The sequence below is a fragment of the Scyliorhinus canicula genome, chromosome 7 (genome assembly GCF_902713615.1).
Source record: "Scyliorhinus canicula chromosome 7, sScyCan1.1, whole genome shotgun sequence".
NCBI lineage: Eukaryota > Metazoa > Chordata > Chondrichthyes > Carcharhiniformes > Scyliorhinidae > Scyliorhinus > Scyliorhinus canicula.
In genome coordinates, this window is record NC_052152.1 from 38,889,024 (window position 1) to 39,010,919 (window position 121,896).

At 50.7% G+C, this 121,896-nt stretch overlaps 1 pseudogene; it reads left to right on the forward strand.

The window, feature by feature from the left end:
* Window positions 1-41,260: 41,260 nt before the first annotated feature.
* Window positions 41,261-121,645, forward strand: LOC119969073 (annotated as a pseudogene).
* The last annotated feature ends 251 nt before the right edge of the window (window positions 121,646-121,896 follow it).

Here is a 121,896-nt window from a genome sequence, read left to right on the forward strand (position 1 = left end):
AGGGCTCGTTCCGCCCGATGCGGTTTTGCACCTCGGACACCTTTTCGGGGGGCAGCGGCGTGTCATTCATTTTCAGGTCGTGGTTAGATGGCGGTGAGCGAGATCCCCCGCCCCTTCATCCCAGCTGATGATGCTGGAGTGCATTGCTACTATTCCAGAGCTGTTTCTGGGGCTTTTCCCGGATCTCTCCTGTGGCCCGGAGTCGGGGGCGGAGGCGGGGCTGGAACCGCTGCCACCCACGGACCCTGAAACCTGAAAGGTGTCGGCGGGGAAACCGTCTGCTAAGATCAACTTGGGCCAAGGGCTAGTCAGTGGGCCCATGCCGCTCGCCACACTCCATGTGGTGGGCGACTCAGGCCCAGGCAGTGACCGCATGGAGGAGAACGCTGCTCGGTGGCGGGGGAGATGGAGGATTTTGATGCTCTCTGCAGCAAGGCAGAGAGTGCCCTTCCACCCGGCACCGAGTCTCCCTTCATCCCAAATGGGAACTCCGGACCTTTTTGAAATGTCATCACGGTCACCGATGCTGCTTACGGCAGGCCCTGGACATTTGGTACATTCTGGTGCTCCTGCTAGAGTCCACCCGTGCCTATGCCAAGGAGGCGCAGGGGTGTGGTAGTCGGTATTAAGGGTATTACGGTACCCAGGTTGATGCTGTAAGACCATTGGTGTGGGAGGTACCTGAGACAAGAAGATCATTGGTGAAGCCTGCCTGCTGGTTCCGCCCAGTAAGGCGGAGTATCAGAGTCTGTGTCTCCCCAGCAGCCGCATTCTGTACCTGCGCTGCTGGGGGAAACATCTAGTCCGATAAAGCCTTCAATTGTCATCTAATCTCGTTTCTGGAGTCATTGATCGTGCATCAGGGAGTTTGACCAGGACTAGGTGGAGCAGGGCCAAGCTGTCCTCTTCCTCGCAGGTCTCCTGAGGGACTGGAGGGACAGGCGTCCCTCTCCTCCCTCCGAGCACTGAGTTTAGGGCGATTGGTGACGGACACATTACAACTGAAATGGAGGTAACCATAGCCAGCCGCAACATCCACTGCAGCAGGGATGCATATCACCGATTCCAGTGCTTCTCTGTTCTCCGGGACAGAACATACGGGGTGTGCTTCCTGCAAGAAATCCACACTGCTCCAGGAGATGAAGCTCAGTGGATCCTGGAGTGGTGAGTGGGAGTCTTCATGAGTCATATAGCCCCACTAAAGAGTGGCTATCTTGTTGGTTCTGCATTTTTAGCTAGAGATCTTAGGGGTCAAGGAGCCAGTGTCAGGCCGTCTGGTGCAATGGCACTGCTATGGTTGATCGTACCAGGCAGCACGGTGGCGCAGTGGTAAGCATTGCTGATTACGGGGATGGGTTACTGTTTTTCTCTGTTGTGATAAAATTTGTTGTTGAAAACTTGAATAAAAATTATTTCAAAAAATTTTTAAAAAAAAGATAGAGCGAGGCACCGTGGGGTGGGGTGGGGGGGGGGGGGGGGTGAGGGGTGTAGGGGGTGTGTGCTTCATTGGGATGGTGTGGGAAGACTGGGTCGCGTGGAGTAATGCCTATTTAATTGTTATTCTATATTCTCTTTTTACACTATGTTAATATTCACTCTAGTTAGTTTTGTTATTATTGTTATTACTGTTCTTTTATGAAAAATTCTGCAAAACCTGAATAAAAATACTTTGAAAAAAAGCATTGCTGCCTCACGGCGCTGAGGACCCGGGTTCGAATCCCGGCCCTGGGTCACTGTCCGTGTGAAGTTTGCACATTCTCCCCTTGCCTGCGTGGGTTTCGCCCCCACAACACAAAGATGTGCAGGATAGGTAGATTGGGCATTAATTGCCCCTTAATTGGAAAAAATAATTGGGTACTCTAAATTTTTTTTTAAATGATTGATCGTACCAGCGAATCTGCTTGGGTCTGAGGCAGTGTGGGGCTAAGGGGTCCTTTCTGGGGGTGGCCTCTAACTTGTTGGTGGCGCAAGAGTGACCAGGGGCCTGCTTGGTGAGAAAGGAAGGAGATCTCCTTGGGAAGAAAGCCACTGAAAGTCAATGGGATTCTCCGTCCCACTGCATCCATTTTCTGTTCCTGCACATCTCCACCGGCAGCAGGATTCTCCATCCCGGCAGCCGGCCAATGGGGTTTCCTATTGTGGGCACCCCCATGCCGTCAGAAAATGGGGAGGGGGTGGCGTGGTGGTATTGTCACTGGACTAGTAAACCAGAGACACAGAATAATGCTTTGGGAATCCAGGTTCAAATCCCACCACTGCAGATGGTAACATTTGAATTCAATAAAAATCTGGAATTAGCAGTCTAATGATAACCATCAAACCATTGTCTTAAAAACCCATCTGGTTCACTAATGTACTTTAGGGAAGGAAATCTTCCATCCTTACCAAGTCTCGACTACATGTGACTCTAGACCCACAGCAATGTGGCTGACTCTTAACTGCCCCCTCAAGGGCAATTATGCATGGGCAATAAAAAGTGCTTGCACAGTGGGCGATGCCCTCATCCAATGAACGAAAAGAAGAAAAGCCAAAACCCAGATCAGGTTTTCCAAACAACACTTTTAAAGAAAGCTTCTGCTCCAATTTTAAGATCAAGTTCAGTACAGGATTTATTTAACGTGACTCCACTCCTGCGCAAACTGCTCGCAATTGCTTTAACTCTTGATTCCAAGACTCAATTGAGATGATTTCAGACATTTGATTTAGCTTTGAAGGCTGCTGTCCCACTTTATATCTAGTTACTGCAATTGTCTCTTTAACTCAGAACACTTTGTTTACTCTTCCTTGAATTCTTCTGAACTATACCATGGTCTCTGTTCACTTAACTCTAGACTTCTTGGACAATCCTCTTCATTACTCTAGTTTCCTCAACAAGAATCTTTATTAATAATAATAATAATAATAATAATAATCTGTATTAGTGGTACAAGTAGGCTCACATTAACACTGCAATGAAGTTACTGCGTAAATCCCCTAGTCGCGACACTACGGCGCCTGTTTGTGTACACAGAGGGAGAATTCAGAATGTCCAATTGACCAAACAAGCATGTCTAATCTCTGGGCTTTAGATTTGTGGCATCTGTTTTCTTTACCATTCCTCCATAGTATAGTTTTTCTTCTAGCAAGGCTGAGAGAGATGTTCTTCTTTCGCCCTTTAAAACCATTTGCCTCTAGTAGAGCTGTAAGAGCTGCTTGCTCGCTCACTTTCTTTATCCAACTGCAATAAAATTAGCTAAACTAAAACTTAAAAGTTTCTCTGCCTGATAAGGTCCCAGTTGCTAAGCAACCACTGCTGGTTTATTTATTCTTCATGTTGTAATCCTCTCTAAGCAGAATAAAAACGCAGTTGAAACTTAACCAACCCCTCACATACATACACCTTTGTCCAGCATGAATAAATAGGTTTTACCCTTCAAGGCCCAGAAATATTGAATTCAACAGACTTAGAACTATACCTTATTCCAAATGTTTACCAATGCAAGTCTAATTCCTTTAAAACTACCTTTGCTTTCCTGACTGTCTGAACATGACAGTCACTGCATCTCAAGAGTAACACCTCGGAACGTAGACTTTGTGAAAGCAGGTAGTAGTGAAGGAGGCACAGCTGCATCATATATAGCATTCCATCAATGAAGTCCATCATGTGTTAACCAAAATTGACATTAGGTTATCTATGGAAAAGACAAAATGCAAACCAGAGTACAGAACAGAACAGGCCCTTCGGCCCTTGATGTTGTGCTGAGCAATGATCACCCCACTCAAACCCACGCAGCCACCCTATACCCGTAACCCAACAACCCCCCCCCTTAACCTTACTTTTTTTTTTAGGACACTATGGGCAATTTAGCATGGCCAATCCACCTAACCCGCACATCTTTGGACTGTGGGAGGAAACCGGAGCACCCGGAGGAAACCCACGCACACACGGGGAGGACGTGCAGACTCCGCACAGACAGTGACCCAGCTGGGAATCGAACCTGGGACCCTGGAGCTGTGAAGCATTTATGCTAACCACCATGCTACCGTGCTGCGGTAGAGTAAAAATTATTAATCAGGGGAAAGCCAATTTCAGTGGGGTGAAAACAGATCTGGCCCAGATAAATGACACAATCTCCCTGTGTCTGCGTGGGGTTTCCTCAGGGTGCTCCGGTTTCCTCCAACAGACCAAATATGTGCAGGTTAGGTGAATTGGACATGCCAAGTGGCCTCTAGTGTCCAAAAAAAGAGCAGGTTAGGTGGGGTTACGGGGATAGGGCGGGGCCGTGGGCCTAGGTAGGGTGCTCTTTCGGAGGGTCAGAGTAGACTCAATGGGTCGAATGGTTTCCTTCTGCACTGTAGGGATTCTATGGATTCTATATTGAAATCAAGATTGATAGGGGACATGTTAATAGGACAATAGGCTACCTTAAAAGAAGAGAAGGTTCAAGTAAAGTGAGATGCAATTCGATGAGCGAGAATGGTAAGACAAAGAAAGCCAGAGAGTTTTAGATGACCGAAGTGATAAGGAGTAAAATGAACTAGAAAAGGTTGTGTATGAAGATTTCAGGCTGGTAATACTGGAAATGTGAGAACCAGATTGAATGGAGAAAGTTCAAAGGGGAAGGGAAAAAGTGAATAAAAGGCAAAACGTCAATATGAAAATAGACCGACGGCGAGCGTGAAAGGGAATCCATTAGCCTCTTAAAGATATATTAAAGAGTAAAAGGACAGTGAGAACATGACTGGGCTCAATCGGGGACAGAGAAAGGGGATTTATGCATGGAGGCTTACTGACAAAAGAAGGCTATTCAGGCTGCCGGGTCTGTGTTGGCTCTCTGAAAGAAAAATTCAACTAGTCCCACTCCCTGACCTTTCCCTTATTTTCAGCTAGCCCTGTTATTTCTTCCCATACTTGAACCTGCCTTGACCACATTCTTTTTAAAATTCATTCACGGAAGCAGGTGTCACTGACTAAATCAGCATTTCATTGCCCTTCAGAATGTGGTTACCTACCTTCTTGAACTGGTGCAGTACATGAGGTGTAGGTACACACACAGTGCTGTTAGGGAGGGAGTTCCAGGATTTTGACCCAGTGACAATGAAGGAACGGTGATATATTTCCAAGTAGGGATGGTGAGTGACTTTGAGGGAACCCAGATATCTATTGCCCTTGTCCTTCTAGATGGTAGTAGTTGTGGGTTTGGAAGGTGCTGCCTAAGGAAACTTGGCGAGTTTCTACAGTGCATCTTGGAGATAGTACGCCCGGCTGCCACTGTTCATTGGTACTGGATGGATTGAATATTTGTGGAAGGAGTGCCGATCAAGAGGGCTGCTTTGTCCTGGATGGTGTCGAGCCTCTTTCTTCGGGTGAAAATATCTTTATTGACAGTTTAACAATTTTTATACAAAGTTTACAAAACCAAACAATAACACATAATAATAGTAATAACCTGCCCCGCCTCCATCCAGAGCTCCGACACATCCGAAACCACAAATAATCCCACCAGTGGGCAAGGCCTCAACCCATTATTCAGGATTGCCGACATGGTATCAAACAAAGGACCTCCAGAAGCCCAACAGCTTTGAGCACGACCAGAACGTATGTGTGTGGTGCGCCGCCCCCATCGAGAAAGTATCGTATCTGTCCTCCACCCCATCGACAAACCAGCTTATTCTCACCTTCGTGAGGTGTGCTCAAAACATGACTTGTAGCTGAATGAGACTCAGCCTTGCACAGGACGAGGTCACATTCACCGTCCTCAGTGCCTCGCTCCAAACCTCCTCCTCCAAAATTAGCCCCAACTCTTCCACCCACTTTCCCGTCACTCCCTCAACCGAGTCAGTCTCCCCTCCCACTATCCGCTGGTATATGCCTGACGTACTGGTCACCTCCGACCCCGAGCAGGTTAAAGTCTGCTCGAGCCAGGTAGAAGGCTGCTTCACCAGGAAGGCTGGAAAGTACTTTTTACCCAGCTATACACCTGGAGATACCTGAACCCATCAGCGTCCGTCAGCCCATATTTCTCCCCCAGGCTGGCGAACTGACCGTCTGGAAATAAATCTCCCACCTTCTCTAACCCCTTCTTCTTCCACTCTCGAAACCTCGCATCCAGCTTAGCAGGCTTGAATAACTGGTTAGCACAGGTGGGAGGCAGCCTCGAGGCAGCCTTCAAATTGAAATGTTGACGGAATTGACTCCAAATGTTTAATGTGGCTACTACCACGGGTTAGTCGAGTGTTTCTTCAGCACCCCCAGGAACGGAGACATTACCAACGCCCTCAGGCTTCCCCCCCACCCTAACGGACTCTGCTTCCACCAGGACCCACAGCTCCTCCGAGTCCCCGCACCACTCCAGCATCTTTTCAGCAATAGTCGCCCAATAGTAACATTGAAAGTTTGGCAAGGCCAAGCCTCCTAATCATCTTTCCCTCTGCAGCACCACCCTCCTAATCCTCAGGCCCCTACCTGCCCAAATAAACCCAGTGACCAGCCAGTTAATCACTCTGAAAAATGCAGTGGGCTGGAACATCACAAGACAGTAAAACAGAAATAAAATTCTCGGCAAGATATTCATCTTAAACGATTGTATTCATCCCGCCAGGGATAGTGGAAGACCGTTTCAACTTTGCAGGTCCACCTTGACCTTCCCATCAGATTTGTTTGGTTCAACCTCTGGAGTTTACCCCAGTCCCTTGCTGTCTGGAGCTCCAGACACCGAAAATTACTTCCTACTAACCGGAACGGTAACCCCCTAAGCCCCTCTCTCCTCCTCGGGACCCCAATTGCAAATGAGTTGCTCTTTCCTATATTTAGATGATAGCCGGAAAAGACCCCAAAATGCTGCAAGTTCCCTGTAATGTTTCCCACTGACGTCTCTGACTCCCTGACACAGAATAGCAAATCATCGCCATTTAGCGAGACCCTGTGCTCCACCCCTCCTCTAACTACTTCTTCCTGATGTGAGGGGAATGCTGGGTCTGCGAGGACTGCGTTTACTATAGCAGTGAGAGAGACAGGCTTCCAACACTTGAAATGAAAATGAAAATCACTTATTGTCACGAGTAGACTTCAACGAAGTTACTGTGAAAAGCCCCTAGTCGCCACATTCCAGCGCCTGTCCGGGGAGGCTGGTACGGGAATTGAACCGTGCTGCTGGCCCGCTTGGTCTGCTTTAAAAACCAGCGATTTAGCCGAGTGAGCTAAACCAGCCCCTTGAATAAATGCAACTCTATTTTATTTAACTCTTAACTATTAAACATACTTTAACTGTGGGTTGACACTATGCTGAGTTGACTGGAGACCTGAGGCTAACCTGACCAGACTATCTTACTACCACATGGTGTTTGTTCTAGTTGCTGCTCACGAGCTCTGACTGTCTCAGAGGCTGGATCCCGAGAGAGCAGGAAAATTAGTGCCCTCTGGCTTTATAGTGGCCGTGTCCTGTCTGGTGATTGGCTGCTGTGTTCTGTGTGTTCATTGGTCATCCTGTGTGTTAATCAATGTCTGTCTGTGCACCATCATATACTTGTGTGTATATTATGACACTTCCCAAGCTCTTGAAGCCCTCAGCACCATAGCAAAGGTATCATCAAATAACAAAGGTATCATCAAACATCCCTACATAGAGCCCCAACTCTCCAGACCCTCGCCAGGGGTAAGGACCATGTTCAACAACCGTCTCACATTTACTGTCAACCTCCGCCTCTTTACAAATCCCGTTTGGTCTTTCCCCACCACCTCGGGGGGTGGGGGGAGGGGGGGGGGGGCAAGAGTCCATTCTTAACATCAACACCTCAGCTAGAAGCTTTGTGCCAGGGTTAACAGGGAGATCGGGTGATATGAACCATGGTCTGTGGTATTTTTGTCCTTCAGGAGCAGAGAAATCAACGCCTGTCCTCTCAACCGTGGCAAGGCACCTCTCTCAAAGGAAGCCCTGAGCATCCCCAACAACTGATGTTGTGGCCCAGCTGATCTATGAATATTTAAATAAAATTCTGGCAGGAACCCATCGGGCCCTGGTGCCTTCCCTGATTGCATCAATCTCAGCGCCTCCTTGATCACTTTCAACTCCAATGGAGGCCGGGATTCTCCGAGGCCGTGCTTTTTGGATTCTCCAAGCGCAACGGGACAAATTCCTGCCGAATCCCGACGGCGTGGTTCAGACCTGGTACCACCCGGCAGGAGCCCGTACCTGCGGCTGACGTGGATGTCCTGGTTTGGGGGGGGGGTGGGCTCCACGGGGACAAGGTCCAGGATCGGGGGCTTCCAATCAGCGGGCCTACCTTCCTCCACACATGCCCACTGTTCGGTCGCCGACATGTAGCTCTGCGCTGGCGCGTAGACGGCAACCACACGCATGCACCAGTGCAGAGATGGCAGTCACGCACATGCGTGGACCCCCACCGGCCGTGTAGGGTCGGCTTTCGACGCCAGAGCAGCGCACAGCAGACCGTCCCTGTTCTAGCCCCTGAAGAACAGGAGAATTACTGAGCCTGGAGGCCGGTTAACGCCGGCGTCACTCGCGCCGGTTTTGATGCCGGCGTCAACACTTGGCAGCCATATTGGTGAATCCCGGCCGGAGTGTCTAGATCCTCCCACAACTCTTCTCCCACCTTGGGAAACTCCAACTTCCCCAGAAATTCCACCATACCCTTCTCACCCTGAGGCGGTTAGGATCTGTATTACTCCTCGTGGAAGGATACCCATTCACCTTCTCCTGAGCTGAAACCAGCCTCCCATCCCACGCCCTGACCTGGACAATCTCCCTCTCAGCCTCCCATAACCTCAGTTGATATGCCAGTAGCCAACTTGCCTTCTCTCCATACACCTAAATTGCCCGTTTAGCTCTCCTCAACTGCTGTATCGCCCCACCTGTGGAGATCAAACAAAAGCACATTTGCATTTTTTTCCTATCCATTAGAAATTCTTGGGATTGACTGCTCGTATTTCTGCGATCTATCTCTATGTACCAGTTTTCCCAATTCCTTCCTCGCCTCTACCTCAAAATGTGACTTGAAACCCCTGATTACTACCTTCAGCGCCTCCCATATTATCATGGGTGAGACCTCCCCATTCTTATTGTTCAAGATATAATCCTGGCCAGCCTACATCCAACTCCAGGTCCACCAATGTGGGGCTGGCCTGAAATGACCACCGCCGAGTACTCAGATTTCTTCACCCTGCCAACCGCACCCTGCACACGACAAGTAGTCAATCCTGGAGAACACATTATGGACTGAGAAGAGGAACAAAAACTTTTTCTCCCTTGGATGCCTGAATATCAAAGGGTCTGCGCCTCCCCCCCCACTGAGCCCCACGTTTCCTCCATAATTGCAATTAACGCATTCGCCATAACCCCCGGAACCAATGACGTAGCTTATTAGAGCAGACCGTCCTTGAGTCTAGCACGCAGATCATCCCCCCCCCCCCCCCCCACCCCACTGGTGTGTGTCTTGATCTGGTTTCATGGACAGTGTATTGTCCCAGTTCGGGGCGTATACAGTCACCAACACCACCTATTTCCCGAGCATGTGGGTCTCCTGATATCAAGTATGTCCCCAGACTCTTTAAATATGCAAAAACCTGTCCTCTTTTGACTGGGCTCCACAAGCCGCACACATTCCAGGTGACCACCCTTGTTGGGGTGTATCTCACCCATCCACCCCCGAACCTCGGGTCAGCCATTGCCATCCGGGATAGGCCATAGCTTTACGGATGATTCCCAGGCCACAGGCCCACATAAGATGGCGATCTGCCCCACCCAAATGATGGAACAAAGAAAAACTCCCGGTCACCATTAGTTTATACCCCCCCCCCCCCCCCCCACCCCCAGTCTGCTGCCTCCGCTAACCTCCCACTGCTCCCCCCCCACCAACCTTCTTAACCCACTGAGCCTCACCTAACTGGCCCAACTAGTCACAACCTTGCCCCCCCACTTGACTTCCATTAACTAGCCTACTTCCTAGTGCAAGCAAGATATCCACAACCACCTTCTCCCCACCCACCCACCCCCCTATTTGGTTCATTTGGCGTCGGCTTCAGTCTCAAGACATAGTCCAACTCTGGAGTAGCAAATATCTCGGCCAAGATTCTCCGTTTCCAATGGCGATTTTGTAATCGGCAATCAGGTGGAGAATCCATTTTTACGACGGAATCGGGACGGTTCCTGTTTTATGGGGGTTGCACATGCTCCAGCCCCTCCAAAACGGCATCATCGAGGCGCACGCCGTACACCATAGGGACGGCCTCAGGATGTCACCTGTAGGTCCTCCCGTGATGCTCTGCCTGATGGGTCGAGTTCACGACGGTGCGGGGGATGTGTGGTCCCAGCAATGTGGAAACCCGGCCTGGTGGCTGCGGACTGTGTCCATCGCGGCCACAATCAGGCGGAAACCATGCTGCTGGCCGGGCAGCTTCGGTGAGGGTCGCGGGGAACTGGTGGGGGGTGGCCAGGGCGGCACTTTCTGGCAGGTCGGGTGTACGCACAGCCGGAGCCATGTTGTACGGCGCGACCACTGCAGGTCACCGCCATGCGCGTGCGCGGCCACGGACCCGGCAATTCTCCGGCTGTTTCTTTCGTGGAGGCCGCACGTTTTATGTGGCACGGCTGCTAACCCCTCACCGATCGGACGATTGGTGAGAGGGGCGTGGCTGATTTTCCCCACCTAAAATGCCACGGATCCGCCGGACATCAGTGAATCAAAATCAGTGAATCTGGCCCCTCATCTTTGCCCACCAGTTTGGAAAACTTGGCAGAAAAGTGTTCAGTTGGCCTTGAGCCCTTGACTCCCTCCAGCAGCAGGAAACTGAGGAGCAAATATGTAAGGAGATTACAGATAGCTGCAATAAATACTGGGTGGTAATAGTTGGGGACTTTAACTTTCCCAACATTGACTGGGACAGCCAGAGCATTAGGGGTTTGGATGGAGAGAAATTTGTCGCGTGTATTCAGGTGGAATTTCTCATTCAGTGTGTGGATGGCCCGGCCAGAGAGGGGGTAAAACCTGACCTCCTCTTGGGAAATAAGGAAGGGCAGGCGACAGAAGTGTTAATGAGGGGTCACTTTGGAACCAGTGACCATAATTCCACTAGTTTTAAGATAGCTATGGAGAATAATAGATCTGGCCCAAAAATTAAAATTCTTAATTGGGGCAAGGCCAATTTTGATGGTATGAGACAGGAACTTTCAGAAGTTGATTGGGGGAGTCTGTTGGCAGGCAAAGGGGCGGCTGGCAAGTGGGAGGCTTTCCAAAGTGTGTTAACCAGGGTTTAGGGTAAGCACATTCCTTTTGGAATGGAGGGCAAGTCTGGTAGAAGTAGGAAACTCTGGATGACTCGGGATATTGAGGCCCTGGTCAAAAAGTAGAAGGAGGCATATGATATGCATCGGCAGCTGGGATTAGGTGGATCCCTTGAAGAATATAGAGGTTATCAGAGTAGAGTTGAGAGAGAAATCAGGAGGGCAAAAAGGGGACATGAGATTGCTATGCGAGATAAGGCAAAGGAGAATCCAAAGAGCTTCTACAAATACATAAAGGGCAAAAGAGTAACTAGTGAGAGATTAGAGGCCTCTTATGGGTCTACAAGGTCATCTATGTGCGGATCTGCAAGAGGTGGGTGAGATCCTAATGAATATTTCTCATTGGTATTTGCTATTTAGGAAGACATGGATGTTATTGAACTTGGGGAAATAAATAGTGATGTCTTGAGGAGTGTACATATTACAGAGGAGGAGGGGCTGGAAGTTATAAAACGCATCAAGGTAGGAAATCCACGGGACCCGATGAAATATATTCCAGGATGTTGTGGGAGGCTAGGGAGGAAATTGCAGGTAACCTAGCACAGATATTTGAATCATCGACAGCCACAGATGAGGTGCCTGAAGACTGGAGGGGAGCAAATGCCGTGCCTTTGTTTAAGAAGGGCCACAGGGAAAGCCTGAAACTACAGACCGGTGAACCTAACATCTGTGGTGGGTAAGTAGTCAGAAGGTATTCATTTTTAAAATAAATTTAGAGTACCCGATCAATTTTTCCAATTAAGGGGCAATTTAGCGTGGCCAATCCACCTACCCTGCACATCTTTGGGTTGTGGGGGCGAAACACACGCAGACACGGGGAGAATGTGCAAACTCCCCACGGACAGTGACTGAGAGCCGGGATCAACCTGGGACCTCGGCACGGTGCTACCATTGTGCCACCATGCTGCCCTATCAGAAGGTATTCTTAGAGACAAGGGGTGGGATTCTCCAGTACCCGGCGGGACGGGGGGTCCCGGCGGGACGGAGTGGCGTGAACCACTCCGGCATCGGGCTGCCCCAATGGTGCGGAATCCTCTGCACCTTGAGGGGCTAGGCCCGCCCGGGAGTGGTTGGCGCCCCGCAGGCTGGCGTGAAAGGCCTTTGGCATCACACCAGCCGGGGCTGAAGTGACTCAGCCGGCTGGCGCGGGTCCACGCATGCGCGGGAGCATCAGCAGCTGCTGACGTCATCCCCATGCATGCCCGCGCCGCCAGGTCCCGCCGGTAAGGGACCTAGTCCAATTTACGCCGGCGGGATCGGCATAGAACCAGCGGGACTTCGGACCATCCGGGCCGGAGAATCACCGGGGGGGGAGGGGGCACCGAGTGGCGCGGTGCGATTCCTGCCCCCGTCGAATCTCCAGTGCCGGAGAATTCGGCAGACGGTGAGGACGGGATTCATGCCGCCCCCTGGCGATTCTCCGACCCGGCGGGGGGTCGGGGAATCCCGCCCAAGATCTACAGGCAGTCGATATTCTCTCCACGAACTTCAGCAAGGCCTTTGACAATGGATCGCCTGATGGATTGTTGCATAAGGTTAGATCTCATGGGATTCAGGGTGAGGTAGTCAATTGGATGCAAAATTGGCTTGACGACAGAAGCCAAAGTGTGGTTGTGGAGGGTTGTTTTTCAAACTGAAGGCCTGTGACCAGCGATGTGCTCACGGATCAGTGCTGGGTCCACTGTTATTTGTTATTCATATCAATGATTTAAATGAGAATTTAAGTGACATGGTTAGTAAGTTTGAAGATGACACCAAGACTGGTTGCATAGTGAACAGTGAAGAACGATATCGAGAATTGCAACGGGACCTTGATCAATTCGGCCAGTGGACCGATGAATGGCGAATGGAGTTTAATTTAGATAAATGTGAGGGGATGCATTTTGATAGATCGAATCGGGGCAAGATCTACTCAGTTAATGGTAGGGAGTTGGGGAGAGTTACAGAGCAAAGAGATCTAGGGGTACAGGTTCATAGCTCCTTGAAAATGGAATCATAGGTGGACAGGGTGGTGAAGAAGGCATTTGGCATGCTTGGGTTCATTATTCATATTGAATACAGGAGTTGGGACGTCTTGTTGAAGTTGTACAAGACATTAGTGAGACCACACTTGGAATACTGTGTGCAGTTCTGATCATCCTATTACAGAAAGGATATTATTAAGCTAGAAAAAGCGCAGTAAAGATTTACTAGGATGCTACTGGGACTTGATGGTTTGAGTGACTGGATAGACTAGGACTGTTTCCCTGGAGTGTAGGAGGCTTAGGGGTGACCTTATAGAGGTCTATAAAATAATTAGCGGCATAGATAAGGCAGATAATCAACATCTTTTCCCAAAAGTAGGGGAGTGTAAAACTACAGGGAAAAGATTTAAGAAGAGAGGGGAGAGATTCAAAAGGGTCCAGAGGGGCAATTCTTTCACGCACAGGGTGGTGAGTGCCTGGAACGAGCTGCAAGAGGAATCAGTAGAAGGGGGTACAATTTTGTCTTTAAAAAGGATTTTGACAGTTATATGGGTATAGAGGGATATGGGCCAAATGCGGGCCATTGGGACTAGCTTAGTGGTAACAACTGGGTGGCATGGACAAGTTGGGCCAATGGGTCTGTTTCCATGATGTAAACATCTATGACACTGTGATCCACCAGTCTCAGATTCATGCTCCTGGACCTGTTCTCCATGTCATTTCATTTTGCCTTGAGGCCCTTATTTTTATCACTGACAAGCACCATTTCGGCTTCCAACCTTGCAAGTTGGTCCTTGTGCTGAGACAAGGCCTCCCCCATGCCTTTTAACTTCTTAGCCTGCTCGCCTACTGCCTTATCGGGCACAAAGCCTTCTCCAACATGGCTTTAAATGACACCCGCATTTCTTGGCCATGCCTCTTGAATTACGCGTTCATCTCCCCATCAAACTTTTCCAGGTGCTTCACCATCATACGTGCCATCATATCCAGAGTGATGGCCACTACCGTTTCCCCCACCATCTTTGCCAAATCCTTAATTGGCCTTGGAGTTTACGAATTCCCTTTCTATCCCTCTTCAATGTCACCCTCGACATCCCATGACCAAACTCTCTGTTATTCTCTGCAGGATTCCTATCCTCTGATCTTGTTGCCACAGTATTTATATGGCTAGTCTTGTTCAGTAGCTGGTCAATGGTAACTCCCAGGATGTTTATCGTGGGGGATTCAGCAATGGTAATGTCATTGAATGTCAAGGGGCGATGGTTAGATCCGGTCTTGTTGGAGGCGGTCATTGTCCCGCATTCATGTAGCGCAAATGTTACTTGCCACCTCTCGTCCCAACCTGGAAATTGCTCAAGTCTTATTGTTTTGGACATGGACTGCTTCAGTATCTGAGGAGTCACGAATGGCGATGAATGTTGTGCAGTCATTACCAAATATCCCCACTTCTGACCCTATGTTGGAAGGAAGGTCATTGATGAAGCAGCTGAAGTTGGTTGGGCCTCGGACACTACCCTGAGGAACTCCTGCAGTGACGTCCTGGAGCTGAGAAGATTGACCTCCAACCACCACAACCACCTTCCTTTGTCCCAGGCATGACTGCAACCAGTGGAGGGTTTGCCCCTTGATTCCCATTGACTCCAGTTTAGCTAGGGCTCCTTGATGCCGCACTTGACCAAATGCTGCCTTGATGTCCAGGGCAGTCACTCCCACCTAACCTCTGGGGTTCAGCTTTCTGTTCATGTTTGAACCAAGACTGCATTGAGGTCAGGAGCTTAGTGACCCTGGCGGAACCCAAACTGAACGGCAGTGCATTCTAAATCCTAATCTCTAATTCTTTAAAATGTTTATCCTCATGTCTCCTTTGTATCTTTTTTTTAACCAGTGTCAGTTTGTTCATGATATTTCTGCCAATGGGAACAGTTTCTCGATATTTCTGACCAGACCCCGCATGATTTTGAATACCATACCTTCCTTACTTTTGAACTCTATGTTCGCAGTTATCAATTCCAGGATCCTGGACACCTTATTAACTGCTTCCCTGCCAACTTCAATATATGCATGCCCAGGTTCCTCTGCTCCTGTACTCCCTTTAGAATGTATTCTTTGTTCTTTATGGTTGAAACAAAATGGATCACCTCACATTTCTCTGCATTAAGTTTCATTTGCCATGTATTCATCCATTCCACCGCCTTTCTGTGTCCTCACAATTCACAATAAATTTAGCATGCAGGTACAGCAAACATTTGGGAAGGCAAATGAATGTTGCCCTCCCTCTCTCAATCTGGGATCCAGTAATTAGGCAGCATGCAATTAAATTTAGTCACGTTTTTAATATTAAACTGCCCTGAAACACCATACTGCATTGGAATTATAGTCCTGATCCTTCATTAGCTTGTGAAAATCCCTGGAATTCCTTTCGGAACATCACTGAGGGCACCACATGGATTGCAGTGTTTCAAGAAGGTGGCCCACCATTGCCTTTTCAAGGTCAATTAGTAATAGGCAATTAATCCTGACCTTGTCAGTGTTGCCTGGATCACAGGAAAGAATAAATACATAGAAAAAATGTTGACAGAACCTGTTTCGCAACCAGACACTATTGGTGAATACAGACAAAACTAAATCTTGTTGCGATTAGAGCTATCAGAGGAGAGAGGAGCTTTGAGATAATATTCTAATGAGCACAAGTGACACACTAATCGCAGTCAGCACAAAGTTATGTGGGCTGTGAGGCAAGGCAAAGTTCAGTTGCTTCTGTTTTTTAGGAGGGGAGAACCCATCCTGGATTAGCCCCCAAAAACGGAAATAGCAACCTGCTCCAGACTGACTGCTGCCCTAGTCACTCCAGGGAGAAAACACCAGCTCCTGCCTCGGTAATATCTCAATGTATGTGAAGTGGTGAGTCTGAAAGTACTGTCCTCTCTTCTATTTCAAGGCATGTCCGACCCTCTGTCAGGGAGTTAGGAACAGTCAAAGTCAATCACCCCTTGAAAGTGAATAGGTGCTGGGGAAAGATCTGGTGGGAGTGCTCCGAGTTGGAATTTGGAAAAGAGTTGGCGAAAGAATGGATATAGTATGAAAGGACCTGTTTGCATTTGTGTATTCAATGTGATTAGTTACCCGTTGTTGTCTGTTCCTCTCCATGTTGAAATCATAGCTTTCGTAAGTTTTGTTGAGGTATCTGGATTGGATTGGATTGGATTTGTTTATTGTCACGTGCACCGAGGGACAGTGAAAAGTATTTTTCTGTGAGTAACTCAAACAGATCATGTAGTACATGAAAAAAAAATACAATATCTTTTCTTTCAGAATGAATTTTAGTGAAGAATTATGTACCCCCCCCCCCCCACCCCGGGATGGTGGGAAAGGACAGCATTTAAGAATAGAGTTTAAAATGAAGTTCGGTTCCCATTATTGTTCTGTTTCAGAGATAATTTTTAAAGTAGAAGTTCAGGTAAGGTGTTGTAACAGAATGCCTGCAGGACTGTTTCGCTTCACCCCTTGAAGTTTTACAGAGATGTTGTCAATTTCAGCTGAAAGTTGACTTTTTCTTAAAATACACAACTGAAATATCGATTTTTCTTAATGGGTAACAATGGATTGCAGTTTGACATGAAAAACAAGAAACTCAAAATACATATAGGCAGGTTGAAAGTGAAGAATGATTGGAATTTGAGTCTTTACAGGTAAGGCGAGGCTGGATGGCCTCTAGTTTAATGACAGGAGTATTACCTGTAAAATTGATGAGTTATGGGCATAGATTGACATGGAGAACTGTGATAGGAGAGAGCAGAGGTATAGTGGCATTGTCACTGGACTAGTAATCCAGAGACCCAGGGTAATGCTCTGGGATCCCAGTTTTGAATCCCACCAGGGCAGTTGGTGGAATTTGAATTCAATAAAAAATCTGGAATTAAAAGTCTAAAGATGACCATGTGGCCATTGTCAATTGTCATAAAACCCATCTGGTTCACTAATGTCCTTTAAGGAAGGAAATCTGGCATCCTTACCTGGTCTGGCCTACATGTGACTCCAGACCCACAACAATGTGGTTGACCCTTAAATGCCTTCAGGGATAGGTATTAAATGCTGGTCCAGCCAATGATGCTCACATTACTGAACGGATGGAAAAAAACCACAGAGACGTGTTTGAGGGAGGGGAAGGACTGGCAACTCAACATTCCCGAATATAGGGGGCTGGATTCTCCAAAAATGGGGCGATGTCCCCACACCGGCGTAGAAACGTTGGCGTTCTACTCCAGACATTCCTTTAAAAAATAGACAGCTGTTCTCCTATCTGCAGCCTGGGGCTGGCAGGGCCCTGGAGTGCTTCACGCAGCATTGGCTGCGGATACGGCCCCCGCATTCCAGTTCCGAGTCCGCGCGTGGCGGCGGCGGCAGAGCCGAAAACGATGCCGGACTCAGCTGGCGGGCCTGGACCAACAAACAAGGTCCCAATGATCTGCCCCACGCTGCTCCATCTAAGCTGCCCGATCGGTGCCCCGGCCACCAATAAGGCCCCCCCCCCCCCCCCCCCCCGCCGGTGCCTGATCCTCCCCGCCCCCTACCAGGGCTGCACGAGAGTCCCGACCGGCCATACGTGGTTAGAAGCACGCCATTGGGAATTCGGCTGGTCGGAACCGGAGCATCGCTGGGATGGTCTTTGGCAATGGCCCACCAGCCATGCCGCGTAAATTGCACGTGAGTGGTTCTCCGGGGAGAACCGTGGGAGCGACGCCGGACCCGATTCTCCCGTAAAAGTGGATTCTCCGCCCCCACGCCAAACACGATTTTGGCGTGGGGCTGCAGAGAGTCCAGCCAGGATCTTCAGATGAGACAGAAGGAGGTGGTGCTGCATTATTAATTAAGGAGTCAGTTACTGCGTTAATGAGGGATGGTATCTTGGAAGGGTCTTCAAATGAGACTTTGAGGGTAGAGCTTAGGAATGAAAAAGTGGTGCTCACATACCTGGGAGTGTATTATAGATCCCTAAACTGTCAGCAGGCAATGGAGGAGCAAAGTTGTAGACAATTCACTGAGCTGTGTAAATAATAATAAAAGGGTAATTATATGCGGGCGTTTCACCATTGATTGGGATAGTCACAGTGTAAAGGCTTTAAAGGGTGTGGATTTCTTGAAATGAATTCAGGAGAGCTTTTTCTGTCAATATGTAGAACAACGCAGTGCTGGATCTAATTCTGGATAACAAAGCTGGACAGGTGTTCGAGGTGTCAATGGGGGTGCACTTTAGTGATAGGGACCACAACACAGTATGATTTAAGTTTGCTTATGGAAAAGGAAAAATATGATTTGCAAAAAAGAATTTTGGACTGGGGGAAGGCTGATTTTATTAGAATAAGGCAGGATCTGGCCAAAGTCGAATGGGAACAGCTTCTTATGGGAAAACCTTACCACTTTGGTTGTTGGTAAGATTTTGGGGTCCATTATAAAGGATGAGATTGCGGAGTACTTGGAAGTGTATGGTAAAATGGTAAAATAGGGCGGAGTCAGCACAGCTTTGTCAAGGGGACGCCATGCCTGACAAATCTGTTGATTTCTTTGAGGAGGTTATGGGGAAGTTAGACAAAGTAGAGCCAGTGTACGCAATAGAATCATAAAAATGTTACAGCACAGAAGAAGGCCATTCAACCCATCTGGTCTATGCCAGCCCGAGGACACCCAGATGCCCTTTCTAATTCCACCTTCCTGCACCCAGTCCATAACCCTGTGTTCTATTTGGATTTCGAGAAGGCCTTTGACAAGGTGCCGTACAGGAGGCTGGTAAATAAGATGAGAACCCATGGTGTGAGGGGCAAGGGACAGCCATGGATTGAGGATTGGTTGAGTGGCAGAAGGCAGAGAGTGGGGATAAAGGGGTCTTTTTTAGTATGGCAGCCGGTGACTAGTGGTGTTCCACAGGGGTCAGCATAAGGACCACAACTATTTATGATATACATTCATGATCTGGAAAAAGGAACTGAGGGAATTGTTGCTAGGTTTACAGATGTTACAAAGACATGTCCAGGGACAGGTTGTGTTGAGGAAGCGGGGAGGCTGCAGAAGGTCTTGGGCAGGTTATGAGAGTGGGCAAAGAACTGGCAGATGGAATACAATGTGGAAAAATGTGAGGTTATGCAAGTTGGTCAGAAGGATAGGCAGTCACTAATTTCTACATGGGAAAAGGGTTCAGGAATCTGAAGCACAAAGGGACTTAGGATTCTTAGTTCAGGATTTTCTTCCGGTTAACATGCAGGTTCAGTCGGCAGTTAGGAAGGCAAATGCAATGTTAGCAATTATTTCAAGAGGGCTGGAATACAAGAGCAGGGATATACTGCTGAGGCTGTATAAGGCTCTGGTCAGACCCCATTTGGAATATTGTGAGCAGTTTTGGGTCCCGTATCTAAGGAAGGAAGTGAACGTCTTGGAGGGGTCCAGAGAAGGTTCACAAGAATGATTCCTGGAAAGAAGGTCTTATCATATGAGGAGTGATGTGGAGATGCCGGCGTTGGACTGGGGTGAGCACAGTAAGAAGTCTTACAACACCAGGTTAAAGTCCAACAGGTTTGTTTCAAACACGAGCTTTCGGAGCACGGCTCCTTCTTCAGGTGAATGGAAAGGCTTGTTCCAGAAATGTTTATATAGACACAGTCAGAGATGCCCCGGAATGCGAGCACCTGCAGGCAATCAAATCATCAAAGATGCAGAGAGAGAGGTAACTCCAGGTTAAAGAGGTGTGAATTGTCCCAAGCCAGTTCAGTCGGTAGGCCTCTGCAAGTCCAGGCTTGTTGGTGGGGGCCGAATGTAATGCGACATGAATCCCAGATCCCGGTTGAGTCCGCATTCATGCGTGCGGAACTTAGCTATAAGTTTTTGCTCAGCAATTTTGCGTTGTCGCGTCTCCTGAAGGCCTCCTTGTAGAATGCTGACCCGGAGATCAGAGGCTGAATGTCCTTGACTGCTGAAGTGTTCCCCAACTGGAAGGGAACAGTCCTGCCTGTTGATAGTCGCACGATGCCCGTTTATTCGTTGTCGCAGTGTCTGCATGGTCTCGCCAATGTACCACGCTTCGGGACATCCTTTCCTGCAGCGTATGAGGTAGACTACATTGGTCGAGTCGCACGAGTATGCGCCGCGTACCTGGTGGGTGGTGGTTCCACGTGTAATGGTGGTGTCCATGTCGATGATCTGGCATGTCTTGCAGAGATTACCCTGGCAGGGTTTTGTGGTGTTGTGGTTGCTGTTCTGAAGGCTGGGTAATTTGCTGCAAACAATGGTTTGTTTGAGGTTGCGCGGTTGTTTGAAGGCCAGTAGTGGGGGTGTGGGGATGACCTTGGCAAGATGTCCATCCTCGCTGATGATGTGTTGGAGGCTGCGAAGAAGATGTCGTAGTTTCTCCGCCCCAGGAAAGTACTGGACGACGAAGGGTACTCTGTCAGTGGTGTCCCGTGTTTGTCTTCTGAGGAGGTCGGTGCGGTTTTTTGCTGTGGCGCGGTGGAACTGTCGATCAATGAGTCGAGCGCCATATCCCGTTCGTACGAGGGCATCTTTCAGCATCTGTAGGTGTCTGTTGCGCTCCTCCTTGTCTGAGCAGATCCTGTGTATACGGAGGGCTTGTCCATAGGGGATGGCTTCTTTAATGTGTTTCGGGTGAAAGCTGGAGAAGTGGAGCATCGTGAGATTATCTGTGGGCTTGCGGTAAAGCGAGGTGCTGAGGTGACCGTCCTTGATGGAGACGAGTGTGTCCAAGAATGGAACTGAATTTGGAGAATAGTCCATGGTGAGTTTGATGGTGGGATGGAACTTATTGATGTCATCGTGTAGTCGTTTCAGTGGTGTCTCGCCGTGGGTCCAAAGGAAAAAAATGTCATCGATGTATCTGGTGTATAGCATCGGTTGAAAGTCCTGTGTGGTGAGGAAGTCCTGTTCAAACTTGTGCATGAAGATGTTGGCATATTGAGGTGCAAATTTGGTCCCCATGGCTGTTCCGTGCGTCTGGATGAAGAATTTGTTGTCGAAGGTGAAGACGTTGTGGTCTAGAATGAAACGGATGAGTTGCAGAATTGCGTCTGGAGATTGGCAGTTGTCGGTGTTGAGGACTGAGGCTGTTGCAGCAATGCCGTCGTCATGGGGGATGCTGGTGTAGAGTGCCGAGACATCCATTGTGACGAGGAATGTTCCTGGTTCAACTGGTCCATGGGTGCTGAGTTTCTGTAGGAAGTCCGTCGTGTCGCGACAGAAGCTGGGTGTACCTTGTACGATGGGTTTCAAGATGCCCTCGATGTGGCCAGAGAGGTTCTCACACAGGGTCCCATTGCCTGAAACGATAGGACGGCCTGGTGTGTTGGCCTTGTGTATTTTCGGGAGGCAGTAGAGATCTCCAATGCGGGGATTACGTGGGATGAGAGCACGTAGGGTGTTCTGAAGGTCTGGATCTAAGGTCTTGATCAGTCTGCTGAGTTGGCGGATGTGTTCCTTGGTTGGATCTGCGGGTAACTGCCTGTAGTGTTCCTGGTTGTCGAGTTGTCGGTATACTTCTTTGCAGTAGTCTGTTCTGTTCAGTATGACGGTGGCCCCTCCTTTGTCTGCTGGTTTGATGACGATGTTGCGGTTGGTCTTGAGAGTGCGGATGGCGTTGCGTTACATATGAGGAGTGGCTGAGAACTCTGGATCTGTACTCGATTGAGTTGAGAAGGATGAGTAGGGATCTCAATGAGAGCCTGAGATAGTGTGGACGTGGAGAAGATGTTTCCACAAGCAGTAGAGACTAGAGCCCAAGGCTCAGACTGAAGCAACTTTCCTTTAAAACTGAGCTAAAGAGGAATTTCTTCAGCCAGAGGGTGGTGAATCTGGTAGGTGCCTGGAATGCTTTGCCAGCGGAGGTGGTAGAGGCGGCACAATAGCATCATTTAAGATGCATCTAGACAGATATATGAATGGGCGGGGAACAGAGGGAAGTAGATCCTTGGAAAATAGGAGACAGGTTTAGATCAAGGATCTGGATCGGCGCAGGCTGGGAGGGCCGAAGGGCCTGTTCCTGTGCTGTAATTTTCTTTGTTCTTTGTTCTTGATTTATTGTTGTAGAATTATACAATTTTCTTTGGAACTCAGAAAAAATGTTAAAAAAGCGGGATGTAGTGATCTGTATATGTGCTGGTATGTAAAGGGTTAACAACTGTATCATAGTGCTAGACAACCACAAAATGGCAGCACCAGATCCATGTATATAAACTGAACTCAGAGGTTCTTCCTGCCTCCTTGTATCAGGAGTGACTAGATAGCAGATGTGGTGATCACAAGTTAACCAGATGCAACACAACTGAGCGACCACTAGAGGGAGCACGGGAGAGCCATATAAATAGATCAGGACAGGAAGTGACGACAGACTCTTCACAGCAGGCGGGCTGGTAAGCAGGACACACAGCAAGCAAAGCTGGTAGTTAGCACTGGAAGGTAGTTCTAGGTCGAGCTCTGGAAACTGAACGAACTCACAATAAAGCATCTTCTCCACACTTGAGACTACGAGCTTTATTAAGACACGAGGAACAACACATGGTACCAGCAGTGATTTCAGGACGCTTACGACAGGACAACTCAGCTGCAGATACAGAAAGCACAAAATGGCATGGAAATCTCCTACTGGACATTTGACTGGGGAAGACATCGCTAATTCGAGGATGTGGCATGGATACCCACCTCAGCTGGACACGACTGGTAATGTAAGAAATGTCTGGAAAAGGTTCAAACAAATGTTCGATTTTATCTCATAGCTAATGATGTAGCAGACGCCTCAGACAAAATTAAAATAGCAATTCTCATCGAAGGGCCTGTCAATAGGAAAGTGTATAATGGATTTAAACACTCAAAAGGTGAAGACAGGAACAGCTTACAAACGTTACTAAACAAATTTGAAGAGTACTGTGAGAAATTTGAACAGCAAGGCATGCTCACAGTCCAACCTGCACAGAGACTGAGTGATGCAAGACTTAAAAAATCACAAAAAGATCTGGAAATCGCGAATGCACAGTACAGATCAAAAAGAAGAAATAACATGAATTTTTCACAAAGCCAAAACGCTGAAATCCAGTCCAGATCGGAAAGAAAAGGTAACTTACAACTTTTAGAAAGAAAAAACGCTGAAATCCGCGATAAAATGGCGTCGGAGCACATTTTGCAGTCTCTGGTAAGCAAAGAACTACAAATCGCGTCTGCGCATGCGCCGGAACCGGAAGTCGCGCATGCGCCGGAACCGGAAGTCGCGCATGCGCCGGAACCGGAAGTCGCGCATGCGCCGGAACCGGAAGTCGCGCATGCGCAGTTTACAAAAGATCGCGGCGCCGATCGTTATGCGCATGCGCAAGCCGCGCATGCGCAGTCAAAAAAAGTCTTCGTCGCGGACCGTCATGCGCATGCGCAAGCCGCGCATGCGCAATGGACACCGAACCGCACAAGGAAAGAAAGCCGATTTGCGCATGTGCAAGTCGTTCCTACGCGTGACGTCATGACGTCTGAGAATCCTGACCACGCCCACTTAAAAGGGAAATGCCCGAAAATTGAAAACAAGACACTTAAAGTGGTAAAACCAAATTTTCTTGCCTCAGAACACAGAAAAACGCCTGAACTTAAACCAACAGTGAAAAAACAACTTGCACAAAACCTTGGAAAAAGCTGCCTTCACCACACACAGTGAAGCGAACAAAAAGAATTCCGACACAACAAAAGATGATTTGTTTTTCGACGATTACCTCTCAGACCTGACTGGGTCAGTCGGACATGCTTATCACAGCATCAGCGACACGGTCGCAAAGTTCAACACGAATCAACTCGTGGTAGAAGAATCCAACCAGGATGATTTGGTTTTCGGAGAATACTACTCAGACACAGCTGAGTCAGTCGGATATGCTTATCACAGCATCAGCGACACGGTCGCAAAGTTCAACACGAATCAACTCGTGGTAGAAGAAGCCAACGAAGATGAAATGGGTTTCAAAGAATACTACTCAGACATGGAGGAGTTATTTGGACATGCTGATCACAGCATCAGCGACACCGTTGCAAAGCTCAACACGACTCTACTCATGGTGGATGAATCCAACACCATGGTGCCATGGCAGCTCGTCGATACATTGGATGACAGCAATACCCAAGACGAAGACGACGCAACACAGAGAGCACAGGAAGACTCCACGGAGCGAGCGATGACAGGCTCCACAGTGCGAGTGATGAAAGACGCCAACAGGGATGCAAGCAAACACTCCCGGGCGGACACCAAGCATGAACAAGACCATGAAGGTAAACCCGCTGTACCTGAGCAACCGCAAGCAGACTATGAAAGTCTACCAAGCTCACAGGAACAAGAAGAAAGAGCGGACTATGAAAGTCCAACACGCTCACAGGAACAAGAAGAAAGAGCAGACTATGAAAGTCCAACACGCTCACAGGAACAAGAAGAAAGAGCGGACTATGAAAGTCCAACACGCTCACAGGAACAAGAAGAAGACAATGCACCTCTGCCCACTGCATGCGAAGACAGTGACAAGGTGATCACACTCAACGTACAGGATCACAGTGAGACTGACAGTTCTCAGCTTGTCTGTACCGAAGCACAGAGCGAAAACAGTGACAAGGTGCTCGCACTCGACGTACAGGATCACAGTGAGACTGACAGTTCTCAGCTTGTCTGTACCGAAGCACAGAGCGAAAACAGTGACAAGGTGCTCACACTCGACGTACAGGATCACAGTGAGACTGACAGTTCTCAGCTTGTCTGTACAGAAGCACAGAGTCGGGCCACCCAACAGTCCAGAGAGACGATGCCGAAAGAAAACATGCAGATTTTGACTCCAGAAGAGGAGCACCTGGAGCCCAGAGAGACAACGCCAAAAGAAAACATGCAGATTTTGACTCCAGAAGAGGAGCACCTGGAGTCCACAGAGACAATGCCGAAAGAAACCATGCAGATTCTGACTCCAGAAGAGGAGCACCTGGAGTCCAGAGACATCAAACAAAAAGAAACCATGCAGATTTTGACTCCAGAAGAGGAGCACCTGGAGTCCAGTGAGATAACATCAACAGAAATCATGAAGATTTTAACTCCAGAAGCGGAGCACCAAGAGTCTAGAGAAACCACGTCAACTGAAATCATGCAGATTTGGACTCCAGAAGAGGAGCGCCGAGAGTCCACAGACACCGCGTCAAATGTAATCAAGAAGACTTTGACTCCGGAAGACGAGCACCAAGAAAGCAAAGATGCGGAATCCAATTCTCCACAACTGATTGATGTCACCTGCACCGATGCAACATCAGATCATTCGCACCACTCGCGAGAAGACGAGCACCAAGAAAGCAAAGATGCGGAATCCAATTCTCCACAACTGATTGATGTCACCTGCACCGATGCAACATCAGATCATTCGCACCACTCGCGAGACGGAATGCTCAATGACTCAAATTATCCACTCGGGACACTCATAGAGTATAACAAGAAAAACAAAAGTCAAAAGAAACACAGCAAGAACAAAAACAACATGAAGCGCGACAAGACCAACAACAATAGCAAGAAGCACAGCAGAAACGAGAACGACAACAGCAAGAAGAAAAGCAACATGAAGCGCGACAAGACAAACAACAATAGCAAGAAGCACAGCAGAAACGAGAACGACAACAGCAAGAATAAAAGCAACATGAAGCGCAACAAGACAAACAACAACGTCAGGCACAAAGATAGCGACAACGACAGAGGCAGAAACAACAAGAATGGCAACAAACACAACAAAGTCAGGAGCAAAGATAGCGACAACAACAAAGACGGAAACGACAAAAACAGCGACAAGTACGGCAACGGAAACAACAAAAACAGGAACGACAGAAACAACAGCAATGAAACAACGACTTGTACACAATGGCACTACTTGGCACATGATGGACGATGCCACAGCACACTGCAAAACGATAACAAGACTACAAACATGTCATGGGATGACAACGAATCGCACAAACTCACGTCTGCTCCAGAACGAGCAAGCACACCAGCATCCAAGGCGGATGAGACAATAAATCAACACCACAAGCACAAAAAAAAAAGTCCATGCCAGTCAACATCAGTGATGTGACCATGCAAACACCTCGGGATGACGCATTGGGTACTTAAGATAACAAGGAACACCAACAACATTCACAGCGGACTTGCAATATCAATATCACCACGTCATCAACAACAAAAAGAAAAAAAAAAAAAGCTCTGAACAAATTCATCAAGTTTGGACTCATAAATGTGTTTATTAAGTTTGGACATATAAATACATTGGCTTTGTTAACTAAGGCAATAGCATCATCACTTGTATAGATACGCATATCATAAGTTACTGTTTTGTATAATTTTCCTTAATGATGTACAGAAACTATGTAATGAGAAAGAGGGGGATGTGGTGATCGTAGATTGACCAGATACAAAAACAACAGAGCAAACACGAGCGGGAGAGCTATAAATACACTGGGACAGGATGTACAATTTTCTTTAACGATGTTCAGAAAATATGTTAAGAGAAAAAGGGGGATGTGGTGATCACAAGTTAACCAGATGCAACACAACTAAGCGACCACTAGAGGGAGCACGGGAGAGCCATATAAATAGATCAGGACAGGAAGTGACGACAGACTCTTCACAGCAGGCGGGCTGGTAAGCAGGACACACAGCAAGCAAAGCTGGTAGTTAGCACTGGAAGGTAGTTCTAGGTCGAGCTCTGGAAACTGAACGAACTCACAATAAAGCATCTTCTCCACACTTGAGACTACGAGCTTTATTAAGACACGAGGAACAACACAGCAGAGTGTTAGAGAGATAACTTAGTTGGCACATGTAGTTAAACATTATTTATACTTCTTTTTTACTTACTCATCAGTTATAGTTGTAGAGGAGTAAACAAACTCATTGATATTTACATTCATTATTCATTAAATGTTATTTGCTTAATTTAAAGACTGAGGGCGCGATTCTCCACTCCCCAGGCCGGATGGGAGAATAGTGGGAGGGCCACTCTGGCACCCCCCGCGATTCTCCCACCCCCCCCAAAATGGCATGTCGCGTTTTGCGACACGCCGCTCGGAGAATTCTCCGTCCGGATTGGCCGAGCGGCCTGTCATTCCCGACCTGTTCACGCCGGTGGCAACCACACCTGGTCCCTGCCGGCGTGAACATAGCACGAAAGGTAAGTTTGGGGCCTGTGGGGTGCGGAGAGGGGATCGAGAACCACGGCTGTGCTCGGGAGAGGATTGGCCCACGATCGGTGCCCAGCGTCTGTAAGAGACGCACTCTTTCCCCTCCACCGCCCCGCAAGATCAAGCCATCACGTATTGCAGGGCAGCAGAGGGGAAGACGCCAACCTGCGCATGCGCGGCTGACGTCACTAAAGCGCCGCCGGCCGCGCATTATCGGTGCGCTGCCTTGACGCCAGCATCAAGGCCCGGCGGCCGAGTGTCACGAAACGCCGCTCCTAGCCCCCCGGGGGGGGGGGAGAATAGGGGGCGAGGAGCGGCCTCCAACGCCGTCGTGAAACACTCCAGGTTTCACGACGGCGTCAGCCGTTGCAGAGAATTCCGCCCTGATAGTTTCATTGAACCACAACCATCAGACCATTTTGGAAGGAAGCAAAAGAGTAACAACATATTACAATCACGTTATATAACACCTGGCACAAGGGAAGATAGTTGTGGTTGTTGGAGGTCAGTCATCTCAGGGTGGCGCGGTTGCACAATGGTTAGCTCTGTTGCTTCACAGCTCCAGGGTCCCAGGTTCAATTTTCGGCTTGGTTCACTGTCTGTGCAGATTCTGCGTGTTCTCCCCGTGCCTGCGTGGGTTTCCTCTAGTTGCTCCGGTTTCCTCCCACAAGTCCCGAAAGACGTGCTGTTACGTAATTTGGACATTCTGAATTCTCCCTCTGTGATGCCGGAATGTGGCGACTAGGGGCTTTTCACAGTAACTTCATTGCAGTGTTAATGTAAGCCTACTTGTGACAATAAAGATTATTGTTACAATCACAAACACAACTCCCCATCGTGTCTTACCTCCCATTCTATCTTTCCTATCGCATCTGTACCGTGAATCATTGACTGCTAGTCCTGCCCCTGCCTTAGCTATGTTTCAGTAATAGCTGTCATATCCCAGTCCCATGTACCCATCCATGCCCTAAGTTCATCAGCCTTGCCCATCAGGCCTCTTGCATTGAAATGAATGCAGTTTAATCTCGACTTCACTTGCTCTCTGCCCTGCTTCAACAGACCATCTGTCCGGTAATGTTTTGTATACTCTCCCTGTGTTTTATTTCACTCAACCCGTTCACTGAGTTCTCCACAGTCTCTGTACTCTGTACTGTGGCCTTTTTAATTTTTGACTTTGGTTTCCCTGCCTTTCACTTTTTCCCTCACTACCATTTGTTTCTGTCCGCACTTTAATTTCCTCAGAATTCGAGCTTTGGTTCCCATCCCCCTGCCCCATTAGTTTAAACCCTCCCCAACAGCCTTAGCAAACACTCCCCCTCAGACAGTGGTTCCAGTCCAGCCCAGGTGCAGACCGTCCAGTTTGTACTGATCCCACCTCAGCCCAGGAGCAGACCGTGCAGTTTGAACCGGTTCCAATGCCCCAGGAATTTGAATCCCGTCCTCTTGCACCAACTCTCAAGCGATGTATTCATCTTATCTACCCTCACTTTCCTAGTTTTAACACCTAACTCCCGAAATTCAGCTTCTTGGACCTCATCACGTTTTCTACCCATATCGTTGGTGCCTATATGCACCACGACAGCTGGTTGTTCACCTTCCCCCTCCAGAATGTCCTGCAGCTGCTCCGAGACATCCTTCACCCTTGCACCAGGGAGGCAACATACCATCCTGGAGTCTCGTTTGCATCCGCAGAAACACTTGTCTCTGCCCCTTACCATTGTGTCCCCTATCACTATAGCTTTTCCACTCTTTTTTCTGCTCTCCTGTGCAGCAGAGCTAGCCACGGTGCCATGAACCCGGTTGCTGCCACCTTTCCCTGGTGAGCCATCTCCCCCAACAGTATCCAAAATTCTATATCTGTTTTGGAGGGAGATGACCACAGGGGACCCTTACACTGTCTTCCTACTCTTCATTCTCACTCTCAATGGGCTGAATAGCCTAATTCTACTACTATATTTTATAATCTTATGGTTTTATCTTAAACCAGAATAGTGAATGGAAAGGCCCAGGGAAAGTTGTAAGGCCTGAGGTGTAACAGCACGGTGTTACAGTCAACAGCTAGTGCGCAGTCAATTCCAGTCTGACATGCCCGGAGACCCAACACAAGTGAATTAACCACTAATAATTTTTATACAACTTCCTGAAATCCTTGGCCCTTGGCTATCCGATAATTACAGTCACCAGGTGTGTAAATTGAAACACGATTACTTTTTTAATAACACAAATAAATATGCAACATGCAATAATTTCAGAATGATAGCAAGCTAACATACTACCCCCCCCCCCCTTAACTGTCACATTCTCTGCCATACACACACACAGGACACACACAGAGGGGTGTAAAGGGGTAAAAAGAAATAAGGGTTTAGAGCAAAAGAAAGAGTCCTTGCTTCAGATGATGAGTTATTTGCCGTAGGCCTTCCCCCCAACGTGCTGATTGATCAAAGCCTCTGGGTTTATAGTTGGTGATTGTCTTTTTGCAGAGTCATTCGTTCACTACTCACAAGCATTGGCCTTTCTTCTGGAGACACACTTTAGCTGTTATTAAACTGGGCCTCCAACTCGAAACTTCACCTTCAGGCCTGTTGTTCTCTTGAGACCCTTCGTCTCACATCAATCCCGGCTTCCAGTCCGCGGGTTGACTCCAATCCTTTGCCGTCTCGGGAGAATGACATCCAGCCTTACTGGGGAGAGGGAAAAGCTCTGAGTGGATTTTTAGAGTGAATACAACTGATAAGAGAGACAGAGAGACTTAGAGCTGCTCCTTCCAAGCTCCACCACCAAAAGTGAAACTAGAAACCCAGCCTTGTCTCTGAACAAACATCTCAGTGAGATCAGAACTAATCACCACTGGTTACTGGGCAACGTACAGCATTTTGAGCCAGTTCATTGGCCGCCAGCCAAGTCAGTCAAAGCGAGTCATCACTGATCTCTCCGACTGCCACAGTCCTCTGCTTGAATTAAAGCTACAGGCCACGTACAAGCTGTTTTGCCTTAAAGTCACAGGTCCATTGATCATCGATGAATCAAAATGGTAACTGCAATAATAAGAGGGAAAAATAAGGGAATAGCCAGGAACAAACAGGAGAGTCCTTACAGAGGGGAAAACAATGATTATCCAGAAGGAGAATTAAACAGTAAAAAACCATTCCTCACAGATCATTAGAATAAATGATAAATTTTATGCTATTATAACTTATGGTCTTGTGGAGCAGTAAGCGGGAGGGGTTGGCAGTCAAAAAGATAATAGGGAGGGTATAAGACCAACATGTTCCCTTTAGGTGAAATGTGGGATCAACAAGGTCAGAGAACCCTGGATGACTCAGAATATTCAGGACTGGATAAGAAAGAAAGGAGGCTTTTAGCAGGTACAAAGGGAGCAAATCGGCGGAGGCCATAGTGGAGTATAGAAAGTGCAGGGGAAATTTAGAAATCAACTATGAGAGCAAATAGTGGACATGAAAAAGTATTGGCGGGTAGAATCAGGGAGAATCCCAAGATATTCTATAAGTATATTACATCTGTCTTCACTCAGGAGAAGGAGGATGTCGGGACAGAATTCAGGCTGAGGGACTGTGAGGTTCTTGAACGGTTTGACATGCGGAGTGAGGAGGGTTTGGAGGCTTTAGCAGGCTCGAAAGTGGGCAAATCCCCAGGTGAGGATGAATTGTATCCCAGGCTGCTGTAGGAGGCAAGAGAGGAAATTACAGGAGCTCTGACCACAGGGGAAGTGCCAGAGGATTGGAGGTAAGTTAGTGTTGTTCCACTTTTCAAGAAGGGTGATAGAGATAAACCAGGGAATTACAGAACAATGAATCTCACATCAGTGGAACGGAAACTATTGGCGAAAATTAATCTCCACTTGGAGAGACAAGGTTTGATCAGGAATTGTCAGCATGGTCTTGCCAGCGGGAGGTCATGCCAACGAATTTGACTGAAGTTTTCGAGGAGGGGATCAGGCGTGGAGGTGAAGGTAATGCAGTTGATGTAGTTACATAGATTTCAGCAAAGCCTTTGACAAGGTCCCACATGGGAGACTTATAAAAAAGGTAAAAGCACCAGGGGAACTCGGCAATTTGGACCCAAAATTATTTAGTGGGAGGAGACAGAAGTTGGTGGTAGAAGGGTATTTGTGTGACTGAAGGCCGAAGTCATGTGGTATACCCCAGGGATCAGTGTTAGGTCCCATACTGTTCATGATATAAATAAATAATATAGATGAGAATGCAGGGGTAAGTTTGCGGATGACACAAAGATAGGCAGGGTGATTAATGAGAAAGAAGATCTTAGGTTGCAGGAAGGTACAGACAGGCTGGTCAGTTGGGCAGATCAGTGGCAGATGGAATTTTACTCTTAAAAATGGGGGATGATGCACTTTGGAAGGTGTAATAAGACAAGGGGGCGCTCAATGACTGGCAGGACATGAGGAAGCTTGGAGGAACAGGAGGATCTTGGGCTACTTGTCCAAAGATCACTGAAGGCAGGTTCAGGGAAGCAGGGAAGTTAGGAAGGCAAACGGGACACTTGCCTTTATGAGCCATGGCATAGATTATAAGAGAAGGGAGGTTGTGTTGGAACTCTGTCGAACGTTGGTTAGGCCACAGTTGTGCAGTTCTGGTCGCTTCACTTTCGGAAGGATGTGATTGCACTGGAGACCATGAAGAGGAGATTCACCAGGAAGTTGGCTGGGATAGAAGTGATGGTGTAGTAGCATTGTCACTGGGCTTGTAATCCAGAGACCCAGAGTAATGATCTGGGGACCTGAGTTCAAATCCCACCACAGCACAAGATGGAATTTAAACTCAATAAAATATCTGGAATTTAAAGTCTAATGATGACTATGAATTGATTGAGTGAAACCTATCAGGTTCAGTAATGTCCGTTAGGGAAGGAAATCTGCCATCTTTACTTGACCCAGCCCAGAAAGCAGGCAGCATAATCAAAGACCCCTCCCATCCGGCTTACTCACGCTTTCAACTTATTCCATTGGGCAGGAGATAAAAAATCCTGAGAACACGCATAAACAACCCAAAAACAGCTTCTTCCCCGCTGTTACTAGACTCCTAAACGACCCTCTTATAGACTGACCTGATTAACACTACACCCCTGTATGCTTCATCCAATGCCGGTGCTTATGTAGTTATATTATGTACATTGTGTTGCCCTATTATGTATTTTCTTTTCTTTCATTTTATTTTCATGTACTTAATGATCTGTTGAGCTGCTCGCAGAAAAATACTTTTCACCGTACCTCGGTACACGTGCCAATAAACCAATCCAATCCAATCCAATCCACAAGTGACTCTAGACCCACAGCAATGTGGTTGACTCTTAAATGTCAGCTGAAATAGCTGGGCAAGCCATTGCAATGCAGCGAAACCTGGACACTATCCAGGCTTGGGATGGCAAGTGGTGAGTTACACTCACACTGCACAAGTGCCAGGCATGTCGGCCTGTCACCCCATGCAGACAATGGATACTGGAACAGAACCAGCAATGGTGGCCTTCCTACAGCAGAGGATCCAACCATCACCCTTTGATATTCAATGGCATTCCCATCACTGAATCCCCCACAATCAACATCCTGAGGGTTACCATTTATCAGTAAGTGAACTGGACTACTGTCGGATCTCTTATTTTTCAAATCAGAGACGAGGGTCCAGTGGTAATGGGAGATGGAGTTTTATTGCAAAAATGTAGTTAGTACACTTAAAAACTACGAAAATACAAAACAAAAGAAACAGAAGCCTAGCCGAGCATAAGGAAGAAAACAACTAGAAAGAGAACAAAGAAAGAGCGAGAGAGCAACAAGTGCACCAGTCACCTTGTCCTGTACGATTTGATACCGCCCCCCCCCCCCCCCTTTGCCCCCTATTGGTTTACAGGTTTTGAATTGTGGCATCTGAATAGTGGTCTTTGCCATCACTCACATCGGTACTCTTTGTTACATTGTCACATCTGTCATATGGGTTCTGAAAAGGTAACGGGCGAGATTCTCCGTTGGCCGACACCAAAATCGGGAACGGCAATTGGGCAGAGAATCAGTTCCGATGCCAAAAACATAGCGGCCACCGATTTGACGCTAAATCGCAATTCTCCGTCACCCCTGAAAGCGGCGTCAATGCATACCGGAATACACGTACAGTAGACACAGTTTGCACTTCATCAGCGGGCCTGGCCCGATATTCTCCAGGGGCACCGCGATTCACTTCCTTCGATGGGCCGAGTTCCAAACGGCGTGGTTCACCTGTGCTTTTAAAATTCGTGAAACTGGCATGGTGGCTGACAAGGGACAGAGAGAGAATGCAGGACCCGGAGAGGAGCAACAGCGGGCTGCTGGGTCAGACACTGGCCATGCCGGCTGGGGTGGGTGATGCCCTGCCAGAGTCGGGTGCGGGGGAGGATGGGGGGAACAGGTCCAGTGCCGGGACTGGGGCGGTGTCCACGCACGGATCACAATTACGGCGGCCACCTTGCTGTGCACCCACTGACCACCCACCTTGGCCCCTGGTTCTGCAGAGTGACAATGGTCACCACTCACGCATCCCACCCCCCCGCCACACCACCACCCCCGCCCCACTCCCACCCGGCAGGCACCCACCAGTGGCCCACCCAGGGCAACACCCATGGCAGCCCCTGGTGAGAGCAGTGCCAGCCAATGGTATCCCTGACATCAGGGATGGCAGCCAGGCCAGAGGCCCCCACGGTGCTGGGCACCGATCCGGCCAGGGGTGCGGGGATGGGAGGGTAGAAGGGACATGTGGGAGCAGAGCCCGAGTGCCAACCGGGGCCACCATCTCGCCTGGTGGACCTTGTTGGTCACAGGGGTACACACCATGTTAACATGTCGGCCTTTCCCCCCCTGCAGACAATGGATACTGGAACCTCCAAGGGATGGAGTTTAAGACTAGGGAGGTTATGTTGCAATTGTATAAGGTGTTAGTGCGGCCACACCTGGAGTATTGTGTTCAGTTTTGGTCTCCTTACTTGAGAAAGGACGTACTGGCGCTGGAGGGTGTGCAGAGGAGATTCACTAGGTTAATCCCAGAGCTGAAGGGGTTGGATTATGAGGAGAGGTTGTGTAGACTGGGACTGTACTCGTTGGAATTTAGAAGGATGCGGGGGGATCATATAGAAACATTTAAAATTATGAAGGGAATAGATAGGATAGATGCGGGCAGGTTGTTTCCACTGGCGGGTGACAGCAGAACTAGGGGACATAGCCTCAAAATAAGGGGAAGTAGATTTAGGACTGAGTTTAGGAGGAACTTCTTCACTCAAAGGGTTGTGAATCTATGGAATTCCTTGCCCAGTGAAGCAGTTGAGGCTCCTTCATTACATGTTTTTAAGGTAAAGATAGATAGTTTTTTGAAGAATAAAGGGATTAAGGGTTATGGTGTTCGGGCCGGAAAGTGGAGCTGAGTCCACAAAAGATCAGCCATGATCTAATTGAATGGCGGAGCAGGCTCGAGGGGCCAGATGGCCTACCCCTGCTCCTAGTTCTTATGTTCTTATGTTCTTATGTAGAACCAGCAATGGTGGCATTCCTGCTGCTCCCTGCAGCCCTAGGGAATTCCCTGCTGTTGTACGAGCGGGCGCTGCTTGAGGAGGAGGAAGTTGCAGCAGCGGAGCGTGTGGCAGCGGAGCGGGCAGCAGTGGAGCGTGCCGCAGAGAGACAGGTGGCAGTTGCCCAGAATGGAGAGCGAGCTTCCCAACAGGCCGAGGAGGAGGAGGAGATGCCAAGGAGGCGCCGCATGAGGCCTCGTGTGTACTGGCAGCGCTGTTATTCGAGGAACTGCCGGACCAGGCATGACGTTGAAGACTCCAGCTAAGCAGAGGGACAGTGCGACATCTGCCAGACCATGGCGCACCTGGTACCGTAGGGGTATGGGGAGGTCACCTGCTCCCGGTGACTGTCAAGGTGACGGTAGTCCTGAACTTTTACACGATGGGGTCCTGCCAGGCACCAAATGGGGAACTGTCCGCCATCTCACAGACTTCGATGCACTGGTGCACCTGCACCGTCAGGGTCGCCTATATGACCAGGCAGCTCAATACATCCATTTCAACGTGGACCGAGTCCACCAGGATGCCCGGGCAGCGGGGTTCGCTGCCATCAATGGGATGCCAGGGGTAATCAACGGGATGCCAGGGGTAATCAACGGGATGCCAGGGGTAATCAACGGGATGTATATCTCCCTACGAGCACCTGCAGATGACAGGCCGCTCTACACAAAGTGAAAGGGATTCCCCTCGAAGAACGTGCAGTTGATATGTGACCATCAGCTGCTCATCATCCATGTCTTTGCCTGATATCTGGGCAGTGTGCACGACACCTTCCTCCTGGCATACTCGACGATTGCTGACATGTTTGAGACGCCGCTCTGCTTGGGGGGTTGGCTCTGGCTGGCGGGTTGGTTCTGGGTAACAGGGTTTATCCACTGCGGTCGTGGCTGACGATACGTGTCCAGAGGCCACAGACCGACACAGAGACCCGCAACAATGACACCCACACAGCCACCGTGATTGAACCGTGCTTTGTCCTCCTGAAGGTGGGTTTCAGGTGCCTGGGCCACTCTGGAGGGGCCCTCCAGTATGATGCTGAGAGGGCCACCCGCATCGTGGTGGCCTGCTGCATCCGCCAGAACGTTTTACAGTAGGGGGGCGCATGCTGGGTGAGCAGGAGGAACTCCAGTCCTCACACGACGCGAAGGATGTGGGGGTGGGCAAGAGTGGGCAGAACATGGGGCCCAGGTTGACATGGGAGGCTGCACGACTTGGAAGCCATGGCCAACGCACGTGGGATACTCCAACCGCCTCCAGGTTCACAAACATTGGGGGGGTGTGTGGATTAGCCTGGCGCATGAACACCGTAAACCCCCCCCCCCCCCCCCCCCCGGCCACTCCCCCTCCCTGCAACTCCCTTCGTGGTACATACATATGCCCCACTATGGTGTTACTTCCCTGGGCTGGCAGTAACAGTGGATCTGGTCCATGGGATGGAGGTTGATGACAACCCGCTCTGCAATGAGTCCTGGTGCTCCTCTTCATTTGTCAATGTCTGGCTCCTGCCCACGGTAGTCCACCTATCCACCTTCCAGCTGGCTGATCCATGTCCGCGAGCTGGCCATTCCATCACATGGTCCCATCGGATCCCTAGGGTGACGGTGTCGGGGACGGTTGGGGGCGGGGGTGAGGGTGGGGACTCCAGGCCACCCGAAACGTCCATCCATTCCCCCCCCCCCCCCATAAGCCCTCTCTGTGCCCAGCCCAGGCTACTCACCCCTCACGCCCATCTGACAGAGCACCGAGACAGGTTTTAACAGTGGCCACAGGTGTTTAATGTGACAATGTATATATAGATTTATGCCCTATCTCCTACAACTAAACTGTGTCCTGCACCCATGAGTGTGTAACTTTCGGCCTAATCGGCCTTAACACTACATGTAGGTGGTGTGGTGAATGTGATTCACACTATATATAGTTGCCAATATCACTCCATGTATATATGTTCGTTATCTACCCGTTGTAAGATCAATGCTGTATATAGTTGCCAATATAACTCCGTGTATATATGTTCACTATCCACCATTGTAAGTGCAGTTGCACTATCCGACCACCAGGGGGAGTCGCTCTGGGAGTACGCGAGAGTTTGCACTGGGTTCCTCCCTTGGCTCCACCCAGGACTCCTCCCCCTGGGACCGATGTATAAAGATCAGTGCCTTAGAGCCAGCTGGCCATTTCATCTGGAGTTCAACGACGAACAGGCTGGCTCTGTTGTAAATGTATTAAAGCCTCTGTTCAGATCCAACTACATGTGTTCGCTGAATCGATGGTTCCATCAGGTGGGTCCCCCGATGGTACAGGAGGACTGGAGGCGGCCTGCTGTGAATCTCGGCCTAGCGACCTGGGTCCTGTTGGCGGGCGTCTTCTGGGGCGACCGGGCTTGGATGAGCCCGGCTTCTGCTTGAGTGTCCCAGATGGCATGGTGCTAGCCTGTTCTGCCTGCTGCCCACCAGATGCACCAGGGAAAGGATGAGGGTATTCCGAGGTGCTGCGGTGTTCTAGCACCTCCCCTGCGGGAGTCACTGGCATGGGCCCCATCACCACCTCTTTCCTCAGGTTGCCTGATGGCCTCTGGGCTTCTCCATGGGACGGGGTGGGAGCAAAGCTATTGCCTGAGGCTCTCCCGCCACTTGGTACAGTCATTCCTGGAGGCCCGAACTGGTCTCGACCAGCGTCTGCATGCTGGTAGCCACAGAGCACAGGGAGTGGATCTTCTCCATCTGGGACTGCGCCACATCACCCACTGACTGTGCACCACCGTCTGGGTCTGTGTCACATCAGCCAGTGAATGCATCATCTTGCTTTGGGACTGGGCCACCTCCCTCTGTGTCAGTGGCAGGATAATGCAGCTGATGTTCCCAGCCGCGGCCCGCTGTGACTTGGCCACGTTCATTGCAATGAACAAAATTGCAATTTCTAGGTGGCTCTGGCACATGGCTGCCTGTGAGGCAGGGCCCTGGCCTGGGCTTTGGCCAGCACCTACACAGAATGCCCCAGGTCTTGGACCTTGGACATGCTGGTCCATTGCCAATACGCTGCCCCCAATGCCTCCACCACGGACGCCACCTGGGCGCTGTTGGTCCGGGTGCCACGCCTGGTCGATGCTGCAGCACGTGGTTGGACTCCTCCAACTGCACCTGCAGGTGTTGGACGCTCGCTGACAACCCCTCATGCAGTCCCTGGTTCTGAGACTGCATCGCCACAATCAATGGGACTGTCTGTTCCAGAAGCGCAAAACCCATCTGGACGGCTGATAGTCCCTGGGGTCGGCCCACCCTCTGACCATCCATCCCCTTGGGAGTTCTTACCTCCACCTACTTCACCGGATCAGCTGTGTGGTGCACACCAGATACTGCCCCAGGAGCCACTCCGTTAAAATGCCCAATCCGTGTCATTCTCCGACTCGAGCTCTGGGATACCTGAGTCTTGGGAGGGGGTTGCCAACTGACCTAGTCTGCTCATCGCTGCTCAACTCACAGGGGAGGCTCCTGCAAGAAACAAGACAAGACACATGATTAGAACGTGGGGGTGAGCATGTGGGTGCGGGTGATGGGTCGTGAGGGTTGGGGTGGTGTAGGGTGCGGGTTAGGGTGGTGTCGGTGTGAGGGTGGTGTGGGTGTGAGGGTGAGGGTGGTGTGGGAGTGAGGGTGGTGTTGGAGTGAGGGTGAGGGTAGTGTGAGGTTGGTGTGGGTGTGGGAGTGAGGGTGAGGGTAGTGTGGGGGTGAGGGTGTTGTTGGAGTGAGGGTGAGGGTGGTGTGGGAGTGAGGGTGGTGTTGGAGTGAGGGTAGTGTGAGGGTGGTGTGGGTGTGGGAGTGAGGGTGAGGGTAGTGTGGGGGTGAGGGTGTTGTTGGAGTGAGGGTGAGGGTGGTGTAGGGTGCGGGTTGGGGTGGCGTAGGTGTGAGGGCGGTGTGGGAGTGAGGGTGAGGGTGGTGTGGGAGTGAGGGTGGTGTTGGAGTGAGGGTGAGGGTAGTGTGAGGGTGGTGTGGGTGTGAGGATGAGGGTGGTGTGGGTGTGAGGGTGGTGTTGGAGTGAGGGTGAGGGTAGTGTGAGGGTGCGAGTTAGGGTGGGGTAGGTGTGAGGGCAGTGTGTGAGTGAGGGTGAGGTTGGTGTGGGTGTGAGGGTGTTGTTGGAGTGAGGGCGAGAGTGGTGTGGGGGTGGTGTGGGTGTGAGGATGAGGGTGGTGTGGGTGTGAGGGTGGTGTTGGAGTGAGGGTGAGGGTAGTGTGGGGGTGAGGGTGCGAGTTAGGGTGGGGTAGGTGTGAGGGCAGTGTTTGAGTGAGGGTGAGGTTGGTGTGGGTGTGAGGGTGTTGTTGGAGTGAGGGTGAGGGTGGTGTGGGGGTGATGGTGAGAGTGGATGGGGTAAAGGTGATGTGGGGGTGTGTTGGGTGGGGGAGTTGACACATGTGTCACTGGGAACCGCAACTCAGCACGTACTCACTTCCTCACTCGAGGCCGAACTCCACCCAGGTGACCTCCCTTTCCTCCAGGCCGCCGACCACGTCCAGGGCTCTCTGCACTGCCATGGTTAGGGGCCACAGATCCGGGGGTGTAGATCCAGAAGTGCAGATCGTCATTAATGATCGCACAATGTTCAGCACTATTTGTGACTCTTGGACACTGAAGCAGTTTGTGTCCATAAGCAGCGAGGCCTGGACAACATTCAGGTTTTGGCTTTTAATTAACAATAACATTCACGCCAAACAAGTGTCAGGCAATGACCATCTCCAACAAGAGAAAATTCAGCCATCTCCTTTTGACATTCAATGACATTACCATCGCTGAATCGCCCACTATCAACATCTTGGAGGCTACCAATGACCAGAAACTGAACTGGATCAGCCAGATAAATACTGTGGCTACAAGAGGAGGTCAGAGGCTGGGAATTGTGTGTGAGTCACTCACATTGTGATGCCCCAATGATTGTCCACCATTTACGAGGCACAAGTCAGGAGTGAAATAGAATACTCTCCATTTGCCTGGATCATTGCAGCTCCAACATCACTCAAGGAGCTCAATAATGTCCAGGACAAAGCAGCTCGCTTGATTGGATCCTATTCACCACTTTCTTTTTTTAAATCTTGAGAGTACCCAATTCATTTTTTCCAATTAATGGATAATTTAACATGGTCAATCCACCGAGCCTGCACACCTTTGGGTTGTGGGGGCGAAACCCACGCAAACACGGGGAGAATGTGCAAACTCCACACGGACAGTGACCTAGAGGCAGGATCGAACCTGGGACCGTGAGGCAGCAGTGCTACCCACTGCACCACCGTGCTGCCCACCATTCACCACTTTCAGCTTCCACTCCCTCCAACACTGACACATGGGCAGCAATTTGTCTCATATACAAGATGCACTGCAGCAACTTGTCAAGTCATCATCGACAGTGCCATCCAATCCATGGCCTCTCCCACCGAGAAGGATAAGGGCAGCAGATGCATGGGAACATCACCACCTGCAAATTCCTTCCAAGCCACTCACCATCCTGACATAATCCTCCCTTCCTAACAGCACTACGGGTGTACCTACACCACATGGACTGTAATGGTTCAATAATGCAGCTCACTACCATCTTCTCAAGGGCAATTAGGGATGGGCAATCAATACTGGCTGAGCCAGTGATGCTCACATCCCATAAAAGAATAAGAAAAAGTTTGGGATTCAGGCCAATAAATGCTGGTCCTGCCAATGACATTCCCACAAGATTAGATCGTATAATCTCTCCTCACAAATGTGACATTTCGAGCCCTATTAACATATTGGGTGAGATTCTCTGGCCTCTCCTCGGCGTGTTTCTCAGCAGTTGGAGGCAGCCTGCCATTGGCTGGTGGAGGGATCTTCTGGTCTTGCTGCTGTCAATGGGATTTCCCATTGAACCCTCCTCACATTTCCAGGAAACCTGCAGCAGGGATAACGCTGTCGGCTGGACGGGAAGCTCCCACCGGCATGAACAGCTGGAAGATCTCATGGAATCCCTACAGTGCAGAGGGAGGCCATTCAGCCCAGCGAGTCTGCACCGACCCTGTAACCCCGTAAACCAACCTGCACTTCCCTGGACATTAGGGGAAGTTTAGCATGGCCAATCCACCAAACCTGCACATTTTTGGATTCAGCCATTATCTACTCGTTCAAGGGCAGCATATCTTTTATTCACGTATTGTGCCCATATTCAATTCTCCAGTTGTGGTCTAACTTTTCTGAATTTTATTTGTTTTCTCATTACAGTTAAGAAGCAGGAAGTGATCAGCTGGATCTATAACACTGGTGAACTGTCAGCTCCAAGTATGGGTCAACGAGGAAGAAAAGAATCATTGCATTCCTGGTCTGATGTCCAAGCCATTTTCTGCCTTTTGATACTGTTGGCTTTACTGCTGATAGGGAATCTGAGTCTTCATCACATAAAGGTGTGTAGAATGATAAAACAATTTAAATAAACCGAGATGTTCTTAAAATCTGAGATGGGGGAGCAGAGACTAAACATATGGGGCTGGATTCTCCATTTGAGAGACTAAGGGCGGGATGGTTCATTGGCCAACGCCGAAATCGCAAAACGCGGCTGGGCGGAGAATAGGTTCCGAAGCCAAATCGCAGCGCGCGCCGATTTGACACCAACTCACAATTCTCCGTCACCTCGACAGTGGTGTCAATGCGATCCAGAACAGTAAACACCATTTGCATATCATTAGCGGGCCCAACCATTGTCCGCCTCCGGTGGGCCGAGTCCCTGACGGAGCGGTTCACTTGTGCTTTTAAAAATAGTGAAACCGGCATGGTGGCTGCTGAGGGAGAGAGAGAGTAGGTCGGACCCAGAGAGGATTGACTGTGGGCTGCTTGTGGCACACTGGCCGGGCTAGCTGGGGTGGGGGGGGGGGGGGGGGGGGGGGGGGGGGGGTGCCTTGCCACGGCCGGGGGTGGTGCGGGGGTGGGTGACGGGGGAATGGGCCATTGGTCCGGGGTGACCCTCCATGGGACTGGGGCAGTGTCCAGTCACGTACTGCCATTACCGCAGCCTGCAAGGCAGCCATCTTGCTGCACACCCACTGACCATCCATCTTGGTTCTGCAGAGTAACACTGGCGATATAGGTGCCCCCAGCTCCACAACAACCCCCAACCCTTCATCACACCCCCCAACCGGTTACCACCCACCGGCTCCCCACCCAGGGCCTACAGGGGCGCGGGGCAAGGGTTGCGGAACGTATCAATGGCACGGGCAATGTCAGCTAATGGTACCCCTAACATCAGGGACAGACATCAGGCCTGAGGCCCCCATGGTGCTGGGCATCGACAGGGCCAGGGTGCAGGGATGGGGGGTGGGGGGGGGGACATGCAGGGGCAGAGTCCGCAGTACCAACCGGTGCCACCATGTAGCCCGCTGAACCTGGTTTGGCACGAGGCTACACACCTTGCCAGCATGTCGACCTTTCACCCCCCCTGCAGACAATGGGTATTGGAATACAACCAGCAATGGTGGCCTTCCTGTGAGTCACCGCAGTCCGGGGGGATGCCCTTCGGCTGTATGAGCTGGAGCTGCTCAAGAAGGAGGAGGAAGCAGCAGCAGTGGAGCGTGCAGCAGCGGAACAGGAGGCAGCCGCCCAGGATGGAGAGCAAGCTGCCCAACAAGCCGAGGAGGAGGAGGTGCCAAGGAGGCGCCGCATGAGACCTCGTGTGTACCGGCATCACCTGTCATTCGAGGACCTGCCAAACTGGACACGTCATCGGAGACTCCAGCTGAGCAGGGCGACCCTGCGACATATCTGTCAGACGACGGCACACCTGGCATCACGGGGGTATGGAGGAGGACACCCGCTCCTGGGGACCGTCAAGGGGATGGTTGCCCTGAACTTCGACACAATGGGGTACTTCCAAGCAGTGAGTGGGGATCTGTCCGGGATCTCACAGATCTTGGTGCACAGTTGCATCCGCAGTGTCACATAGGACTTATATGCCCAGGCGGCTCAATGTGGACCGAGTCCACCAAGATGCCCAAGCGTTCACCGGCATCGACGGGATGCCCTGGGTACAGGAGGTGATTAACGGGATGCCTGTCCCCCTACCAGCACCTGCAGATGACAGGTCGCTCTACGCAAACCAAAAGGGGTTCCACCCGATGAACGTGCAGCTGATACATGACCATCAGCTGCACATCATACACGTCTGCGCCCGATACCCGAGCAGTGTGCATGATGTCTTTATCCTGGCACACTCGACGATTCCAGACATTTTGGCGGTTTGGCTCTTGGGTGATGGGGGTTATCTGCTGCAGTCGTGGCTGATGATGCCTATCCAGAGGCCACATACAGACGCCGAGACCCGCTACCATGACGCCCATACAGCAATCAGGAGCATGCTCGAGCGGTGCTTCGGCCTCCTGAAAATTCGGTTCAAATACCTGAACCGCTCTGGAGGGGCCCTCAAGTATGTTGTTGAGAGAGTCGTCCACATCGTGGCGGCCTGCTGCATCCTCCACAACATCGCACAGCAGAGGACGATGTGCTGGAAGAGGAGGATGATGACAGCCTCATTCGATGAGGAGGATGCAGGGGAGGGTGAGCGTGGGTATACATGGAGGCCAGGCAGGCACGGGAGGCTGTACGATATGTGCGCCAGGGCCAACATGCAAGGGACGCTCTGATCGCCTCTAGGTTCAGCAACTGGAGGGGAGCAGCGGGACTGGCCAGGGGCACGTACACCTCATCCAACCCCCACACCCCCTTACACACCCATCCCCCATCTGCACCCCCCTGGTCACCCCTCCGCCTGCAACTCTCTCTGTGACACATACCTGCCACAGCCCTGGTCTGGTCCCTGGGTTGGCAGTAACAGCGGGCATATTCCATGGGATAGAGGATGATGACAACCCACTCTGTGATGAGCTGTGGTGCTCCGCATTGTATGACAATGCCTGACTCCTGCCCACCTTCCGCCATTCACCTGGGCGATCCCTGCATGCGAGCTGACCATTCCATCACACGATCCCATTGAATCACTGGGGTGATGGTGATGGGGAGAAACAAAGAACAATACAACACAGGAACAGGCCCTTCGGCCCTCCAAGCCTGCGTCAATCACGTGTCCTATCGAGACGAAACGCCTGTATTCTTCTATACCCCGTCTATTCATGTGTCTGTTCAGATAAGTCTTAAAGGTCGCTAACGTATCTGCCTCAACCACCTCACTTGCCAGTACATTCCAGGCCACCACAACCCTCTTGGTAAAAAACTTTCCCCACACATCTCCCCTGAACCTATCCTCCCTCACCTCGAAATGTGCCCCCTTGTAATTGTCATTTCCGCCGTGGGAAAAAGCCTCCAACTGTTCACCCTATATATACCCCTCATAATTTTATAAACTTCTATCAGGTCACCCCTCAGCCCCCATCTTTCCAGGGAGAACAATCCCAGTTTATTCAATCTCTCCTCATAGCTAATATCCTCCATACCAGGCAACAACCTTTTCTGTATTCTCTCCAAAGCTTCCACGTCCTTCTGGTAGTGCAGTGACCAGAATTGGATACAGTATTCCAAATGTGGCCGAACCAAAGTTCGACATAACTGTAAGATAATTTGCGAACTTTTATACTCGATACCCTGTCCTATGAAGGCAAGCATGCCATATGCTTTCTTCACCACCGTTTCCACCTGCACTGGCACTTATAAGGATCTGTGGACCTGCATGCCCAGATCTCTCTGTGTGTCTATGCTCCTGATGGTTCTGCCATTTATATCTTACAGCTCGCCCTGAATTGTATCTACCAAAATGCATCACCTCGCATTTGTCTGGATTAAATTCCATCTGCCATTTCTCTGCCCAGTTTTGCAGCCTATCTCTATCCTGCTGTATTCTCTGACAATCTCATCAATATCCACAACTCCTGCAATCTTAGTATCACCCGCACACTTGCTAATCAGACCCGCTACATTTTCTTCCAAGTCATTTATATATATAACAAACAGCAGAGATCCCAGTACCGATCCCTGCAGAACACCACGAGTTACAGACCTCCATTCGGAAAAACACAGCTACCTTCTGTGGCCAAGCCAGTTCTGAATCCATCCAGCTAGTTCACCCCTGACCCGATGCGATCTAATCTTTTGCACCAACCTGCCATGAAGGATCATGGGCGGAATTCTCTGATCTCCCGCCGGGTTGGAGAATCGGCATGCGAATTGCGCGACGCCGCTCCGACGCCGGAATGCCATTCTCCGATGCGTGGCAAAATGGGTGCCTGCGCAATGCGCCCGGCCACTCGGAGAATCGGCGAAAATGGTCGCAGCGGCGATTCTCCGCTGGAGCAGGGATTCTCCGGGCCGGATGGGCCGAAGTCCCGCCGGCCTGACCGGATGTCATGCCGGCGCTGTTCTAACATGGTATAAAGCAGCGTCAGCCAGTTGTGCTGACTGACGCTGCGGAAGGAGGTGGGTGATGGCGTGGAGTTGTCCCCAGGGATGGGGGGGGGTTTAGTTGACGGCATTAGGGGTGGGGAGCCCTGGGGGGGGGGGGGGGAATCTCACTTGGTGGCGCGCCCCCAATCCCAGCATGGGTAATCTCCTGGTCCTTGGGTGCACCAGCTATGTCCAGTACCCTCCGCTCTTGCACGATGAGGGGCTGCAAGTCAGGTTCACCCCCTCCGGTTCGGGCACACTCTCACTGGTTATGGGCGCTCTTCTCCTGGGGGGGGGGGGGGGGAACGGAAATGAAAGCATTATTAGGAGGTCCGATGCATGCAGTTGGATCTATGTTGGCATGGGTGCACAGGGCACACGGCCAACACAGCTTGCATGGGTGGCTGCAGCCATGCGGGTCACGGCTGTGGTTGTACTGTCCCCCTGGGGAGGAGGTGGGTGTTACACATGTGGAGAGTAGGGGGGTTGGTGCCATGAGCACATTGTAGGGCACTCACCCTGGCTGCCCTCAGTAGGTCATTGAGCTTTTTGTGGCACTGCTTGCCAGTCCTGGGTGTCAACGCGATGGCACAGACGGCCACGCCCACCTCCCTCCACAGATGTCGGGCCACGTTGGATGGGACCCTCTGGCCGAGTCCAGGGTACAGACGCTCTCTCCTCTCCTTGAGGGCATCCACGAGTGTCTCCAGGTCGTGGTCGGTGAACCGGGGCGCTGCTCGGCATGGTGCCATGTTGCTCCCATCGGCAGCCTGTGCCCTCGCGTCGCCTTATGTGCGACGCGCGCCACGTCGATTGCATGGCGCCTCGTCTCCGACGCTGCTCCGAGGCCGTGCCCATGCTGGCCCCCTTGTACAGCGCAGAATGGGGGTCCCGGAACGGGTGCCGACCGCGGAGTGAAACACACCCGTTTTGGCGCCGGCGCTGACACTCTGCCGTCGGAGCGGAGAATTACGCCCCTTGTCTTTACTAAAGTCCATGTAGACAGCATCCACAGCCCTTCCCTCATCAATCATTTTTGTCACCTCCTCAAAAAACTCAATTAAATTAGTGAGACATGACCTCCCTTGTAGAAAACCATGCTGTCTGTCACTGATAAGACCATTCACTTCCAAATGTTCATAGATCCAAGCTCACTGGCCTATAATTACCCGGGTTATCCTTGCAACCCTTGTTAAATAATGGTGCAACATTGGCTATCCACCAATAAGGGCTGGTTTAGCTCAGTGGGCTACACAGCTGTTTGTGATGCAGAACAATGCCAGCAGCGCGGGTTCAATTCCCGTACCAGCTTACCCGAACTGGTGCAGGAATGTGGTGACTAGGGGCTTTTCACAGTAACTTCATACTTGTGACATTTTGTGACCCCTTTTTGCCCTCCTAACTCCCTGCTTGAACTCTTTTCTACTTTCCTTATATTCTTCAAGTGCTTCATCTGTTTTTAGTTGCCTAGACCTCACGTATACATTCTTTATCTTTTTGACTAGACTCGCAATTTTCCTGGTCATCCATGGTTCCCGAATCCTGCCTTTTCTGTCTTTCCTTTTCATCGGCACATGTCTGTCCTGCACGCCCATCAACTGCTTCTGAAAAGACTCCCACATGCCAAATGTGGATTTACCTTCAAACAGCCTCTCCCAAACACCAGCCTCCAAATCCTGCCTAATCTGGTTGTACCCCTGGTCGCATGATTAGACCGCGGGCCAAGGGGGACTGGCAGTGGTGGGGGAAAGGGTGGTGTGGGAGTGGGGGTGAGTGTGGTGGTGAAGATGGTATGGGGGTAAGGTTGGTGTGGGCGTGAGAGTGGGGATGAGGGTGGAGGTGAGGATGGTGTGGGGATGTGGGAGTGAAGTTGGTGTGGGGGTGAGGGTGGTGTTGGGGGGGGTTGACACACATGTCATGGGTAACCGCAACTAAGTGGGGTCCCACTTCCTTGCCCGGTGCCTAACGTCACCCCGGCGATCGCCCTTTCCTCCAGGCCGCCAACCACGTCCAGGGCCTTCAGCTATGCAATGGTGGGGGGCCGCAGGTCCGGTGTCCCCCTCCAGTTTTCTCCCGCTCCCGGCGGTTATGGGCAGCCTTCTCCCGGGAGCGGTGGGGGGGGGGGGGGGGGGGGGGGGGGGGGGGGGGGGGGGGGGGGGGGGGGGGGGGGGGGTGGAAACAGAAAAAGGAAAAGACAGTGTTACAAAGTCTGCATGCAGCCCAAGGTATGAGTACCTGGTGGCCTCAGTGGCCAGGGCACCCAGCCATGGCGGCTGGTATGGGGGCCGGCATGTGATGCAGAAGGCGGTTCGGCCACCCTCCAGCTGAGGGGGTGGGTTTATGGGTGTGTGGGACGTGGGTTGGTGCCAGGGGCACAGTGCTGCTTACTCGCCCTGGTCGCTCTGAGGAGGTCGTGCAGTTTTTTATGGCACTGCTGGCTAGTCCGGACTTTGTTACTGCTGGCGCTCATGGTCTCTGCCACCTGTGCCCAGGCATGATGAATGGCGGCGGGGTAGCCTCCTTCCCGGTCGAGATACAGGGTCATCCTCCTCTCCTCCACGGCGTCCAGGAGGGTCTCAAACTCTGCATCCGTGAAGCGTGGGGCCGCGTGTCTTGCTGTCATCTTGTTGACTGGGATGGTGTGCATGGGTAGTGAATTGTGTATATGTGGCTGCAGCTTGTCAGCCTCCTGGGTGCCCCCCAGGCCATACGACCCACAGCACTAGGTTCACAGTGGGCAGTCAGCGCCGTGCGAGGGTGCGGCAATGGTGTTCCATGCCCGTCCACCCTGACCCCAGGGCCCACTTCCTGGCCACTCTCTGCTATTCCACCCTGAGTGACAATGGCATCAGGAGAGGAAAATAGGATAATGAGTGTAAAAGTTGGAGAGCAAGATTTGAAATAAAACTGTGAACCCTTCCCACCCCCAAACATCACGCTGCTATCTATTTACAGCAGACGGTCAACACACACGCACACATCATGGGTGGGATTCTCCATTGTCCGGCGCTGAAATCGGGAAAGGCGTTTAGGCAGAGAATCGGACCTGGCAGAAGCCCCCCGGCCAGCAGTCCAACTGTCAGCAAACTATGCCAACGTTCGACACATTCCGTACCCCTACTCTCTCCCTCGCCAGCGACGGCGCCTGTTTCTGATTTTTGAAACCACAAGTGAAACTCGTCATCGGTAATTCTTCCCGGCGGATGTGGGACGTTGTGGAGGCCCCGGAGAATACCCCCTAATGATATTCGAAGCACGTTTACTGGAATGCATTGACGCCGCTGTCGAAGCACTGGAGAATGGCATTCTGACGGGTACCAGCACCGGGCACGATTTTGGCCTCACAATCGATTCTCTGCCTAAACACCTTTCCCGATTTCAGCGCCGGACAATGGAGAATCCCACCCATGATGTGTGCGTGTGTGTTGACCGTCTGCTGTAAATAGATAGCAGCGTGATGTTTGGGGGTGGGAAGGGTGCGCAGTTTATTTCAAATTGCTCTTGCTCTCCAACGTTTACATTCATTATCCTATTTTCCTCTCCTGATGCCATTGCCTCTTCTGCAGCAATATCATTCCACCGGCAGTTACCATCCTCTTGTATCTTCCTTAAACAACTGTTATTCAAGTTTGAGCCTTTGAAATGAAATGAAAATCGCTTATTGTCACGAGTAGGCGTCAATGAAGTTACTGTGAAAAGCCCCTAGTCACCACATTCTGGCGCTTGTCCAGGGAGACTGGTACGGGAATCGAACCGTGCTACTGGCCTGCTTGGTCTGCTTTAAAAGCCCAGTGTGCTAAACCAGCCCCTGGTAAATGTAAATGTTGACACGCTGAGCAACTAAAGGTTACTCCAGATTGTTCAGATGTGTTTCTGTTGTTGATGTGCAAACACTCAGCAAGGTTATGGCACTCAGAGTTGGAGGCAGTGGCTAATAATGATATTTTCATTTCTAAATCCATTTATGCTGAAGCTAATTGTATCATACTTAATGCTACCCAGTCGAGATCAGTTAGCTCTGCACCAACCAGAGATTGAACATGGGACATTCCTGGTTCGCAGAGTTTAGGAACATTGGCTAAGAAATTCTGCGTTTGTGTCAAGCCTACAGAATTGTTCCGATGTGAAGCCTCTATTTGCTGATCTGCCGCTGATCCCATCACAAATCAAGGGGACATTTATATAATTTATTATATAAATTTATATAATAATTTATATAAATATGGCCGGCACCCTCACCTGCAGTGACGCACCAGAGGCACCTGCGCCTCACACAAGCAGTGAATCCGGGAGACAATCAGGGGAATCAGGAGGTTCAGATTGGACTGAAGAGAGATCAGGGTTTTTAAAAATGCAGACACCCCTTTCACAATTTGCAGCCAATTCTTCTTGCATCAATTGTAAATTGTGATTGGAGCTTAAGGCTCCTTTTTAGTTCACATTTTGTTGTAAACAAAGGGGTGGGTAAACTTAGTGCACATGTGGGTAGCAGAATTTTGGATTACCTCAAATAAATGGAATTAATCAATGACAGAATGGTTACAACACAGAAGGAGACCATTCAGCCCATTATGTCTATTGGCACTCCCCCATCTTCTGTCCATAGCCCTGCACATTCTTCCTTTCCAGATAACAATCCAATTCCCTCTTGAATGGCTCAATCAAATCTGTATCCATCACACACTCAGGCAGTATATTCCAGATCGTAACGACTCGCTTTTACTCCATCTTTATTGCTACTTATCTGTTTTCCAATTCCACATGGTCATTCTGCCCATCCATCACTTTATCTGGGCCTGATCTCCAAAGTGCACGAACAGAATAACAAAGAACAAAGAAAATTATAGCACAGGAACAGGCCCTTCGGCCCTCCCAGCCTCCGCCGATCTACTTACCCCTGTTCCCTGCCCGTTCATATATCTGTCTAGATGCATCTTAAATGATGCTATCGTGCCCGCCTCTACCACTCCACTGGCAAAGCGTTCCAGGCACCCACCACCCTCTGCGTAAAAAACTTTCCACGCACACCTCCCTTAAACTTTCCCCCTCTCACCTTGAAATCATGACCCCATGTAATTGACACCCCCACTCTTGGAAAAAGCTTGTTTCTATTCACCCTGTCCATACCTCTCATAATTTTGTAGACCTTCATCAGGTCTCCCCTCAATCTCCACCTTTCCAACGAAAACAATACTAATCTACTCAACCTGTCTTCATAGCTAGCACACTCCATACCAGGCAACATCCTGGTGAACCTCCTCTGCACCCTCTCTAAAGCATCCACACCTTTCTGGTAATGTGGCGACCAGAACTGTACGCAGTATTCCAAATGTGGCCGAACCAAAGTCTTATATCTGTAACATGACCTGCCGACTCTTGTACTCAATACCCCGCCCGATGAAGGCAAGCATGCTGTATGCCTTCTTGACCACTCTATCGACCTGCGTTGCCACCTTCAGGGTACAATAGACCTGAACTCCCAGATCTCTCTGTACATCAATTTTCCCCATTGACCGTATAGTCCGCTCTTGAATTAGATCTTCCAAAATGCATCACTTCGCATTTGCCTGGATTGAGTTCCATCTGCCATTTCTCTGCCCAACTCTCCAATCTATCTATATTTTGCTGTATTCTCTGTCAGTCCTCCTCGCTATCTGCAACTCCACCAATCTTAGTATCTTCTGCAAACTTGCTAATCAGACCACCTATACCTTCCTCCAGATCATTTATGTGTATCACAAACAACAGTGGTCCGAGCACGGATCCCTGTGGAACACCACTAGTCACCTTTCTCCATTTTTAGACACTCCCTTCCACCACTACTCTCTGTCTCCTGTTGCCCAGCCAGTTCTTTATCCATCTAGCTAGTACACCCTGAACCCCATACAACTTCACTTTTTCCATCAACCTGCCATGGGAAACTTTATCAAACGATTTGAGAAAATCAGTATTTCAGCATGTTTCTGTTTGCATGCTTTAATCACCTTGATTCTTGACACAATCTTTTTCCCCTTTTGCAGACTCCATTCACTGAAAAAACTGTGATTTTCCCAAATTTTTTCTGACACTTGACAATTTCAGGTCTCTGATCCCAATGTTCTCCTTCTCACTGTGAACATCAAACATGCCGACACCCTCACTATCGGATAATCTCCAGTGTACCTTGCTTGAACAATTCCAAATTCCGGAAAGATCCTGAACACATCTCGGAGGCTTTTTCCCCTTTGTAAGGCACTGCTTGTTTCTTGGATGGTGGGTATGTTTAGGAAAGTGAATCTGAGAATTAAAAAAATATATATTTTTATTCTCCTTTTTCACATTTTCTCCCAGATTTGCACCCCGCAACAATAAACAATAATCAGTAACGAATATAATGTCAATCCCCATAACAATGATCCCATCCTCCCACCAAACTCCAGATATTAGCCCGCATGTTGACATAAACAAATAACAAAAAAGAATCAAGGATCACCCATAGTCACCATTAACACACACAGTCCCCCCTCCCCCCAACCCGCCCAACCACCCCCGCAACTAATGTTCGATGTTATCCAGTTCTTGAAAGTGCATAATGAATAATGACCATGTATTGTAGAATCCCTCCATCTTTCCCCTCAGTTCAAACTTAACCTTCTCAAGAGTCAAGAATTCCCGCAGGTCCCCACGCCAGGGCACAGGGTGAAGAGGTTGCCCTCCATCCCAACAGGATCCGCCTTCGGGTGATCAACGAGGCGAAGGCTGTAACATCTGCCTGCCCCGGCTGGTCCGACACCCCGAATATGGCCTCCTGAGGGCCCGGGTCCAGTTTCACATGCACCACTTTAGAAATTACCCTGAAAACCTCCTTCCAGTAATCCTCTAGCTTTGGACAGGACCAAAACATATGAACGTGATTAGAGGGGGGCACCCCCCGCAACGTTCACACACATCTTCTACCCCTTCAAAGAATAGGCTCATTCTCGCCCTCATGAGGTGTGCTCTGTATACCTCTATCAGCCCCAACATCGCGCACGAGGTGGAAGCATTCACTCTCCAGAGCACCTCACACCAGAACCCCTCCTCCATACCCTCTCCCAACTCTTCCTCCCACTTTGCTTTGATCCCTTCCAGTCGTGCCTTCTCCTTTTCCAAAATAGCCCCGTAAACCGCCGACACTACCCCCTTCTCCAGTCCCCCTGTCGTCAGCACCTCCTCCAGCAATGTGGAGGCCGGCTCCACCGGGAAGCTCTATCTCCTTTCTGGCAAAATCTCGAACCTGCATGTATCTAAACATTTCCCCTTGCTCCAGCCATACTTCACTTCCAGCTCCTTCAATCCTGCAAACCGATCCCTAAGAAACAAATCTTTTGGTGTCTTAATCCCCTTCTCCTCCCATTTCCAAAAATTTCCATCCCACCTCCCTGGCTCAAATCTGTGGTTCCTCCAAATCCGCATTTCCCTTGACCCTGCCCCCAACCCAAAGTGTTGGCGAAACTGCCTCCAAATTCTCAATGAAGCTATTATTACCGGACTCCCTGAGTATTTCCCCGGGGCCATCGGGAGCGGCGCTGTTGTTAGTGCTATTAGTCCCGACCCCCTACACAAACTCTCCTCCATTCTGACCCACTGGGAATCAACCCCTCTGACCCAGCTCCGCACCTTCTCCACATTCGCCGCCCAGTAATAATACATCAGGTTCGGAAGACCCAAACCTCCTACCTGCCTTCCCCTCTGTAGCAGCACCTTCCTAACTCTGGCCACCTTCCCTGCCCATATGAACGAGGTAATCCTTCCCTCAATCTCCCAGGCAACCTGCACCCCCAGGTATCTAAAGTGAGTCCCTGCCCTATGGAATGGCAGCCCCCCAACCCCTGTCCCCACCCCTGGTTGAGACACCACAAAATACTCACTCTTTCTAGATTTAATTTGTACCCCGAGAAAGACCCAAACACCCGAAGCAGGTCCACGTGATTATCCTAACTGGGGGTCTCTCATCCCCCCACCCTTCTTATCCACCATCACCATTCCACCGGTCACTGCCCCATGAGCCTGACCCGTTCTTATCCATTATTAACATCGAACCCCTTCCCCCCTCCCAAAATCTCCCTACATTTCCTCTCAAAAAAACATCTCCCAGCATCGATCCCTTCCCCCCCCCCCCCCCCCCGCTCGCCTCGTAGGCCCATCAAAACCTGCTAACCAGGCTCGCAGTTAGCTAGCGCGGGTGGCTCCCCCCGCCAAGGTATACCGTCCCCTCCCACCAGTCCCAGAGAAAAAAACAAAAACAACAATCCAACCCATACAGTTCACTAAAATAAGATATAACCGTCGCAACACAGAATGCCAATCAACCCAACCAATAACTTGAACTCTGTAACAATGTGAAGTGAAGTAAATTACAATACACGTCAATGAAAAGAAATGATGTAGAGATGCCGGCGGGGACTGGGGTGAGCACAGTAAGAAGTCTTACAACACCAGGTTAAAGTCCAACAGGTTTATTTCAAACACGAGCTTTCTGCGCACTGCTCATTCACCTGAGGAAGGAGCAATGCTCCGAAAGCTAGTGTTTGAAACAAACCTGTGGGCTTTAACCAGGTGTTGTAAGACTTCTTACAATGAAAAGAAAGTTACAGCATTTATACATTTTCCAGCTCCCCAATCACAGTTCACAGTCTCTCTTTCCAGCTCCACTCCTCACGTCTATCCCAAGCATTCTGGCTTCACGGTCGCCTCAGCCGCCTCCACTGTTTCAAAATGAAAGTCTTTGGCGTTATACGTTACCCTCAGCTTCACCGGGTATACCATACCAAATTGCACCCCCTTGTTGCACAGTGCCGCTTTCATTCGGCCGAACGCCGCTCATCTTTTTGCCAACTCCACCGTCAAGTCCTGGTAGATCTGAACTCCAGCACCATCCCACTGTACCTCGCGCTTCTGCTTCGCCCAGCTTAGCACCTTCTCCTTCATGCAGTACTTATGGAAGCAGATAATTACTGCTCTTGGCGGCTCATTCACTTTGGGCTTTGGCCTTAATGGCCGATGAGCTCGGTCCAGCTCGTACCGGGAGGGGTTCTCACTCTCTCCCATCAACTCCGCCAACCTCTTAGCAAAGTACTCTGTTGGCCTTGAGCCCTCTGTCCCTTTGGGCAAGCCCACAATTCTCAGATTGTGCCGCCTCAAGCGGTTCTCCAAGTCCTCGAGCTTTGCTCAGAGCCTTAGTTGACCTCTACCACCCTCTGCAGCTCATCCCCCATCGAGGTGGACTGGTCGCTGTGCTGCGACACGGCCTCCTCCACTTCCTTCATCTTCTCGCCCTGCTCTCACCTCGGCCGATGTCTTTGCCACAGCTACCCTCACCGGGGCGATTGCCTCCTCCACCAATGACTTCAATGCGACCGCCATTTCCTTCCTCAAAGCCTCCATGTGCCTCGCAAACTGCTTTTCCAGCTCCACACCCATCACTTCGGCCATCTTTTCCACCGTAAGCAGTGCGGCCCCACCATGCAGTCTGGCATCCGCCATCTTGTCAACGCTTTTGCTAGTCCTCTCATTCGGCGGCGGGCCCGTGATTCCTCCTTTCTTCGCCGCTGCTTTTCGCATACTTTAACAACTTATTATTTTTCTTTTTTTTCTCTTCTTCAGTCTTGTAAAAATAAATTCTTCCTTCAAAAGAAATTTTTTTTTTTTTCCTTTTTATATTCCTCACAAATTCCCCAGGGACCGGACTTCAGACTTCTTAAAAAAAACACATTCTAGGTGGGAGCCACCCAATGTGGAACATCTCCACTACATCGCACCCTGGCTTCGGGCCTGCCGCCTCATCCTCAGTTTGGCTCCGCCCCCCGCTGCTCCAAATGCCGCGTGCCGTGAGCCCGACGCCTCAGCTCCAGCTGCCCGACAATCACGTGGGGTTCCTCGCCGGTTCTCAAACCGACCCAGCTTGATGCCCGGGACGGCCCCAAAGGCCGACGAAAATACGGGGGGAGGGGTGAGAGAACAAACGGGGAAACGCCCGAAAGCGCTGTAGACAGTGGGAGCTCCTCTCAATGCGGCCGGCCCGCTTGCAAACGCCACCGGAAGTCAAGGTGAATCTGAAATTAAACTATATTTATTATTTTACAAAGTTGTTTCTTTCCACAGTACAAAAAAGTACCAACCTCAGGAATGGAGGCAAATTGGAAGAGGTACCCACCTCCAAAGATTTATTCCACAAATGTACAACCGAAGGAGAATAAAACATATTTTTGGACAGACAAACTGTTGCAATGTGGCTACCAGAATCACAGCTTCACCCCTGAAGAAAGGTCAGAGGGGACGTCCATTATGAAAATGATCAAATGGCCAAAACCACCCAACCCTTCTGTGTCCTTTGTGAAAAGCAGCGACCCAGCACATGTTCGCTTTGTCATTTTAAATTCTACAAAGACTTTCTATGTCGGGGATCAGTTACAAGTGATGCTGCAAATGAAAGATTTTGAAGGACACCCAAAGCAATATGGGGGTGACTATCTCCAAGGCCGGATCCACACTCCAGCTTTAAAAGCTGGCTCAGCCGGAACAGTTATAGATAACCAAAATGGATTTTACTATCTAAATTTTAATTTATCTTGGCCGGGGAAAGTTGAAGTGTCTGTTTCCCTGGTTCATCCCAGTGAAGGAATCCAAGCACTTGAAAGACTTCGCAAGGAACGGCCAGAGAGGGTGTATTTTAAAAGTACCTTCAAATATCGGGGTACTTCAGAGACCACTGTGTGTAATCTCTGTTTGCGACAAACTAAACCACTCTGTAACTTTACTGATCCCAGGACCGGGGAGCCCTGGTTGTTACAAACCAAAGAAGCTTCCGTGCTCTGCCCGTGTCAACCATGCAATGGGAGGTTATGAGCAGAAACTCCTAATGACAGAAGAAAAACAGTTTTTCAAAAGGTACGTCACTTAACATTCTCCTTCCCTTTCTTCACATCCTTAAGATGAGTGGAAATTCACCAACCTCATGCTTCACTGCTTGTGAATGATAATATGTTGGAGAGTGAGATGATTCTAACTCCTTTTGACTGTGGCTTGTTGCTGAGAGTGTGGGATTGATGATGAATGGTAGCACAGTGGCTAGCACTGTTGTGTCACTGCGCCAGGGTCCCGGGTACGATTCCCGCTTGGGTCACTGTCTGTGTGCAGTCTGCACGTTCGCCTCGTGTCTGCGTGGGTTTTCTCCGGATGCTCCGGTTTCCTCCCACAAGTCCTGAAAGACATGCTTGTTAGGTAATTTGGGCATTCTGAATTCTCCCTCAGTGTACCCGAACAGGCGCCGGAGTGTGGCAACTAGGTGATTTCACAGAACTTCATTTCAGTGTTAATGTAAGCCTACTTGTGACACAATGAAGATTATGAATTTTATCGAATTAAACCTGTCATTGCTGGAATGTCAATTTTAAAACATGAATATTGAGACTTCCGGGAATGGCATCGCATTTAAATTGTCATGTGAGTGTACCTTTAAGAAATGGATGTTTAAGCATTGCACCTTTCAGAAATGGAGCAGCTCATATTACTGAAGTGATGTCAGAGGGTGGGGGGAGCTGAGCTCACTTCTGCTTTTAGTTTCAGTTTGAGAGAGAGCAGCTGAAAAGTGCCTGGCTAGTTTGCTGTGAGCTGTTTGAAAGGAGAAAGCCGGTTTGAGGAGAAAGCTGGGTTTTGTTTGTGTGTTTTGCAAAAAGCTGCAAGAAGAAAACACAGAACTGGTGTGTTGATGTCTGAAAATCCAAAGACTATAAGTATATTGAATGTAACCTCATGTCTGTTGTGAAAGGTGAAGTCTTTTGGAGGTTTGAAGGAACATTTTGAGGCATTATTTAGTGTTGTATTATTTTTGGGGTTATCTTTGAAGTAAGGGGTTGTTAAGTGATCCAATGTTTATTTAAAAGGTTAAGTTGAATTCATGGAATAAACACTGTTTTGTGTTTAAAATCCCACGTGTCCATAATTGTAATACCACACCTGGGGAACAAGCCGTGTGCTTCAAAAGCAACAATCCATGAAAGGGGGAGGTTGGTTGAACTCCATGATACATTTTGGGGTTCTGAAAACACCTCTCCCATAACAAAATAGAGAGTAGAAGCTGTTTTGGGGCAGAGATGCAGTTGTAAATTTAATAAGTAGAAAGTTTGGGAAAAAAATGCAAAGTGCATTTTTGAGGACATTACCAGTGCAGTAGGCAATGGGGATGTGGTATATCTGGATTTTCAGAAAACGTTTGACAATATGCCAGCCAAAAGGTTGCTGCATAAGATAATGATGCATGGCGTTAAGGGTAAAGTAGCAGCATGGATAGAGGATTGGTTAATTAATAGAAAGCAAGGAGTGGGGATTAATGGGTGTTTCTCTGGCTGGCAATCAATAGCTAGTGGTGTCCCTCAGGGATCCGTGTTGGGCCCACAATTGTTCACAATTTACAGAGATGATTTGGAGTTGGGGACCAAGTGCAAAATGTCCAAGTTTGCAGGCGACACAAAGATGAGTGGTAAAGCGAAAAGTGCAGAGGATACTGGGGGCGTGATTCTCCGATGCCGCGCCGCATCGGGAAAGTCGTTGTGAACTCGGTCGAGTTCAACGACGGCGCGAAATGGCCCCGATCGCGACCTATTCTGGCCCCGGGAATGGGCTAGCATTGGGGCCGCGCGGAACCTGGGTGGGTGACATCAGAAGCGCGTCGTCAGCGCGCAACGCCCGAATGAGGCCGCTCCGCATCGTAAACGGGCGCGATCTACGAAAACACAGGAGACGGGGGAATACGGAGGGCCGCCCCGAAGTTCCGTGATAAGGACTTAGTGACCCTCCTCGATGAGGTGGAGCAGAGCAGGGGCATCATCTGCCTAAGACGAGGGCATCGCCACCCTTCCAGCGTCGTGCGGTGGGCCTGGCGTGAGGTGGGCACGGCAGTGAGTGCTGTGCGGCAGACCCCTCGGTCTGGGGAGCAGTGCCGCAAGAAGCACCACGACCTCACCAGGACTGCCAGGGTAAGTGCCACGAGGGTGCCCCCGGGTCACAACCATCCCCCCCCCATGTCCCTCATCACCCACCTCCCCCCCGGACATGAGGGGGAGGGGGAGGCGGGGGCGAGAGTGAGTGAAGGGTGGTTAACAAAGTTGTCATAGACCCACATGAGCGCTGCGACCCCCTGGAGAGATGCCATGGTGTAGCTGCAACTTTCCCCCCAACCTGTGCCAATATCTGAACGCCCTGATGATACCTGCCGAATTGTGATGCTCTATCTATCCCCCCCCCCCCCCCCCCCCCCCCCTCCAACAGGACAAGACTGCTCACAACAGCCGGGAGCACAACAGAACCGGAGGGGGTTCACCCGTTATGCGCCCCTTGACAGTGTTCGAGCAGAGGGCACTGGACCCTGCTGGGGGATCTTCCACCCGGGAGGTCGCGCAATGCGAGGTTGGAGGTGCAGAACCAAGTGAGACAACCCTGCACGACAACACCCACCCTCCCCTCCCAGCCCATCCTCTGTCCCCTCACACTCTACCCACTGGACCCCCCATCCTCTGTCCCCTCACACTCTACCCACTGGAACCCCATCCTCTGTCCCCTCACACTCTACCCACTGGACCATCCTACGCCCGGCCGAGCGTGTCTAACTAACCCCGTATCATTCTGTTCCCTAGGGCGTGCTGACAAACGTCCAGGGCCTTCTGGTGCCACACACAGGCGACCACCGCACCCAGGGTCGCACGGCAGAGGGTGGCAGGAGGTCGGCTAGGAATGCCATCCTCCAAATCCGGGACTCTCTAGCGGGACGTACAGAGGACGGACAGTGACGACTTTCATGGCTGTGCGTTGCCCGAAGGTCGGGCCGTGAGACAGGACAGGACGGGGTCAGTGGACCCAGACGCACAGAGGACAGCGACGCAGTCAACGGACTCACCTGACGCTGAACCGTACATGGGCCGCGTGTGACCTGCGCTGGGACATGACTGGGACCAGGACCCTCCTGACATTCTGACGGACGAGGACCTAGAGCTTGCGGCACTGCTGTCTCCCACACTATCCACCATCCCAGAGACACTCACCTCGGTTGGGCAATTAAGTGATGAGGCTCCTGGGTCATGATCTGGTGTGCACCACACAGCTGAGCAGGTACAGCAGGTGGAGGTCGGAGCAGCCGAGGGGCTGGACATCGGAGGGCAGTCAGGCCCAGCATCTAGCCTGCGCCCAGACGTTTCCGGGTTCCTGGATTTACTCGACCCACCTGGATAGCCGATGCATTTTGAAACCCAGGGACACAATGATGAGATGAGGGCCGTCTTCCAGCAGCTGCTGACGCAGTTGGAGGAGTCAAACCGCGTCCAGGAGCAGGGAGTGATGCCACTCATGGCAGCCACCCAGGCCGACACCGCACGGGTGGCGTCCGCGGTCGAGGCAATGGGTGAAATGGTATCGGCCATGGGTTAGGTTATGCAAGGCGTTGGGCTTCACATGTACGCGTCATCCATGGCCCTGGAGAGGGCTGCCCTCTCACAGGCAGCAATGCGCCAGAGCCAACATGACATTGCCGGCGCGCTACGGGCCCTGGCCTAGTCCCAGCACGCCATGGCCCAGTCCCAGCGCGCCATGGCCCAGTCCCAGCGTGCCATGGCCCAGTCCCAGCACGCCATGGCACAGTCCCAGCACGCCATGGCACAGTCCCAGCAGGCCATGGAACAGTCCCAGCAGGCCATGGCACAGTCCCAGCCGCCATGGCCCAGTCCCAGCACGCCATGGCCCAGTCCCAGCACGCCATGGCCCAGTCCCAGCACGCCATGGCCCAGTCCCAGCAAACCATGGCACAGTCCCAGCATGCCATGGCACAGTCCCAGCAGGCCATGGAACAGTCCCAGCAGGCCATGGCACAGTCCCAGCAGTCAGTCGCGGAGAGCATCGACCGCCTGACGCACTTGCTGGATGGCGTCGTGCACTCACAGGTTGAGGTCGCACAGTCCCTGGTGGGAATGTCTCATTCCCTGGACTTTGTCTCTGCGAATATTCGGACCCTGGTTGATACCGTTGCAGGCCTCCTGGACTGGCAGCGCCAGGTGTCGGTGGGGCGACGGGGCACCTCCCCGCTCGCACCTCCGTCCGACAATGAGGCCTGGGTGCCACCGGGCTCCCCGAGGGAGGAGGAGGTTCCGGGGCCCATCCCATTAACTCCATTACGAGACGTCCCTGAACGCTCGACCTCCCCCCGTCCCATCCCTGGTGCATCGGGTGGGCAGCAGGCAGAGCAGAGTGGCACCACGTCGTCCAAAACGCCCGCGGAGCAGCCTGGCCCATCAAGGCCGGGTCGCCCCAGGAAACAAGTGCCGACGGGGAAACATGTGACGGGGCGTGATTCTCAGCAGTCCTCCTCCACTCCTGCTGTACCATCTGGGGATTCACTTAAACGTAGTGGTAGGGCTCGTAAGTCAATGAAGAGGGACACATAGTAAGTTGGCACGGGTGAAGGGCACAGTTTAGTTGTAGGGGCTAGGGTATCTGTACATAATATTCACCAGTAAACTCACTGTTGCACCTAACTTGTAAGACTGTGAATTTTCCATTGCCACGGGGACCGTGATGGTGACTGAGTGTCGCTGGAGTTGACGAGCAGTGAAACTTCGGCGCCGGGTGTGCAGTCCCCTCACCCCCCCCCCCCCCCCCCCCACAGTCGACGTAGTCCTCTGCACTCCGACGCCAGCTACTCCACGCGGGCACGTGATGGAGTGTCCCTGACGAACTCAGTGACCACCGAGATGGATGGTTCAGCTATTGCCATGAGTCAGACTTTGTCTAACGATTTTGAGCTCGCAGCTCATCGCAGAGCGGGCTGTCACCATTCAACATGACACTGATCACACCCGCTGACACAGCCATCAATGTCGTGCCATACCATTGTGCCGCAGTGGTAAGTGTGATCTCGAAGTGGAGCAGTGTACACGGAGCGGGGGTGCGGGGGTGGGGGGTGGGGGGGAGGGCGTGGTGGTGGGAGTTGTGTGCTGTCCGTCTGCACGACTGGCGATGCAGGTGGTAGTGGTACTGTTCCGCGATGCCGTCGCACGCGACGCGTGAACCTTGCAGCCACCAACGTGTCGCGTGCCCGCTGTCCTCACCGGTGCCGTTGTGCGGCCTCCTGGACATTACTAGCACCCGGGTCGTGTGTGTGTGCTGCGCCCAATGCACCACCAACCTCCTCTAGCTCCTCCTCCTCCTCCTCCACCTCCATCGCCATTTTGGGTGCATCGGGCGATTCTCCGAGTTTTGGCGCGCGGAACACAACGGAACAGATTTGGCCGTTTGGGAGAATCGTGGGAGTGCGTCGGACCGGCGTCGCGTGGAAACTGGCACGGCCCGCTATTCTCCCAACCGGCGCGGCATCGGAGAATCGAGCCCTGGAAGTCTGCAGAGGGATTTGGATAGTTTAAATGAATGGGCTAGGGTCTGGCAGATAGAATACAATGTTGACAAATGTGATGTTATCCACTTTGGTAGGAATAACAGCAAAAGAGATTATTATTTAAATAAAATATTTAAACATGCTGCTATGCAAAGAGACCTGGGTGTGCTAGTGCATGAGTTGCAAAAAGTTGGTTTGCAGATGCATGATGTCATTAAGAAGGCGAATGGAGTTTTGTCCTTCATTGCTAGAGGGATGGAATTTAAGACTAGGGAGGTTATGCTGCAGCTGTATAAGGTGTTAGGGAGGCGACGCCTGGAGTATTGGGTTCAGTTTTGGTCTCCTTACCTGAGAAAGGATGGACTGACGCTGGAGGGTGTGCAGAGGAGATTCACTAGGTTAATCCCAGAGCTGAAGGGGTTGGATTGCGAGGAGAGGTTGAGTAGACTGGGACTGTACTCGTTTGAATTTAGAAGGTTGCGGGGGGGTGGGGGTGGGGGGATCTTATAGAAACATATCAAATTATGAAGGGAATAGATAGGATAGATGTGGGGAGGTTGTTTCCACAGGCGGGTGAAAGTCCAACTAGGGATCATAGCCTCAAAATAAGGGGAAGTAAATTTAGGACTGAGTTTAGGAGGAACTTCTTCACCCAAAGGGTTGTGAATCCATGGAATTCCCTCCTCAGTGAAGCAGTTCAGGCTCCTTCATTAATTGTTTTCAAGATAAAGAAAGATAGATTTTTGAAGAATCAAGGAATAAAGGGTTATGGTGTTCGGGCAGGAAAGTAGAGCTGCGTCCACAAAATATCTAATTGAATGGCGGAGCAGGCTCGAGGGGCCAGATGGCCTACTCCTGCACCTAGATCTTATGTTCTTAGACCACTCTATAGAGATGCCTGAAGACCATCATTCGCAGGTACTTTGAAACTGGTCCACTTCCCCATTAGGGAATGTTATGCAGGACAGAGGGAGAGGGAGTGGGAGAGAGAGACAGGAAAGCGATAGAGAGATAAAATTCAAGAACATTGTAAATTCTTGCTTGGTAACGTAATATTATGCACCCATGGTGAGACATCTAATTAGATTTCCAAGAATTGGAATGAATATATCCACCCTTTGTCAAAGATTCAATTGTCTTTCGGTAGGAAGATTTCTACTCTCCACCAAGATTGTCTTCTCTCCTGAAGTTGTTGACTGTTGGGTGGAATATGGGACTCCATATTCGAACCCAGGTGCCCGGTGCTGTGAGGCAGCAGTGCTAACCTCTGTGCCACGTGGTACCATGTGCGTTCTTTGTGTTGCTAATTTAAGGATGGTTGGCGTAGTGTTCACAAAGACCACAAATAGCTTTTAATTTGAACAAAGTTATAAATTTATTAACACAACTTAATTTTATTCAACACTTATGCTTATAGATAGAATAGATAGAATTTACAGTGCAGAAGGAGGCCATTTGGCCCATCGAGTCTGCACCTGCTCTTGGATTGAGTACCCGAACCAAGGTCAACACCTCCACCCTATCCCCATAAGCCAGTAACCCCACCCAACACTAAGGGCAATCTTCAACACTAAGGGCAATTTATCATGGCCAATCCACCTAACCTGCACATTTTTGGACTGTGGGAGCAAACCGGAGCACCCGGAGGAAACCCATGCACACACGGGGAGGATGTGCAGACTCCGCACAGGCAGTGACCCAAGCCGGAATCAAACCTGGGACCCTGGAGCTGTGAAGCAGTTGTGCTATCCACAATGCTACCGTGCTGCCCGTGCTGTGTATATCATACACAGTTGATAATAAACATAGAATCTACACTCATCTACAACTAATCTCTACATTACCACATTAACTATGATCTGCTCTCACTCACACTATGTTTTGTTCAATCTGTCCTCTTGCTTTCTCCTCAACCTCTCACCCACAAGACTTAGCATCGATGCCTTATAGTTGTACATCTAGCTCCCTCTAGTGATTGATTCAGGCATTACATTAACCCTTACAGTTCTGTACATTTATGATAATGTCACACCAAGAACCCGGGTTCGATCCCGGCCCCGGGTCACTGTCAGTGCGAAGCTTGCACATTCTCCCTGTGTCTGTGTGGGTCTCACCTTTACAACCCAAAGTTGTGCAGGGTAGTTTGGTTGGCCACGCCAAATTGCCCCTTAATTGGGAAAACTAAAAAAAAATGTTATGTATTTAACACAATCTTTACTCTGACACAGAGTTTCGGGCAAGGGGGGTTTTACCCACATTGTTTAATTTTAGCAAGTGCCCAGCCCACAGAGTCCAGCAGTCTAGGTACATTTCCCCTTTACGTGACTTTGTACATGCAAACTCTGACAAACAACTTAACAGCCATGCATTGACAGATTTTGTAAAACGCAACCACCATGATTTGCTATTTGTCATTAAAGGTCATTAAAAACCAAGAAGATAATTAAAACAATCAAAATCCATCAGACCTACCCTGTGAGTTGTTGTAGATCCATTCCTCTTGCAAATGAAAGATTCTTTCACTACTGGCTGACTCCAATCTACAGGAAGAAACCCCCCTTTTCATTTTGTGTATTTTGATTCCATGTCCTTGGTTGAAAGATAATATCATGATTTTGCATCCTTCATGTTACTTCAGGTAAAATCTGTATTGAATTGACCATAGTCTGGATCCTGGGCTAGAACTCTTGACGGGCAGAAAAGTTTCACAATTCGTTTGGTCGAGTCAGCCTTATCACAAACAACACTGCCGATTGCTGCTGAACCATCTGATGCCACAACAGTGGTTAGCTTTCAATTGGAATCCAAGGAGGAAATCTCTGTCATAGCTCTTCTTATCCTCTTCAGTCAGTAATTTCCTTCATTTTTCTTCAAGGTCAGACACAAAATTGTTATCAGGGGTTCCACTTTTCAAAACTGACCCTGAGCTCATGCTTTATCACATTTTAGTCGATGCCTGTACATTCCAAATGTCTAAATCTGTGAAGCAAATTTCCAGCAGACAAACATCTGAATTGTCCGCCATAATAATTGAATTTACCTCATCCTGCTTAAATTTTATCTTGAAATTTGTTTTCGTGGTTTACTCCTTCAGTGTTTTTATTCCAGAGAATGCAAGTTTCACACTTCCTCATTTTGAGCAAGTGTCATGTGAGAGTACCTTTAAGAAATGGATGTTGAAGCAATGTACCTTTAAGAAATAGAGCTGATCATATTCCTGAAGTGACGTCAGAGGGTGGGGGGAGCTGAGCTCACTTCTGCTTTTTTGAGTTTCAGTTTGAAAACGCAGCTGGGAGTGTCTGTGTGTTTTGCTGAGAGCTGCAGGAAGAAACACAGAGCTGGTCTGTTGATGTCTGCAAATCCAAAGACTATAAATATATTGAATGTAACCTCATGTCTGTTTTTGAAGGTTTGAAGTCTTTTGGATGTTTAAAGGAACAGTTTAAAGGATTATTTAGTGCTGTCGTCTTTTGGGGTTATCTTTGAAGAAATGGATGTTAATATATCCAATGTTTGTTTTTAAAAGGTTAACTTGAGTTCATAGAATAAACATTGTTTTGTTTTAAAAACCACTTGTCCATTTTCTGCGGTACGGCACCTGCAAAGTAAGCCGTGTGCATTCCACACAACAATCTATTAAAGTTGTGGGTCGGTTGAACTCCATGAAACATTTTGGGGTTCTGTAAACCCGGACCCATAACAATTGGGGGCTCGAGGGGGATAAAAGTCTATTGATTGGATTGGCTTAACGAACTTAAAGACAGTGAGGGGTGAGCATATGGTGGTTGCTTTTCAGGTGTGGTATTTTAGTTAAAGTGGGGAGTGTGTTGTGGACAATGGCTCTTTCAGAGGCTCAGAAGTTTTTGGGGGTGGACACGGTAACACGCAATACCTTACAGACAGGGACTAAAAGCATTGCAGTTAACAGTGCCTGGCAAAATGCAAAAAGATGAGGTACTTACCATGATAGCTGAGCATTTACGTTTGCCTGAGATAGGTTGGCTCACTGGAAATGGCAAAAATTCAGTTACAAATTAAGCAATTTGAACATGAAAAAGAATTAAAGCAGCTGGAATTTGCAATGAGAGAAAAAGAAAAGGAGAGAGAAGAAAGAAACAAAGAAAGAGATGGAGAGGAAAGAGAAAAAGAGAGGGAGTTGGAACTTAATAAAATGGCTATGAAACATGAAAATCAGTTAAAATTGGCAGACGCAAAGGGAAACATACAGTTGGATGAGATTGAGGAGGATAGTGAGACAGAGCATCATAGTCAAAGACGTGGTAGTGATCTATTTAAATATGTCCAAGCATTGCCAAAGTTTGACGAGAAGGAGGTAGAAGCCTTTTTCATTTCATTTGAGAAGGTAGCTAAACAAATGAAATGGCCACATGACATGTGGGTGTTACTGATTCAAACAAAGCTGGTAGGTTGAGCTTGTGAAGTGTTTGCATCACTATCAGAGGAGGAAAAAAATCCATCTTGGGTGCATATGAGCTAGTGCCTGAAACTTACAGACAAAGGTTTAGAAATTTAAGGAAAGAATTTGGTCAAACATACATAGAGTTTGAAAGGTTCAAACAGAGTAATTTTTATAGGTGGATCAGGGCTTTGAAAAGAGACCAAACGTATGAAGCTCTCAGAGAAATTATACTTTTGGAGGAGTTTAAAAATTCAATTCCTGATGTAGTGAGAACTCATGTGAAGAACAGAGGGTTAAAACTGTGATATTAGCAGCAGAAATCGCAGAAGATTATGAATTAGGTCATGAATCAAAGCTTGGTTTCCAACATCAGTTTCAGCCGGTGAGGGATAGAAACTGGGGACATGAAAAATACTCAAGTGGTAAAGGTAAAGGTGATCTGATGGGAGACAATAAAGAGAGTGTACCTCAGATTAAAAAAGAAATCCAGGAGGGTGGAAAAGAAATGAAAAGTTTCAAATGTTTTCACTGTAATAAACTAGGCCATGTGAAGTCAGTGTTGGTGGTTGAAGAAAAGCACTGAAAAGGCTGATGTGGTAAAACAGGATAAGACAGTGGGATTTGTTAGAGTGGTAAAGGAAAGCCCAAGTGAAACAAAGGAAGTGCAAACAATTGTACAGCCTGTTCAAGAAGTAATTGTTAAGAAGGTGCCAGATGTCTTTAAAGAATTTACTTGTGTGGGTAAAGTTTACTCATGTATATCAGGAGGAGCAGGTAAAGAAGTCACAATTTTAAAAGATACGGGAGCTAGTCAATGTTTAATGGTAAGAGATGAGGAATTATGTAGTTTGGGAAGAATGTTTCCAGAAATGGTGGTGATATGTGGAATTCAGGGTGAGAGGAGTAGCGTTCCATTATATAAGGTACGGTTGGAAAGTCCAGTGAAGAGTGGTGAAGAGGTAGTAGGGGTAATAGAGAAACTATCTTGTCCAGGAATACAGTTTATCTTGGGTAATGGTATAGCTGGATCGCAGGTGGGAGTGATGCCTACTGTGGTTGATAAGCCAGTGGAAAATCAGACAACTGAAGTGTTGAAGGACGAATATCCTGGGATATGTCCGGATTGTGTAGTAACAAGGTCGCAAAGTCACAGGTTAAGACAAGAGGAGAAATCAAAGAGTGAAGATAAAGTTAAAGTGCAATTATCAGAAACGATTTTTGATCAGATGGTTGAAAACGGACAAGAACATATGGAGGATGAGGCGGATATTTTTAGTTCAGGAAAATTGGTGGAGTTACAACAAAGATGTAAAAATAAAACGGATGTATCAGGAAGCATATACGGAAGAGGAATCTGAGTATATACCAGAGTGTTATTACCGTAAAAGTGATGTCTTGATGAGAAAATGGAGACCTGTACATATGCAGGTGGATGAAAAGTGGGCAGAAGTTCACCAAGTAGTATTGCCGGTATAGAAAGGAGGTGTTGCGAGTGGCACATGAGGTACCAGTGGGGGGTCATTTGGGAATCAGGAAAACTCAAGCTAAAATCCAGATACATTTTTATTGGCCTGGACTACATAAGGATGTAGTTACATTTTGTCAATCATGTCACACATGTCAAGTGATAGGGAAACCTCAAGCAGTGATAAAATCAGCACCCTTAATACCCATTCCAACATTTGAGGAACCTTTTACAAGGGTCCTAATTGATTGTGTAGAACCGCTTCCTAAAACAAAAAGTGAGGATCAATATCTTTTGACGATAATGGATGTGCCTACTCGGTTTCCAGAGACCATTCCAGTATGTAATATTACAGCTAAAAAGATTATGGAGAAGTTACTTAAATTCTTTACGAGATATGGACTACCCACAGAAATTCAATCGGATCAAGGATCAAATTTTACCTCAAAGTTATTCAAAGAAGTTATGGATAGTATAGGAATAGAACAATTTAAATCAACTGCATACCATCCAGAATCGCAGGGAGTGTTATAAAGGTGGCATCAGAAATTAAAGACAATGTTGAAGGCTTATCCAGAGGATAGGGATAAAGGAATTCCCTTTGTACTGTTTGCAATTAGGGATGCACCTAATGAGTAAACCAAAGTTAGTCCTTTTGAACTAATTTTGGTCAGGAGGTAAGAAGTCCACTTAAATTGATTAAAGAAAAAATGGTGGGTGAGAAATCGGAAATTACACTATTGGATTACGTGTAAAATTTTAGGGAACGATTAAATAGAGCAGGTGAATTGGCTAGACAACATGTGAAAGTTGCATAAAATGTGATGAAGCGGGTAGCGGACAAGAAATCCAAAGTCTGTAGTTTTGCAAGTGGAGATAAAGATTTAGTGTTATTACCAATGGTAGGAGAGCCTTTAAAAGCTAGGTTTTGTGGACCATATCAGATTGAAAGGAAATTAAGTGAGGTGAATTATGTGGTAAAAACACCAGATAAAAGGAAGACTCACCAAGTGTGTCATGTAAATATGCTTAAAAGGTACTTTGAAAGGTAAGGAGAGAAAAGGAGGTTTTAATGATTCTAACTCAGAGTGACGAACCAAATCCAGATGACTGTGAATTTGACATACCTCAAATTAAATTGGAAAATGAGGATGTTCTTAAGAATTGGGATGAATTGTTAAGTTACCTTCCAGAGGAAAAATGACTGACCTGAAAGAGTTATTGATATCACATGGGCAAGTTTGTAGAGATAAATTGGGAAGTACCAAAATGGCTGTACATGATGTAGATGTGGGAAATGCTGTTCCTCTCAAACAACATCCATATAGACTTAGAACATAGAACAGTACAGCACAGAACAGGCCCTTCGGCCCTCGATGTTGTGCCGAGCAATGATCACCCCACTTAAACCCACGTAACCCGTATACCCGTAACCCAACAATCCCCCCATTAACCTTACACTACGGGCAATTTAGCATGGCCAATCCACCTAACCCGCACATCTTTGGACTGTGGGAGGAAACCGGAGCACCCGGAGGAAACTCACGCACACACGGGGAGGACGTGCAGACTCCACACAGACAGTGACCCAGCCGGGAATCGAACCTGGGACCCTGGAGCTGTGAAGCATTGATGCTAACCACCATGCTACCGTGAGGCCCCTTAATCCTTTAAAATTGGCACAGATTAACAAAGAGATTGAGAGTATGCTTAAAAAATGGCATAATTGAAGTGGGTTGCAGGCAATGGAGCTCACCCGTAGTGATGGTAACTAAACCAGACGGTAACCAACGGTTGTGTGTGGACTATAGAAAGGTGACTATATAAAAGTTACAAGAACGGACTCTTATCCTATCCCACATTTGGAGGATTGCATTGAGAAAGTGGGACAATCAGTTTTTATTTCCAAATTGGATTTACTTAAAGGTTACTGGCAGGCACCTTTATCCGAAAGGACGAAGGAGATTTCAGCTTTTGTGACTCCAGATGGTATATACCAATTCAAAGTTATGCCATTTGGCATGAAAAACGCCCCAGCCACATTTCAACAGTTAACTAATACAGCCGTTTCCGGATTACCCAATTGTGCGGTATACTTCGACGATCTGGTAATTTTCAGCCGGACATGGAAAGAACACATCATGTGATGGAGTTATTCGATGGACTTCAGGAGGCGGGTTTGGTGATAAACCTAGCCAAAAGTGAATTTGGAAAAGCCCAAGTCACTTTCCTTGGCCATACAATTGGACAGGGTCGATTGGTCCCACGGGATGTGAAAACAAAAGTTATTGGGGAGTTTCCGATACCCTCGACACGACGGGAAATAATGCGATTTCTTGGTATGAGTGGATTTTACTGGAAATTTGTACCAAATTTTAGCAGTGTGGTCGCTCCACTGACGGACTTGCTCAAGAAGCGTGACAAATCCCAGTGGACAGCGGAGTGTCAACAGGCATCTGACAGCCTGAAGGCTGTGTTAACCACTGTTCCTGCGTCAGTCATCCCAAATTATACCAAACCATTCAAAGTAGCTGTTAATGCGAGTCATGTGGGCGTAGGTGCGGTGCTTCTACAAGATGACGACAAAGGGCTAGAGCGGCCTGTTGGTTATTTTTCAAAGAAATTGAATTCTCACAAGAAAAAATATTCGACGATTGTGAAGGAGACTGAGTTTGGTGCTGGCTTTGCAACATTTTCACAATTATGTGACCAGCAATCCGTCAGACACCATTATATGTACTAATCATAATCCGTTGATGTTTTTGGAGCGATTCTGGAATAACAATACAAGGCTGTTTTGCTGGAGTTTATTGTTACAGCCATTTCATTTTAAAATAGTGCATGTGGCAGGGCGGGAAAACGTGATAGCCGATGCTTTGTCACGAATGTGATGAACGGAAGGATTTTGGTTGGAGGAAGAAGAACGAAGAAAAATGGATGATATTATTGTACCTGTTTGCGTGTGTTTTCTTTGAACCGTTAAGTGTTTTTACTGCATTTCTTAATTGATGGTGCAAAGGTGAAAAATGAAACCATCTTGAAGTTGATGGTTTATTTTTTTGCTTGGGGGGAAGGTGGCATGTGAGAGTACTTTTAAGAAATGGGTGTTTAAGCAATGTACCTTTAAGAAATGCATCTGATCATATTACTGAAGTGACGTCAGAGGGTGGGGGGGGGGGGCTGAGCTCACTTCTGCTTTTTTGAGTTTCAGTTTGAAAACGCAGCTGGGAGTGTGTGTGTGTTTTGCTGAGAGCTGCAGGAAGAAACACAGAGCTGGTCTGTTGATGTCTGCAAATCCAAAGACTATAAATATATTGAATGTAACCTCATGTCTGTTTTTGAAGGTTTGAAGTCTTTTGGATGTTTAATGGAACAGTTTGAAGGGTTATTTAGTGCTGTAGTCTTTTGGGGTTATCTTTGAAGAAATGGGTGTTAATATACCCAATGTTTGTTTTTAAAAGGTTAACTTGAGTTCATAGAATAAACATTGTTTTGTTTTAAAAACCACTTGTCCATTTTCTGCGGTACCAAACCTACAGTGTAAGCCATGTGCATTCCACACCACAATCTATATTAAAGTTGTGGGTCGGTTGAACTCCATGAAACATTTTGGGGTTCTGTAAACCCGGACCCATAACACAAACATTTCATTTTTACGGCAAGTAAAATCTTCAGCTGCTTTCTGAACTTCCAAAAGATTATTCCGGTGACTGGTCCAATATTTATGATACAGTGGACTGGCCCATACTTATGAACTCAGCGACCAACTTAAATTAGTATGCCACCACTGTCACAGACTTCATCAGCAAATGTGTGGATGACTGCGTGCCAAAGAAAGCAGCCTGTACGTTCCCCAACCAGAAACCATGGCTCAATCATGAGATTGACTCCCTACTGAAGGATAGATTTGAGGCGTTCAAGGCAGACGACCCTGACCTACGCAAGAAATCCAGGTACGACCTCCGCAAAGCCATCCGAGAAGCTAAGAGAGAATATCAAACCAAGCTCAAGTCACAGACAGACTCTCGGTGGTTGTGGCAAGGCCTAAACAATATAACGGGCTACAAAGCGAAGCCGAGCAGTATCTCCGGCAGCAGCGTATCCCTCCCCGATGAACTCAATGCATTCTATGCTCGGTTCGAGCAGGTAAAATATTTAAACGATAAAATATTAAAGCATGCCGCTGTGCAGAGAGACTTGGGTGTGCTAGTGCATGAGTCACAGAAGGTTGGTTTACAGGTGCAACAGGTGATTAAGAAGGCAAATGGAATTTTGTCCTTCATTGCTAGAGGGATGGAGTTTAAGACTAGGGAGGTTATGTTGCAATTGTATAAGGTGTTAGTGCGGCCACACCTGGAGTATTGTGTTCAGTTTTGGTCTCCTTACTTGAGAAAGGACGTACTGGCACTGGAGGGTGTGCAGAGGAGATTCACTAGGTTAATCCCAGAGCTGAAGGGGTTGGATTATAAGGCAAGGTTGAGTAGACTGGGACTGTACTCGTTGGAATTTAGAAGGATGAGGGGGGATCTTATAGAAACATTTAAAATTATGAAGGGAATAGATAGGATAGATGCGGGCAGGTTGTTTCCACTGGCGGGTGAAAGCAGAACTAGGGGACATAGCCTCAAAATAAGGGGAAGTAGATTTAGGACTGAGTTTAGGAGGAACTTCTTCACCCAAAGGGTTGTGAATCTATGGAATTCCTTGCCCAGTGAAGCAGTTGAGGCTCCTTCATTACATGTTTTTAAGGTAAAGATAGATAGTTTTTTGAAGAATAAAGGGATTAAGGGTTATGGTGCTCGGGCCGGAAAGTGGAGCTGAGTCCACAAAAGATCAGCCATGATCTCATTGAATGGCGGAGCAGGCTCGAGGGGCCAGATGGCCTACTCCTGCTCCTAGTTCTTATGTTCTTATGTTCTTATGTAACCAACAATCCGCTGTTGAGTGCCCCAGCAGCCCATAACTCACTTATACCCACCATCACAGCCTCCAAAGTCAGATCGGCCTTCCTGAAAGTGAATCCTCGGAATGCGACAGGCCCAGACGGGATCCCTGGTCGTGCACTCAGAGCCTGCGCGAACCAGCTGGCAGAGGTATTCGCGGACATCTTTAACACGTCCCTACTCCACTCCGAGGTCCCCATCTGCTTCAAGAAGACCACCATTCGGTGCATGGGAACAGTGGCGTTTTACGATGCCAAAATTGGTGCCAAACCCCAACCTTTTCCGGGACCAATGAGGGGCTAGCTGCGGCGCCAGGTAAAACTCCCAGCTCCCACAGCAAAAGTAGCCAGAGAACAGCCTGGATCGTGGCTGCACATGTGCACGGCGACAATCTGCAGCGATCGCACCGTACGACATGGTGCTGGCCTTGCGTGGAGCCGACCTACCAGATAGTTCCCACCTGTACCCCTCCTCGCCACCCCCGGACAACCCCCCACCAGTCCCCCCAGCCCCCGCCGAAGCCCCCCCCCGGCCACCGGAACGGCTCACCCCTGACTGTAGCAGCCCTGGATACAATCCGCAGCCGCCACATGAGGTTGACAAAAACTGAGAGCACACCTGTCCCGTACCGTTAGGTAGTCGGCCCATCGGGGGCGCAGCATCAGGGAAGGGCCTTCAGGTGATGTCCTGAGGCCACCCCAACGGCATGCAGCGTACAGCCCTAAGGACGGCATTTTGGAGGGGGGTGGAGCATCCGAAAACACGCCGTCCCTGATTTCGGCATTAAGAGGAATTCTCCGTCCAATCAGCGATTACGGTATCTGCGTCGGGCAATGGAGAAACCCGGGGCAGACATGGTGGAATTCTACCACAACAAAGCTGGTGCCGCACCTGCACCGATTCATTGGCCATTAAAGGGCTAGCACTGGCGGCACGTGGAACACAATCGATTCCAATGAAAATTGGTGTGGGATTTGCCTGGTTCAGGATTGGCACTCAGGAGGCTGACAAGCTGCATACACACACCACACATCCCCACACACACCATCCCAGCCAGCAAGATGGCAGCAAGATGCGCGGCCCCGAGTTACACCGGCGTGGACTAGAGACCCTGCTAGATGCCGTGGGGGAGAGGCAGACGACCCTGTACTCCAGGGTGGGAAGGAGGCCGCAGGTGGCAGAGGTGATCAGTGCCATGGGAAACACCCTCTGTACCGGCGACATGCATCCCATTGATCGCCCCTAGACTGGGACATCTCGGCAATGGCAGCGAACCCTGCTGTCCGGGCCCTCTGGGGGGGGGGGGGGGGGGGGGGGGGGGGGCTCGGTCTACATTGAAGTTTATGTATTTTGCCGACAGGATACAGGACCCCCGTGATAGCGCAGGTGCACCTATGCACCGAGGTCTGTGAGATTCTGGACAGGTCCCACTCAGCGCTTTGAATGGCCCCATAGCATAGAAGTTCAAGGAGACCGTCATCTTGATGGTCACTGGGAGCGAATGTCCTCCCCCATTTCCCCTGTGTTGCCAGGTGTGCCATGATCTGCCAAATATGTCACACTGGTCCTCTGCTCAGCCGGAGTCTTCGGCATGCCCGGTCCGGCAGATATACATCAGGCCTCATGCGGCGTCTCCTTTACACTCTCTCCTTCTTGGCCCGTTGGGCAACCAGCCCTTTATCCTCATCAGTTGCCTCCTGTTCCTCTGTGGCAGGCTCCGCAGCTGCTGCTCCCTCCTCCACCTCGAGAAGCTCCAGCTTGTACAGCCGCAGTGTAACTCCAGGACTGCAGCGACCAGCAGGAAGGCCAACATTGCTGGTTGTATTCCGATATCGATTGTGTGTAAGGGCTGGAAATGGATGTTAGCATGATGCGTATCCCCCTGCCGAACCAGGTCCAACCGGCGCTCTCCTATAAGGGGCTACTGTGTGCGTTGTCCTTGGGTGGTTTGCATGGGTGAGGTGCAGGGGTGGGGGATGGGATGCAGGCATGGTGGGGTGGAGTATGGGGGCTGGGGTGCGGGGATGGTGGGGTGGGGTATGTGGGCTGGGGTGAGGGGATGGTGGGGTGGGGTATGGGGGCTGGGGTGCGGGGATGGTGGGGTGGAGTATGGGGGCTGGGGTGCGGGGATGGTGGGGTGGAGTATGTGGGCTGGGATGAGGGGATGGTGGGGTGGGGTATGGGGGCTGGGATGAGGGGATGGTGGGGTGGGGAATGCGGGCTGGGGTGCGGGGTTGGTGGGGTGGGGTATGGGGGCTGGGATGAGGGGATGGTGGGGTGGGGTATGCGGGCTGGGGTGCGGGGATGGTGGGGTGGGGTATGGGGGCTGGGATGAGGGGATGGTGGGGTGGAGTATGGGGGCTGGGGTGAGGGGATGGTGGGGTTGAGTGTGCGGGGATGATGGGTTGGGGTGTGTGGGCTGGGGTGAGGGGATGGTGGGGTGGGGTATGGGGGCTGGGGTGAGGGGATGGTGGGGTGGGGTATGGGGGCTGGGGTGCGGGGATGGTGGGGTGGGGTATGCGGGCTGGGGTAAGAGGATGGTGGGGTGGAGTATGGGGGCTGGGGTGCGGGGATGGTGGGGTGGGGTATGGGGGCTGGGGTGAGGGGATGGTGTGGTGGGGTATGGGGGCTGGGGTGCGGGTATGGTGGGGTGGGGTATGGGGGCTGGGGGTGCGGGGATGGTGGGATGGGGTGGGGTATGGGGGCTGGGGTGTGGGGATGGTGGGGTGGAGTAGGCGGGCTGGGGTGCGGGGATGGTGGGGTGGGGTATGGGGGCTGGGGTGCGGGGATGGTGGGGTGGGGTATGGGGGCTTTGGTGCGGGGATGGTGGGGTGGGGTATGGGGGCTGGGGTGCGGGGATGGTGGGGTGGGGTATGGGGGCTGGGGTGCGGGGATGGTGGGGTGGGGTATGCAGGCTCGGGTACGGGGATGGTGGGGTGGGGTATGCGGGCTGGGATGAGGGGATGGTGGGGTGGGGTATGGGGCTGGGGTGCGGGGATGGTGGGGTGGAGTATGGGGGCTGGGGTGCGGGGATGGTGGGGTGGGAGATGCGGGCTGGGGTGCGGGGATGGTGTGGTGGGGGATGCGGGCTGGGGTGCGGGGATGGTGGGGTGGGGTATGCAGGCTCGGGTACGGGGATGGTGGGGTGGGAGATGCGGGCTGGGGTGCGGGGATGGTGTGGTGGGGTATGTGGGCTGGGGTGAGGGGATGGTGGGGTGGGGTATGGGGGCTGGGGTGCGGGGATGGTGGGGTGGGGTATGGGGGCTGGGGTGCGGGGATGGTGGGGTGGGGTATGCGGGCTGGGGTAAGAGGATGGTGGGGTGGAGTATGGGGGCTGGGGTGCGGGGATGGTGGGGTGGGGTATGGGGGCTGGTGTGCGGGGATGGTGGGGTGGGGTATGCGGGCTGGGGTGAGAGGATGGTGGGGTGGAGTATGGGAGCTGGGGTGCGGGGATGGTGGGGTGGGGTATGGGGGCTGGGGTGCGGGGATGGTGGGTTGGGGTATGGGGGCTGGGGTGAGGGATGGTGGGGTGCAGTATGGGGGCTGGGGTGAGTGGATGGTGGGGTGGAGTATAGGGGCTGGGGTGCGGGGATGGTGGGGTGGAGTATGGGGGCTGGGGTGCGGGGATGGTGTGGTCGGGTATGGGGGCTGGGGTGCGGGGATGGTGGGGTGGAGTAGGCGGGCTGGGGTGCGGGGGTGGTGGGGTCGAGTATGGGGGCTGGGATGAGGGGATGGTGGGGTGGGGTATGGGGGCTGGGATGCGGGGATGGTGTGGTCGGGTATGCGGGCTGGGGTGCGGGGATGGTGGGGTGGAGTAGGCGGGCTGGGGTGCAGGGGTGGTGGGGTGGGGTATGGGGGCTGGGATGAGGGGATGGTGGGGTGGGGTATGTGGGCTGGGGTGCGGGGATGGTGTGGTGTGGTATGGGGCTGAGGTGCGGGGATGGTGGGGTGGGTGGGGTATGGGGGGCTGGGGGTGCAGGGATGGTGGGGTGGGGTGGGGTAATGGGGGCTGGGGTGCGGGGATGGTGGGGTGGAGTAGGCGGGCTGGGGTGCGGGGATGGTGTGGTGTGGTATGGGGGCTGGGGTGCGGGGATGGTGGGGTGGGGTATGGGGGCTGGGGGTGCGGGGATGGTGGGGTGGGGTGGGGTATGGGGGCTGGGGTGTGGGGATGGTGGGGTGGGGTATGGGGGCTGGGGTGCGGGGATGGTGGGGTGGGGTATGGGGGCTGGGGTGCGGGGATGGTGGGGTGGGGTATGGGGGCTGGGGTGCGGGGATGGGGGGGTGGGTATGGGGGCTTTGGTGCCGGGAGGGTGGGGTGGGTATGGGGGCTTTGGTGCCGGGATGGTGGGGTGGGGTATGGGGGCTGGGGTGCGGGGATGGTGGGGTGGGGTATGGGGGCTGGGGTGCGGGGATGGTGGGGTGGGGTATGGGGGCTGGGGTGCGGGGATGGTGGGGTGGGGTATGGGGGCTGGGGTGCGGGGATGGTGGGGTGGGGTATGCAGGCTCGGGTACGGGGATGGTGGTTGGGGTATGCAGACTCGGGTACGGGGATGGTGGGGTGGGGTATGCGGGCTTTGGTGCGGGGATGGTGGGGTGGGGTGGGGTATGGGGGCTGGGATGCGGGGATGGTGTGGTCGGGTATGCGGGCTGGGGTGCGGGGATGGTGGGGTGGAGTAGGCGGGCTGGGGTGCAGGGGTGGTGGGGTGGGGTATGGGGGCTGGGATGAGGGGATGGTGGGGTGGGGTATGTGGGCTGGGGTGCGGGGATGGTGTGGTGTGGTATGGGGGCTGAGGTGCGGGGATGGTGGGGTGGGGTGGGGTATGGGGGCTGGGGGTGCAGGGATGGTGGGGTGGGGTGGGGTATGGGGGGCTGGGGTGCGGGGATGGTGGGGTGGAGTAGGCGGGCTGGGGTGCGGGGATGGTGTGGTGTGGTATGGGGGCTGGGGTGCGGGGATGGTGGGGTGGGGTATGGGGGCTGGGGGTGCGGGGATGGTGTGGTGGGGTGGGGTGGGGTATGGGGGCTGGGGTGCGGGGATGGTGGGGTGGGGTATGGGGGCTTTGGTGCCGGGATGGTGGGGTGGGGTATGGGGGCTTTGGTGCCGGGATGGTGGGGTGGGGTATGGGGGCTGGGGTGCGGGGATGGTGGGGGTTGGGTATGGGGGGCTGGGGTGCGGGGATGGTGGGGTGGGTATGGGGGCTGGGGTGCGGGGATGGTGGGGTGGGGTATGCAGGCTCGGGTACGGGGATGGTGGGGTGGGGTATGCAGACTCGGGTACGGGGATGGTGGGGTGGGGTATGCGGGCTTTGGTGCGGGGATGGTGGGGTGGGGTATGGGGGCTGGGGTGCGGGGATGGTGGGGTGGGGTATGGGGGCTTTGGTGCCGGGATGGTGGGGTGGGGTATGGGGGCTGGGGTGCGGGGATGGTGGGGTGGGGTATGGGGGCTGGGGTGCGGGGATGGTGGGGTGGGGTATGGGGGCTGGGGTGCGGGGATGGTGGGGTGGGGTATGCGGGCTCGGGTACGGGGATGGTGGGGTGGGGTATGCGGGCTGGGGTGCGGGGATGGTGGGGTGGGGTATGGGGGCTGGGATGCGGGGATGGTGTGGTCGGGTATGCGGGCTGGGGTGCGGGGATGGTGGGGTGGAGTAGGCGGGCTGGGGTGCAGGGGTGGTGGGGTGGGGTATGGGGGCTGGGATGAGGGGATGGTGGGGTGGGGTATGGGGGCTGGGGTGCGGGGATGGTGGGGTGGAGTTTGGGGGCTGGGGTGCGGGGATGGTGGGGTGGGGTTTGGGGGCTGGGGTGCGGGGATGGTGGGGTGGGGTATGCGGGCTGGGTTGAGGGGATGGTGGGGTGGGGAATGGGGGCTGGGGCGGGGTGATGGTGGGGTGGGGTATGCGGGCTGGGGTGCGTGGATGGTCGGGTGGGGACACCCATCCAGCTGGTGGTACTCTGCAATCCCACGGGCCATGGTGGGTGGTCAATGGAGTGCGCAGCAAGATGGCCACCTTGCAGGCATTGGCAATGCTGGTCCAGTCCTGGACACCGCCCCAGTCCCGTGGCGGTCACCCCGTCCCCACGTCCCGCACCTCCCGCCCCCACATTCCCCCCCCCCCCCCCAAAACCAGCCCGGCTTAATCTCAGGACTGGCAGCCCACGGTCGCGCCTCTCCGTGGCCTACCTTCTCTCTCTCCCTCATCAGACCAGCGCCAGATTCAGGATTTTTAAAATCGCAAGTGAATCTCACCGTCGGGAACTCCCCCCAGTGGAGGCAGATAATCGTGCAGGCCCCGGAGAATACCAGGCCAGCCCCGCTAATGATATGCAAACGACGTTTACTGTTACTGCAGATTGGAACGCATTAATGCCGCTGTCGAGGCAGCAGAGAATTGCAATTTGTTGTGATCGGCGCCGGCCATGATTTTGGTGTCAAAACTGCTTCTCCGCCCAATCACATCATGATTTTGGAGTGGCCAACGGAGAATCCGCCCCTTAACCACGGCCAAGCCATTTCCTAATTAAACATTTACGCCATCAATAGCAATTTATGAATAATCTTCACAATTACAGGACTGGAACTTAAAATACATTTCACTTAATTCTGTGGAAAGCAAATCGCAAACTATTTCCATCAGTACCACCTGGGTGTCAGTCTGGCACTGCCAAGGTGCCCAGGTACCATTTCCAGCTGGTTTAGACACTTCCGGGGAGCCAGAATGGCACTGCGATCGGGCTATGTTTTGCCAGTTTGGGTGTTGGGGGGAAGGGCTCGGGGTCCCAAAACCCTCCTATATTGCGTTTGAGCTGGGGGCGGGGTGCGTGGGGATTGTTTTGAACGCCTTGGAAATGGTGTCCTGATTCTCTCGCTACAATGGGGAGTTCCGGCGAGCGGAGCTCTCCACTGTAAAAAACGGGGCTGTGTGCGGTCTCAGCTGCATGTTCCCCGTTCAGGCCCCTTATTCAATTCATGTCACGTTGAATAGTCATGTGTTTTTCGGCACAGCGTGTGCCGAGAAACATGCGACTAAACGCACTCGCTCAGGGACTTTGTTTCTTTTTGGGAAGATTGTATCCTTTGGGCTGGATTATCCAATTTTGAGACTAAGTGCCGAGGCCGGCGTGGAAACAGTGGTGTTTTATGACAGAAAAAACGGCTCAAGAGCTGCACTGATTCGGCTACTTTAAATGGGCTAGCAGCATCGCCACATGGAATGCAATCAAATCCATGCAAAAGGGTGCCGGATTCGCCGGGTCCGTGATTGGCGCATATGAGGCTCACACACCGCAGCCACACTTAAACAACCCATCCCCCCACACACACCGTCCCAGCCAACAGGACAGCTGGAAGGAGAGCAGCGCCACGGTTCCGGGACACCCTCGTGGACGGTGTGGAGGAGAGAATGATGACCCTTTACCCCGGCCCGGGAGGAATGCCTCCAGGCTCCGCCGTTCACCATGCCTGGGCGCAGGTGGCAGAGGCGGTCAGAGCCGTGGATACGTCGCCCGGACTGGCATGCAGTGCCGGAAGAAACTCCACAATCTCCTCAGGGCTGCCAGGGTGAGTAGGCAGCGCTGTGCTCCTGGCACTAACGCTGCCCCCCCCCCCCCCCACACACACTCGCAACCTGGCACCTCCCTCCGCGGGGGACAGCCGGATGCGCACCCTGCCCCACATGCCAGCACCCATGCCAGCCGCCATCTACCCAACCCCTAGGCTTCATGTACCAGAATGTCTAATGGTTGTGCTGTTTGTGTTCCCCCCCAACCAGAACTGCGGACCCTCACCGTGCCCGGGCAGAGGGTACTGGACGTGGTCGGCGGCCCGGAGGAAAGGGAGGTCGCCGATGCGGAGTTCGGCAGAGGGCAAGCAAGTGAGACCCTGATTAGTTGCAGACACCATGACACATCTGTGGAGACCACCCCCTCATCCCCCTCAACCCACACCACCCTCACCCCCCAACCCACACCACCCTCACCCCCCCAACCCACACCTCCCTCCCCCCCTCCCCCACTCCCCCTCACACCCCACCCCAGTCCGCTGTCTAATCAGACATGCCGTCTTGTGTCTTACAGGACCTGCCGGAGATGGGGCCAGTCCATCCAGAGTCTCCCCTGCCCCTAGCCAGAGAGTCGGTTCCCCCAGACAGCCGAGCACTGACGGGGAGAGCAGCCTGAACACCAGCCCTCCGCCCGAGACTTAGGGACACCCCGGAGCTTGGGTCAGAGGACATGGACTTTCCATCACAGCTGTCTCCAACACACTCCACCATCCCAGAGACTATCACCTCGGTTGGGTACGTTAGTGAAGAGGCTCCTGGGATACTATCTGGTGTGCACCACACATCGCATCTTGTACAGCAGGTGGAGGTAGGAGCAGCCGAGTGGCCGGACCCGAGGAACTAGCTGCTGTCCAGACGGTTCCCGGGCTGGAGGCATTGGGGGCGACCGTTACGGTTATGGATCAGCGTGTCCAAGGCCTCGGCGGACATTCTTTGCAGGCGGTGACCGAGGCCCAGTGCAGGGCTGCCCTCTTACAGGCAGCCATGTGCCAGAGGCACCTGGACATTGCAGCGACGCTCCTCAGCAAGGCCCAGTCACAGCAGGTCATGGCTGGAAACGTCGGCGGCATTGCCCAGGCGCTGGGCAGCATGGCGCAGACACTGGGCGGGGTGGCTCAGACCCAGAGGGAGGTGGCACAGTCACTGGCTGATGTGGCACAGATCAACAGGGTGGTGGCACAGTAGCAGCGTGATGGGGTGCAGTCCCAGACTGAGATGGTTCACCCCTGTGCTCCATGGCTGCGAGCGTGCAGACCCTGGTCGAGACCAGGGCGGGCATCCAGGACTGGCAGCGCCAGGTACTCCGTTCGCACCCCTGTCCAATGGAGTAGCCCGGGGGCCTTTGGGCACCCCAAGAGAGGAGGAGGTGATGGGGCCCATGCCGGTGACTCCCGCAGGGGAGGTGCCTGAACACCAAGCGAGAGGGAGAAACTCGAGGAAAAAAACACTGATCACGAAACACAATTCTGAAGGTTGAAATTTGCCCCGATGGGAAAGCAAAAAAATGGAAGTAACCCCTGGGAAGCAAAAAATAATTTTGGATTGTGTCCAGGAATATCGATTTTCCACTTAAGGGACAATGTATATCTGTGAAGTGAGTTTCACTGTTAAAAATAAAAGCAGAAGGTTCTGTTCCATAATTTATGGTATACGTTGTTGACAAAATACTGATCCATAGCTTCCAACGAGCATTGGAAAGTGATGGCCCACTGGAATTCCAAGAGTTTAAAGCGCAGTGACCTGCTCTGTAAAAATACATTCTAACCTCCAGTGGCTGGAGCTGTTTGAGGCCTGCAGCGAAAGAGTATCCAGCACAGTCCAGCTCTGGCAAACTCAGGGAGGCCACACCCTCTTACTGGTTACCATAAAGCAGCTAGGATAAAGGGCCCAGTGAGGTTAAAAGACCAGGGAAATGATAAGTGACCAAGCAAGGTGAATGGGATTTTGCTGGTCAAGATGGGGTGGGAGGGGGGAAAGGAGTCCAGGTGGGCCAGGGGAGTAAATTTGGGTTGGGAGGATCAGGGAGTGTTCAGACCGGGAATGGGGGGTCAGGTCGCAGTTGAGGGAGAACAGTTTATTAGAGGTGGGTCAGTTTGGGAGGGTGATGACAGGTTGAGTTGGGCTGAGAGAGGGGTGGTTGGGGGAATCCCAAGGTGGGCGGTGGTAGTGATGCGGGGTTGGGAATATCCTGGGAGTGGGGGGGGGGGGGGGGTGAGAAGTCCAGAGTGTGGACGGTGTCCCGTACGGAATTCGGTCTGGTTTTTTGAAACAGTTCTGTTGAAGTTAGAAGTGGTTTTATTTGTTTTAACTCTCTCAGAGTAACTATTAGTGTAACACTGGCTGAACCACCCAAAGTTAACAATTTCTATCACTATGTCGGATGATTCTCCACGCAATGCAATTGTCCAGAGAAAGTTAGTGTTACTGGTCGATTGCCGGGTAAACCCTCATCTGTGAACTTCCTACTGGGATTCCGCAACACATCTTTGGGGCATCCTCCCAAATCCGATGCTGGGGAATCAGGCAGTTATGGCCACGTTAGTCATTACTGCTTTTAATCTATTTGTTACAGTAAGTTGCAAATTGTATAAAGCACAGGTGAGGCCACAACTGGAATATTTTGTGGAGTTCTGGTCGCCACATTCCAGGAAGAATGTTATTGCTCTGGAGAGAGTGCAGAGGAGGTTTACAAGACTGTTCTCAGGGCTGGAAAAGTGTGGCTATGAGGAGAGATTGGAGAGGGTGGGGTTATTTTCCTTGGAACAAAGAAGACTGAGGGGTGACTTAATTGAGGTACAAAATTATGAGGGGAAGAAATAGGGTGGACTAAATAAAATTGTTTCCTCTGGTGGAGAATTCTAGAACCAGGCGACATAGATTCTAGATAAACCGCAGAAGGTTTAGGGGGACATGAGGGGGAACCTTTTTACGCAGAGGGTAGTGGGAGTCTGGAATTCGCTGCCCGACTATATTGACTGGAACTCACTTAGTGCTAGGGGCATGGATGGGGCAGAGCTTATAAGGCGCATCCAGGGGGGCGTCTTGAAACAGTATGTAGATAGCTCAATCAGAGAAGGGGCCATACTGGACCTAGTGTTGGGGAATGAGCCTGGCCAGGTGATCGATGTTTCAGTCGGGGAGCAGTTTGGGAACAGTGACCACGGGCGGGATTCTCTGACCCCCCCCCGCCGGGCTGGAGAATCGCCAGGGGGCAGCGTGAATCCCGCCCCACTGCCCCGAAACCCCGACGCTGGCTGCCGAATTCTCCGGCGCCAGTTTTTTGGTGGGGGCGGGAATCGCGCCGTGCCAGTCAGGGGCCGTTGGCAGTGGGCCCCCCCGGCGATTCTCCGCTCTGCGATGGGCTGAGTGGCCGCCCGTTTTCATCCAGTCCCGCCGGCGTTAATGACACAAGGTTTTTACTGGCGAGGCCAGACACTGAGGGCAGCCTGTGGAGTCCTCGAGGGGGGGGGGGGTAATCTGGCCCCGGGTGGGGGCCCCCACGGTGGCCTGGCCCGTGATTGGGGCCCACCGATTCGTGGGCAGGCCTATGCCGTGGGGGCACTCTTTCCCTCCGCGCCGACCGCTGTAAAGTTCTGCCATGGCCGACGCTGAGAAGAAAATCCCTGCGCATGCGCTGGATCACGCTGGATCCTCCTAGCTCTCCAGCGCATGTGCTGGGATCACGCTGGATCCTCCTGGCTCTCCAGCGCATGCGCTGGGATCACGCTGGATCCTCCTAGCTCTCCAGCGCATGCGCTGGGATCACGCTGGATCCTCCTAGCTCTCCAGCGCATGCGCTGGGATCACGCTGGATCCTCCTGGCTCTCCAGCGCATGCGCTGGGATCACGCTGGATCCTCCTGGCTCTCCAGCGCATGCGCAGACCCGCGCCAGGAGGCGGAAGCCCTTCAGCACCGGTTGGCACGGCACCAACTCTGCCGGCGCCGGCCTAACCCCCGAAGGTGCGGAGGATTCCGCACCTTCCGTGCGGCCCGACGCCAGAGTGGTTCACGCCATCCTCGGCACCCATACGGCCCGCCCTGCCGGATACTAGAGAATCCCAGCCCACAATTCAGTAAGCTTTAAGGTACTGATGGATAAAGATAAGTGTAGTGCTCAGGTGAAGGTGTTAAATTGGGGGAAGGCTAATTAAAACAATATTAAACAAGAACTGAACAATGTAGGTTGGGGGCAGATGTTTGAGGGCAAGTCAACATCTGACATATGGGAGGCATTCAAGTGTAGGTTCATAGGAACTTAGGACCGGCCCGTTCCTGTAAGAATAAAGGATAAGTATGGCAAGTTGCGGGAACCATGGATAACGAGAGATATTGGGCGCGATTCTCCACACCCGCGGAAAATCGGGAAGTCGGCCGTGAAAATGGCCAACTTTGCCGACGGCCTGACACGGCCCCGTTCCCGAGGTATTCACGCCTGGGAAATGGGCTAGGAGCAGGGCCGCAGCAATTACGTGCCAAATTACGTCGGAACGTGGCGACGCCACGAACACATGACGCCCACGTGACGCCGCCCGAAGTCGTATAAAGGCACGGGCGAGCAAAGCAACGGGAGGCCAGAGATGTCGGAGACTCGAGGGCAGCCCCGAGGTTTGCTGAGGCTGACGTCGAGACGCTGCTCAATGAAGTTGAGCAGAGGAGGGGCATCATCTACCCGAGAAGAGGGCATCGCCACCCTGCAAGCGTGGTGCACCAGGCCTGGCGAGAGGTGGCTGCTGCCGTGAGTGCTGTGGGGCAGACCCCTCGCTCTGGGGAGCAGTGCCGTAAAAAGCTGTACAATCTCACCAGGGCTGCCAGGGTAAGTGCCAAGACGGTGCCCCCGGGTCACAACCATCCTTCCCCCCCCTTTACTTAATCACCCACCTCCCCCCCTGGCATGGGGGTGGAGGGGGAGGGGGGCAGTGTGAGTGGAGGGTGGTTCACCAAGTAGTCACAGATCCAGCGCTCTGGCCCCCCTGGAGAGATGCAATGGTTTAGTTACAACATGACCCCCAATCTGTGCCTATATCTGAACAGCCTGCTGATACCTGCCGAATTGTAATGAGCTACCTATGCCCCCCCCCCCCCCCCCCCCCCCCCCCCCCAACAGGACAAGACCGCTCACAACACCCGTGAGCGGAACAAGACTGGAGTGGGTTCACCCATTCTACACCCCCTCACCACGTTCGAGCAGAGGGCACTGGACCTTGGGGGGTCTGCCACCCGGGATGTCGTACAATGCGAGGTTGGCGGAGCGGAACCAAGTGAGACAACCCTGCATGACAACCGCCCCCCCCCCCCCCCAGCCCCATCCTCTGTCACTTCACACTCTGCCCACTGGGACACCTCCCCCATCCTCTGTCCCTTCACACCCTGCCCACTGGGACACCTCCCCCATCCTCTGTCCCTTCACACTCTGTCCACTGGGACCGTCCAGCACCCGGTCGAGCGTCTCTAAATAACCCATTTCATTCTCTTCCCTAGGACATGATGCCGTACGACCAGGGCCGTCTGCCTCCAGTCGGAGACAGTCATCTGCCCCCACCGCACCCAGGGCCGCACGACAGAGGGTGCCCGATCAGCGGGGAGTCCCATCCTTCCCCACCGAATCTGTGGAGCAGGACGCCCAGAGGGCGGCGAGAGAGGGAGAGAGAGAAATGGCCTGCGAACGCCCTGCGGCCTCTCAGCGGGCGAATGACATAGAGGAGGCGTGCACCGAAGACGACCTCGAGCCTGCGGCACAGCTATCTCCCACACCATCCACCACCCCACAGACACTCACCCCGGCTGGCCTATTTAGTGATGAGGCTCCTGGGTCACAGTCTGGTTCGCACATCACTGCTGAGCAGGTACAGCAGGTGGAGGTCGGAGCAACCGAGGGCCCAGACTGTCGGAGGGCAGGCCAGGCCCAGCATCCAGCTGGCTCCCAGACGTTTTCCGAGTTCCTGGAGTTACTCGACCCACCCGCACAGCCGATGCATCAAGAATCCCAGGGACACAATGACGGGATGAGGGCCATCTTCCAGCATCTGCATACGCAGTAGAGGAGTCGAACCTCGTCCAGGAGCAGGGAGTGGTGCCGCTCATGGCAGCAACCCAGGCCGACATCGCAAGGGTGGCATCCGCGGTGGAGGCAATGGGTCAGGTTCTGCGAGGCGTTGGGCTTAATGTGCACGCGTCATCCACGGCCCTGGACAGGGTTGCCCTCTCACAGGCAGCAATGCGCCACAGCCAACATGACATTGCCGGCGCGCTGCGGGCCTTGGCCGAGTCTCAGCAGGTCATGGCCCAGTCGCAGCACGCCATGGCACAGTCACAGCAGTCGATGGCACAGTCCCAGCAGTCAGTCGCCGAGAGCATCAACCGCCTGACACACGTGCTGGATGGCGTCGTGCACACACAGGTTGAGATCGCACAGTCCCTGGCGGGAATGTCTAACTCCCTGGACTCCGTCTCTGCAAACCTTCGGATCCTAGTGGAGACCATTTCAGGCCTCCAGGACTGGCAGCGCCAGGTGTCGGTGGGGCGACGGGGCACCCTCCCGCTCACACCTCTGTCCCACAGTGAGGCCCGGGGGCCACCGGGCTCCCCGAGGGAGGAGGCGGTTTCGGGGCCCGTCCCATTAACTCCATCACGGGACGTCCCGGAATTCTCGGCCTCCCCCCGTCCCATCCCTGGTGCATCGGGTGGGCAGCAGGCAGAGCAGGGTGGCACCACGTCGTCCGAAACGCTCGCAGAGCAGCCTGGCTCATCAAGGCCGGGTCGCCCCTGGAAACGCTTGCCGAAGGAGAAACTAGTCGAGGGGGGCGATTCGCAACAATCCTCCTCCACTCCTGCTGTATCATCTGGGGAGTCACTTAGACGTAGTGGTAGGGCCCGTAAGACAACAAAGAGAGACACAGAGTAAGTTGGCACGGGTGAAGGGCACAGTTTAGTTGTAGGGGCTAGGGCATCTGTAAATTATTGTTAACATTAAACTCACTGTTCCACCTTACTTGTAATACCGTGTGATTGTTCCACAGCCACAGGGATCGTGATGGTGACCGAGTGTCGCTGGGGTTGAAGAGTGGTGAAACCTCGTTGCCGGGTGTGTAGTCCCTCCCCCCCCCCACCCCCTCCCACAGCTACCCCACGCGGGCACGTGATGGAGTGTCCCTGACGAACTCAGCGGCCACCAAGGTGGATGGTTCAGCTATTGCCATGGGCCAGACTCTCTGTAACGATTCTGAGCTCACAGCTCATCGCAGAGCGGGCTGTCATCATTCCACATGGCACTGATCACACCCGCTGACACAGCCATCAATGCTGTGCCATACCGCTGTGCCGCAGTGGTAAGGGTGATGTCGAAGTGGAGCAGTGTACACGGAGAGCGGGTGTGGGGGGGGGGGGGGTGCTGGCAGTTGTGTGTTGACCCTCTGCGCGACTGGCGATGCAGGTGGTGGTTTGGTGTTCAGCGGGGACGTCGCATGCGACGCGTGAACCGTGCTGCCACCAGGGCGTCGCGTGCCTGACGTCCTCGCCGGGTCCGTCGTGCCGCCTCCTGGGCATCACCAGCACCTGGGTAGTGTCTGCGTGCTGCTCGAGACACTCCGCCAGCCTCCTCCTCCTCCCTCTCCTCCTCCTCCTCCTCTGTGCTGGCACCACTGCCACTGGCTTCTCCCTCCGCCTCCTGCAGCAGATCATCTCCCCTCTGCATCGCGATGTTGTGCAGCGCACAGCAAACCACAACAATGCGAGCGACCCTGTCGGGCTGGTACTGCAGGGCCCCTCCGGAGCGGTCCAGGCACCTGAATCTCATCTTCAGGAGCCCAAGGCAGTGCTCCACCACACCCCTGGTTGCTGCATGGGCCTCGTTGTATCGGGTTTCCGCATTTGTCTGAGGCCTCGGTATAGGCGTCATCAGCCAAGACCTCAGCGGATAACCCCTGTCGCCTAGCAACCAGCCCCTCAGCCGGGGGGGATGTCCCTCAAACATCGCAGGGATGTACGACTGCGCCAGTATGTAGGAGTCATGCACACTCCCTGGGAACCTTGCACAGACGTTCATGATCCTCATGTGGGGGTCGCATACCACCTGGATATTCATGGAGTATGTCCCCCTCCTGTTTGTGAAGACCTCCCTGTCCCCTGCAGGCGGGCGCATGGGGACGTGAACACAATCGATGATCCCCTGCACCATCGGTATCCCGGCCACGCTGGCAAATCCACGAGCTCGGGAATCTTGACTTGCTCGGTCCTCGGGAAAGGTGACGTAGCGATCGGCGATGGCATGCAGGGCGTCGGTCACATCCCGGATACACCTGTGCACCGATGACTGGGAGATCCCGGAGAGGTCCCCGCTCCGAGACTGGAAGGAGCCGGTCGCATAGAAGTTAAGAGCGACAGTCACCCTGACAGCAACCGGGATCGCGTGTCCTCCCCCCGTTCCACGTGGGGTGAGGTGCGCCACGAGGTGACAGATATGTATCACTGTCTCCCTACTCAACCGGAGTCTCCTCCTGCAGGTGATGTCCGTCGTTGTTAGGAAAGAGATCCGGGCACGGTACACCCTCGGCCTTGGTCGTCGCCTCTGGCGCCCTGGCTGCACCCTCACTCTCTCCTCCTCCTCCTCGCCCCCATGCTGCTCGACGACTGGCAACTCCTTGGCCCTTCCCTCTGCTGCTGCAGCTGGCCTTGGATCCACTGCGGGTTGTGGGTGTGGATGCTGCTGCATCGCCAAATGCAGTGCAGCGGCCCCAACCACTGCGCAGAACATAGCCGTTCTGTTCACAGACATTGTGCTAACCTACAGAAGGGTGGTGGGGGCAGAGAAACGGGACATGTTAGACCAAGGTTAGCCGACACCTCGGCAGCCGCCTGCCACGGGATACCTGTGTGTCCTGGTGGCCTGGTCGCGCTGCTGACACGCGGGCAGTCTAACCCCTGGTCACTTTCTGCATCCAACGGGCAGTTAACTATGTCCTCCTCACGGGTGCGTCAGTGGCCTGTGGCCGTAATCCACAGGGCAACCAGCGGCCGTGTCCTCGTGAGCGGCACGCTATGGCATGGTGGCTTACATTTTGTAACCGGGGTTGGACGAGTCACTCGCTCCCTCTCTTCCTACCCCCTGTGGTGGTATGATTTGCATAGCTGTCTGCCATTGGTGCAGAACACTGGCTTACCATTGGCCCTGGTCGGTCATGTGCCTCTCGACCGATTGGTTGAGACCAGTCATGTGACGGCTCCCCAATTGGTCGAGAGGCTGAGTTAACCCCGCCTCAGAGTGAGGTATAAATACCCAGAACGCCCGGCGGTTGTCCATTTACTGTAGTCGACTGCAGGGCTAACTTCTAGCTTATTAAAGCCTAACTTTTGTACAGCAACTCGTCTCGCGTTCGATTGATGGCTCATCACCCCCCCACTCCCACTCCCCCCCCTCCGTCTCCCACACTCGCCCCTCCATCTCCCACACTCCCCCCTCCGACTCCCACACTCCCCCCTTAGTCTCCCACACTCCCCTCCTCCATCTCCCACACTCCCCCCCTCCGTATCCCACACTTACCCCCTCCATCTCCCACAGTCCCCCTCTCAGTCTCCCACTTCCCCCCCTACGTATCCCACACCCCCCTCCGTCTCCCCCCCCCCCCCCGCTCTGAACCCCCCCCCCGTTCTCGGGGATGCCTTCCCCGTTGTGGCCAGACTCCAGCAGTGCACTGAGCTGTGCGCTGAGCGGTGCGCTCACCTCCTCGATGCTCTCGTCAGCCAGCACGACTGGTTGACGAACTTGAAAAGCAGGTGTGGTGGCCGGCGTGAAAACATTACGTGATGACGTCGGGACTTCGGCCCATCCGGGCCGGAGAAAAGCGGGGGGCCTAAAAGTCGGGCTTTTGGTCGTGTCGGGGGGGGCTGTCGAGCGCTTTGCCGGGAATGCTGACGTGAAGTTTGTGCGGGGTTCAGAGAATAGCGGGAGGGCGTCGGACCGGCGTCGCCGTAAAAATCGGCGCAACCCGCTATTCTCCGAACCGGCGTGAGAGCGGAGAATCGCGCCCATTGTGCGCCTAGTCAAAAAGGAAAGGATATATTGGTGGTCTTGAAAAACATTAAGGTAGGCAAGTCCCCAGGGCTGATGGGATATACCTCAGAATACTGAGCGAGGCAATGGAAAAAATTGCTTGGGCGTTGAGAGAAATGTTTGTATCCTCACTGACTATAGGGGACGTCCCAGAGGTTCGGAGAATAGCCAATGTTGTTCCTTTGTTTAAGAAGGTGTAGCAAGGATAATCCAGGTAATTACAGGCCAGTGAGCCTTACGTCAGTGGTAGAGAAATTGGAGACAAATACATGAATAGGATGTGAATAGAGGGAGATGGTCCCAGGAAGGGAAGGGATCTTTAGTTCAGATGGGCAACATGATCGGTGCAGGCTTGGAGGGCCGAAGGGCTGTTCCTGTGCTGTAATATTTTTTGTTCTTTGTTCTTTGAGTTGGTGGTGGAGACAGAGACCCTAAGCTCTTATAAAAGATACCTGCATCTGCACCTTAAGTGTTGCAATCTCCAAGACTATGGACAGGGTGTAGGATGGTGGGATTAGAAAGGGCACCTGGGTGTTCTCGGGCTGGCATGGAGCAGATTGGCTGAATGACCTCCTTCTGTGCTATAACTTTTCTACGATTCTATGATTTTAAGTTTTAAAATGTGAAATCTTCCCATCCATCCTTTCAGATATTAACTGGATGTTTGCATTTTTAAAAAAAGTTAGTAGTCTTGACGGGGATCGGCTTGAGTCAGGGCTGTACTTCCTATTATAGCGTGAAATAGCCAAAGGTTGTATATAAGGGAAAGTGTGTAGCTTTGTGTTTTGTTCATCATTAAAATTCCTTCTTTGGTAAGGAAAGAAGCCCTGGTTATAAATGAGCTGGATTGGGCTTCCTGTTCACAGCTATAACCAATCAATGTTCTGACTGAGACCGGCTAGAAGAGGCTGGTGACCCTTAGCTGGGGTTCCTGATGTGGCCGAGTGATAGAGGTCACTGAACTGGTCAACCACAAACCTACAGCAATACTCTGGGGTCCCAGGTTGAAATCCCACCATGGTCGATGGTAAATCGTCCTGTGCCAGGCAGAGGTGTGATAAAACGTTTTGATAATCATTGACAAAGGAAATAGTTCTTGGATATGTCACGGCTCAGGGGTCTGGGAGGGGGTGAGTTGCTGACTCTGCTTCCAAATGATTAAATATGCCCTTGCCCTTGTATTTTTGGGTTTCTTGACATATGACATTTTCACTTGTTAACATTCATGGATACAATTGTTTAACCGACAACCATCATCTATTTTCAGTGGGGTCAATGTCAAGAAGCCTATTTTACCCAATGGTGCTGGTTATGTGATTGTAAAGCCTTCACCTCAAACAGGTAAGAGAAATTTCAATTATTACAATGACCATCACAAGAGAGGTTTAATGTGTGAGAGCAGAAGTTAGAAGAATGTTGGAGTAATTCTTTGATTCAGGGACTATTGTAGTGCAACGCTTGAGCTCGCTGTAAGAGGTGAGGTTTTTAGCAGTGACAGAAATGTGAGCATCTGTCAAATTATACAACAGGGGGGGTGGTCCTATTTGCCATTCCAGTAAATCACAGTTGCAATCACCCAGAGTCTTTGTATCTGCTGCAAGTGGAAGACAGAGAACAAAGAACAAAGAAAAGTACAGCACAGGAACAGGCCATTCAGCCCTCCAAGCCTGTGCCGACCATGCTGCCCGTCTAAACTAAAATCCGGGACCCGGATACCTCTATTCCCATCCTATTCATGTATTTGTCAAGATGCTCCTTAAACATCACTATCGTCCCTGCTTCCACTAGGTCCACAGGCAGCGCGTTCCAGGCACCCACTACCCTCTGTGTAAAAAAACTTGCCTCGTACATCTCCTCTAAACCTTGCCCCTCGCACCTTAAGCCTATGACCCCTAGTTATTGACCCCTCTACCCTGGGAAAAAGTCTCTGACTATCCACTCTGTCTATGCCCCTCATAATTTTGTAGACCTCTATCAGGTCACCCCTCAACCTCCGTCGTTCCAGTGAGAAAAAACCAAGTTTATTCAACCTCTCATCATAGCTAATGCCCTCCATACCAGGCAACATCCTGGTAAATCTCTTCTGCACCCTCTCTAAAGCCTCCACATCCTTCTGGTAGCGTGGCGACTAGAATTGAACACTATACACCAAGTGTGGCCTAACTAAGGTTCTATACAGCTGCAACATGACTTGCCAATTCCTATACTCAATACCCCGGCCAATGAAGGCAAGCATGCCGTATGCCTTCTTGACTGCCTTCTCCACCTGTGTTGCCCTTTCAGTGACCTGTGGACCTTTACACCTAGATCTCTCTGACTTTCAATACTCTTGAGGATTCGACCATTCACTGTATATTCCCTACCGGCATTAGACCTTCCAAAATGCATTACCTCACATTTGTCCGGATTAAACTCCATCTGCCATCTCGCCGCCCAAGTCTCCAAACGATCTAAATCCTGCTGTATCCTCTGACAGTCCTTATCGCTATCCGCAATTCCACCAACGTCTGTGTCGTCTGCAAACTTACTCATCAGACCAGTTACATTTTCCTCCAAATCATTTATATTTCCTACAAACAGCAAAGGTCCCAGCACTGATCCCTGCGGAACACCACTAGTCACAGCCCTCCAATCAGAAAAGCACCCTTCCATTGCTACTCTGCCTTCTATGACCTAGCCAGTTCTGTATCCATCTTGCCAGCTCCGTCTTTACTTGGTCTGGCTTACATGTGACTCCTAACTGTTCTATGGAATGGCCTATCAAGCTTTTCAGTTGTGCCAAACCGCTACAAAGTCGAAACAAAGAAATGAAACCAGACGGACCACCCGGCATTGACACAGGCACCGGAAGCGGCAATGGCACACAGCACTGTCGACTGTACAAAGTCCTCCTTACTGACATCCGGGAGCTTGTGCCAAAATTGGGATAGTTGTCTCACAGACTAGTCGAGGAACAATCTATCACAGCCATTTTCATATATGGATACTGATGTACCATCAATTCGACTCAAGACACATTTAGGATCCAAACTGTGGCTTTAATCAGCTAGTTGTTAGCCCGGTGGTCAACTACAGAGAATGGCCTACCGCCGGGAACTCTGGGTACTTATACCCCGCCTCGGAGGCGGGGACCTACTTGCCTCTCGACCAATTGGAGAGCAGTTACATGACTAGTCCCAACCAATCGGACGAGAGGCACATGACCAGCCAGAGCCAATGGGAAGCCAGTGCTCTGCACCAATGGCAGTGCTCATATCCATACCACCACATTCACCCCTTGTGGAGAAAGAAGGCGGGGGGGGGGGGGGTGGTGTAAGTTGGAGAGAGAGAGGGGGGGTCCGAGGACTGGTGGTATGAGCTGTGAAAATCGATAGGGGTGAGCTGCCCACTGGCTCGTGGCAAAACAATACAACAGAATAACACAACAATGTCCAAAAAAAGTCCCATGGCCGCATCAGATGGAGACGATCAGCCTGTCGGTGCCCATGGTGTTCTGGAGGACCGCCGCAGTGGAGCCGGTGACGTCGGGCCGATGGTCGTCCTTGCCTCCGGGAGCGTTGGTCGTAGATGTGTCTCCGTACCCCGGGCCAGTGGTGGAGACGCTGTAATCGGGGAAGAGGGGGCATGTGTGCTGGGTCGTGGGGGCGCGGGGGTCACTGGAGGGAATTGGGGTTGGGGGGGAGGTGTTGATGTAGGGGGAGAAGGCCGCATGCCAGGTCCCGAAGCGAGACCGTATCCTGCCGACCGTCAGGATACTCCACGTACGCATATTGTGGGTTGGCGTGGAGTAACTGGACTCGTTCAACCAACGGGTCGGACTTGTGCACCCGCACATGCTTCCGGAGCAAGATGGGCCCGGGGGTTGCCAGCCAGGTCAGGAGAGGGGATCCTGAGGACGACTACCTGGGGAAAACAAGAAGACGTTCATGAGGTGTTTGATTAGTGGTAGTACAGAGGAGAGACCGGATTGAATGCAGGGCGTCGGGGATAACCTCTTGCCAACGGGGGATAGGGAGATCTCTGGACCGTAGGGTCAGCAGGATGGTCTTCTAAATGGTGCCATTCTCCCACTCAACCTGACCGTTATCCCGGGGGTTATAATTGGTCGTCCTGCTAGAGGCTATGCCCCTGTTAAGCAGGAACTGACGCAGTTCGTCACTCATAAAAGAGGACCCCTGGTCGCTGTGTATGTACGCGGGGTAACCGAACAGGGAGAAGATGGATAGGAGGGCCTTTATGACGGTTGTCGTGGTCATGTTGGGACAGGGAATGGCGAAAGGGAATCGAGAGTATTCGTCGATAACACTCAAGAAATAAGTGTTACGGTTGTTGGAGGGGAGGGGACCCTTGAAGTCTATACTGAGACGTTCAAAGGGGCGGGATGCCTTGATCAGATACGCTCGTTCGGGGCGGTAGAAGTACGGTTTGCACTCGGCGCAGACGTGGCAGTCCCTAGTGACGGTCCTGACTTCCTCGACAGAGTAGGGCAGGTTGTGGGTCTTAATAAAATTGTAGAAACGGGTGACCCCTGGATGGCAGAGGTCCATGTGGAGGGAGCGGAGGAGGTCAATCTGTGCGCTGGCGCAGGTACCGCGGGATAGGACATCGGGAGGCTCGTTGAGCTTCCCAGGACGATACAAGATATCGTAGTTGTACATGGACAACTCGATCCGCCACCGCAACATCTTGTCGTTCTTGATCTTGCCCCTCTGTGCATTGTCGAACATGAAAGCTACTGACCGTTGGTCTGTGAGGAGGGTAAACCTCCTGCTGGCCAGATAGTGCCTCCAGTATCGCACAGCTTCAACTGTGGCCTGTGCCTCCTTTTCCACCGCGGAATGGCGGATTTAGGAAGCGTGGAGGGTACGGGAGAAGAAGGCCACGGGTCTGCCTGCTTGGTTCAGGGTGGCTGCCAGAGCTACGTCAGACGCGTCGCTCTCGACCTGGAATGGGAGGGACTCGTCGATAGCATGCATCGTGGCCTTTGCGATATCCGCTTTGATGCGGCTAAAGGCCTGACGGGCCTCCATCGACAGGGGAAAGGAGGTGGACTGGATGAGGGGGCGGGCTTTGTCGGCGTAGTTGGGGATCCACTGGGCGTAGTATGAGAAGACGCCCAGGCAGCATTTGAGGGAGTTGGGGAGAGGGAGTTCCATCAGGGGGCGCATGCATTCAGGATCGGGGCCTATCACTCCGTTACGCACTACGTAGCCAAGGATGGCTAGACGGTCGGTGCTAAACACGCACTTATCCTTATTGTAAGTTAAATTAAGGAGTTTTGCGGTTCGGAGGAATTTTTGGAGGTTGATGTCGTGGTCCTGCTGTTCGTGGCCGCAGATGGTGACGTTATCGAGATACGGGAAGGTGGCCCGTAAACTGTGCTTGTCGACCGAGACTCCATTTGTGACACCGAATGGAACCCTGAGGAAGTGGTAGAGGCGCCCATCTGCCTCGAACGCGGTGTACTTGCGGTCACTCATGCGGATGGGAAGCTGGTGGTAGGCAGACTTAAGGTCCACCGTGGAGAAGACTTTGTACTTCGAGATCCTGTTAACCAGGTCGGAAATACGTGGGAGAGGATACGCGTCCAGCTGCGTAAACCAATTGATGGTCTGACTGTAATCGATGACCATCCGGTTTTTCTCCCCAGTCCGAACTACCAGCACTTGGGCTCGCCAGGGACTGTTGCTGGCCTCGATAACTCCTTCCTTAATGAGCCTCTGGACCTCGGACCCAATGAAGGTCCAGTCCTGGGCACTGTATCGTCTGCTCCTAGTGGCGACAGGTTTACAATCTGGGGTGAGATTAGCAAACAAGGAAGGGGGGTCCACTTTGAGGGACGCGAGGCTGCAAACAGTAAGAGGAGGAATAGGGCCGCCGAATTGAAAGGTCAAGCTCTACAGGTTGCACTGGAAGTCCAGGCCCAAGAGTGCCGGAGCGCATAGACGGGGGAGAATGAGGAGTTTAAAATTTTTGAAAACCCTCCCCTGGACTGTGAGGTCCGCTATGCAGCACCCAGTGATTTGGACGGAATGCGAACCTAAGGCCAATTCAATTTTATGTTTAACTGGGTGGATGGGGAGCGCACAGAGTCTTCCCATGTTGGGGAGGACGAAGCTTTCCGTGCTCCCGGTGTCCAGCAGGCATCTCGTTTTGTGTCCGTTGAGCTGAACCATTGTCGTAGTCTTGGCGAGCGTGCGTGGTCGCGACTGGTCGAGTTTGATGGAAGCCAGTCGTGGTGAGAGCTCCAGATCCCCTTCAGTGGCAGAGTAGTCGCTTGCAGGACCTTCCGAGTTGGCCCAAGATGGTGGCGCCCAGGAGCGCACGTGGAGTCGGGGTCCCAAGGTGGCGGCGCCCAGGACCCGCATGTGGAGCCAGGGCCCCAAGATGGCGGCACCCATGGCCCGCACATGGCGTCCGGGGCCCAAGATGGCAGCGCCCATGGGAGCCTCGTGGCGGCTGGGGGCAGTGTCAGCGGCGTCTGCGGGCCGGTCAGGGCAGCTGGGGGCGCAGGTCGGGAGGACCGTGGGGCTGTTGCGGGAGCCGGGAGGCGGGTCGGAGAGGTTGGTGCACGGCGTGGGGCCCTGGGGGGGGGGCCCGGGGGGGGGGGGGGGGGGGGGGGGGGGGGGGGGGAGATCCGCGGTCGCTGCGCAAGACAGCAGCGACCGACTTGGTCTGGCAGGCCACCGTGTAGTGGCCCTTCTTCCCGCAGCTCTTACACAGAGCAGAGCGGGCCGGGCAGCGCGGGTGCTTTGAGAGGCCACAGAAATAGCAACGGGGCTCCGCTAGTTTGTCGGAGCGACCCACGGCGCAGGCTTGGGGGGGGGGGGATTGGGGTCCACGGAGGATGGGGGTGGCGCGTGCCATGAAGTCCATGGGGTTGCTGCGCGGCCGGGGGCGTATGCGCGGGCGTTCAGGTCAGCAACCTCCAGGGAGGTTGCAAGAGTCCGTGCCTCAGCTAGGCTGAGGGTGTTCTTCTCTGGCAATCGTTGGCGGATAGAAGGAGACTGCATGCAAGCAACGTAAGTGTCTCTGATTAGAAGTTCCATGTGCTCCGTCACCGAAACGTGGAGACATGCGCACGTTCTCCCTAGAGCTGCGAGGGCCTGGTAAAACTCGTCGAGGGACTCACCAGGGAACTGTTGTCTGGTCGTCAGGAGATGCCGTGCGTATACTTCGTTGACCGGCTGGAGAAAGTGTCCTTTGAGAATCTCCATGGCCGCATCAAAGTCGCCTTCGTCCTCGATCATTGCGTAGATCGATGTGCCCACGCATGAGTGGAGGATGTGGAGTTTCTGCTCCTTGGTGGGCTTGCCGGCTGCAGTCGTCAGGTAGCTATTAAAACACGCCTGCCAGTGTTTAAAAATTGCAGACGCATTTGCAGCATGCGGGCTGGTGTGGAGGCAGTCAGGCTTGATGCGTAGCTCCATTCCAAAATTCTAGCTGATTAAATTGATGTACCATCAATTCGACTCAAGACACATTTAGGATCCGAACTGTGGCTTTAATCAGCTAGTTGTTAGCCCGGTGGTCGACTACAGAGAATGGCCGACCGCCGGGAACTCTGGATACTGATACCCTGCCTCGGAGGCGGGGCCTACTTGCCTCTCGACCAATTGGAGAGCAGTCACATGACTAGTCCCAACCAATCGGACGAGAGGCACATGACCAACCAGAGCCAATGGGAAGCCAGTGCTCTGCACCAATGGCAATGCTCATATCCATACCACCACAGATACATAGAAGTCAGGAGCAGGAGGCGGCCTTTTGGCTCTTCGAGCCTGCTCCACCATTCAGCACGATTATGGCTTAACATCCAACTCAATAGCCTAATCCTGCTTTCTCCTGATTCACCTGAGGAAGGAGCTGCGCTCCGAAAGCTCGTGTTTGAATCAAACCTGTTGGACTTTAGCCTGGTGTTGTAAGACTTCTTACTCTGCTTTCTCCCCATAGCCTTTGATCCCTTTCTCCCCAAGTGCTATATCCAGCCGCTTCTTGAATATATTCAAAGTTTTTGCATCAACTACTTCCTGTGGTGATGAATTCCACAGGCTCACCACTCTGTGTGAAGAAGTGTCTCCTTATCTCTGTCCGAAATAGTTTACCCTGAATCCTCAGGCTGTGACCCCTGGTTCTGGACACACCCATCATTGGTAACATCGTCCCTGCATCTACCCTGTCTAGTCCTGTTAAAATTTTATAAGTCTCTATGAGATCCCCCCTCATTCTTCTGAACTCCACGGAGTTCCACGAAAGGGAAAATGCTGGAAAATCTCAGCAAGTCTGGCAGCATCTGTAGGGAGAGAAAAGAGCTAACGTTTCGAGTCCGATGAATCTTTGTCAAAGCTAACAGACAGAGAGTGGGAAATATTTATACTGTGGAGTAGGAATGAAAGATGAGTCAAAGCCACAGAAACCCAGGAAAACTTGGTGCTAATGGCCATAGAAACCAAGGGGAAGGAGTGCTAATGGCAGTCCCCAGAGAGGACAAAAGATGTGAAAGGTCAAACAGAAGGGAAACTAACATCAGAGGATGAACTGTAGGTGTGGGGGGGGGGGGGGGGGGGGGGGAAGCAAAGAGGAGAAAGGTGCAGGAAAGAAAGAAATGGTAAAAGACAGTTAAAATAAAATTAAAACAAATGGGTCAAGGTGGGGCTGATCATCTGAAGTTGTTGAATTCAATGTTCAGGCTGGAAGGCTGTAGCGTGCCTAACCGGAAGATGAGATGTTAAGACCATAAGACATAGGAGTGGAAGTAAGGCCATTCGGCACATCGAGTCCACTCCGCCATTCAATCATGGCTGATGGGCATTTCAATTCCACCTACCAGCATTCTCCCCGTAGCCCTTAATTCCTCGCGACATCAAGAATTTATCTATCTCTGCCTTGAAGCCATTTAGCGTCCCGGCCTCCACTGCACTCCGCGGCAATGAATTCCACAGGCCACCACTCTCTGGCTGAAGAAATGTCTCCGCATTTCTGTTCTGAATTTACCCCCTCTAATTCTAAGGCTGTGCCCACGGGTCCTCGTCTCCTCGCCTAACGTTGTTCCTCCAGTTTGCGTTGCACTTCACTGGAACATTGCAGCAGGCCAAGAACAGACATGTGGGCATGGGAGCAGGGTCTTTTGTTAAAATGGCAAGCAACAGGAAGGTCAGGATCCTGAATGCGCACAGACTGAAGATGCTCAGCAAAGCGATCACCCAGTCTGCGTTTGGTCTCTCCGATACAGAGGAGACCACATTGGGAGCAGCGAATGCAATAGACCAGATTGAAAGAGGTGCAAGTGAAACGCTGCTTAACCTGGAATGAGTGTTTTGGGCCTGGAGTGTTTAGCATGGAAGAGGTAAAGGGGCAGGTGTTACACCTTCTGTGATTGCATGGGAAGGTGCCATGGGTGATGTGAGAGGTACTGGGTATGGTGGAGGATTGGACTAGATTGTCTCGGAGGGAACGGTCTCTGCGGAATGCTGACAGAGGGAGTGAAGGGAAGATGTGTTTGGTGGTGGCATCACGCTGGAGTTGGCAAAAATGGCCGAGGATTATGCTTTGCATACGGAGGCTGGTGGGATGAAATGTGAGAACGAGGGGGACTCTATCCTTGTTCTGGGAGGGAGTGGAGGGGGCGAGGGTAGTAGCGTGGAAGATGGACGGCACACTGTTGAGGGCCCTGTCCACAACTGTAGGTGGGAAATCACGGTCGAGGAAGAAGGAACACATTTTCGAAGCACCATTTTGGAAAGTGGCATCGTCGGAACAAATGCGACGGAGGCGAAGGAGTTGAGAGAAAGGGTGTAGGGTGCGAAGAGCTGTAGTCCAGATAGGTGTGGGGGTCAGTGGGCTTGTAGTGGATATTAGTGGATAGTCTATTGCCGGAAATGGAGACAGAAAGATCAAGGAATGGAAGGTAAGTGTCTGAGATAGGCCAGGTGAAAGTGATGGAGGGGTGGAAACTGGAAGCGAAGTTGATGAATTTTCCCAAGTCCGGGCGAGAGCATGACGCGGCACCAAAATAGTCATCAATGTATCGGTAAAGGAGTTGTGGCAGGGGGCCCGGATAGGCCTGGAACAAGGGATGTTCCACATACCCCATAAAAAGGCAAGCGCAGCTAGGACCCATGCGGGTACCCATTGCTACACCTTTGATTTGGAGAAAGTGAGATGAGTTAAAGGAGAAGTTGTTGAGAGATAGAACGAGTTCAGCCAGGCAGAGGAGGAGTGTTGGTGGATGGGAATTGTCCGGGTCTCTTTTCGAGGAAGAAGCGAAGGGCTCTCAGGCCATCCTGGTGTGGGATGGAGGTGTAGAGGGATTGCACATCCATGGTGAATAGAATGCGGTTAGGGCCCACGAACTGGAAGCTGTCAATATGACGCAGGGCATCAGAGGAATCCCGATGTAGATGTACAATCCCAACCTAGTCAATCTCTCCTCATATGACAGCCTCGCCATCCCTGAATTCATGCATTCATATTATGTCCCAGACACCATTCTGCACTGTAGGGATTCTCTGGATCATCACCATCCCTGTGTATATCCTGTCCCATCAGTAGGACAGACCCACTAGAAATGGCAGCACAGTGGTATACAGTCAGCAGGGAATTGCCTTTAGAGTCCTTTACATCGACCTGGGAACCTGTAAACTCTCATGACCTGAGCAAGGAAACTGCCTGCTGGTTATCACAACCACAGCCCCTCAGTTGCTGAATCAGTACTCCTCCACGTTGAACACCATTTGGAGAAAGCACTGATTGTGACAAGAGTGCAGAACGCTCTCTGGGTGGGAACTTCAGTGTCCCTCACCGAGTGTGCCTCGGTAGCACATCCACAGACCAAGCTGGCCAGGTCCTATAGGACATAACTGCTAGACTGGGTTTGTGGCAGGCAGTGAGGGAGCCAACAGGGGGAAAAACCGACATGACCGTGCCCTCCCCAATCTAGCTGTCTTAGATCGATCAATCCAGGACAGTATTGGAAGGAATGGCCACCACGTAATCCTTGTGGAGATGAAGCACCTCCTTCACATTGAGGATATCCTCCATCATGTTGTGTGGGACTAAACGGGATAAATTTCAAACAGAACTGGCAATTTAAAACTGGGTGACCATGAGATGCTGTGGGCCATCAGCAGGAGCAGAATTGTACTCAACCACAATCTGTAACCTCATGTCCAGGCATTTCTCCAGTATCTGCTTTTACCATTGAGCTGGTTTTATTAAGAGTGCAGGAGGACATTCCAAGACAGCAGCAGATATATATATATATAAATGCGTTGTCAAACTGGTGAAGCTACAATGCAGGGCTAATTGCATGTCATGAAGCGCGAGGAACATGTGATAAGACGGAGTTAAGCGATCACACAACCACATTGGATCAGATCTAAACCCTGAAGTCCTGGCAAATCCAGTCATCAACTATGGTGGACAATTAAACAACTAACAAAGGGAGAAGAATCCATAAATATTCCCATCCTCAGTGATGGAAGAGCCAGCACATCAATGCAAAGACAAGGTTGCAGCATTTGCAATCACCTTCAACTAAAAGTGTTGGGTGGATAAGTGCTTTTGGCCTTGTTCTGAAGTCCTCAACATCACAGATTCCAGTCTTCAAACTATTTGATTCACTGCCCATAATAAACTTAGCTTATGTCGGGTTGAGGAAGCAAGGATCTGATTCGGCTCTCGAGGGTTACAAGGTAGCCAGGAAGGAACTGAAAAATGGACTGAGGAGAGCTAGAAGGGGGCATGAAAAAGCCCTGGCAGGAAAATTAGGGAAAACTCCAAGGCATTCTACACTTACGTGAGAAATAAGAGGATGATCAAAGTGAGAGTAGGGATAGTGGAGGGAACTTGTGCCTAGAGTCTGAGGAGATGGGGGAGGCCCTAAATGAATACTTTGCTTCAGTATTCACGAGAGAGCGGGACCTTGTTGCCCATGAGAACAGTGTGAACCAGGTTAATAGACTCGAACAGGTTGATATTAAGAAGGAGGATGTGCTGGAAATTTTGAAAAGCATCAGGATAGATAAGTCCCCTGGGCCTGACGGGATATACCCACGGTTACTACGGGAAGCGAGGGATGAGATTGCTGTGCCATTGGCGATGATCTTTGCGTCCTTACTCTTCACTGGAGTAGTGCCAGATGATTAGAGGGAGGCGAATGTTGTTCCCTTGTTCAAGAAAGGGAATAGTCTGGGGATTACAGACCCATCAATCTTACGTCTGTGGTGAGCAAACTATTGGAAAGGATTCTGAGATATAGGATTTATGATTATTTAGAAAAACATAGTTTGATTAAAGATAGTCAGCATGGCTTTGTGAGGGGCAGGTCATGCCTCACAAGCCTCATTGAATGCTTTTGAGGATGTGATGAGACACTTTGATGAAGGTCGGGCAGTGGATGTGGTGCATATGGATTTCAGTCAGGCATTTGATAAGGTTCCCCATATAAGGCTCATTCAGAAAGTTAGGGGGCATGGGATACAGGGAAATTTGGCTGTCTGGATACAGAATTGGCTTGCCGAAAGAAGACAATTAGTGGTAGTGGATGGAAAGTATTCCGCTTGGAGGTCGGTGACCAGTGGTGTCCCGCAAGGATCTGTTCTGGAACCTCTGCTCTTTGTGGTTGTTATAAATGATTTGGATGAGGAAGTGAAGGGTGGGTTAGTAAGTGTGCCGATGACACAAAGGTTGGTGGAGTTGTAGATAGTGTTGAGGGTTGTTGCAGGTTACAACAGGACATTGACAGGATGCAGAGCTGGGCTGAGAAGTGGCAGATGGAGTTCAAGCTTGACAAATGTGAAGTGATTCATTTTGGAAGGACAAAGTTGTATGCTGAATACAGGGTTAAATGCACAATTCTTGGAAGTGTGGAGAACAGAGGGATCTTGGGGTTCACGTACATAGATCCCTCAAAGTTGCCACCCAAGTTGATTACATTGTTAAGCAGGCGTATGGTATGTTGGCTTTCATTAACAGGGGGATTGAGTTTAAGAGCAGCGAGGTTTTGCTGCAGCTTCAAAAACCCTAGTTCGACCACACTTGGAATATTGTGTCCAGTTCTGGTCGCCAGAAGGGTGTAGGAAGGATGTGGATGCTTTGGAGAGGGTGCATTGGAGATTTACCAGGATGCTGCCTGGACTGGAGAGCATGTCTTATGTAGAAAAGTTGAGGGAGCTAGGGCTTTTCTCACTGGAACGAAGAAGGCAGAGAGGTGACTTGATAGAGGTGTACAAGGTGATGAGAGGCATAGAGTGGATAGCCAGAGACTTTTCCCCAGGGTGGAAATGGCTGTCACGAGGGGACAGAATTTTAAGGTGATTAGAGGAAGGTATAGGGGAGATGTCAGGGGTAGGTTCTTTACACAGAGAGTAGTGGATGTGTGTAATGCACTGCCAGCAGAGGTGGTGGAGTCAGAGTCATTAGGGGCATTTAAGCGACTCTTAGTCAGACACATGGACAGCAGTAAATTGAAGAGGTGTAGGTGAGGCTGATCTTAGATTAGGATAAATGGTCGGCACAACATCGTGGGCTGAAGGGCCTGTACTATGTTCTATGTAAACACCTGAAGGCACTGAATAGTGTAAAGGCTATCAACCCTGGCAATATTCTGGCAATAAACATGTTCTCCAGGAATAGCAGTAACCCTAACCAAGCTGTCCCAGTGCAGCCAAAGACTGGCCTCTACGCGACAATGTGGACAATTACCCAGGTATATCCTGTACACAAAAATCAGGAAATATCAACCCAGCCAATTACTGCCCCTTTGGTCTATTCTTGATTACCAGCAAAGTAATGGACAGGATCATCAACAGCAGCAAAAACAACACTTACTCAGCAATATCCTGTTCACTGACACTCAGTTAGGTTCGTCAGGACAACTCAACTCCTCAACATATTACAAACTTTCCCCAAACAATGACTAAAGAGCTGAAATCTAAAGTGAGTTGAGAGTGACCACCCTTGATCTCAAGGCGGCATTTGCCAAGCGTTTCATTAAGGAACCTTGCAAAACTGGAGTCAAATAGGAATCAGGGGAAAACTGCACTGGAATCAGACCTAACTTAACACAAAGGAAGATGATTGTGGCTGTTGGAGGTCAATTATCTCAGTCCTGGGACATCACTGCAGGAGTTCCTCAGGTAGTGTACTGGCCCCAAGTATCTTAAGCAGCTTCGTCAATGATCTTCCCTGGATCAGACAATCAGAAATGAGGAAGTTCGCTGATGTTTGCTTAATGTCCAGCACCATTCACTCCTCAGACACTGAAGCAGTTCATGTCCATATTCAGCAATATTCAGACTTGTGCTTATAAGTGGTAAGTGACATATGTGCCATTCAGACAATGACCATCATTACATCCTCCACTATCACGAGGGATTCCCACTGACCATAAACTGAAATCTCTCCCCTTTGACATGTGGATGTCAGAGAGCCGCAGGAGTGCAGTCAATGTCTCCCTGCTCCATTGGGAATCATGTCAAACTGGAAATGTCATTTTCTCACTCCTCCTGCTCTGTCTGGTGAGTAAAGAAATGATGAACTCTCCTGACCTTGTGTTCAGGGCTTCTGTTGCCTCTCCGATGCAACAATGGACGTTGAACTGAGATGTCATCCACTGCTACCTGGAAGAATCTGGTTATATAGGGGTTGAGGAGGATGGTGACCTTGAAGGCCATTGGCAGAACCATCCTTGCCCGGCTGTGAAGCTGCTGATCCTGTTGAAGGAGTTGGCACTGTTCTATGAGCACTTCCTGGGTGAATAACAGGCTTTGTGGAAACCCTTGGTTGATCGGGCCTTCTGCGAAGAGCCTTCTGGTCTGAAGATAGTATGGGAGGATTTACATTAATATGGCAGGAGGGTGGGACCCAGAACATTAACTTAGAAGGTGTCATAACTGAAGGAGAAATAGAGAATACAAATAATAGAACATCGCCCTCAGGCAGAGCAAAAAAGGTGACAAATGTGAGAAGGGAGGTGGTCAATGCTGAACATGTTTTGGTGACCAGCGCTGAATGCAGAAATGACAGAATATTTCTCGCAGTGTTGTCATTTGACTACTTGCCTCCTATGTTTCTGTCTGTCTTTGGTAACTGTGACATTATCATAATTGTAAGAACTGCAAAGGTTAATTAAATATTTAAACCACTGTGGGGAGCTAGTTGTACACGTATATAAGTCATAGATGCTGAGCCTTAGGGGAGTGTAGTGCTGGTTTAGCACAGTGGGCTAAGACAGCTGGCTTGTAATGCACAACAAGACCAGCAGCGTGTGTTCAATTCCCGTTCCAGCCTCCCCGAAAAGGTGATGGAATGTGGCGACTCACAGTAACCTCATTGAAGCCTACTTGTGACAATAAGTTATTATTAGAGGACAGACTGAAGGAAAGATTGAGTGAGAGCAGGTCATTGTTAATGTAATAGTGTAGAGACTAGTAGCAGATGAGTGTAGATTCTATGTTAATTATCAACTGTGTATTATTTAGGAGTAATTATCGAATGCAAATAAGCAGTGTTAATAAATTCATAGCATTGTTCATGTTAAAGTTATTTTGTGGTCTTTGTGAACACTACACCAACCATCCTGAATTTAGCAACACAAATAACACCACAGTAACTATAGAATGGCTTTTGTGATTTTCTAGAAATTGTGATTGGCCAATTGTAAAAACCTTGGGCAACCGACATTTCAGGTGGAGGGCAATGGGTTTTGTCTAATTAAATGCTTTTCTCTTTATCTTCAGGCACAGATCCTGGTATATGTGTCCCTGGAAGGTCTCTGCTTTCACCATCTGGGTTTTATTACCAGGACCAATAGATGTCATCAAGCTGTGACATTCGGCGCTTCAACAGTGCTGCAAGAATAACAGACTGTCTCCGTGGGAAAAAAGTTTACATTTTTGGAGATTCCACAATACGCCAATGGTTTGAATATTTGATACGATTTGTACCAGGTTAAGTTTTGCTTTTTCTCATGTTTTTTGACATAATGTGCCTTATTTATGGATCACATTTACTTGGATCCAGTTTTGGGTAGTACCCAGAAAAATTATTCTTCCCTCAATTTGAATACATTGGTCAGCATTTCTGCACAACACACCTTTATATGCTGGGAAATGGAAAATTCCAGAGGGGAAATGTTTTACTGGAGGAAGCTGAAGGGCATTTACACCCATTCTTGTCATTCATGCCTGCGGATTCCCAGTAAAACTTGAAATTTCTTTTCACGCCAAACCAGCAGATGTGATAACTGCTGAAGTAAAAGGGGGCAGATCATAGCCCGGCAAATGGAAAGACTGGATTCCTTTGCTGTGAGTGTTGTAGCATTCCGTCACGGAGCCAGAAACTTGGCTGCAAATCAAATGGTGCACTGGACAATTCTTCCTGCATGGAAAAAGTCAATGGAATTACAAGTGCCAGTGAGTGGGAACTGTTACGATACCCTGGGCTGGTGCATGATCAATTCCAGCCCCACAGACCCTGGAGTCCCAAAAAGCAAGTGAATTAGCCAATACTTTCCAAGACCTTTGGCCCTTGACTGCTCCAATGACTTACAGGCAACAGATTTGTAAGTGAAACACAGCAACTGTTTATTTGTAACAAAAATAGAAATGAGACATGCAATATTTACAAAAGAATAATGGCCAGCTAATTTACTACACCCCGCCTTATACCGTTCCACCCTCTATACAAACACACACAAGGCAGATACACAGAGAGGGGGAAGGGTAAAATAATAAGAGGATTAATATGAAATGGAAGATGAGTATTCTTGTTTTGGAGGTTGAAGCATCTCATCGTCATACACCAGCTGCACGTTCAGGGAATGGAACCCCTTTCGGTTACTGAAGATCCGCCTGTCATATGACGGTGCACGTAAGTGGACATGCATCCCGTCGATCACCCTCTGGACCTGGGGCATCTCGGCGATGATGGCAAACCCCACTGCTCAGGCATCCTGATGCACTCGGTCCACAGTGAATTTGATGTCTTGTGCCGAACTGGCATTTAGGGCCCCCGTGACGGCACGGATGCACCTGTGCACCGAGCTCTGTGAGATTGCAGACAGGTCCCTACTTGGCAGCTGGCGTAAATGTTCAGGGCAACTGTCACCTTGATGGCCACCTGGAGCGGGTTTCCTTCCCCCATACACCCGCGGTGCCAGGTGCACCATGATCTGGCAGATATGTCGCAGTATGACCTGCTCAGCCGAAGTCCTTGACGGGCATGCCCGCTCTGGCAGGTCCTCGAATGACAGGCACTGCCAGCAAGCAAGTGGCCTCATGGAGTGCCCCCTTCCCACCTGCCTTGGTTCAATTCCCATACCAGGCTCCCCGAACAGGCGCCAGAATGTGGCAACTAAGGACTTTTCACAGTAACTTCATTGAAGCCTACTTGTGACAATAAGTGATTTTCATTTTAAAGTCTAGTATTTCTTTTATTTAGTTAATTAACTTAAAAGTTGCTGTTTGGTCTATGAGGTGAATTTTGAATCAGCTTTAAACAAGGTTCTACTTGTAGGTACTTGCAGCTGGAGCTTGTTAATTAGTTAATTGGGTTAGGCCAGTTTTCAGAGGCTAGAGTCACAGTATACATCTGAGCTAGTTACAGTGCAGATTTTGTTTGCACTGAGTGCTGAACTGGTTGCATTTGAGTGCTACAGTGAGAGTTTGGTGACTGAGGGAGTGCTGAACTGGTTGCATTTGAGTGCTACAGTGAGAGTTTGGTGACTGAGGGAGTTAGGTGAGGAGGGAGTAAGGTGCTCCTTACATTTCATTTCCTATATTTATCAAAGAGCGTGAAGGGAGCCAGGAGTTTAGAGTACAGTTGACTGGAAGCAGAGTCGGAGGGCGGAGGTCCAGTTGGTCTACGGGGCAGCTAATTCTGTAAAGTTAGAGGAGATGGAGGCTAGGGCAGTTGCATGCTCCTCCTGTAGGATGTGGGTGGTGAGGGATACCACTGGTGTCCCCGCTGATTATACCTGCGGGAAGTGCACCCAACTCCAGCTCCTCAGAGGCCGTGTTAGGGAACTGGAGCTGGAGCTGGATGAACTTCGGATCATCCGGGAGGCAGAGGGGGTTATCGAGAAGAGTTACAGGGAGGTAGCCACACCCAAGGTACTGGACAAGAGTAGCTGGGTTACAGTCAGGGAAAAGAAAACTAACAGGCAGACAGTGCAGGGATCCCTCGTGGCTGTTCCCCTTCAAAACAAGTATACCATTTTGGATGCTGTTGGGGGGGATGACCTACCAGGGGAAGGCCCAAGCGGCCAGGTCTCTGGCACTGAGTCTGGCTCTGGGGCTCAGAAGGGAAGGGGGGAGCATAGAAAAGAATTAGTAATAGGAGAGTCAATGGTTAGGGGAATAGATAGGAGATTCTGTTGTCGCGAGCGAGACTCCCGGAAAGTATGTTGCCTCCCGGGTGCCAGGGCCAGGGATGTCTCGGATTGTATCTTCAGGATCCTGAAGGGGGAGGGTGAGCAGCCAGAAGTCATGGTGCACATTGGTACCAACGACGTAGGTAGGAAAAGGTAGTTGGTAATGAACCAGGGCAGATGATAGATTTGTTAGTGGGGGAGCATTTTGGAGGTAGTGACCACAATTCTGTGACTTTCACTTTAGTAATGGAGAGGGATAGGTGCGTGCAACAGGGCAAGGTTTACAATTGGGGGAAGGGTAAATACAATGCTGTCAGACAAGAATTGAAGTGCATAAGTTGGGAACATAGGCTCTCAGGGAAGGACACAAGTGAAATGTGGAACTTGTTCAAGGAACAGGTACTGCGTGTTTTTGATATTTATGTCCCTGTCAGGCAGGGAAGAGATGGTCGAGTGAGGGAACCATGGTTGACAAGAGAGGTTGTATGTCTTATTAAGAGGAAGAAGGAGACTTATGTAAGGCTGAGGAAACAAAGTTCAGACAGGGCGCTGGAGGGATACAAGATAACCAGGAGGTAACTAAAGAAAGGGATTAGGAGAGTTAAGAGAGGGCATGAAAAATCTTTGGCGGGTAGGATCAAGGAAAACCCCAAGGCCTTTTACACATATGTGAGAAATATGAGAATGACTAGAGCGAGGTTAGGTCCGATCAAGGACATTAGCGGGAGATTGTATATTGAGTCTGAAGAGATAGGAGAGGTCTTGAACAAGTATTTTTCTTCAGTATTTACAAACGAGAGGGGCCATATTGTTGGAGAGGACCGCGTGAAACAGACTGGTAAGCTCGAGGAGATACTTGTTAGGAAGGAATATGCGTTGGGCGTTTTGTAAACTTGAGGATAGACAAGTCCCCCGGGCCTGATGGGATATATCCAAGGATTCTATGGGAAGCAAGAAATGAAATTGCAGAGCCGTTGGCAATGCTCTTTTCGTCCTCGCTGTCAACAGGGGTGGTACCAGAGGATTGGAGAGTGGCAAATGTCATGCCCCTGTTCAAAAAAGGGAATAGGGATAACCCTGGGAATTACAGGCCAGTTAGTCCTACTTCGGTGGTAGGCAAAGTAATGGAAAGGGTACTGAGGGATAGGATTTCTGAGCATCTGGAAAGACACTGCTTGATTAGGGATAGTCAGCACGGATTTGTGAGGAGTAGGTCTTGCCTTACAAGTCTTATTGACTTCTTTGAGGAGGTGAGCAAGCATGTGGATGAAGGTAAAGCAGTGGATGTAGTGTACATGGATTTTAGTAAGGCATTTGATAAGGTTCCCCATGGTAGGCATATGCAGAAAGTAAGGAGGCATGGGATAGTGGGAAATTTGGCCAGTTGGATAACGAACTGGCTAACCGATAGAAGACAGAGAGTGGTGGTTGATGGCAAATATTCAGCCTGGAGCCCAGTTACCAGTAGCGTACTGCAGGGATCAGTTCTGGGTCCTCTGCTGTTTGTGATTTTCATTAATGACTTGGATGAGGGAGTTGAAGGGTGGGTCAGTAAATTTGCAGATGATACGAAGATTGGTGGAGTTGTGGATAGTAAGGAGGGCTGTTGTCGGCTTCAAAGAGACATAGATAGGATGCAGAGCTGGGCTGAGAAGTGGCAGATGGAGTTTAACCCTAACAAGTGTGAGGTTGTCCATTTTGGAAGGACAAATATGAATGCGGAATACAGGGTTAACGGTAGGGTTCTTGGCAATGTGGAGGAGCAGACAGATCTTGGGGTCTATGTTCATAGATCTTTGAAAGTTGCCACTCAAGTGGATGGAGCTGTGAAGAAGGCCTGTGGTGTGCTAGCGTTCAATAGCAGAGGGATTGAATTTAAGAGCCGTGAGGTGATGATGCAGCTGTAAAAACCTTGGTAAGGCCACATTTGGAGTACTGTGTGCAGTTCTGGTCGCCTCATTTTAGGAAGGATGTGGAAGCTTTGGAAAAGGTGCAAAGGAGATTTACCAGGATGTTGCCTGGAATGGAGAGTAGGTCATACGAGGAAAGGTTGAGGGTTCTAGGCCTTTTCTCATTAGATCGGAGAAGGATGAGGGGCGACTTGATAGAGGTTTATAAGATGATCAGGGGAATAGATAGAGTAGACAGTCAGAGACTTTTTCCCCGGGTGGAACAAACCATTACAAGGGGACATAAATTTAAGGTAAATGGTGGAAGATATAGGGGGGATGTCAGAGGTAGGTTCTTTACCCAGAGAGTAGTGGGGGCATGGAATGCACTGCCTGTTGAAGTAGTTGAGTCGGAAACGTTAGGGACCTTCAAGCGGCTATTGGATAGGTACATGGATTAGGGTAGAATAATGGAGTGGAGATTAATTTCTTCTTAAGGGCAGCACGGTAGCATTGTGGATAGCACAATTGCTTCACAGCTCCAGGGTCCCAGGTTCGATTACAGCTTGGGTCACTGTCTGTGCGGAGTCTGCACATCCTCCCCGTGTGTGCGTGGGTTTCTTCCGGGTACTCCGGTTTCCTCCCACAGTCCAAAGATGTGCAGGTTGGGTGGATTGGCCATGATAAATTGCCCTTAGTGTCCAAAATTCTATGATTAAGCTAGGACAAAAGTTCGGCACAACATCGTGGGCCGAAGGGCCTGTTCTCTGCTGTATTTCTCTATCTATCTATCTATCAGGCTGCTTTCGGTTAATGACTGATTTAGAATTGCCTCGCTCATCAATCAACTGATTGGTCTGTCTCAGATGGTACCATTTATTCCATCCCCATAGCTTTCATCCGATCTTTACGGTGTAGCTGCAAAATGTGCAATCGATTCCCCTTCTACTTGATTTGGTTTGTGAAACCTAAACTTTCTGTGGTGACTAGAGGTTTTGTTCATGCAAGATTTCCACTATTTCTTCATGGGCTGGATTCTCCAGACTCAAGCCCCATATCCTTGGATGGGGGGGGGGGGGGGGGGGGGGTTCTGTGGTGGCCGAATTCTATTCTCCCATGGATTGTCAATGGGATTTGACAAATGCTCCAGGATCAGTGAGAGAATCTACGTCCGAGCAGCCAGTGGTCACTGTCACAAGTTGCTGGTTGCTGTGTCTGAACGAGAACGCCAAAGTATATTCAGAGTTATCTGCTTCTACGTTGGCTGCATTATCTTCCCCTTTATAAAAGCAAATTACTGCGGATGCTGGAATCTGAAGAGCTGTGAGCTTCGACAAAGAGTCATCGGAGTCGAAACGTTAGCTCTTTTCTCTCCCTACAGATGCTGCCAGACTTGCTGAGATTTTCCAGCATTTTCCCTTTCGTTTTATCTTCTCCTTTTGTGTGGCACCCTTCTGTCGATAAAGGTAACACCAAATAACCGGAAATACCGGTTGTACGGAATTAAAGTGAGTGTCATTCTGGTTTAATTTTTCGGTCGTTTGGGTTGAAGCGTTCCCTCGCAAAAAATATTTTACTTAAATTTTTTGCTGGTTCCTCTGTTTGTTAGTTGTAGGTTGTTACCTTTAATACCTGTAATTTAATTCTCACAGAACGTGGCTCCATGTTAAGATAAAGAGGAATGGCATGTTGCTGAATAGAGAACTGCTTACAATGTTTGAAGTTCTGGATTTCGGTTGTGAGTTATTCAGCATCTTACTCCACACAATACCCTTTTTACAGAATGGCCCATTTTCTAAAAATGGGATTTACCTGTGTTATTCGTGGCAACTGATTCTGCTGAAAAGCAACTAACACAAACAAAACAATAGAGTTGCCCACGAGCTTTTTACACTGTTTACCAGCAGGACTTTGGGCTAGTTGCAGTTCTGGCTGTGGGGCAGCTGTTGTTGCTTTGCAGCTGGTTTCCTCACAAGTGGATCATGAACACTGTTCGCAAGAGTTGAGCTTGGAGTGTGATCATTTCTGTGAAAACCTCTAATGCATTAGCTCAAGAGCGATGGTGGCCTTGCAAACTCGAACAGCTTTCTGTCTTTCATGTTTTTTTGGTGTCACTGACTAGAAAGACTACCTACAAATTTTTTTTTTGCAGACTTGATTTCCCTTTCAACATCACCAAAGTCACACATAGTTTGTTAGTTGCCTCAATCATGTCCAATATTAGTCATCGTCTTGTTTGCTTCTTGCTTTGTGCGTCAGAAGACAATTGTTTACGTATTGTAATTGTAATACATATTGTATTTGGGTATGAAATAGGTTGTTAGTGCATGTTGAGCTGAGTTGCAGTCATTTTGCTCAGTGTCTCAAAAATATCCTCAAATTCCAAGCTCGAATATGCTGATTGTTCCAGCTGGACATCAAAAGATGATCACTGGCATAGTCAAGGCCGTACTGATCAGCAAAACAATATCTGATCAATGATCCAGGACTGTGTTCCTTTCAAAGAGAAATGGCTGTGCAATGATCTGAGATGATTATGTTTTTTTGATTGGATGGTTATTTTGTTGAATTTTCCCTTCCTCTTAATTTGATGGGAGGTGTGCGTCGCTGGCTGGACTGGCATTTATTGCCAATCCCTAATTGCCCTTGAACTGAGTGGCTTGCTAGGCATGGCAGAGTCAATCACATTGCTGTGGATCAGGAGTCACAAAGACGGAAGATTCCCTTCCCTCAACGACAATTGACAATGGTTTTTTAGATTTTTTAAATTTCAGGTTTCCATGGAATTCACATTTCACAATGTGCCAGGGTGGGATTGAAGAGCATTAGCCAGGGCCTCTGGATTACTAGTCCAATGACAATGCCAATACACCACGACTTACCTGTTGCTGTTGGAGTGCCCCCTGTATTTCTAACTAAATCATAGATCATAGAATCTACAGTGCAGAAGGAGGCCATTCGGCTCATCAAGTCTGCACTGGCCCCTGGAAAGAGTGCCCTACTTCCACCCACGCCTCCACCCTATCCCCGTAACCCAGTAACCCCGCCTACCCTTTTTGGACACTAACGGCAATTTATCTTGGCCAATCCACCTAACCTGCACATCTTTGGACTGTGGGAGAAAACCGGAGCACCCGGAGGAAGCCCACGCAGACACGGGGAGAACGTGCAAACTCTGCACAGTGACCCAAGCCAGGAATCGAACCTGGGTCCCTGGAGCTGTGAAGCAACAGTGCTAACCACTGTGCTACTGTGCTGCTTATGTGTCCAACAAAGTCTCAATGTGTTCCCTGACTTTCCAACTTAAATAGGCAAATAACTTCCAAATGTTTTATAAAGCAAATGTTTCCTATTTGTACACCATTCTTGTTATAAGGAGGAAATTGGAGCAGCCGGAGGAAACTCATGCAGACACAGGGAGAACATGGTGCTTCCTTGCTCAACTACTGGCTCTTGCCTCAATTACTTACAAGTTCACTGACCTATCTGCCTGCTTCCATTGAATGTTTCTCAATTCTTTAACCTAACTGTTAACTGTTGGCTGGTTTAGCACAGTGGGCTAAACAGCTGGCATGTAATGCAGAACAATGCCAGCAGCGCGGGTTCAATTCCTGTACCGGCCTTCCTGAACAGACGCCAGCATGTGTCGACTAGGGGCTTTTCACAGTAACTTCATTGAAGCCTACTTGAAAATGAAAATCACTTATTGTCACAAGTAGGCTTCAATGAAGTTACCGTGAAAAGCCCTTAGTCGCCACATTCTGGCGCCTGTTCGGGAAGCCTGGTACGGGAATTGAACCATCCTGTTGGCCTGCCTTGGTCTGCTTTAAAAGCCAGCAATTTAGCCCAGTGTGCTAAACCAGCCCAATAACAATAAGCGACAATAAGCGATTAATATTATTATTAACTTGCCTTCCTGAACACCCATTCTGATGTGAAGCTGATGATACAGATACTCTGAGGGATGAGAGACTCTAATTTATTGTACTGTGTTTCCAAGTATCATAGAACAGAACAGCACAGTACAGGCCCTTTGGCAACTATGTTGTGCCGACCATTTATCCTAATCTAAGGTCAACCTAACCTACACCCCTTCAATTCACTGCTGTCCATGTGCCTGTCTAAGAGTCGCTTAAATGTCCCTAATGACTCAGACTCCACCACCTCTGCTGGTAGTGTATTTCCACGCACCCACCACTCTCTGTGTAAAGAACCTACCCCTAACATCTCCCCTATACCTTCCTCCAATCACCTTAAAACTATGTCGCCTCGTGACAGCCATTTCCACCCTGGGGAAATGTCTCTGGCTATGCACTCTATCCATGCCTCTCATCACCTTGTACACCTCTATCAAGTCACCTCTCTTCCTTCTTTGCTCCAATGAGAAAAGCCCTAGTTCCCTCAATCTTTCTTCATAAGACATGCCCTCCAGTCCAGGCAGCATGCTGGTAAATCTCCTCTGTACCCTCTCCAAAACATCCACATCCTTCCTATAATGAGGCGACCAGAACTGGACACAATATTCCAAGTGGGGTCTAACTAGGGTTTTATAAAGCTGTAGCAAAACCTCGCGGCTCTTAAACTCAATCCCCCTGTTAATGAAATCCAACACACCATACGCCTTCTTAACCCTTTCAACCTGGATGGCAACTTTGAGGGATCTATGTATGTGGACCCCAAGATCCCTCTATTCCTCCACACTTCCAAGAATCCTGCCTTTAACCCTGCATTCAGCATTCAAATTCGACCTTCCAAAATGAATCATTTCACATTTATCTAGGTTGAACTCCATCTGCCACTTCTCAGCCTAGCTCTGCATCCTGTCAATGTCCTGTTGCAACCTGCAACAGCCCTCGACACTATCTACAACTCCCAACCTTTGTGTCATCAGTAAACTTACTAACCCACCCTTCCACTTCCTCATCCAAGTCATTTATAAAAGCCACAAAGAGCAGAGGTCTCAGAACGGATCCTTGCGGGACACCACTGGTCACCGACCTCCAGGCAGAATATTTTCCATCCACTACCACTCGTTGTATTCTTTCGGCCAGCCAATTCTGTATCCAGACAGCCAAATTGCCCTGTATCCCATGCCCCCTAACTTTCTGAATGAGCCTACCATGGGGAACCTTGTTAAATGCCTTACTGAAATCCATATACACCACATCCACTGCCGACCTTCATCAATGTGTCGCGTCACATCCTTAAAGCATTCAATGAGGCTTGTGAGGCATGACCTGTTCCTCACAAAGCCATGCTGACTATCTTTAATCAAACTATGTTTTTCTAAATAATCATAAATCCTATCTCTCTGAATCCTTTGCAATATTTTGCTCACCACAGACGTAAGACTGATATGTCTGTAATTCCCTGGGATTTCCCTATTCCCTTTCTTGAAGAGGGGAATACATTCGGCTCCTTCCAATCATCCGGTACTATTCCAGTGGAGAGTGAAGACGCAAAGATCATCGCCAACGGCGCAGCAATCTCCTCCCTCGCTTCCCGTAGTAACCTTGGATATATCCCGTCAGGCCCAGGGGACTTATCTACCCTGATGCTTTTCAAAATTTCCAGCACATCCATCTTCTTAATGTCAACCTGTTCAAGTCTATAACCTGGTTCACACTGTACTCATGGGCAACAAGGTCCCTCTCTCTATTGAATACTGAAGCAAAGTATTCATTTAGGGCCTCCCTCATCTCCTCAGACTTTCGGCACAAGTTCCCTCCACTATCCCTGATCAGCCCTACTCTTACTCTGATTATCCTCTTATTTCTCACATAAGTGTAAAACGCCTTGGGGTTTTCCCTTATTTTCCTGCCAGGGCTTTTTCATGCCCCCTCCTAGCTCTCCTCAGTCCATTTTTCAGTTCCTTCCTGGCTACCTTGTAACCCTCGAGAGCCGAGTCAGATCCTTGCTTCCTCAACCCTACATAAGCTAGGTTTATTATGGGCAGTGAATTAAATAGTTTGAAAACTGGGATCTGTGATGTTGAGGACTTCAGAACAACGCCAAAAGCCACCAGGGCTTTTTTCATGCCCCATTCTAGCTCTCCTAAGGTCCATTTTTGAGTTCCTTCCTGGATACCTTGTAATCCACTGGAGCCGTGCCAGATCCTTGCTTCCTCAACCTTATGTAAGCTTCCTTCTTCCTCTTGACTAGAAGCTCCACTTCTCTTGTCATCCAAGGCTCCTTCACCTTACCATTCCTTCCTCGTCTCAGTGGGACAAAACTATCCAGCACTCGCAGCAAGTACTCCTTCAACAATCCCCACATTACTGTTGTGCATGTCTATTCCATGCCTGTTAACTACACAGGGTTCAGCATCAAGTTAAACAATGTAACATCTTCTGTTTTAGGTCTGAGGAAGTTTGACCTTGGAAATTCTCAAAACACTGGCCCTCACCTCGCTTTGGATATAGACAACAAGATCAAAGTGGAATATTATGCCCATGGCAAACCAATCCGAATCGCCCCTATTTCCAGTCAGGATCTGCCATTCACTGCAAACAAACTGGATGAGATTAAAGGAGGAAGGAGCACAGTTATAGCCTTCACCATATGGTGTCATTTTAACACTTTCCCAGTGGAACCGTACATCCGGAGGCTCCAGAACATCCGCAGGTCAATCTTGCGATTGCTGGATAGGAGTCCAGACACACTGGTTGTAATAAAGACGGCCAATGTCCAGGCCCTCCCACGGGATGTCAGTCTCTACAACATAGAACATAGAACGATACAGTGCAGTACAGGCCCTTCGGCCCTCGATGTTGCACCGACATGGAAAAAATCTAAAGGCCATCTAACCTACACTATGCCCTTATCATCCATATGCTTATCCAATAAATTTTTAAATGCCCTCAATGTTGGCATGTTCACTACTGTTGCAGGTAGGGCATTCCACGGCCTCACCACTCTTTGCGTAAAAAACCCACCTCTGACCTCTGTCCTATATCTATTACCCCTCAATTTAAGGCTATGTCCCCTCGTGCTAGCCACCTCCATCCGCGGGAGAAGGCTCTCGCTGTCCACCCTATCTAACCCTCTGATCATTTTGTATGCCTCTATTAAGTCACCTCTTAACCTTCTTCTCTCTAACGAAAACAACCTCAAGTCCATCAGCCTTTCCTCATAAGATTTTCCCTCCATACCAGGCAACATCCTGGTAAATCTCCTCTGCACCCGTTCCAAAGCTTCCACGTCCTTCCTATAATGAGGCGACCAGAACTGTACGCAATACTCCAAATGCGGCCGTACTAGAGTTTTGTACAACTGCAACATGACCTCATGGCTCCGGAACTCAATCCCTCTACCAATAAAGGCCAACACACCATAGGCCTTCTTCACAACCCTATCAACCTGGGTGGCAACTTTCAGGGATCTATGTACATGGACACCGAGATCCCTCTGCTCATCCACACTACCAAGAATTTTACCATTAGCCAAATATTCCGCATTTCTGTTATTCTTTCCAAAGTGAATCACCTCACACTTCTCCACATTAAACTCCATTTGCCACCTCTCAGCCCAGCTCTGCAGCCTATCTATGTCCCTCTGTAACCTGCAACATCCTTCCGCACTGTCTACAACTCCACCGACTTTAGTGTCGTCTGCAAATTTACTCACCCATCCTTCTGCGCCCTCCTCTAGGTCATTTATAAAAATGACAAACAGCAACGGCCCCAGAACAGATCCTTGTGGTACGCCACTCGTAACTGAACTCCATTCTGAACATTTCCCATCAACTACCACTCTCTGTCTTCTTTCAACTAGCCAATTTCTGATCCACATCTCTAAATCACCCTCAATCCCCAGCCTCCGTATTTTCTGCAATAGACGACCGTGGGGAACCTTATCAAACGCTTTACTGAAATCCATATACACCACATCAACTGCTCTACCCTCGTCTACCTGTTCAGTCACCTTCTCAAAGAACTCGATAAGGTTTGTGAGGCATGACCTACCCTTCACAAAACCATGCTGACTGTCCCTAATCATATTATTCCTATCTAGATGATTATAAATCGTATCTTTTATAATCCTCTCCAAGACTTTACCCACCACAGACGTTAGGCTCACCGGCCTATAGTTACCGGGGTTATCTCTACTCCCCTTCTTGAACAAAGGGACCACATTTGCTATCCTCCAGTCCTCTGGCACTATTCCTGTAGCCAATGATGACCTAAAAATCAAAGCCAAAGGCTCAGCAATCTCTTCCCTGGCTTCCCAGAGAATCCTAGGATAAATCCCATCCGGCCCCGGGGACTTATCTATTTTCACCTTGTCCAGAATTGCCAACACTTCTTCCCTACGCACCTCAATGCCATCTATTCTAATAGCCTGGGTCTCAGCATTCTCCTCCACAATATTATCTTTTTCTTGAGTGAATACTGACGAAAAGTATTCATTTAGTATCTCGCTTATCTCCTCAGCCTCCACACACAACTTCCCACCACTGTCCTTGACTGGCCCTACTCTTACCCTAGTCATTCTTTTATTCCTGACATACCTATAGAAAGCTTTTGGGTTTTCCTTGATCCTACCTGCCAAAGACTTCTCATGTCCCCTCCTTGCTCGTCTCAGCTCTCTCTTTAGATCCTTCCTCGCTTCCTTGTAAATATCAAGCGCCCCAACTGAAACTTCACGCCTCATCTTTACATAGGCCTCCTTCTTCCTCTTAACAAGAGATTCCACTTCTTTGGTAAACCACGGTTCCCTCGCTCGACCCCTTCCTCCCTGCCTGACTGGTACGTACTTATCAAGAACATGCAATAGCTGTTCCTTGAACAAACTCCACATATCCAGTGTGCCCAACCCTTGCAGCCTACTTCTCCAACCAACACATCCTAAGTCATGTCTAATGGCATCATAATTGCCCTTCCCCCAGCTATAACTCTTGCCCTGCGGGGTATACTTATCCCTTTCCATCACTAACGTAAAGGTCACCGAATTGTGGTCACTGTTTCCAAAGTGCTCACCTACCTCCAGATCTAACACCTGGCCTGGTTCATTACCCAAAACCAAATCCAATGTGGCCTCGCCTCTTGTTGGCCTGTCAACATATTGTGTCAGGAAACCCTCCTGCACACATTGTACAAAGAATGACCCATCTAATGTACTCGAACTATATCTTTTCCAGTCAATGTTTGGAAAGTTAAAGTCTCCCATAACAACTACCCTGTTACTTTCGCTCTTTTCCAGAATCATCTTCGCCATCCTTTCCTCTACATCCCTAGAACTATTAGGTGGCCTATAGAAAACTCCCAACAGGGTGACCTCTCCTTTCCTGTTTCTAACCTCAGCCCATACTACCTCAGAAGAAGAGTCCCCATCTAGCATCCTTTTCCGCCACCGTAATACTGTCCTTGACTAGCAGCGCCACACCTCCCCCTCTTTTGCCCCCTTCTCTGAACTTACTAAAACACCTAAACCCCGGAACCTGCAACAACCATTCCTGTCCCTGCTCTATCCATGTCTCTGAAATGGCCACAACATCGAAGTCCCAGGTACCAACCCATGCTGCCAGTTCCCCTACCTTATTTCGTATACTCCTGGCATTGAAGTAGACACACTTCAAACCACCTACCTGAACACTGGCACCCTCCTGCGAAGTCAAATCTGTGCTCCTGACCTCTATACTCTCAATCTCCCGTACCCTAAAACTACAATTCAGGTTCCCATGCCCCTGCTGAATTAGTTTAAACCCCCCCAAAGAGCACTAACAAATCTCCCCCCCAGGATATTGGTGCCCCTCAGGTTCAGATGTAGACCATCCTGTCTATAGAGGTCCCACCTTCCCCAGAAAGAGCCCCAGTTATCCAGAAATCTGAATCCCTCCCGCCTGCACCATCCCTGTAGCCACGTGTTTAATTGCTCTCTCTCCCTATTCCTCATCTCACTATCACGTGGCACGGGCAACAACCCAGAGATAACAACTCTGTTTGTTCTCGCTCTGAGCTTCCATCCTAGCTCCCTAAAGGCCTGCCTGACATCCTTGTCCCCTTTCCTACCTATGTCGTTAGTGCCAATGTGGACTACGACTTGGGGCTGCTCCCCCTCCCCCTTAAGGACCCGGAAAACACGATCCGAGACATCACGTACCCTTGCACCTGGGAGGCAACATACCAAACGTGAGTCTCTGTCGCTCCCACAAAATCTCCTATCTGTGCCCCTGACTATTGAGTCCTCAATGACTAATGTTCTACTCCTTTCCCCCCTTCCCTTCTGAGCAACAGGGACAGACTCCGTGCCAGAGGCCCGTACCCCATGGCTTACCCCTGGTAAGTCGTCCCCCCCACAAGTATCCAAAACGGTATACTTGTTACTCAGGGGAACGACCGCAGGGGGTCCCTGCACTGACTGCTTCTTCCCAGTCCCTCTTACAGTTACCCATCTATCTCCAGTCTTTGGTGTAACTATTTCCCTGAAGCTCCTATCTATGACCCCCTCTGCCTCCCGAATGATCCGAAGTTCATCCAGCTCAAGCTCCAGGTCCCTAACACGGTTTTTGAGGAGCTGGAGTTGGGTGCACTTCCCACAGATGAAATCAGCAGGGACACTGACGGCGTCCCTCACCTCAAACATTCTGCAGGAGGAGCATTGTACTGCCTTCCCTGACATCACCTCTAGATTTAAAAAATAACAAGAAAAAGAAAAAGAAAGGAAGAGCTTACCTGATATTACCTCAAACCCTGCTCCCGCTCAAAGGTAAGCAAATTTAAAGGCACTCACTCACCTTCACGACAGGCCCCTGCTCCCGCTTCCCAACCACCGTGGGGTGGGGGGGTTGGTTAGAGGAGGAGGTAGGGTGGGAAACACTCACGAAGTGTTTCGGGTTTAACTGTCACTTGCCAACAGCCTCTCCACAAACCACCTTCAACTTAGGCTGACCGCACTGCACGTATGCAAATTTCCCCAGAACAGCTGATCAGTAGCTCTGCTCTGCTGCCCTCTGCTGGATGACTGGTATTCCTATCAACTTGATTTAGTGCTGAGAAGGATGTTTGAGGGCATCAACGTGGCATTTGTGGATGCCTGGGAGATGACCATTGCACATTATCTGCCTCATAACCTGCACCCTGAACGAGTCATTATAAAGAATGAAGTAGACGTGTTTCTTTCTTATGTGTGTCCATCCGAGAATAGTTAAATACTGTTTTAGATCGAATTTGGTAATCAGGAGATATATATTGCGTGACATAACGAAGAGATTAGCACCTAGTTCTCCTAGTTCTAGCCTCCCCCACAAGAGGGGACATCCTTCCAGCATCCAGCATATCAAGCCCCCTCAGGATCTTTTTTTAAAAATTTAGAGTGCCCAATTAATTTTTTCCAATTAAGGGGCAATTTAGCGTGGCCAATCCACCTATGCTGCACATCTTTGGGTTGTGGGGGTGAAAC